Source organism: Prinia subflava, chromosome 9, assembly GCF_021018805.1.
Source record: "Prinia subflava isolate CZ2003 ecotype Zambia chromosome 9, Cam_Psub_1.2, whole genome shotgun sequence".
NCBI lineage: Eukaryota > Metazoa > Chordata > Aves > Passeriformes > Cisticolidae > Prinia > Prinia subflava.
This window is the reverse complement of record NC_086255.1, coordinates 6,392,285-6,536,463: the sequence shown is the minus strand read 5'-3', so window position 1 is coordinate 6,536,463 and position 144,179 is coordinate 6,392,285. Positions and strand designations below refer to the sequence as shown.

General features: G+C 41.6%; 4 protein-coding genes across 4 annotated transcripts in view; 3 read left to right on the top strand and 1 right to left on the bottom strand.

Moving 5' to 3' along the window:
* Positions 1-656, top strand: part of LOC134555094 (basic salivary proline-rich protein 3-like) — a 1,465-nt gene extending 809 nt beyond the window's left edge. Inside the window, exon 2 of the mRNA XM_063406448.1 lies at positions 1-656. This exon is cut by the window's left edge and continues 27 nt beyond it. Within this exon, the coding sequence (XP_063262518.1) occupies positions 1-572 (572 nt within the window). The 3' untranslated portion in view covers positions 573-656.
* A 16,502-nt stretch (positions 657-17,158) lies between these two features.
* On the top strand, positions 17,159-20,778 carry KCNK18 (potassium two pore domain channel subfamily K member 18). Its single transcript, XM_063406427.1, has 3 exons — positions 17,159-17,375; positions 18,450-18,596; positions 19,967-20,778. The coding sequence occupies exons 1-3, from the start codon at positions 17,159-17,161 to the stop codon at positions 20,776-20,778; spliced, it is 1,176 nt and encodes a 391-aa protein (XP_063262497.1).
* A 26,980-nt stretch (positions 20,779-47,758) lies between these two features.
* On the top strand, positions 47,759-75,694 carry SLC18A2 (solute carrier family 18 member A2). Its single transcript, XM_063405229.1, has 15 exons — positions 47,759-48,175; positions 50,018-50,369; positions 57,569-57,627; positions 59,653-59,736; positions 62,048-62,140; positions 62,529-62,618; positions 62,705-62,748; positions 62,823-62,883; positions 66,215-66,310; positions 69,208-69,286; positions 69,546-69,597; positions 70,002-70,065; positions 71,564-71,683; positions 72,242-72,375; positions 74,203-75,694. Exons 1-15 carry the CDS (start codon positions 48,055-48,057, stop codon positions 74,311-74,313), a joined length of 1,560 nt encoding a protein of 519 aa, XP_063261299.1. The 5' UTR covers positions 47,759-48,054; the 3' UTR covers positions 74,314-75,694.
* A 903-nt stretch (positions 75,695-76,597) lies between these two features.
* PDZD8 (PDZ domain containing 8) lies at positions 76,598-128,445 on the bottom strand. The gene is made up of 5 exons (XM_063405228.1): positions 127,402-128,445; positions 111,593-111,715; positions 108,097-108,199; positions 82,225-82,387; positions 76,598-81,176 (listed from the first exon to the last, which is right to left on the bottom strand). Exons 1-5 carry the CDS (start codon positions 128,295-128,297, stop codon positions 78,988-78,990), a joined length of 3,474 nt encoding a protein of 1,157 aa, XP_063261298.1. The 5' UTR covers positions 128,298-128,445; the 3' UTR covers positions 76,598-78,987.
* Positions 128,446-144,179: the final 15,734 nt, after the last annotated feature.

The following is a 144,179-nucleotide window of genomic DNA, read 5'->3' as shown; positions in this document are numbered from 1 at the left end:
GCCGGGCACGGCCCGTCCCCACGGGGCTGCCCCGCGGGCCGGCACCGCCCACGCGCGCTCCTCCCACCCCGCTCCCCATCGCTGCCCGGAGCATCCCCGGCACGTCCCGCCGGGCCCGCGGCCACCGGCTCCGGCCCACGCGTGTCCCGCCCGCCCCTCTGCTCTCTCGGCCTCGGGAAGCGAGCGGCGGATCCTGCCCCGGCCGCTGCCGCCGGGATTTCGCAGCCCCGCTCCCCGGGCTAGCTGGGGGTACCAGGGCGGGGCCCCCCAGCCTCCCCCGGCCCAGCCGCTCCCGGGCGGGCGGAAGCCGCGGAGGTTTCTATTCAGGACGTAGGCACAATGGGGAAACAAAACCCCATTTTCCCTTTTTTTTTTCGTGCGTGCCACCTCCCAAGAAGGAGAGGATTAGGGCTGCTAGTCCCCTGCACACGCGGGGATGGGTTCCCTGCCTCTCCCCGGCCGGGCTCTCCCTCAGCCCCGCTCCCCTCGCTGGCCCTCAGCAACCGAGCACAGTGAGGAACCCATCTCACAGCACCTCGGGAAAACCGTGGGTTTGCCCTTTATTCCGCTGAGGGGAAACTAGGAACGAAGAGATAAATGTCAGGTCGATTTCGTAATTTTTTCATTTATCTCGTTGTAGAGTGAGGGTATAAAGCGTGTTTTTCATGACAGGAGAAGAAGGAAAAGAAAAGAGAGAGAAAGAAAAAGAAAGCACAGAAAGCGAAGGAGAGAAAGAGAGAGAGAAAGAGAGAGAGAAAGAGAGAGAGAAAGAGAGAGAGAGAGAGAAAGAAAGAAAGAAAGAAAGAAAGAAAGAAAGAAAGAAAGAAAGAAAGAAAGAAAGAAAGAAAGAAAGAAAGAAAGAAAGAAAGAAAGAAAGAAAGAAAGAAAGAAAGAAAGAAAGAAAGAAAGAAAGAAAGAAAGAAAGAAAGAAAGAAAGAAAGAAAGAAAGAAAGAAAGAAAGAAAGAAAGAAAGAAAGAAAGAAAGAAAGAAAGAAAGAAAGAAAGAAAGAAAGAAAGAAAGAAAGAAAGAAAGAAAGAAAGAAAGAAAGAAAGAAAGAAAGGAGTGCAGGAAAGTGGGTAAATATAGAAAACTAGGAATGATGCTTTAACCTGCTCTTTGACAACTGAAATGAATTAATTTATCTTGATCAAATACAATATTAAGGAGATTTGCGATCCTCCATGGCACATTTTATTCTCTCGATAATGTGCCATGCACGTGGAAGCACAACTGAAATTCGTTTAGGTGGTGGTGGTCTGTTATTTGGGAGTATTGCCTCGCATCTAGAAACCCAATTTGATATTACACAGTCTAGAAACACTGAACAATTAAACGGATTTTCATTTATTTTAAAAAAAATTTGACAGTTTGCCGATTGCTTTAAACTCTTTCCCTGTAATGATTGGTCGAATTCTACCTCAAATGAGAAACGATTTTGAAAGATTTGAGTTTGCCTTATTTATTTTTTCTTTTTTCATAGCCTGTGTCAGGGCTGGTTTCTGAAAAGCAAAAAATACTGAATTTTTCTTTTCCTCACATTTTCTCGGTAAAATTGTTTTCTTTTCTGTCGTCGACGGTGTTTGGGTACCACAGCAACACAGGGAGCGTGGCAGAGGATAATCGAACGGAATAACCAAAAAGCTTTCGTGTGGAGGAAGGAAAACTTTTATTAAAAAATCGCGCCAACAGATGCTGCGGATAATTTATTTGTGCCAATTCCAGAGTTCGATGGTGCCGTGCTCGGGGCCGGGTGAGAGCGCAGGCACAGCCCGGGCGCTGGCCCGGACCCTGGGAAGGGCCTTTTGTTTCCAGGATTTTAGAGAGGAGCTTCGCCCACCTTTTCTGTTATTTTACAGGTGGTTTTGAAACCCGGAATAAACAGTTCCGCTCCCCACAGGCGCTTAGCACAGCCTGTCCCCAAAGGCAGCTTCGTGAGTGCTTTCTGGGCAGGCAGTGGTTACCAGGGGAGAGCTGCGAGCCGGCAGCCCCGGCAGGAGCAGCCCCGCTCCATCCTCCCGTCCCCGCTCCGCCGGCGGTGGAGCCGCTGCTGCCCAGCCAGGGTGAGCGCGACCAGGAGGGGCGGTTTCCATTTATTTTCTCTGTTTTCTCCCCAGACTCGGGCGGACGGGCATCCCTCGCATCTGCGGCACACACCGGGGCCGGGCACGCATCGGGGCCGGGCACACACCGGGGCCGGGCACGCATCGGGGCCGGGCCGGGGGTGCCCGGAGCGGGAGCATCCCCAGGAGCCGGTGCCGGTGCATCCAGAGCCGCCCGCGGCTCCGCGCCTCTCCCGGTACAACCAGCAGCGAGCGAGGCACCAAATCCACCCTTGCGCCCTCTCCCAACCCTCAGAGCTGGAAAACTCAAAGTGAGGGAGCCAAAGCGGAGAGCCCCGGCCCTTGCGAGGGGCAGGTGCGGCTCAGAGCCGCAGCACGGCCGGCACAGGGGGCTCGGAGCCCCCGAAGGGTGAAGGCTCTCGGGCCCCCGCCGCGACCGGCCGGGGCTCAGGCGGCCCCAGCCCGGAGGGCGCTCACGCCGGGCCCGTCCAGGGCGCCCTGGCTCCGCGGGAATGCCGGACGAGAGCCGCGGACTCGGCGCCTTCCCCCTCTCCCTCTCCCACGTTCTGTCCGTGAGGCAGGGGTGACACGCAGGTTGCTGCTCCCTGCTCTCACCCTCTCTGCCTCCCTCCATGTCCCCCCAGCCCGGCTCGCCCGCGGCGTTCGGCGCTCCCGGCGGATGCTGCGGGCTGGGACGGCGCAGCACCTTCACCCCACGGCGGGGAGCGCAGAGGGCGAGAGGCAGCACGACATCCCAGGGGTTGCATCCTCTCCCTCTGGCTTTCAGGAATCCTTAGAAACTCTCTTGCTCAGGCATAGCAGTGAGTTTTTACTGGAGCTGCACGAGTGCCTCTCCCTTGGGCAGAGCGAGGCTCCTTCCCTCACCTCTCAGGGCATCTTCTGCAGGTCTCTGGTTGCTAGGAACGTCTAAATGCAGGAAAAGCCTCTTTCTCCCCAGTGCATGCATACTAAGGGTGGGGGAAGGAGGCTGTTCCAGGAGGGATGAAGCCAAGAGATCCAGCAGAAGGTCAAGAAGAGCCTTTTGCCCCAGCCAGCCCTCACTCCCAGCAGTGAGGGTACCATGCTGCACTCTGCTTGGCTAGAGAAGTGGATTTGCTGCCTCATTCCTTGCAGCAGAAGCAGCGCCCTTGCTCTCCCCCAGCCCAACTCGTCTCTTCCCTGGCAGAGCTCCTGGGCTTAATAATTTTGTTCCCATTGGTCACAGCCATCTGAGAAGTGAAAAGTTTCCTTCACACCTTCATGGGGGCACTGTCAGGGTTCAGTGACAGCTTGAAGGAGATGCAACCCTCTTGCCCCCACCCAGGAGGACACAGAGATCAAGCAGAGCTGCAAGCAGGCCTTTCCCACAGCTTGGAGACTGTGTCCTCTTAGCTGATCCACTGGGCTTTGCAAGGAAACAACACTTTTCCCCCCAGCAGGGAGCACCACCCTGCCTTGCACATTTCAGCGTGGAAATGTGTGTATGTGAGCATTCAGCTCCCCAGCTGCCTCCCCCTGTCCCCCATTCCATCCCCATCCTGGCTGTTGGAATGTTGCAATGTCTTTCAATTCTTTCACTCCTTGCTCCTCGCTTGCCCAGGCCAAGCTCAGGTGCTGTTTCAAGGGGATGAAGCCCTTTACCTTCCACCCCCCCCACCTGTATCCTAGTGACTCTCCCCATGGTACCCATGGGAAAGGATCAACAGGAAGAGTGGTACCTGCTGGAGCTGTCTATTTTTTGGGCATCTGTATCCCAAATTCCTGTTAAAGTGCTCATGGGTGGAGACCTCAGTAGAAAATCTCTAGGAGACCTTCACTTTAATTCCTATCAGGAAGGGCAGCTCCCTCCCTTCCTTCCCCAGGGGATTCTGAGTGACAAGGATAAAAGGAGAAATTGGGTTAATTCCCCAACACCACCTGTCAAAATATCCACAATTCCTTCCTAGCCCTTCCCACTATTGTGACAGGGCTGTGCTTCCCTGCCTGGAGCTGTGCCTGGCTCAGGGAGGAGCTCTCCCAGCCTTAGTGGCAGTCCCGAGTGGGACCTGGTGGTTTCCATGCCCAGCAGTCAAGCCACAGCTGGCACCTCAGCAGGTCAGTGAGAAGCCTGGCTAAAACCCTGTGCTGGCTGCTTGTGAGCACACGAGGGGGCTGGAGCTTAAAAAGAAGACTTGGAACCAAAAATAAGGTTGAGATGGAAGTATGGTTTATGGACTCAGGCAATCACCCATCATGGTAGTTTCTTACTCAAAACTTCTCCACTTTTCCAGGTGAGGGAGGATACTGCAGGCACACTCACAGCTCAGAGCTGTGGAGACTTTTCAGCCACACAAAATGCAGCAGTCCCTGGGAACCATTGCTGCTCACACCACTTGGCTTGGGCTTCTCTGCTTTCCTTGCATTTAATATTCATGAAGACAGAGGAAAGAAAAGGGCTTGCAAGGGCAGAAAACCTTGCATGAAAAGAAGAGAAGGAACTAAAAGAATTGTCTGTGTAAGAGGGAATGGTTAAGGTTCCATTTCCAGAAGACCTTGGGTCACTGCCCGAAGAGCAGAGAACCCAAACCCAGCTGCCTTTCCCCTCCTCCCAAAAAACCTGGGAATCCTCACCAGTGTTACCTAATGGAAAATTTCTTCCTGACCCCAGCTCTACTGAGTCCACAGGTACCGAGGCGTTATGTGAAGTGCTTTGGTTATGGCTCTTGCTGATGTCAAGCACTCATTCCTAAACACATCCAAAGGAATACAGATGAGGAAAAAAGAGCTTGCTCACAAACAAGCTAAGCTCCACCTGCTCTATTAGGCACACCGGTGTTTTTTACTAAGCATCAACAGGTTAAGAAATAAAAGGCAGGATTTAGAGAACTGTATTTAGATTTACAAACAACATTGTAACTGGATCAACAGGCTATAATTAGAATTTAATAATCCAAATGGAGGAGTAATATGCCCACTGCTTGAAAAATTGGAGCTTTTCTTTTGCAGTTCTGAATATTCAGCTCTGCAGATTGGACTCCAACTTGCTTGACACAATTACTGTCCTAGTGAGGTGAACACGTTACAAATAAGAACAATAACATCAACAATAGTTTAAATCTAATACTGTAAACAAAGGAAATAATCAGAACACCTCTTGCCCCAGCACAATCTGCACAACTGGGATGGCAAATTAGCACTGTTATTGGAAAAAATACACAAGTAAATGCTATATTTTATGGACTTCTGAAAAGACTTTAAGGCTGAAAAATATGTTACAGGCAATCCCATCAGCTGCATTGGTGACTTTTAGGTTCAGTCTTTGCATTTAGCCTCTAGAGTTTACATGGGCCAGGGATGACACCATTGATGGATGGGGCAAAAAGAGACCTGAGTAAGCCAAATTCCCTCACATCACATCCAAAGTATTTAGTCCAAGGTGTGTAATTAAGCAAAGGTTAATCCAAGGGGCTCAACACACGTGTGACAAAATGGAGACAGTCCCAGCCGGTGTTGCTATCACAACAGCCTCTGGCAGAACCCAGGCACAAACCCCTGGCCAAGCTCCTGCCAGGGACTGACTGCTCAGTGCTGCAGCTCAGGCCAGTTTTCAGTCCCAGATGTTAAAAGGAGACCTCCCGTTCATTTTGCTTGCTAAGAGGGCATCCAAAGTGATCACTCACCTGGCTTGAGGTAGGATCTCTTTCCAGTCATTGGCCAAGCTGGTGTAAGGCGGGCCTGCTCCAAAGAGAGATGCTGTGGTGCTGCCATCTGTGACAGCCCTGGTTTCCTGAGTGCTCCTGGGATCTCTGCTAAGTAAATGAAATAGTGGCTTAAGGGAAAGGGAGTACAAGCAGATTTGATCTTCGGGCAAGAGAAGCGACTGCAGAAAGGAAAGTGCTACTCAGAAAAAGTTTTTCACCTCCAGAGTTTTTACCACAATGACAGATATATTTTCCCATTTGATTTAGATTAGCTTGAGAATCCTGTGTTAAAACTCACTCCCAAATCCCAAGAGTACTTAATGAAATATTACATCTGTGTGAAAACAAACTGTGCATTATTAACTTTCATTTTACATGGTTTAATTTCCATGGGACAGGAATACTCAAAAAAATGATTTGGCCCAGCCAGAAGGTGATTGGAAGGATACCCTAAGTCAAAAATTCAGTTGAGATCAGATAATCTCTAATGAGACCCTTGTCAGAAAGACTATATATTCTCTAGTCTATTTTAAAACTGTAACTTGATTTCTTTACATTCCCTGACTAAGATTTGTCTTCTTGTAAGGGCTTGAAGTTTGCCAAGGAAGTAATGGCATTGTGGAGTGTTTAAAGAGGCTTCAAGGTGAAAGTTTATGCATATCCAGTGAGCTAGAGATGACTAAACCAGGTATAGTATGAGGATGAATGTCACCCATGGGTAGGGCTCTGAGCTCTTCAGGTGTGTCAGGAACACCCAAATTATCTCTGGGTGCTGGTATAAACCTTCAGTCTGCTGGGCTGGCTTGAAGATGTGTGAAAATCAAGTGATGGGAAGAGACAAGGCTCCCTGTTGAGGGAATTCTGAAGGAAACCAGGTGTGTTGCTTATCCCAGCAGGTGCCTGGGACATTGATAGTTTTGAAACAGGCCCAGGAGCTGTGATTTTGGCTGGGGCTGTGGGACTGGAGGGGACCAGCTGAGTCTGTTTAGCTCCTGGGGCAGCAAGGACTGCACTGGTTCTCATGCATCTTTAGGCACAGAGCCATGCTCCAATTTAGGGACCCTGGAATGCAGATTCCTCAGAGCTCATCATCATTGCAGAGCTGAATCCTTCTCCCTCAGAGGTGACCAGGGTTCCACTCTCGTGTGCCCAGCAAGGCATGCCAGGGCAGAGGGGAACAGCAGCTGAAACCCTGCTGAAGCAGCAGCACAAGGGGGAGCTTCTCCACCACTGGCACCAGCTCTGTGTGACAGGGAGGCAGCTTAGGGGAACATCCTGTGTGACAGTGGGGAGAGATGGAGAGGAGGATGCCAAAGGAGAGGCTCTTAAGCTTGGCAAGGGAGGTAGAGCTGGAAGGCTCTCCTGATGTCTCTGTTCCCCTTCCCTCTCACACTAGTTTAGAGATCAGGCAGGAGTGAGTGAGATCCAGATGACATTCAGGGGAATGTTATAACAAACTCCAGGTTTCTACGGTTAAAATTACACTCCTCAAACTAACTGGGCAGCTGCAGGCTGTTCACCATAGCTACACTTGCAAAACTCTGGAGATTTCTCTCTTCCCCCTGTTGCCTGCAAAACCAGGGGCTGCCCTTTGGTGTGCTGCAAACAAGTGTTCAGAGAAAAGGAGCCAGGAGAGCAATGGTGAGCACACCACTGGCACAGTGTCTCCAGAATATCTCATTATTCCAGGCTGCTGCCTGTCCTCTTGCTGCAGTTTGACCCCCTCAGAACATCCACCTGGCCAGCTGAGCCAGCACTGGCAGTGCTTCGAGTGGTAATTCATAAAGCAATGTGTGAGGGAGGCCACAAGTGATTCTGTTTATGTTTGTGGGTATTTAGTGCCAAGAATTCATGGGTGCTCACTGATGGAATCTTAGAGAAAAAGAGAGCAGAGAATCTTAGCACCATAACATTGCCTGGCCTGGAAGGAACCTTAAAGACCAGCAAGTTCCAAAATCCTGCCATGGGCAGGGACACCTTCCACTACATCAGATCTTTACACAACCTGGCCTTGAATTCTAACGGGGATGGAGCATCCACAACTCTCCTGAGAAATGTGTTTTGGTGCATCACGGCCCTCAAAGTAAGGATTTTTTCCCAGGTATCCTGTCTAAACCTGCACTCTCTCAGTCTGAAGCCATTCCCCCTTGTCCTGTCACTCCACGCTCTTGCAAAAATCCCTCTCCATCCCTCTTGCGTTTCCTGACTCGCTTTCCGAGGGAGTTGGGCTCACGGTGAGGACACGCTCAGAGGCCGGGCGGGCCGGGGGCAGCTGCCGGAGGTGCTGGGTGTCCCTGAGCCCCGGCGCTGTCCCGGAGCCCCGGGAGCCGCCCGGCTCCGGCTGCGGGCGGGCCGCGCTCGCCGCGGGCTCGGAGCTCTCTCTGGCGGCAGCGCGGCGGAACTGGCGGCGGCTGAGCAGAGCATCCATCCCTCCTGCTCCTGCTCCCTGCAAATCCCAGCCATCCCTCCTGGAAACAGCGCTGAAGGTGGATAGCGAGCACGCCGAGCCCGCCCGGCCCCCGGACACGTTTCCCGGCAGGTGCCACCCCTCGATGAACTCCTGTGTCTTTCACGGGCTTGGAAATGATTTCCTTGCACGGAGACACCGCCTTGGGCTCAGGAAGTCCATGAACTGCAAATCGCTGCAGGGTAAAAGACTATTCTGGGAAATACCACTCCAGCTTGCCGTGCACTCCCGCCCTTTCCCGAGCAGCCGCTGATGGGGGCAGAGCTGGGGGCAGGAGTAGGGCAGGGCTGATCCTGCTCCTGTCCCCGTGTGGATCCTGCTCCTGTCCCCGTGTGGATCCTGCTCCTGTCCCCGTGTGGATCCTGCTCCTGTCCCCGTGTGGATCCTGCTCCTGTCCCGTGTGGATCCTGCTCCTGTCCCGGGGTGGATCCTGCTCCTGTCCCGGGGTGGATCCTGCTCCTGTCCCGGGATGGATCCTTCTCCTGCCCCGGGGTGGATCCTGCTCCTGCCCCGGGGTGGATCCTGCTCCTGTCCCCGTGTGGATCCTGCTCCTGTCCCCGTGTGGATCCTGCTCCTGTCCCGTGTGGATCCTGCTCCTGTCCCTGGGTGGCTGTTCCCCAGCAGGGCAGGGGACACTGCAGACGTGCTCTTTGGGAATCACTTTGCAACAGTCATCTGCTAAAAGAGGTCTTTTTTGCCAAGGTGCATGTCTTCATAGAATCATAGAGTGGTTTGGATTGAAAAGGACCTTAGAGATCAGCTGCTTGCCACTTTCCTGCCATGGGCAGGGACACCTTCCACTAGACCATGTTGCTCAAAGCCACATCCAGCCTGGTCTTGAACTTTTTTTTTTTTGGACAGAGCATCCACAACTGCCTGGGCAGCCTGTTTCAGTGCCTAACTACCCTCACAGGAAAAACAAAAATAAAAACAAAACAAAACAAACCACAAAAAACCCATCCCAAACCAAACCAAACCAAACAAAAAACCCCACAAACACACAAAAAAACCCCACAAAAATACACAAAAAACAAAAACAAAAACAAAATCACCCTAATATATGATTTAAACTTACCCTCCTTCAGCTTAAAATCATTCTCCCTTATCCTATCTTCACACAGGGGTTTTTGGGCTGCTTACCCATTCCTCTGGCTATGCCACAATCCATTTTGGGCTCCAGAAAAACTGTGTGCAGAAATCTGCTATAGCCCAAGAAAGCTAAAATGTCTACAATGACCTATAAAAAAAACCCAACAAAACAACAAAGACACAGCTAATTCTGCTTTCATATCCATTAAACTGTGCTGCACAAGTTTAAAAGAAAGCAGAATCTGACCAAATTCTGCTACAATTCAGCTATATAAAGGCATTAAGTTGAATGCTTAATTGGTGTAAATGGCACATTTCTGCCATTAGTGTTGGACTGCAGACAACCTCAGTTTCAAATTAATGAACAAAAATTCTGGTCATCTCAGAAGGGAGAGAAAGATCCAAATCTGCAGAGGCGTTTCCCAATGTACTTCTGCTTGTGTAAACATCTGACTGCAAGGAGGAGGAGAGGCTCTATGCACCTCTCTTCAGAGGTTCTCCTTGCTGAAATTTTGTTCCAAATTTCAGAACAAAAGGAGGCTTCTCTGTCCTTTGGCAACCCTCTTGTGCATTTGGGAACAAACCTAAGTTATGTCCAGAGCTCCTGCATCCAGGAGGAATTTGACCAGCAATACTGAAGCCAATCTGTTGGCTTGGTGAGCTCTAGAGCAGTGATTTTGCTGATGAAGAGCAGGAGATTTGGGCTGGGAACATCTTGCCAATGCAGTTATGGCATCAATATTTTGTTGAGAGGGTCCTGGTCTGACAGAGTGTACTGAAGCACTTACTGTGTGTTTCCAGCTGGGACCCACAACATGTTGGAAGGAGGGGATGGGGTTTGTGCCCTTGCTCTGTGCTGTGCCTCTGATGTGGTTCACCAGCCAGGTCTGCAAATGTAATGTGATATGGGTCTGTTTGGGGGCAAGCACTTCACACAGCTGTTAAGGGTGGCTTTCCAACAAATTATTGAGCGTTGTGATCAGATATTTCCTCTGGAAAGAAAGAAAAAGGAAGTCATGGCATACAGACTAAGAAATCCTGGCAGGTTTGGTGTGATACCTAACAGCTGAAGTGAGCTGATGCCAGGGACTGTTGGGTAAAGATTAGAGCTGAGCAGGAGCTCTTGAAGAATGTGCAAGAGAACAGCACAGAGTGGCTGCAGTTCTCCTTCCATCAGCCTTCAGGCTGGAAGGATGAGGAGATGCAGCAGTGTCCATGGAGCATCTTGTCAAGAGTCTTGCTCCATGCTGAGGTCGCTGGCAGCTCCACTGTTTGGGAGCCCTTGTTTTCCAGCCAGACCCCTGGATGTGGACACACCCTTTGGTTGAGACCTGGCTGCTGTGCTCTATCCCCCCTTTCTCTCTTGTTGCACTAAGAGGGCGGGAGTCAGGATGCTGTGCTCCTCCTCACGACCAGCACTGCCAGCCCTGCCTGCTTCCTCCTCCGTGTGTGCACTGCCTTCAGGGCTCACCTAAAATCTGCTGTATCTCTCAGCTGCTCAACATTTCATTTCTGATGTGTTTCTGATGTCCTTTTGTTCAGACAAATGATAAATCCCTAAAAGCTGTAACCTAAAGCCCCATTTCTCTGAATACGATGCAACCAGCTGGCTGGATTCAAACATTAACCCTGGCTGAGCTGACATTCATCCTGCAGCTGAGCTGCCCCACCCACACATCTCAGACTCCCACGGGAGCCTGGAGAAGGCCAGTGCCTTTAGGTGGCTTTTTCCTGCAGCCTGGGTGCCCTGGGTAAATCCACAGGGTTCATTGCACTGGGGTCTGTGGCTCAGATGGCTCACTTAGAAGTGCAAAAGGATTTTTTCCTTGTAGAGAAAAGCGTAAGAAGAGACTTCAGTGCACACACGATTTTTGTAAGGTGTTCCCCAGAAAAGGTGGGCAATTTTGCATGCATTTTTTTCCCCAACCTAAAATATTTTGTAGAAGGAGCTTTTGTAGTGTGGCCTTACTCATCAACACAGGCAGGATCACATAATTCAGGAATTATGACTTAAACTCATTAAAGAGCTGAAGCTGCATGGGCCCAGAACCTGAAAGGGTATCCCCCACTAAGGTGGCAAATTGTTGTTTACTGATTCACTGAAAAGCATCTAAGTGCTCTTCCCAAGACAGCTGAAACATTTTAAGGGCCAGCATTGCAAAGGGTAAGCAATTAATGGTTTATTAGCTGAAATGGGTGGGACAGGATTGGAAAAGTTCATGTATTCCAGCTCAGAACTAAAGGAAATCAGCAGAATTGAAAGAAATTGGAAGACAAGTGTCCACTCAATGTTGTCCCAAGGCACACCCATCTGTGAAAGTGTCTTCCACCCCTCAAATCCACAATGACTAATGAGTGGTAGGATAATGGAGTTAAAACTCTTCTAAGATTACTTGACACAAAAGGAGAAGAGAAATTGCTTAGTGTCATTAGGAAAATTGGGATGAAAACAAGTGATGGAAAATTTAGCCTGACACTCAAGAAACTCTGAGCCACTGATGTGACGCCGTGCCCAGTCTGATTGCCAGGGAGAGGAGGCAGAGAGAGGTGTCTGATTGTGGGCATCTCACAGACTCCTGCCTGTGGTTTATAAAGTGCCAAGGATGATTAGGGTAGAAAATACTGTAAGCAGGATACTTTGGGGATTTACAGTCCTTAATGACCTCAGAGCTCTTCCAGATACACATCTGACCTCGATGTTATCTCTAATACTTGGCCAACACTGCAGCCTGCAAAGGAAGACCTTTTTATCCCTGTTCTCTTTGGCTGAACTTGTATGTGACATTGGAAATAAGATCAACGGATTCATTTTTTTTTCATTAATATTTTGCATGCTGAGAGTTGAGAGGGTCTGTGCCAGTCACAGAGACAGCCCCACGTGAATGCTGGTGGGTATTTATGGCTAAAAGTTTGTTCTCATATTCGGGATTTAAGATTCCCCTGTTTCAAACTTCCTATATACATATGATGCCACTTTAATAGTAATTAAAAAAAAGCATTTTTAAAGAGCAAAGTGGACTTGTCATCTTGAATCTACGTGGAGCTTTTTTGCCAGTTCAAATAAGTGCAGAATTACAAATAAATGCTGTGTTGACATGACTCATGATGCTTAGCTTTCGTGCAGCATATAATCTCACATGCTCTAATGTTAATTAAATTCCTAAGAAGCAGCTTTCTGATCTCTCTACAGGGAGCTTGTTTGCCTTAAAATGAGCTACTGTGCTGAGATAGTCTCCACTATACCAGCATTACGTTCACTACATTAACTCAGTAAAGGCTTGGCATAAGGCTTGGAGCTGAACCTCAGTAATCCTCTCTGCTAATCTGGAAACCCAGGGCTCCTGCACCGTGGGGTCTGGTGCTGGTGACTCGTGGTGACACCAACCTTTCTGCTCATTACAACACCCTGAAATGGTGCCACAGCAGTCAAAGGAGTCGAGAAATGAGCAGTCAGGTGGCTTTGTTTGCACCCACCCTGACTGAGAATTGTTGCCCTCTATCCACCAGCGTATGGTTTTCCTTGTGGCCCTTTGGAGAAGGTCTGGAAGAGTGTTGTCTGTCTAGAGCAGCTTCCCCTCCCAGCCCCAAGTGTGTTCTGACTTACCACATGTTCCAGAGAGCAGCAGGAGCAGAAGTGTCTGACACAGAGCTCTGCTGTGCAGGAAACCTCAGCCTTGCAGCAGCCAAACCCTCCAGATGAGCTGCACCCCTGGCTGCTGCCTGAAGCTCTGGCAGAGAGAAGATGTCCCCAGCTCCAGAGGGAGGAAGGCTAATATTTCCTCATTTGGGGTCAGCTTTGCTCCTTCCAGGCTGTTGTGGTTGCTCAGGTTTGGGGAAGAGGAAAGCAAAATGAAGTCTTTCCACCCAGGCAATGATTTGGGGGTGAGGGAGGGGGGATCAAGTGGCTGGTTAGCTCCTGAGTGAACAAAGACTGGTCCTGTGTTTTGTTACCAGGTGAAAAAGATTCCATCAAAGGTATTTTCTGACTATGTGACTTCATTCCTCTTGAAAGAGGAGGAACAGAAACTAATCTCCAAGCCTTGCTTGGTCCTGGGGCATGCTGAGAGTGTTCTCTCATCAGTGAAATGATGGGACCACTTGCTTGACTTTGGTGTGAACAAAGACTGAAATAGGAAATTCTCCTATTCAGGCTGAGAGTCCTGGACATCTTTGAATCCACTTAGCATTCTGTGCAGTGTCAGGATGTTAGTCCTGAGTGCTCTCAAATATTCCCAGAGGTTACAAGCTCAAGCACTCGACTCAAGCAAAAGCTGAGACTTTTAAAGATGGATACAAAGAAAGCTAAACCTTCCCTGGGGTATCCAACACACCCTTCACAGCCAGTTCATGCATTTCTCTCTCCATCCCAGCAGTGTGAGGTGTGAGTGGTAAGAACAGGAGGTGTCAGGGGCATTCATATTCCAAGGGAATATGGAATATGGGGTTGTGAGGAGAAAAATATTTGCAGAGTGCCTTAAAAGCTGGCATGGATCGTCTGGCAGGCTCTGCAGAAATGTCTTGTGTCTGTGCTGGGGCTGGGCTGGGGCCAGCACTGCTCCTGGGCCCCAGTGTGGGCTGAAATCCCACAGAGAGCCCCGAGCTGCAGGGATTGGGATAACCATTGTGGGTGGGAGGAGCCCTTTGGAAGCACTGAGGATGCTGAAAGTGAAACTCCACTGACATAGCCCACCCAGCCAGCCTCAGGTGGTGTGTCCTTGTGTCTTGGGATCAAATCCACACAGCCCTGAGACTGCTTAATGCAACTGCTGCTGCCACTCCTTTTTCACTGCTTTGGGGTGCTTGGAGGTGATATCCCCATTATACCAAAATATTCGCTTTCTTGGGGGGGCTTAAGTATATGAATGCATTCTGGAAATATTTTCCAGAGGCCTATAGTAGGGCAATGGATCAACTCTTCCATGATCCTTGTTAACATTCAACCTCAAATAGAATATTTTTAGTTCTTGTTGTCTTAAAATGCTGCCAGGCTGAGGTCTCAGTCCTCTATCAAACAATATTCCCATCAGAATCAATGCCAGGTGTAAATAAAAGCAAAGCATTTAGTCCATTGCCATTTATTTTATAAAAAACACTGCCATCTTTCAAGTCACTTTGATTTTCTCTAAAAAAAGGATGACATTACACTCTTTGTCAGTACAGAATGGTGAATCCAGTGGTGTTTCACAGAGGAGGTAACACAGCAGGTCTTGGGCAACACAGCAGATGATTTAATGCAGGGAGATTTTTACTGATTATTGAAAAACATTTCTCCCTGCCCTAACAACGACCTTCTAGGTTTAACCTATGTAATCCAGAAATATCTGATAAAATAGCAATTTCACTGTAAGTATATTTTTACTGGAATTATTTAACCTTGCAGCTGTGGTCAAAAGATTCCCTTTCAAGCAGCACCTTACAGAGCACTCATATTTGCCCTAATCAAAGAAATGGAATTTGGGACAAGTGCAGGTTTGCTGTCCATTAATGTGAATAGGAAATGTGTATTGCAAAAATCTCTCTCAATACAAGTACCAGTAACTCAATTTGGAATAACTTGTGGTTAGTGGGATTTGCTTTTAAGCAACTAAGTTCAAATATGTAATACTGCAGTAGTGGGAAATGGTTTAGATTAGGCAAATAATGTAAAAATCATTTCTGGTTTTATTTTTATTAAATTTTCTTGTTGTCACAAGCTCAGAGCCTGATGCTGCAAATGGCTGAGAAGCTCCTGGGAATTGCTAAATACTTTGCAGTACCATGTGTAGGAGGAGGCTGAGAAGATTTTAAAGCACTTTGTAGGAAAGATGTTTATATCTGAGTTGTGGATGAAAAACTGTGCAGGGCAAATTGTATCAGAATTACCATACTGGTCAGTGAAAACCTTTTTTAGAATATCAATGTGAATATGTTGCCTCAGACAGGGGCCCATTTGGCCCAGTAGCCCCTCTTATTTTTACAGCTGGAAGCTATTTTGAGTTTAGGGGGGGTTATTGAGCCCTGCGTGGTTTGTAGCCAGTATTAATGACTGCTCTTCTAAACATCTCTCCATTCTCTTTCATGTATGGAAACGCAACATCCTTTGGCAAAGACTTTTCCAGCTATGTGAGAAACAATCCTGTTTTGTTTTGAAGCAGATTTCTGCTTGCTTCTTTTGATAGCCCTCAATTCTGCCTCCTGAAGAGGCTGCAGAGAGCTGATCCCTCACCTGCTCTCTCCAGAACACCTGGGAGGCTGAAGACTGCTGGGATATCATTCCTCAGTCACAAATTTTCCTCCCTGGCCAACGACTGCTCAGTCATTCTTTGTTTGAAAGCTCTCCACACCTTCAGCCATCCTTGTTGCCTTTGGAATTTTCCCAGTTTTTAGCTGTGCTGGTTGAGAGCAGGGTGGCAGAGCCACGTTGGCTCCTCCAGGGGTGTGCAACCCCTGCACGTGTACAGAGCTGTCCAATGTTTGAGTCTCTATTGCAGCAATTCCCAGCAGAAAGGACACCAAGCCCCTGTGCAAACCTCCAAGCACGACCTCTCAGGAAGTCCTGTTGCTTTTGAATTATGAACATCAGCAGTTTTTAACCCTGTGTTTCAGGTCAGTGGGGGTAAAAAATAAAACAGAGATTGACTGCAAAAAAAAGATTTATGGATCTATTGCCAAAAAGCAAGACTGAGCCAACAAGGCAGGTAACCAGAAAAATATCAAGCACACAGATTTATTTTTGTCTTAGCCCTACAAGTCTCATTTTTTATAGTGGAGACTTGCAGGCTGATGAACATAAACTATCTTCTGATGGAATTTGCTGAGAGTTTGAGCTAGAAGAAATCATTGTAAGCATGTAGGATTTCTGTGTGGACGTGTGGACATGTTCCATATATACAGCTCAGCAGATCTTGGATGCACAAGACTGTTTCAATTTTTAATGAAAGATGCCTGGAGATGAAATATTTAACACCTCTTTCTGTAAAGTCCAACTCCTCTTACTACCACTACAAAAATTACAAAGGGCAGTGGTACTGCTTGTTGCTACAAGTGTTTCAGAGTGAAGGATGAAAAGAAAGGCTTTATTTTAAAAGTTGGATAGAGTTTGCAAAAATCACTAGCCCTGAACTGAATCTTGCAAGTTTCGACTTACTAAGGTCAGTGGGAATTTCATAATCGAACCTTCTATTTGTACAGGAAGATTTTATTCAAGTGAGAACTATGAAAAACCTTTTTGACTCTTTTTATTTTATTTCTTCTTGGGAGAAAAAGAATTTAAAATTCAAAAGACCCTCTTTTCAAAGACTGAGTGATATAGAAAGTTCTGTAAACTCTCTGAAAGAGAAATTAATTGTTCTACGGTCTGCCCAGGGGTTACAATTAGTGCCATCCCCTTCTTTTGATTAATTTTAAATTTTCCTGTTTGTTTCTGGGGGAAATCTTTAAAGAGCTCCATCCCTTACAGCGTGCATTTTCCCTGCTGGGTGCTGGAAGTGTTTCTGCTCTATCAATGGGAAACTCCTGCTCAGGAGAAGGGACTTTAAGCAGGAGCTGGCTCCAGTGGAAGCCCACAGGAGCTGGTAATCCATGTGCATTACAGTGTGGCTGATCAATAGTAATTCAGGGACAGAGCGGCGTGGCGTCACCTGAGAAGGATTTCAGGGCTTGATCAGTTGTGCTCCTTTTCCGTGGGGACTGTAGTGCAATCTTCACTTATAAAGACATGTGATCTGAAAGCCTGAGGCAGAACAATCCCTGTTTTCACAGCAGAAGCTTTTCTTGGCTGCAAAAGCTTTTACATCCTCATCTTTCTTTCTAAAAGCTGTGTCTTCTCCACAAAATTATATATTAAAACAAACAAACAAACAAACCATAGAACGAGCTCAGGATGGCAACAACATCACAGCCTCTGCGAGGTAAAACGACATGTAAAAAAATATTTTGGGCAGTGTTTCCTCATGCCTGCTTCATTCTGTCTCTTGTCATCTATGCTTTTCTTGGGGCTCTCATGTTTTCCCACATTGAAGGTACCCGGGAGGTCACTGTAAATGAAGAATACAGAATATTTCTGCAGAATTTGACCTTCCTCGCCAGAAAGTTATCAGGTATGTACTGGAATTTCAAAATGACTTAACTGTTCAGGGAGCTACCCCTTCTCTTGCTTTTTGAATGAGTTCTTTTTTTTGCTTTTGAAGACTTTTAAGATACTGACAGCTGACCGTGCAAACAGGATTTTCCCTCTGCCTAGCTAATGACTGCAGTTTTCTCCTTTAGCTGCAATTTTTGACTGCAAGCTTCCCCAGTCCTTGTGTTCCTGCCTGCAAAGACTTTTCCTGAGTTGCTTGTGTTCTCCCTTTTGCCCAGGTTACCTTTTGCCCAGGTTCTTAATGAGCAGCTGAGACTCCTGTGGTGTTTTCTGCAGTTTGCTGGGGGATGAATCTCTCCCTCAGAAAGTTTCTCCAGCTCCCTCTTCCCTGCTCTGAGCTTCCCTAGCAGCCCTCTGGTGATGGGATGCTCAGAGGGAGACGGGTGCAGTTCTGCACCCCAGACCCAGGGATGCTGGTTGGAAAAACTTTGGAAAAGAAAAGAGGGGTTAGAAATCCTCCTGGGTTTGTGACAGAGCTTGTACATGGGCTTAGAGCTTCACTCAGGTAGCTGTGCTGACACAGTGATCAGTTTGGGACAATTAAAAAAATGTAAATAATGTCCTTTCAAGCAAGGCTCAGCCACGGGGAGGAGGAATAAGGGTTGCAGGCTCTGGGATTCACAGCAGGGCACTGGGCAGTGACATCCAAGAGGTTCATGTTGGTTCCCTACTGCTGACCCCACGTTTCTTAGTGTCTTTGGGTCAAAAGGAGACTCATCTCCTGGGAAGTCCAAAATTAATCAGGACATTCAGGCTGGAAGCTGATTATTCAACCATCTTGTCCTGCATCTTTCTATTAATGTAATTTGTTCCTTGTATTTTTATTCACCAAAACCACTGAACCCACCCGATTTTTTCAGAAGTGGGGGTGAAGAGCTTGAAGGGGGAGGGTGAGAAGGTGAATATTTTTTATCTTTTAAGAGAATATGAGCAAATCCTCAGCTGGAGTGTATTTCACTGGGGTAAGAGGCAGGCTGCTCCCAGAGTGGTGGTCTGCAAACACTCACTGTGCCTCCTGCCGTGGCTGTGACAGATAATGTGACAGAAAATGACAAGATGTTTAAGGACGACATCCGTGAGCTTTTCAACACCGCTGACCCAGTCTGGTTCATCAATCCAGAAGAGAGGTGGAGTTTCTTTGGCTCTCTCTTTTTTTGCTGCACAGTTTTCACAACTGTGGGTAAGTACAGAGGTAAAGTAACACTCCTCAGAATCAATTCCTATTGCTGCTTTCTCTAATGCATTTCTTCCAGAGAATTAAAACCACCCTAAGCAACCAACCAACCAAGCAAACAAACAAAAACATCCCTTTTAAACCCAAAGCCCAAACCCCCTTGAATTTTTCCCCTGAGTATTGATGATGAGTCTGCAACTGGTTCTGCAAACACAGACTGCAGAGGGATAGCTGAGTCACAGAAACAAGTCAGAATTTAGTAACTAGTGATGGTACACACAAATTAACTGCATCATTGCATGTGTACTATAATATCTATTCATATATGAAGTGCACAGGACTATTGAACTAAAAAGAAATCTCCATTTTTCAGTCAAACCTTATCCTTCCCGCTGTTGTGTGTCCTCTTGGGTAATGTTTTCTTCTCTGGAAAAGGTAATTCATAATGCATATATTGTCTTTCAATTGCTTCTGAGGTATTTATGTCTAATCCAGCTTTGTTAATCTGTGGTTCTGTAATTAACCACGGCGTTCACATTTCTCTGGGTTAACAGCACATGATAGTGTTTAAGTCACACCTTTGAAATCTTTCAGTCTGACTTCATATTTCAAAGGAGGACCTAGATCAAATAGAAACATCTGCTCTGATTTTGGCTCCCTCTGCATTGCTAAATACAACTCCCAAAGCTACTTTTATCCCTTTGTTAATCTTTCTCAAATGCTGGCAAGTACAGGCACTGTCTATCCAAATTTGTCATAATCAAAGCTGGATGGGAAATATTCCCACAGCATTGTATCAAATTGCAAAGACATTTCTCCACTGCAGTAGGATGTACTCAAATCCCAGCATGGGTATGCATTTTACTGTAAAAGAAAAGCTGAACCTTAAAAAAGAGCTTATCCTCCACAAGGAACAGAGTCAGAGCTGATGTACTCACTCAGAGCTCTTGTGTGCTGTGTCTCAGCTCAGACCCTCATCTCTTAGGTGACTGTTCCAACTCAGCTTCTTGCAGTTTGAAGACAGAAATCTGGGTGGTCAGAGACACGCTGGGGATGTGACCGAAATCCTCAGCCCTGTGAATATTTCCTGGAACAAACAGCAGCCAAGAACTTTCGATAGGGGATGTTTTATGAAGGATGTCTTCTGAAGGATGAGGAGGAAAATGGTTGTTAACATTTAATACAGTTACTATAATACCAGTGTTTTCTCCCACTATAATGGAAAAGCACTGACTTACAGTTTGAGTTTCATATCCAATATGTTAGAGGAAGGAAATATAAATACCCTAATTGGATTTAGGGAAAGGGCATATCTTCTGCTCCAGTGTTATGTATCACATCTCTCTCTTTCTCTTCCCTTCCCCTTCTTGTTCAAGGTTATGGCAATACCTACCCTGTGACACGGGCTGGGAAGTACCTCTGTATGTTGTATGCTTTATTTGGGATCCCTCTGATGTTCCTGGTCCTGACAGACATGGGAGACATCCTTGCCACCGTCTTATCCAAGTCCTACAACGAGTTCAGGAAACTACAGTCAAAAATTCTTGCCTCTAAACTCTTTTCTGGATCCACGTGCAGCAAAAGGCATGAGCTGAAATCCAGGGCACAGTCTAAAATAGTCATCAACGAGCCCCTGACCATTGTGGAGGTGCTGAGGAGTCAGTCGGGCGCCAAACGGAGGCCGGCCAAATATCGCAACGTGGAGCTGTTTGAAATGCTAATTGCCAGGGAGAGCAAAAACACACCACCAGCAAGAAACAGGAGCATGGAGAGGTGGAGCTCGTGTCCTGAGCTAGCCAGGGAAAAGCCGGTGTCCAGGGTAATTGAGAATTTCGACAAAATAGGAAAAGAGTTAGAGAAGTTAGACGTGCCCATTGTACTGATGGTGCTCGTTATCTTCGTGTACATCTCCTGTGCAGCTGCTATTCTTCCAAACTGGGAAAAAAATATGGATTTTCAGGAAGCCTTTTATTTCTGCTTTATCACCTTGACCACTATTGGATTTGGAGATACAAAACTGGAACACCCCAAGTTTTTCTTGTTTTTTTCCCTCTACATCATGATTGGCATGGAAATTGTCTTCATTGCTTTTAAGCTGGGCCAAGACCGCTTAATAGTTCTGTATAAAAAGGTGATTTCATTTTGTGCAGAGAAAAATATGCCATCAAAGAAGATCTATCCAAAATAAGAGCACTCGTTTCTCCTTCCCTTGTCAGCACTGGCCACTGCAATGAGATGAAATTGTTTCTGTGCATTTCTGCCTTGGGCTGGCAGGTGCCACATTTTAATCTGATTTCCTCTGAGAAATGACTGTGAAATGGCTGAATACCTCTGGAGGCGTTTGGTGAAGGCATCTCCAGGGAGTACTTTCCAAAGGGGTCCCTTCTCCTAAACAATCAAAGATGCTGCATGATGAAGAAGCTGAAGGCTCTCCCTGACATATTTTGCAAAGCTTTGACTTGCTGCAGCCTTTCTGTCCCCTCTCCTGCTGCAAGCCAATTCAGGAATTCTGTTTTCAGTATTTTGTATTCAGAATTTTGTCCAAACAAGGCACAGATCTCCTGGAAGGCCCTGAGCTGCCACCTTCTCTGCAGGGCCAGCTGTGTCTGTCTGTCCTGAGCTGTGACACCCTGCTGCTGCCATCTGCTCATCATCATCAGAGCTGGGGAGGAGAGGCACAGATCCAGCTGCTGTGTGTGGCAAACATCACCCCTTGCACCAGGGAAATGTTCCAGGCAAAGGAAGGACACCGCATTTTTCCATCTGTCACCTGTCCAGAAGCCGGACAGAGAACTGCTCATCTGTTCAGGGCTGAAACCACTCCTGCTCCACCATGATCCGTGATGTGTGTACTCAGCCTGGAGTCAGTGTGTGCTTGTGGCAGGTTCTGCTCCGTGCTGGTGTCTGGGAGGGCACACAGCAGACCTGGAGTGGCTGCAGCCCTGGGGGGATGCTCCACGTCTCTGCTGTTAAAGAAGCACAGGTTGAACACCCACCCCAAGGTCCCCACTCCTCACCCACATTTCACTCTGGACCTCTGGGAGCTCCCTGGCACCTGCAGAAGGAAAAGCCCACCTGTTCCACTGGGATGTGGGGAGGATCCTGTACTTGTATAATTATACAGCACATTAGGATGAGAATATCATTGTTTCTTCAAGATTTTGCTTATATACTTATATTATTAATAAATTGAATTGTCTATAATAGCTTTTCATTAAAACCAGTAATTTAGAAAAAAATATATAATTCATATCAAAGAAACCACTAACTTTAATTAAATACCTTTTAACTTGTAGATGATATGCATGCCCACTTAATATGAAAATCTCTAAATAATAAAAAATGCTTGATTATTACAGAATGTACAATATTCTCCATTAGCAAATTTACCAGTTGGAGCTGAGATTTTCAGAATATTTACATGCCATCTTATGTCTGTTGCACTCCATGTATATGACAATTTGTATTCAGTCTTTATTAATAATTAGATGCAATTAAGCATTGATGATATGCAAGATATATAATGACTGATAGAAAATGTTTTATAAAAATAAAAACTACAGAAGCTGGAAGAAACTTTGGTTAACTCATGTTTGCTGTGATTTTTGCCTTATGGAGAAAGTCCTTCCATTCATATCATTGCTCTCATATTACTTGATTTTGTGTCTTCAGATTAAAAATCAGTGTAGAACTTTGGTACAATGTCAAAGTTCTCAGAAATCAAAGAAAGGACTTGCATGATATTGTGGGCTTTGGACCAGATAACTGCACTTCCTGCCCCTCAAGGTTTTCCTTGTGATATTCTACACCCATCAGCATTTTTAATAACTGGTCTTCATGTAATTCAATTTGTTTCTGGCATATCAGTGGGATCTCATTTATGGAGAGCAGTTAATTGTGAATTTATGCCCTATATATTTCTCATTGGCATGGCATCTTAATACCTTACCATTTACTTTATGGATTTAGGGGAATTTTGGCTGGATTTACAATAGGGATTCTGCACCAAATCATTCTATTTATGGCCAAGGGATGGCAGTAAACAGCTTTCTTTCCTATTGAACCTGTCAGTTAAGGAGGATAAAAATCGATTTTGTAGAAGGAGAGGGAACAAATCACATAAGCATTACCCTCTATAAACCAATAATGCATGTGAGTCTTGAATATTGTGCACCGCTCTGGTCCTTCACCTCCCAAAGGATATGTAAATTTGGAAAAAAGTTATAGCCCAGGGTAAAGGATGAAGAAAGACAGGGAACAACTTCCACACAGGACATGTACAGCAGCTCTCTAGTCTGGAAAGAGGTGAGAGGCTGATGGAGAGATGTATAAAATTACCAGGGCTCAGAGAAGGGAAACAAGGAGTGATGGAATGATTTTCAAACATCTCTCACTATGAGAGCTTGGGCTGACAAATGAATCCCACGTGTGACAGGCTTAAGAAAAGAAACAGAAAGAAGAGAAAATGGTCCTTCACACAACATATAATTAAGCTGTAGATACTCCTTGTCTTGGGAAGATGTGGCAATTAAAAGTTCCCATTAGATCAATGAGAGATGGGACAAAACCATGAAAGAAAATCTTCAAAAACAATTAAATCCAAAGATAACAATTCTTGCTCAAACAATCACTGAGATCTAAACTGGAGATGAGGAGAAACCTCTCTACAGATTTTGCTGTCTTTGTTTTCTTTCATTGCAACCTGCTGTGTCTCAGAGGCAGAAAGTATTCTGTCCATCCTGTTCTGGCCTGATTTCCATCCCTGCAATGCACAGAACCATATTGCTATAGAGCTAAAAAACCACACTCAGCAAATCTAATGCCTGAATAGATATTTAGTTTCACATTTGTGTTCCAGGTAGACAAATAAGTCCAGTCTGGTTGTGCAAAATATATCACCAAAAATTGTGATTTAGGCAATACAACACAACCAGTCTGCAGTAAAAGAAATGTGATCATTTGGCTTGTGCCATGAACCTAAAGGAGGGTGGAAAGTTGGACACCCATTGCATTGTCAGGTATAAAAAGGTGTTTATGTTTTCTGTTCAGGTGCACTGAAGCAGTGATCCACACAAACAGGAATATCTGGGCCTGGTTCTCTTACTCTCAGCGTTGGAAGCCAATTCTCCAGAGGGCAGAGCAGCAGCCTTGGGCTGACAGTGACAGCAGCAGTTCACACTGCAGAGAAGGATCTGAATGTAAATACAGTAAATATAGTCAGAGGTAATGAAAATGAAACAAAGTAGTGAGTAATGGCTCATTTAGTGCATAAATATTTATGATTTGACTGCTCTTATCATGGACTAAATCCTGGAAGAATTCACAGTCTCTGCCCACAGAAGTTTTTGTTCAACAAAATTGACATGGAGATCAGCTTTGTTTGCTTCAAAGCAGTACAAAATATTGCTTTTCATAAATTCTCCCCGTCACGATCTGCATGAGACGGTGGATTAGATGTGAAGGGCTTCATTGAAGAGCTCTTCCATCAGGACAGACGTGACTGATGGGGAAAGGGTTGCTTGATGTGCAACCCACAGCGGATATGAGTTATTACAGCCCCAGCTGGAGAGCTTCACAGATCAAATGCACTTGGTGCTGAAGGATGCTGGATCAATCACCCCTGATTGGGCCAAGATGGGAGCTGTCACGAGCACTTAGGAGCAGAGGGCAGCATGTTCCTGGTGTGGGAATCACAGGGGAACCACGGAGGAATGAGGGGAAGGAGCAGAAAATAATCTTTGGGCAGAAGGGTTAGAAGGAGAAAATGACAGCAGCGGCGGAGGAAAAAGCCATTTACTGTGTCAACACAAATATGGTGAAGAGATGCTTGAGGCTGAAAACACAGTGGGGGCTGGTTCCTCTGGCTTGGGAAGGTTTGTGCAGCCAGCTTGGTTGGAGAGCCCTTTTTAAACCAAAGGGTTTTAAAACAGTGTAAACAGTCCATCACGTGTAACAGTGGTTACAGGTCTGAGCACAGGGGTGGCACCACCAGCAGCCACAGCAGGGCAGAAAGTCTGTGCCAGGAATCCTCCAGAGAGATGAAACAACAGATACAGAGTCTGGACTGAAAAGCCATTAATGAAAGCATCAGAACCATTCCTCTTATCCTCTGCTGTGTCATTCAAAGAATGACATTTCATTCATGCTCATCTTTTGCATGAGCAGAACGTCTGAGGACTCAGGAAATTCTTAATGGGATGTAGAACTTGTCATCTGTGTGCCAGTAATTCAGATGTAGTCCAGATTTCAGTGGGCTCAACGTTAATAACATCTGATAACACTTTGATGGCTTTTATGCTTTTCCAACTTGTTCCAGGTGGAGATGCACCCACATCATAAAAACACTGCCGTATAATGGATGCTAATTGCGTGTGTGGTGGCAGGCCCAGCAGAGGCAAAGGCTGGGACTCCAGCTGGGAGCAGTCCCTGCTGTCCCATTTGCTCCCAGGTTCGCAGGTACCTTGTGATCCTGATTCCCAGACCACAGGGAGCATCAAATGTAGAGTGTGTGTGGCTGTTGCATGCAATGGGAGTGGTTTGTGAACCCAGAAGGATGGGTCTTATCATTTAACCTGGCTTTCATAAAGGAAACACATTTCAAAAATTTATTATTCTTGTATATAAGTAACAAAATTTTCTTTTTATTTATTGTTATTATTACTAAGTGATTCCACAGGCTGTATTCAGCATGTTCTCCCAGGATATGCTATATTCTAAGACTGACTGTAAGTATTTAGCTGAGCTGCTTTCCATTTCTTCCTCGCATAATGCACTACTTATAAGGTAGAAAAAATACTTTTCAAGCCATCTGACAGGGCAGCCTGCATTTACACACAGAGCAAGGGAGATCAGGTTGCTCAGGATAAATTTCAATTCTCTCTGTTAATGTACCTAGGCACAGATAGTGGCACAAATACGAGGAATTTTCTCCATCACTCATAGAGCAAATCATAGCTATGTGAAGACAGCAGATCTCTCATATATGAAGCCAATATTTTTAGGATAGCAGTCTGAGGTCTAAGTGCAAACCCTCATGAGCAATGATGTCCATGAATGTATTGCTTGTACGTGCCAGTAACTGGTTGTCTGCACATGGTTTTCATTAGAGAGTTTTAGGAAGTGCTTGAACAAATGTTAGTTGGTTTGTGTGCTTATGGGTTTGCATGTGAATTTGAGGTTTTTTTCTTCTTTGAGTTAAAAATTCAGTCTCTGAGTAGATAAAATGTAGTTATTTTGAGGTTAGTTCAGGCTTTTTTAAACTGATGAAGCTCTCAGAGTCTGGCCAGAGACAGAATGCTTCCACCACTGATCTTGTGCATAAAACTTTATATCTGTGCATTTTCAGGATGCACCCAAGTCCAGAGGAAATGGAAAGCAATGGGAAAGAAGGGAAAGTAAAACAAAGCAAGAAGAAAAGAGTAGAAATTTGACAGTGAAAAATGAACTTCTGTGTTCAGCACCTACTGACGAGAAATCAGAATAACGATGCTGTCTAACAACATTGATTCATTGCATTATCTGCTCCCACAAATTCCTGTGTGAACAGGAAAACCAACTGAGAGAACACCACAAAACCAGCATATAAAATTGCCAGTGTATTTGATGTGCTGCTGGAGGAGAGTTCCTTGATCTGCAGTGCACTGCAGATGCTCACTGTGCTCTCTGATCTGTGCCCTGTGGGGCAGAGCCCCCTCTTTGCTGTCTTTTGTCACTCGTGGCAGAAGGATCTGAGAAACAGTGCCAGAGCTGGAGGCTGGGGTTCTGAGTGTGGGTACAAGAAACTCACTAATGTTTTCCCCACTTCATACTTTTCTTGTGGAAAGTAATGGAAGATGTTGCTGCTAAAGGAATTTGGGAGTTTGGGGAATTCATTTATGTATCAAACCTCCTGCTCACCAGCTTGATAATGCACAAGACTTTAGGCTGTTTTTCTCTCACACAACCATCCAAACTCTCAGGAGAGCACTGACTGCCTAGATTTCACTGATGCTTAATGGATGGTGTTCCAAATACACTTGCCAGCCAGAAGCTGCAAGCGTTTTCAAAGCAAATCTGAGTGTAGGGTGGCAATTTTGGCTGAACCGCAAAATGTTGATGGTGAGGAGGAGAGGGCTTTTGGAAAGGCTTTAGAATTCCACCTTTGAATGACTCTGTGAATTGAGCCATTCATGTCAGTAAGAAGGGAAGGACCTGACAAAGCTCTTTGAGATCCTCCCATGCTGTCACCGTAACTTTTCACACAGAGACATGTCGGGTGACACTGCTGGTGGAAGAGGACTGGCTTTCTCCAAGGCTCCTTCCAAGCTTTTCCCAGAACACCAAACAATGCTGTGATCTACTTCAGACAAAGCAATATGTGGCATTCTTAATAAAAAAGTGTTTCTCAAACAGTTAAAATACCTTATGATAGGACAGCCTTGTACTTCTGGGAAGAGGAAATAAGAGGTCAAATGGAGACTCACGAATTTTCCTTGGAGTTTACGAGCAGGACATAATTTGCTGCACTAAGAAGTCTGATTTTCTGAATGGGTCTGTAAATAGTAAATGCTTGGACTAACACTTAACAGCCAGCAGCACCTCTTTTCCATCTCCCCTGCAAGAAAAGTTACGCTGCCAAATGGTTTTTTCAGCAATTTTCTCTGCCAAGGAAATGAAGATGTTTTGCACTCAGAGAGATTAAGGACTGGCATGGGTTCACGTGTTTGCCCTCTAAAAAAGCCATTTATAAAAGCTAGTTAAGAAGAAGCAGGCTGAATTCTGATCTTCTTGATATCCATGGCAAAGCTCAAAGTACTTTAGAAAAATCAGGTTTGGAGAGAAGTGACAAATAGAGTATGTTTTGCCATTAATCACTTTGATCCTGGTTTTAGAAGAGCCATTTCATGCCTAAACTGTCCTCACATGGGAAGGCTTATTCCTACAAAAAACTGCAAAAATTACCGATTACTTGTCTTTTTTTTTTTTTTTTTTTCTCATGAAAGGATTAGATATTTTTCCAGGTCAGCAGCACAGACTTGAAATCAGGACATGGTTACAGACTCCGGAGAAAAGGGAAATTCTCAATAAATCCAAGTTCTTCTTGGTCAAAGCCAGACAAACATTAAGATGTGTGTTATACCTACATTAAGCAGTCATGTGGTTATTAATTTTGGGGTTTTTTTGTGGCTATGTTTGCATTGTCACTGGTTTTGAACAGAGCTCCCTGTCTCAGAGCTCCCATCAATGTCCCTGGATCCTCAGGCAGGGAGGATGAAGTGTGATGTTCCCTGGGACAGCAAGGCTCACCCTGCCATGGGTGAGATTTACTTCTTCCATGGAGAAGCGTGGATATATTCCCTTTCTTGGCCTTGTTTTCCATTAAAAGGGAAGCAGCAGCATCAATAATAGCAACACTATAAACACAGCAACTAAGGTAGTCATTAAAATCAATCTCCAGGTGACTTTAAAATAGATTTTAGGGATGATGTTCCAATAAACACTTTGACTTGAGCTTAATTGGAGTCCAGTGTTTTGAGAGTCAGATATTTTATTTGCTCAATTATAAGACTTTACTGATGGGAACAGGAAACCATGCTAGAAACTGTTCTCAGTGTTTCTAGTGTTGGGAAAAAGGTGTCATAAAAAAGCATTAGGGAGTCTGTTCCTGTAAAATTCCCCAGCCTACCACTTCACACAGAAGGATTTGAAGTGGCTGGCTTTGGCAAATGCTGCTTTGATCTAGAAATCTCACCTGCTTTTCAGTCTGAATAGCATCACCATGGGGCTATGCAACCTTTCAGAGCAGCTCAATTATATAATAAGCAGGCCAAAAGATCTGGTCCCTGGCTCTGATTGCACTTCCAGCAGTTTCAGAGGGAAGCAGCTCTGTCAAAGTCAGAAAAAAAATCATGAAATTCTAAACCAAACATGGGATTGGGGTCTTGAATTCTGTTAATATTTATTATTTCTGGAGTTTATTATTTTTATTATGGGGTATCTTAGATAAGGACTTTGAATCCCAATTTATCTAAGAGTTTCTGCCTGCTGCAGAGTGCATCTCTGCAGCTAAAGCAGCCCTTATCACTTCCTGCCTGTCCTGGCTGAGCAAGAAAGAGAAGCTCCTTTTGGCTCCTGCACAAATATGTGTCACTGGGGATGGAGGGGATCTGTGCAGCAGCCGTGGTGAGCTTCAGGAAAGAGGGAACTCGGTGAAATTGGAGCTGTGAGTGCTGCAGCCTCCTGCAGCCCATGGGTTTTCCTGACACTGGGAGTGTCTGCATTGCCCATCTGTCCTGCTCCAGCTGTGCCACCTCACCCCACCAGCAGTGGGGACACTTGGCCTGGCCAATCAATCAATCAATCAATGCCTGACCAATGCATTGGCTTTGGGTGTTCATATTTATCATTACTGACCTCCAGAGTAATCTCTTGGATAACTCTGAATACTGAGCAAAGCACGAGTTTGTCTGCCTTCAGACAATAATTTAGTTTTCATGATGATGGGTAACTCTCTTTCAGGGTGCTTGGAGCTGCCTGGAAAGCTGGAAAAGTTCTGTAATCCAGCACGGCAACAATTTGACAAGCACAGATCGAGGAGATCAGTTTCCCCCTCTCTAGAGTGGGGAGAGAAAAATGTGATAAACCTGCAACATTTCAAATCATCATCGCATTTTATGAGACTGGACTAGAAGGTAAATGTGTCAGAGAAGTACTTACATAGGAATGTTTATAGTCATTACTATATTGCCCAGATTAAGTGATTTATAGTAAAAGAATGTGTGCTTTGGGTTCCACGAGCATCACTTGTTCACAGGCAGGAGTTGCCTTAGAACCAAATTGAAACAGGTGCAGAAAAGAGATCAGTCAGAAAAGCAACCCCACTTGAATGCTTGTTATTGTTGAGAAGAGACTGAGACACACTATTGTGTCCCCTCACAGGAGATGTTTCAATTCAGAGCCTTCCTGGCTCACCCCCTGAAATATTTGTCAAAATAGTACAGAAAGATGCTTAGCTGGAAGAGAGCTTCATAGCAAGAAGGGCTTAAAAAGACGTGATTTAATGAAAAAGAAAGAAAATCAAAGCAAAGCAGATTATAATGTCTGAGAGAGAGCTGGGCAATGCAGCAATGGTCTGATGGGTTATAACAGTCAAACCTGGGAGGGAGGTGAACTCCTGGGTATAGGACAGCCCTCCCTTCATTTCTGCAGGCCTGAATGGGTCTCTGGAGACAGCAAAGCAAGGTGCATCCTTTCCTTCCCTTAGCTCTGCAGAGAGGCCTCTGGGTCCTTGCAGTCTGGAGAATACAGCTCTGCAAGATTAACATAGGGATAACCTCTCTGGACTATTTGCCTTTATAAATTAAATTTTTCATCCCAGAGAACACAGTGAGTGAAGGGAAGTTAAATTTGTATTTACAAGAGGAAAGCAATATGCATAAAAAATTGTCTGCTTGAGCTCACAGTCTCTTAAAGTCCCAGAGCCTTTTAAGCCAAATAGGCTCCTGTTGGCTCTGCAAGGTGTAGGGCACTCTTCAGGAGGATCCTAAAAACAAACACTTCATGGTAGACAGCAAGGGCTGAAATTCCTAGAAAGCCTTTCCAAGTCACGGTGTACTTCTGTTCAAACATGGCTCAAAGGCTGTTCTGAGTGAAGGACATAATTCACAAAGAATTCTGTCCAGGTGGTTTAGCAGGTCGTGTGTTTTTTAGTGAATGTGCTCTACTTTCTATGTATATTATGCTGTCCTGAGGAATGAATCAGTAGTATTTGAGGAAGTCTTTAAGCACCCCTTAAACCTAACCTGGAAGTTCACATCCAAGGGTCTCTCTCTCTTCCTGGGGGTTTTCCATCCTCTGGCAGGACCATGGATCTCCACGGTGAGAGAAGGAGGTGCTGTTTGCCTAGCTCAGGTAAATTCCCACACTCAGAGTGACTGACAACAATTGCAAAACTCTTTTTTTCTTCAATGGAAAACCTTTTATGTGACTCTATCCCTGAATAGTTTAGTTCCTGTCATTCCAGTGGTACTTCTGCAGCCTTTGGAGATGCCTTTCTTTCCATTCTCTCAATAAGAGGGATGACACACTCTCTCTGTAGCTTTGCTTTCACAGCTCTGCTTCTCTCTGGAGGAAAGCAAAACTGTTCTTAAGCAACAGCAAAAGGAAGGATGTGTGATAATGATCACAGTCTGACCTCCACAATATCGATCCTGGGAGTGAGACTGGACAGACGCCTTCTTTTGCATTGTTGTGGAAAAACTTTCTTGCTCATTTTATTTCTTAAGGATTCTGCTTTTTTGTGCTTTGAATGGTGGGAATGGTGAACAAAATTCCTGTGTGTGGAGAAAGAACTGACTAGGAGAAAATTCTCATTTTATTCCTGGAGGTAAGCTTGCTTTTTGCATTCGCTTGGAGTGACCCGAAATCGGAAATGCCTCATCTGTATTTTTATTATTCGTGCTTGCTGGGGATGCGTGCTGGGAACAGCAAATCCCTTTGGCTGGGTTACCTGAAGCCACTAGATGGTGCAAGCAGACCTGGTTCCTTCGGGGGACCCGGTGCCACCAGATGGCACGGCTGAGATGGAGACAGAGCCTCCGGTTTGTCCTTCAGCCTTCGTCTGCCTGGGTAACCAGAGTGCCTTAGAAAATGCCCTGCCACATCAGGGACAGTGGGATTGTTACTGGCCACTTTAAAACGAGGAGCATATGAATGAAGTTAGGAAAGAAAGAATAACACAATATTCTACACAGAAAAGTCAGTCTGTCATTGGTTTTAAAGCAAAAAGAGAACACAAATATCATTAGATGTGATGCCCTACATTTATAGGCTCAGGGAGAGCACAGATTTTAAGTTGCTCCTTGATCAGTTCTTATTTTAACATTCCTTTTAGAGAAACAAATATATAGGAAGTATTGAAAAATTTCAAATTTGTTAATCATGGCCATAGGAGTGGGCAAACTGAGGCACAGAAGAGCCACACAGCCACACAGCTGGGTCTGCTGACTGCACAGTGGTGCTGCTCCCCTGCCTCCCTCAATTCATCCTCTGTTCCTCAGGAGAGGAAAAAGAGTTTCCTCCACTGGCACCTGGAGATCACTGTCCCAGGCAGGGACAGAGGGGGTGACAAAGTGTCAGTCCCACGCCAGGCCCACCCAAACCCAGGTGGGAGGCAGGCAGTGAAAACTGAAGCCTTGGCAATCCTTGTTTGTGTGCAAGAAGGGCCAGGAAGGGTGAAGCCACTGCCCACATTGCTCTGCATGCCAGGGGAGGGAGCATTGGCTGATGGCAGGAGGAACTGATCTAGAACAGGGCATTTTATGCTCTGGTTTTTATTTTGCATTGATTTGGAAAAATGACCTGAAGCAAATTACAGCCTCCTTTGGTTTTATTTGCCCTCATCCACTGAAGTGTGGTAATGATACCTTTGAGGACTGTGGCAAAGCCTAATATGCTGTTTGCTCACCATAGGATAAAAGATTTAATTAATACCAGAGGAGGAGCTAGATTCTAATTCTTTGTTCCCCTAATTGATCTCCACAGGCCTTTCTAGCATTAGAAAAATGGGCATCTCAGACAGGAAGACTTATTTTGAAGTTTATTGTCTTATACTAACAAAAAATCACTGGAGACACACACAGAGTTTTAAAAAGTCAAATCAAATCACCATCCATCATACTCTAATTAAAATAATGATCAAAACAAACCCTAACACAGCCAGAACAATGCTGACTTCAGAGTGTGTTGGAAGACAGGGGAGCTCTTTAAAGTCATTTCACCAAGCACAACCCATGTGCAACTGGAGGTCTGAGATGGGTAATCCCTTCAGGAACGCAGTGGGAAGGTGTTTGTTACCATTTCAGGGTTAGGAACAGAGAAAGAAAATGGATCTGGTTGAAGAATACCCTGAATGCACAAGTTTTTTCTTCAGGCAGATCAGGTCCCCCTGCATTTCCCACCATGTCCATGGAAAAAAACAGCGAGGAGGATGCTCTCACAGCCCCTCTGTAAAGCTGTGTCACCACTGAGCAGTGCCAGGAGCTGGACTTGGTGATCCTTGTGAGTCCTTTCCAACCAAGGATATTCTGATCTATGAATACTAAACACCACAATGCATCTTAGATGTGAAAATTATGTCTCCAGTCAGATTTCACACTGAAAAAAATCCCTGAGACATCCCCCTGAAGGCACACAGTGCCTTTTCTCCTGCTTTGGAGCCCTGGTCTTTGTTGGAAACCTCCACACATTATTTTTGCGTCCTGAGTTGTCTCTGAAGCAAACTCTGCCATTTCCATCCCACTGCAAGCAGTGATTTTTCCTATTCTGTAGCCAGTCAATATTTGAATTGGCAGGAAGATGGGGTGTTTCAAAGGACAGATAATCTTTTATTTGTTCTCTTCCATCCCTGCTTATACTCGTCCCAGACTTCTGCTTAAATGTCTCCAGTTTCTCTCATTATTGTTATTTTCAGTGGAATTTAAGTTCCAGCAGTAGAGGCCACGGGGTTTGACTCACTCATCCTGCAGTGGTGGCACTGCTGATGATAACTGCAGGAGGCAGATGTGATGTGAGCACACCAAATGCCAGCTCCTGCACCCCAGCCCAGAACAGCACCGACCTCCAGAGGCTGCTCGGGATGCTGAACTCCCCCTGCCCCGAGTGCAGGAGGGAAGGTGAAGCACAGGGAAGGGGAATGGCTGCCAGCAATGGCAGCAGCACATCGGGGCTGGCTGCTGAGGCTGCCAAGGAAAGGAGATGTTAACCAGTGGTGACATGTCCTGAGTGTCACTCCTGGCCATGGAGGGGACCCTGTCACCTTGGGTACCTTTCTGGGAGGAGGAGGGAAAATGGCAGCAGGTGGTGGCACCGTGCTGGCCCTTTTGCTGTCCCCTTTTCTGTCCCTTTCGCTGTCCCTTTCGCTGTCCCCTTTGCAGTCCCCTTCGCTGTCCCTTGCCTTCTCCGTGTTTGCTTTGGGAGGAGCAGCAGCCACCGTGCCCTGCCCCTGCCCGCCCTGTGCCCGCTGTCCTCCTCCTCCGGCGCAATTCCCGCACCAGTTCAGACAGAAATCCGGGCAGAAATCGGGATTGCATGGGGCAGCAACCTGGGGATTTACAGCGAGGGCTTCCGAGAGGGACCAGGGCAGCATCACCTTGGGCTGCTCTGCGGATCCAGGGCTGCACAGGGGGGCGAGAACTGACCCAAATCCTCCTTCCCGGCACGGATTCATCACTCTGGGCTTCGGCAGTGTCCTCCTCATTGCCATTTGTGCCAGCCGTGGCTGTGACTCCGTGGCTCGGGGCTGCCTCAGCCCTGCCTTCCCAGGCCGTGGGTATTGTCAGAGGGGAGCAGGACAGAGCAGGAGGGCTGTACACACACAGAAAATGAGCCCGAGCATTCCTTTTGCTATCTGCCCAATGAATGTTGCTTCTCTTGTTAGAAAAGACTGGCTGAAAATCTGTAACAAAACGCTCAAGGGTTATATCAGAGCAAGCAAATAATTTTGGTGAGTATTAAGTAATGTTTTTCAATTAATTTTTTGGGGATAAACAAAATTTAAAAAGAGCAAGATCTGATTCATGGAGTTACCTTTTGAACACCTATCACAAAAGCAGTGTGCTTTAAATAATATATCCACAGGCAATTCCTGGCAATTCCATATATCCACAGGCAATGCTTGGCAAGGCTTACGGGGCCCAGAAAGGAAATGTTAATATTTAAAAGGTGTCTTTGTTGCTGTTTAATGATCTTCCCTATACATCTCAGACCCTGTTCGCTTCTGACTCTACAAGTTGTGTATATAAACTGACAAACAGAAACAGAAGCATGTTATCTGTGCAATCAAATAGGAATAAACCACACACAAAAGGGTTTCTAATATTATCAGCCTTCTACACTGAATGGATTATTGTCTCACAAAGAACTTCAGCTGGGCTACAATATTTGACAAACACCAAGAAGGAGTGTTCTGCTTGTGCAATATCCACAAGGAGAAGTTCCAGCCACAGGATATTGTTCTGCTTTTGTAAACATGTCAAGCACAGCACTGCTGAGTGGTTGATGGAAATGCTGTTTGGACTTGGGTGGTCATGCCCTGGCTGCTGTGTGACAATCTCTCAGTGCTGTCTGATACAGGGGTGCTGCAGATTGATGAACCCCAGTGATATGTTGGTTCTGATGCAGAGGGAGCCTGTAGTCCCAGCCCAGGACTGGAAGTCCTTTCTGCTTTGCACTGCAGAACTAAATAATGTAAAGGCAGTGCCTGCCCTGGGTAACATCTAATACTCCAAACAGCAGAGGGAGAGCTGCCTGCAGGAGCACAAGGGGGAGGTGGCACTGCCTAAGGCCAAGCATGCAGCAATTTCTGTGTGTCACCTGTGCCAAGGCTTTTGTACCCATGGGCTGAGGGAGGACCACAGAGTTCCTTTAATTCTTCTTTGGAGAATGTTTTTGGTGTCAAGAACAGCAGAAGAGGAAGGACAATATATTTATTAAAAACCTACCAGAGGCTGAGCATCAGCAGGGGAGTGTCCTGAGTACCCTGAAGTTACACAGAGTGCCCAAGGGCACACCTTCAGCCAGGCTCTGTGTTATTTAGAGCAGCCTGGTTACTCTGCTATTCGTGCACACAGCCACTGCACTTTCCAGCAGGTGCAGTAAATGCAATTAGTTGCTATGGATATTGATCCTGCCTTTAGAGTCTAACTTTGAAGTTGGTTTGGGTTATCTGAAAAACAAAGATGTAGCACGATGCTTTGCCTTCACTAGGATTGCAAATTATTTCTTTTATCCTTGAATTTTCCTTTTATTGTTTTGCTTTCTCTCTTTTATTTATTCTTGTGAAGGGACAGTCTGTGCAAATATTGGGATTTGGAAATAGAAGCAATGGAAAATTGAATGGAAATGGAAAATAGAAGCTCCTTTCATGTAGATGCAGGTTCTAGCAGAGCTAAATCAGAGGTAATTTTTTTTGCAAAGAAGTGGAAGTATCTGATTATTTCTTACAAAGAGAAATCATATGGAAAGAAAAACATAGTATTTAATTGTAAGTAAAATTCTAGAGATGTTCAAGACACAATTAGATTCAAACTGAGACTGGGAACAGCCCAGAATGCAGATGTCCAGCTCATCAAAAACCTAATGGCTATTTAGAAATATCTAGATTTTAATTTTGAATTTCCAGAACTCCTGAAGATTACAGGAGTTTGATTCTCAGATCCTTGGTTTGGGTTGCCTGTATCTCAAAGTATGAGGGATCTGCTAATATATACTTACATGACAATCTAGGAAAAAAAACAGGGAAAAGGTTTTACATTTTAAAAATCATTATTTAATTTAGGGAATTAGGAATATTTACTGCAGAAAATGAATCATTTACATAGTTGAAAAACTATGCTCTGTTAATATTTTGGTGCCTCATATTTCTTATCAGAAGCTTTTCCTTATGCTGATTGTTCACATGGTACAATTTCAAAAACATTCTTCACTTCCCCTGAAAAAGGATTTCATCACTTCATCACTTCTTCACTGCAGGCGATCTATATAGTTAATTATAATTGTAATTATGGTTATGGATATAATTTGCAGTTTTCAGTGGATATATCTTACCTGGGTTCATCATGGAAAAGGCACAGAAAGAGAAGGAAAAAAAATGAATGAAGATATGCTCTCCTGCTAAAATCCAGAGCCCTTTTCCCATGTCAGGGCTTTAAATAATGAACTAAACCAGAGAAGAAATTCATCTTTAGTACAAGTCAGTGTGATGATCAGTTTCCCTTTCAGTCCAGAGTATGTGGTCAAAATGGGATTTCTGCTTTAAATCTGAGTCTAATTCTTATGTGGAGCATCTGTGGTGCCTGCATTTTGTCTCACTAACTGCAGTAATTTCTGAAAATGCAAACCTGCTTTCTTTATGCAAGAATTTCCTTTAATAAAACCCAAAAATTTGTAGCCTGTAAACCTGGGGCTGTTTACTATTCATAAAGCTATTCTTGTCCATAATTTCTCACATATGATGTGAGCCCCTAGAAGCTAAAAATCAAGAATCTGTGTGCAAATATTCACCAGCACAGAGTCATAAAACACCGTGAAGGGCCTGGATGTTGAAGGGAAGAGGCTATGAACACAATTCTCCCTTAATTTAGCTGAATTGAGCCAACAGACCTTTGGAAAATGAAAATGAAGAAATCAGATCATGAATAACTAGAAAGGCTCGTCACAGCTTAGCTGTGCACCCCTCAAATATAATTACCTTTAATAGGATTTCATCAAACGTCCCTGGAAGAGCTGGAAACTCGTAACGATGAAACAAACACTTTCCACCCTATTGTGAGTAGGTGTCATCAGGCTTTATAAATATTGACAATGACTGGCTCTTCCTGCAGGCAGAATCTGGGGGCTGGGAAATTTTTCTAATATATTTATTTATATATTTAATCTAATCCAGAGCCCAGGCGGGGGCAGGTCAAGCCCCTGGGCCCTCTGGCCCTGCTCAGCCCTGGTTTCTGTGTCCAGCACCTGCAGGGTGGTCACCTCCACTCAAATCCTACATGTAGGATTGCTAAAGGTTTGTCAGGTCTGGATATCTAACTGTGGAACTCCCCTGAAGTGTTTAAACTTCACAAGGATTAACTAACCTGCCCCAGATCACAACACCAGTTTGCGGTGAGCTGCAAAAGCAGAGGAACTAGGAGGATTTATGGCTGTCCCCAAGTATTTCGTGTGTGATTGGCTTTGTTTACACAGGAAAATGGAAGGAAAAATGGTATGAAGCTATATGGGTTAAAAAACGCTATATGAAATCATAATTGTGTGACAAAGGAGATATCCCATGTCACAGAATCCTGATTTTACTCAAGTTCTCTTCCCTTTTCAGCAAGGCAAAAATGTTACATAGTAAAAATTTAACACCTTTGATGTCTTGCATAGAGGAATCCCCTCACTCCCTTTGCAGAAATACCCTCCTCAAGGGCTGGTCCCTGGATAAAAATGGAAAGGTTTGAAAGGCTACTGAAGTTCTTTAAATGCAGTGTTCAGCAAATCACATTTTTCGATTTCATGGCTTCTGTGATCTTATCCATTGCATTGCACTCTGCAATATTAAAGAAAAAAAAAATCTCTTGTTGCCAAACTAAGCCTTTTTAATGCTTTCAGGGAAAGCTCTGGCTTCAGCTTAGTTTTTATAGTTCATGGCTTAGTTTGAACCAATGCATCTTTTGATTCAGCACCAGCTGGAGGAGCCATGGAAATCCTCTAGCCCATGCACCACTGAGGGCTCATCTCATTCTCCTGTGGCTCTGGGAAGCTGTCACTGTCACCAGGCCCAACTCACCAGGGAGGTTTTGAGCCTTAAAAGTGGAATCTCACATGAAAATATGCAGCAAGTTCACCAGTGGCCAGAACTTTCTTCACTGCTTGGAGCCTTCTGGCTCATATTTGCTTCCTCTTTTCCTGAATGCATTTAACACAGCTTCATGCTCTTACTTGTTGTGTTCCCTTGGAAAATGTCCACAAAGACACCAGGAAAAGCTCAGTCAAATGTGCTGCAAGGTAAATGTCCAGTTGCAATGCATACATCATATAGTTTTGGATTTTCTTAAGTAGGATTGAAAACAAAACTACAGAGCTTGATTTATTAATATGTTGTATTCACACCTACATATAAATAGGTGTTTATACATCAATGTTTCTTTATAATGATGTTTATACATCAATGTGACATTACATGTCTGTGCTCATGGACCCCTGCACACACTACACAAAATTATCTGTCACATTAAGACTACACAAGACTCACAAAAGCTTGAAACACTCACAGGACAGAACAGGAGGGAGCAGAGCCAGTTTTGATGGCTTCTGACAATAAATAATAACCTTTATTTTTCACTTACATAGCACAGGCCATACATCACACCTGTGGACAAGCCCTGCTATAGCTAATGGAAAAATCTCCATTAACAACATCAATTTATTCCCCTTTTACTTCAAGGCTCTACAAAGTAAAATAAAATACAAAATAAAGCAGGCTTTATGTTAAAAGAAATGTAATTTTGAATTCAAATGCATTGATCAGGAAAGAATAATTTGCTCCATGTTTTGGGGTCATTAGTGTGGGAGATGGTGCAGAGTAGTCCAGCAGAATCTATGTTTAGCAGTGATATTTCTCATAGAGCATGAAGCTAATTAGTCCCTCTGAAAATTCCTCCACAATCCCTCATGGATTTCTTTCTGAAAAACCTCAGAAAGCCAATATAGAAGTTCCTCTTAATGCTATGCATCTCTAGTTAACTCTTTATTTTTCAGTGTAGGACCGGGATGAGTGTGGCAGACTTGAATGTTGTTCACAGTTGTTACACTTATAAATACACACACTTTTCTAGGCTTTAGTATTGCAGCCATTAATAAGGAAAAAAAAGGGAGGGGAAGGTTGTCCTGCTTTGATTTTCTGTTGCTGTTTGCCATCTCATGTTGACAATTTTCTGTTGCTAAATCCAATGCTGAAGGAAAGAGGGTGTGTGAGAACCCCAGGACTGGCACCTTCAGGCTTCAGGCACCACAAGCACACGAACACTGGTGATAAATACACCACGGATTTCAGTGGGTCCTCAGGGAAACCAACAGCTCTACTCACAAAAAAAGCCATGGTTGTACACCAGGATCCTGTTTTCTGCTGTTTCCTTCACTTATGGTTCTTCCCTTCCCCTGTTTGCCTTCTATCCTGCCCTGCTTCCAAAGTCCATGGCTTATTTCTGCCACTTCTAAGGACTTTGGAGAACAAACATTATAAAGACATTTCTGCCCAGATTTACACCCCTCTTGTAAACTCGGTCCCTCACAGTGATTTCCTTAGCACTGACATGTTTTCCCTTCAGTTGAGCAGCTGCAAAAAATTACAGGCTCTGAAATCTCTGTGTATTGTTCCCTCTGTGAGTGGTGGGGATCTCTTGGAGCCAAGTTCCCTTCCATATGTGTGAACTGCTCTCCCCAGGAATACTCTTGCTAACTCTGCTCTAACCAGCCACTGCCAGATTATTTCTAGGCATTAAAAAGATTTTCTTCAACCAAACACATTTAGGATTTTCTAATAGCAATTTAAACCTAATCTGAGAATGTCTGGAAGTGGAAAATGACTTCTACATGCTGAGGATAGTGTTCCATTACCAGTAATTTATTGTCTTTAAGAGCATCACTGGAACATTTATTGACACAACAAAACACAGACATTTCTGGTTTATTGTAAAATCTCATTGTGCTCAGCCATTTGTGACTAAGCACAGCAGTGCAATTTATACTCCCAGGCAGGGCTTCCTATTTTTCCAAGTGTGTTTAGACTCATATGAAGATTGCATGGACCAAGGGACAACAAAAAATCTCCTGTTGAAAACCAGTATAAAACCACAAGCACTATTGGTGGAAGAAAAATCAATTAAGACCTTCAGAAAGGAATTTGGCTGAAGAAATCTACTGCAGCATTTCCAGCTGTGTGTGCTGGTACCTGAGAGATCATGACTGGTTGGTTGAAGCAGAGGGTCTCAGTAATTTTAGATTGTAAACCATGTTTTTCTGTGTTAAAAATTCAAAAAGCTTATGTAAGATATATACTTTGTATTTGTCTCTTCATTGACTCTAGAAGAGATATTTCAGAGAAATATAATTTCCAGTTAAAAGTTACACAAAAGACAACTGTTCAAAAAGGTTTTTTTCTGTAAATACTTAAAAAATAAAATAATAAAATAATTATAGCTAAGACATTTTTGATCCAGTCCTGCAAAGTCACACCTTGAAGTCAGGGATTATACATGTGGGTAACTGTTAGGCCTGTCAGAGCACTGGAGTAGAAATCTTTGAATTTCATCCATTAGCAGTGGGTGAGGGAACAAGTCCATGGATGGTTCTGGGTGCCCAAGGAGATCCTGAGCTAGTCACACGTGGCTGAGAGGAACAGCCCCTGCACCCCACATTTCACTGATGCTCTACTGCATTATTCAGAGCAACCTCAGAACTGAATTTTGCAAGGATTCAGAGCTGTTCAATGTCCATTTTTAACCTTCAGATATTTTAGAGGCTCTTGTGCATTTTTATTTTGAATAGATTTATTTCTTGGTACATTTCACCAATCAACTTGACTTCTCTCACCCAGCAAAAGAAAAACCCATCCACTTCTTAGCTTTGTCTGGGATTGCTCCCACTTGCAGGTGTAGAAAGCTCTTCTCCTGCCTTCCCATCTTTCCTGTAAGACCAGGATATTTCATGGAAGGCCTTGTCCTGTAAAACTAATGTGATTTTCTCCAGAGCAGGCAGTTAACATTTCTCATTGACTGCACTTATATCTAACATATTGCATAAAGCTCTGAAGAGATTTCATTTATGCTAGCAATATAAATAAGGCCATACAAAAGCTTTTTGTTCCCCAGCTGATCTAGTATCTTTGTTCCTGCCTTACAGCTGTTTGTTTTCTTGCAAGCTCTGAATGTTTCTTTGTGCTCTTATCCATAATTATTTCATTAGGACCCATGAGGCTGCTGCATCAGCACAGCACACTCAGCCCAGGTGTTGCTAAAATTAAAATCTATGGGAAGCAATCACAGCCTTCAGCAGCCTGCAGGTCACCCCTGCCTGGGGTGGTTGGTTTGTTTTCCATTATGAATTTTCCACAGGGTTTATTCCAGGATAATACATTTAGATGTAGGTCTGGCAGGCAATTCGAGGATTTTAGAGTGGATTCACTTTTCATGATGGATGAGATTTGCACTTAAATGTTAATTAAGTAAGGCAACTTTTTTGAAGGCCCTTTCACTGGTGGTTGTGTATTTGAGGGACTCTATTGTGACATCATAAGTCTTTGAAATGGCAGATGAACTTTATTTAATTTTATTGACACTTAACCTGCCCTTTAAAAAGACAAAGTTACAGCTTGGTTTAACATTCTTAAAACCAACTAAAACTGTGTTAAAGACCAAGGAATGACTCCACAAGAGTTCCCAGGGTGAGCGGGTTGTGCACCATTACCCAAATAACTGATTCCACACACCTCCCTTTGTGTACATGTGCCTGTAAACACAAACTCACACTGCATGCTTATTGCTAAATATTTTTCTTAATAAAAGGAGTTCACAGTTTGTGCCTGGAGGGGATTGTTCTTGCAGAGCCACCTCGAAGAGACCAGTCTCAAAAGACCTGTAAGCAGTCAATATAAACACAATTCACACGCAATGACTGAATTCCTCTGAGCTCCTGGGACAAGAAAGATTTTTTTTTTTCAGAGGCTTTTTAGTTTCAGACAGATTTCTGAAGAAAATAATTAGGTTTGTAAAACTGAGACTAGCATTTCTTCCCATTGATCACAGAGCTAAGAGTGACCTCAGGGCTGTGTTCATGCCCAAAGGAAAACCAGCTTGGAAAGAAAAGACACAACAAGGTGTTATTTAGCCTAGTTATTTCCCAGCTTTTAATGTGCTTGGCAGAGCCTCTTTTCTTGTCAGATGAAACACATCAAAGCCAGATCTCTCCATCACTAACCTGTGGTCAGTAACACCAAGGTACTCAGGCTAAGCCTGCCATAGAAAGGCTAAAAACAGCTTCCCTGGCCATCCTGCAGTGTGATGGTTCTCCTGGACAGCTCGTGAGGACAGACACATCAAATCCTCTTGCCCATAAAGCTCTTGGCAACGTTTTCTCTCAGGAATGAAAAATATTCAGGGTGCTAAAAGCCAGCAGGGAAATGATGGTGGAATGGAAGGGCACTGCCTCTCCTTCCTCTCCTGTCTCCTGGTCCTTGAGGTTAAATTTTCAAGCAAGTCCAAAAGGTGAGGATATACCTGGCATACCAGGAAACCATTGCCACTGATGAAGCATTCGTGGTGTTTATTCTGTCATTACTTTAGCTACCATGTAGAGATGTAGACAAATATTTTCCCATCTATACCTAAAGGCTCTTTTCATGTTGTAACTCATTTAAGCATCCCAGGTGATGTGTTTTCTACAAAGAGTTTAGACAAGGAGCAGGGTTAAGTGGTGTTTTTCTACTCAAGCAGTTCCCCAACTCCAGAACAGTCAAATGCTTTTTTTCTAATATGGATAACAAAATAGTTAAAAAAATTAATTTTAGGAATGTTTTACTGTAGAATACAAATTCCTAAATTTGAGATGAATTGAAAATTTCAGGCCTTCATTGAAACCCTCACAATATTGTATTTTTGATTTGTTTTCAGTGTGAATTGTACAAAGCAAACCTGAAGGAACACCATCTCAGACCGCTACTACTATTTTGGGTCAAGACTATGTGTGAATAATATTTTAGAATAAGCGCCCTAACTTCCAAAACTTTATTTTTTAACAGGTTAAATTATTTAGTGCATATAGGTAGCCTATACCATTATGTATAGGAGTCCAGGATTTTGTCCATGACACCTAGGTACATGTCTGGTCTTCCAAAAGCATCCCAACAAAACATCACCTATTTATGTTCATATTTTCATCTACTCTTCCCCCACATCTGGAGCTTTCCTACCTTTGCAAGAACCTCCTGCATGGTTTCTTGGTGGATGGGAAAGTGCCCTGTATTCTGACATTAATTTTAATGTTGTTGTTTCTTTTCAAAGGGGAACAAGTGATATTTTACTCCTTTTTAGCAGAGACACAGGAGCTGTTCAATCACTATTCTTCTCCCACCCCCCCTTTCTCCTCCCTGAGTCTTTCCAGCTTTTAAAATTACCCCTCGGAGCATGTCAGACCTGCTTATCACACACAGAGCTGTTCAGCCAAATAAATGTTCAGCATTATTGGTGAATTGGCCAGTGATTCTCCTAAAAGCAAAATTTCTGCTTTTTTTCCCCTCTCTCCTCTGAACATCACGTGCCATAGTGAGTAGTGTATGTGTGTAATTAGAAATACACATTCACACCTACTCTTTCTGTAGGTTGTAATTTCTGCAGATTAAAATACAATGCACACCCTCTGTGCCTGGAGAGGAGGAGATGCATTATTCAGTGGAACTAACTACCACACAGTCTCACTGCAGAGTAATTAGCAGCATGACTGTCGGGCACAGAGGGGGAAAAAAAGTCTGGAAAGAGCTGCAAAGGATGAAAAAGCTGACTAAGTGTGTTACTTGCAATTAGTAAAACATAAGCTGCCAGGTTTGAATTCCAACTTAAATTGTAAGAATTATTTATAGCAGGAATTTACCCCAGCAGCAATAACTGCAAATGATTAATTCATACAGAAAGCTAAGTTAATTATGAGGTATTGCAAATTAAAACTCCAAGCACTAAAAAGAAATGTAAATCATAGAAAGAGACAGCTTTAAAAGGGATTACTTTTCCCAAAGAAAACAGCAAGGTAGTGCATTTCTCAGACTGGATTGTGAGAACCAGGAGTGTTTTTTTTCTAAATTTGAACATTTAAGGAATCTGTAGACAAATGAGCAAAATTCCACTTCTCCCTGGTGCTTGCAAAGGAATCACAGAATGCTTTTGGTTGGAGAGGGTCTTAAAGATCATCTAATTCCAAACTCCCTGCCATGGGCAGGGACACCTTCCACTTGACCAGACTGCTCCAAGCCCCATCCAACCTGGACTTGAACACTCCCAGGGATGGGAAGTATTTATAGGTCCTGAAAATTTTTATCTGTAAATAAATACATGCTTTTGGAACTAATTTTGGAGTTTATTTATTTTAAAATTTTCTTATTAGAAGTTTATTTCATATTAATTTATTATTAAAATTTAAAATGCTATCACATTATTAAATATGGGTCCCATAAGCATGTGCATAGTTAAAGAAGCCAAAGCAAATAAAAAGTAGAGACTTAGCAAAAGAGATGGAGCTGACCAGCATTTTTCAAAGCATGAAAGCATTTTGAGCATTTTTGTTTCACTGTTCTGTTGAAAGCTAAAATAAAAACTGGAAGGAAAAACTCCCTGGCTTTTCTTCACTCGTTTTTGATCCATCTTAATTAAAAATTACAGAACAGTAAAAACTCAAAATCATCAACAGCTGATCTGGCTGCTGTCCTCTTCCCTTTCTGCTGGTTCTTCAGCAGCACAGAGATGACTGATTAAAGACAAATGGATATTAGTGAAGGAATCCTTGTTTGCCTGGATGCAGCTCACACCTGCAGAGCAGCAAACCTGGCAGGCTCTGCCCTGCTCCCTGCCTGGGGGAGGGATTTTTATTTACACAATTTACACAATTCACACAATTCCACCAGCTGGATGGGTAAAGCAAAAGCATCCATCTAACAGGCATCTTCACATGCAAATGAATGTTTCTGAGTGCTCTTCTCTCTACCCTGCCCATAGCACAGGCATGATTCTGCATTTACATTTCACCACAATTTATCAAACAATCAATTAGCTGAAGGCAGGAGGAGCCAGGACAGGGGGAAAGGGGAGGGATGTAAAACTCCAGCAGAGTGAGCAGATATTGTCAGTGTGTTGTAGCACCACAGCAAGAGAGGGATGAGGAGGAGAAATAGGACACAGGAAAGGACTGAGAGAGGAGGCAGGAGGAAGGGAAGGTCTTCCCTGTCATTGATGCCTAGAGACAGAAACAAATTGCTTCTACAGTCATGTCCCTCTTCAGGAATGGTTACAGGAACATCTTATTTCTCTCCACACCTGCTTTTTGACAGGTGACAAAACAACAGCATGGCTGTTGATTCACTCCCCTGTGAGCTGTTGGGAACAAAAAATACCCAGGCCCATATTTTCCTGGTAAAACATTGTTATTGATGTTCCACTGATGTGCATTTCATATTAATGCTGCTTCTGCTGCTGACCAGAGCTGGTGCTCCCCTCCTCCTACTGCAATCCATGCAAGTTGTCAACTAAATAATGTCAGTTTTTGATTAAGTGCCTTCAGTATTCTCAAAAGATGAAATATTTCTCCTCAGTTCAGTCTAGTTGATTCTATTTTCTATTTCCTCTGAATACAGAAGTCCAGTTTTGGAAATTCAGCTTCAAAAGTGAGTGTGTCCAACTCCTGAAGCTGCTGGTTAAAAAAGTTTTAAAACCCCAAACTAATTAAAAGCCATTATTCAAGAACCAATAACCTATTAATAGCCTTGTGTGACACATGTCATGTGCTGGCATAATAGGTTCTATATAGAAATAATACATGGTGGACGTGTCAAATAAAATCAAAGCTACCTGCATGCAAACAAAAGAGAGCTGAGCTGTCAGCAGATCCTCTCCTGCTTTTCATTCTTTTTAGAAAAATCAGTGTATAGCAAATAACCCACTCTTCTGAAAATTTACTCCCATTCCCAAGACCTGTTAAGCTTCACCCAGGGATGAGTTAAGACCTAAGAGAGCAATTTAGACCATAAATGTTTATCTCTTACTATAACAGACATTGGCAAAATTCCAGAGTAAAATGTCTTTTGCTCTCAGTCTGGGTGTTTACAGCATGAAATGGCTGCTCCCACAGAAGAAAGTTTGAGCGCTTTCCTACAAAACCTGCCTCAGCAGTGAAATCACACCACACCAAAGATGGAACCACTAAACGGATTAAAACGCACAGCAGACAATGGAGACACAGAAATAAATGCCCTGCGTAGTGCTGATGCCATTCTCTCCAGCATGGCTCTTGGATCTGGGGGTACTGAGCCCCTGAAGAGGCTTCCCTCCCATTCCATGGGTTTTTCCAAAAGTGAGGTTCTGCGAAGCAAATAACTGTTCACAAAGTTCAGCTTTTGGTGACTAAAAGAAATTGTGTTATGTGATATGAAAGAAAAGAGTTTTACAAAAGTGGAAACCTTTGTTAGAATGTGTTTCTTGGTCAGTTCAATGTGGTTAACCTCTTTTTTTATATATAAATTGAGAAGAAATTGATATGGCTGAGTCAAACACTTGGAATGACGTGAAGAGATGACAAAAAAAATTGAGGGGAGACCTCATTGTGGTCTTTAACAACCTCATGAGGGGAAAATAATGATCTCTTCCTTCTGATCATCAGTCACAGGACTGAAGGAAAGTTTTGAAGGTGAGTTAGGGGAGGTTTAAGTTGGGCATCAGGAGGAGGTTTTTCTCCAGTGGTTGGGCACTCAGGCTCCCCAGAACAGTGGGCACAGCACCGACCCTGCCTGGGCTCAAGAAACATTTGGACAACGCTCTCGGGCACACGGTGGGGTTCTTGGGGTTTCCTGCACAGGGCTGGGAGTTGGACTCCATCATCCTGGTGGGTCCCTTCCGATATTCTATGATTCTATGAGAGCCCTAATTTTTAGCAGATTTTCCGTGTGGCTCTCCAAAGGCTGCACTGATGTGCTTCAGTGTCTGAAGTTTTCACACTTTTTTGTCACACTTTTCCCCACCCTGCCCCTGTTTCGGCACATCCCCTTGGGCACACAGAGGTTTTCTGGGCACACAGAGGTTCTGACACATGCCCCTGGGCACACAGAGGTTTCCTGGGCACAGAGAGGTTTCCTGGGCACACAGAGGTTCTGGCACATCTTGCTGGGCACACAGAGGTTCTGGCACACGCCCCTCGGCACACAGAGGTTTCCTGGGCACACAGAGGTTTTCTGGGCACACAGAGGTTTCCTGGGCACTCAGAGGTTTCCTGGGCACACAGAGGTTTCCTGGGCACACAGAGGTTCTGGCACACGCCCCTGGGCACACAGAGGTTTCCTGGGCACACAGAGGTTTCCTGGGCACTCAGAGGTTTCCTGGGCACACAGAGGTTTCCTGGGCACTCAGAGGTTTCCTGGGCACACAGAGGTTTCCTGGGCACACAGAGGTTTCCTGGGCACACAGAGGTTTCCTGGGCACACAGAGGTTTCCTGGGCACACAGAGGTTCTGGCACACGCCCCTGGGCACACAGAGGTTTCCTGGGCACACAGAGGTTTCCTGGGCACTCAGAGGTTTCCTGGGCACACAGAGGTTTCCTGGGCACTCAGAGGTTTCCTGGGCACACAGAGGTTTCCTGGGCACACAGAGGTTTCCTGGGCACACAGAGGTTTCCTGGGCACACAGAGGTTTCCTGGGCACACAGAGGTTTCCTGGACACACAGAGGTTCTGACACATGCCCCTGGGCACACAGAGGTTTCCTGGGCACACAGAGGTTTCCTGGGCACTCAGAGGTTTCCTGGGCACACAGAGGTTTCCTGGGCACACAGAGGTTCTGGAGCGGCCCCGCAGCCCGAGCAGCCCCGGCTGTCCCGGAGCATCCCTGCTTGGGGTGGGGGCAGAGAGAGGAGGGCAGAGGAGGGCAGAGGAGGGCAGAGGAGGGGAGCGCAGCTCTCACACGGGCACCAGAGGTGCCGCCCCCTCTCCTCCTCTCCTCTCCTCCTCTCCTCCTCCGCTCCTCCTCTCCCCGCTCCTCCTGGCAGGAGCGGCCGCCGGGGCCGCGGCGGGAGCGCAGCCGGAGCGGGGCTGCACAGCGCGGAGCGCCCGCCTGTCCCCGCCTGTCCCCGCCTGTCCCCGCCTGTCCCCGCCTGTCCCCGCCGTGTCCCCCGGCTCCCGGGCCCGCCGTGTGTCCGGAGCATGGCTTGGGGCGAGCTGGGGCTGCTCCGCTGGCTGCGGGAGAGCCGCCAGTCCCGCAGGCTCATCCTGCTCATCGTGTTCATCGCGCTGCTGCTGGACAACATGCTGCTCACCGTGGTCGGTACGTACGGCCGGCTCGGTCCCTCCCGGGCTCTGCCAGGGATGATTGTGCTCCCTGAATGCCTGAACGATGCTCTCAAACCCAGCATCTTCAAACAGCGATTCATTTATTTCCGTTTTTAACCACGAATTATATTCCAGGCATTGCAAAGGCGCCGCTGTGGACATCAAAGTCTCGCTTTATTTCCATGTTAATTGTAAGATAAGGAATGGCATAAAAAGGTCTTCATAACTCCTTTTTTCCTCTCTGTCTTTTTTCCTCTTTTTCTTTTTCCCCCTTTCTCTTTTTTCCTCTTTCTCTTTTTTCCCCTTTCTCTTTTTTCCTCTTTCTCTTTTTTCCTTTCTCTTTTTTCCTCTTTCTCTTTTTTCCCCCTTTTCTTTTTTCCTTTTATTTCTTCGTTCCTGCTAAACGCTGCTAATACTTCATAGAATGACAGATAATTTTAGCTCATCATAGCTTTTTTCTCCTGTGGTCATGCAACTGAAACAAGAGGCTAGATAAAACTGGAGATGCCTGTTTCCTTGTGATAGTTCCTGTTTCCCCCACACTGGTCTTAAAATGATAGATTAATGAGAAAACTATCTAAGTCACTTTTAAGAAAAGCGCTTCCATGAGTTAGTTTAATATAATAATACAAGTTTTGATCAACTTGTTAAGATCCAACTTTTAATGGCTTCAGTGGCACAGCGTCAAGATTCAGAAATCTACTTAAAACCATTGAATATTTTTCAGTGGTAGACTCAGAACTCCTCATATTCAAATGTTTATATGAATTGAGAGAAAATGGTCCAGAGAAGCTGCTGGCTCATGGATGTGCACACAAACACACATGAATGCACATGGTTCTGTGGGAGTGACTCGCTCTGTGCAGAGCCAGCTCTCAGCTGATGCTGCAGACTCAGATTCTGAATCAGACTCCTGAATCTCTTGAAGGGGTTTCAGCTTAAAAGTTGATGCCACGGGTAGACCTTAGTTACAAAAATTTGTATTTTTTGCAAGTTGATTTTGGAATTTTTTTTACATGAATATACTTCCTTATAAAATTATAAATATATAGTTACTTGTTTAGTAATATGTATGCTAGAAGCCCAAGAAATTATTTCAGACTTGAGAGGCTGGGCTTTTTCAGGATGAAATGCAGGATTCTGGGGTGATTCTGTCACTTGTATTAAAATGAATAAACCTGACATCTGTTTTTACAAACTCTGAAATCCTAATGTCTGAGATACATATTAATGCAATTAAATTGCAGCTAAGATCCTAAAACACGTAAACATGGTTCCTTTTGGATGAACTTTTTAATGTAAATTTAAAAAAAAATGAGACAAACAGATATCAGCCTATTCGTTCTGATTCCTTGATATAGGTCTGTTACCTTTTTTACTTCATATGACTGGTACCTATTAATAGTTTTGTGGTTTATTTTAGAAATGTTTTTTATTGTATTTTTTGTATTTTGGTTCATCCCAATGCTCTTCTCATTATTCAGGCTTTTGCAGCCTAATAAAAGGACTTTTGCAGCCAAGTGCAACAAAGAGGCTTCAGACATGGGTTTTGACACTTCTAATATTTTGCTTAATGATGTATGTATAGAAAACCTTATAGAAACCTTATGAAACCTTATGGTAAAAAATAAAGAATAATGTAAATGAACTTTTTGTTTTAAACTGCACTTCTGAGTTATGAGTGTGTTTTTTTCCCATGAGCAAACTTGTGTTTCTGAATGTGCTCTGTAGGAAAGCCTTGTGTTTCCTGATCAATGGCAAAGCAAGCAAGAGGACTTGGTGATTCCATTTACAAACCTGGTAGTAAGATGCCAATGTATTCTATTTGTTTTTCCAGTGCCAATAATTCCCAGTTACCTTTACAGCATCGAACACGAGAAAAATGCCACAGAAATCCAGACTGCCAAGCCCAACCTCCCCTCAGCAACCATGGACAGTTTCCAGAGCATCTTCTCCTACTACGACAATTCCACCATGGCCACTGGGAATGAGTCTGGCAGGACACAGCCCGGGGAGCTGCCCCAGACCCAGACACAAGGAATGGTTGTCACTGTGAGTCCCTCCCCCTCTGACTGCCCCAGGGATGACAAGGAGCTGCTGAATGAGAACGTCCGGGTGGGTCTCCTGTTCGCTTCCAAAGCCACGGTGCAGCTGATGACCAACCCCTTCATAGGGCCTCTGACAAACAGGTATGTCACTGCTGCTGCACCATCACCGAGGGCTTCACACTGGTGTTTGAGTATTGCCAACATTGTTAATTCTCTTCCTGCCCTGGCTGACGGCCTTCTTGCTTTTTCAGGAGGAATATTTTATTTGGTGAACACTTCTAAACACTTGCACCCTTTCCAAAGTAGCTGCATGTCAGCCATCAATATCAATATATTTTCCTCCAGCTCCTGAGACTTTGGGTTTTGACAGAAACATTTGCTGAGATGGTGTTGAACTATCCCATATAGGAGGCCAAGAGACACTGCAATGAGGTACTCACAAAGACTGTGAATTGTCAGTATTCCTGTGACACCCACATTAGGCAAAGAGGATATTGAAACTGTAGGCAGGGTTCAGATCCCTTCCCTGCTCTCCCTGAGATGAGCAGCTCTTGGTGCAATTTGGTGTGTGATGGTTTGCAGTTGTCTGAGGTGAGAATCAGTGGGAAGTTTGTGTGCACTCCAGTGAAAAGTGAACAAATGTCCAGCTTTACTGATGGCATGTTCATCACCAGGTTCAGTGGGTTCCCATCAGTACATGACTCTGCCCAGCCTTCCAATTGCTCCCTCTAAATTCTTGCAAATATAGGATATCTTGAACCAAACATGTTTAAATGGGACTTCACAGAAAATTTATTTGAGCCGGGATCAAGCTTATAAACATATGTGACATGATGTCAATGACTTGAAGCCCCTCTCCAAATCCAAGTACTGGTGATGTTTAGATGAAGATTAAAAAGTATATATAATATAATTTAAACTTTTGATGTTAATAATTAATTTGATTTCATTGTTAGCCTTTTGTGTAGCCACTCCCCACAGAAGCAGCTTCAGTCCTCCCAAACAGACTGTGAGATCAATCTCTGCAGGAAATAAACTCCAAACTGTATTTGGAAATATACAGGTCAAGTCACTGACCTGTATATTTCTTATGTAAGCTGTTTTCATAGAGAATTGTTCCTTTCAGAAAATAATATGCAGCAGAAATTTGTGTTTGTAGAACACTTTTGTTTAAGCAGTCAATGTCCATCGTAGGTGAAATTATTTAAAACAACCAACACGCTCCAATGCCAGATACTTCAGATTTTGAAGCCAAAACTACCTTGTTTAGGTTTTAGAGCATATATATGTGTATATATATATATATATATATATATATTTAGTCTGAGTGTTTCCTTTCAGTCTAATAAAAAGTATCCAGCTGAGGGCTAAGCAGCATTTGGGCTGACAGTGTTATGTATTCAAAACCTGTGTTTGATCTGTGGAACTGATCTAAACACAAAAGCTTTAAATGAGAGAGACAGTTTCATTTCTCTGTCATTTCCCCTTATCACCAATACACATCACTCACACAGATACAAGTATGCCACCACAAAATTACTTTTGCACAAATATTGCTGCAAGCTGAGAAGGATTTTTCTTACTTGTATTGTTTAGAGAGGATACCATATCTCCTATGCAGGTAGAGTAACATAACATCAAATAATGTTTCTATAATAGTTCTTTGGATGTGCTTCTAGATTTTCCTAACTGCCTAAATTGTTGCCCTATAGATATTTGCTCTTTGTTAGCACCACCACTTCCAGAGCCTGCCAACACAGGAGGAAGCTGTGTGGTCACACCTCTGCCCTGGAGCCAGGTGCATCCCCAGGGTTGGCACTGAGGCAGGAGATGTTCTTGTAGCATCTCCCTTTCCTCTGAGGGGCAGGCTGGCTCCACACCAGTGTGAACTTTAGTGCTGGGGGCTGAGGTTTCCTCCTGCAGGTTTTTGCCTGGGGCAGGTGTGTGACTGCAGGCACAGGGGCAGGTTTGCTCACGTGCCCAGTGAGTGTGAGAAGGAAAAACCAGGAGCACATCATCCCATCATCCCAATGACAAACTCTTCCCTCATGCAGCTGAAACGAGTGCCTTAATGGCAAAGTGGCCCTAAATTAGATTTAGGGTTTGCTGGTTTCGTTTGTGCATTATTTGTATCTTGGTACTTGTATCTGCCTTTCCTCTGAGAAATGTTGAGAGGGAAATATTAGTTAACACATTTATCAATTAACTGCAGAAGTGATTAGATACCGTCCCCCTCTTAAGCTGACAATTTCTAATAACAATGCCTATGATTAGCTAAAATTTGTGATTGTATAAATCAAACAGAAAATATCTGGGTTATCATTAGAAAGACTCTTCTTCACCACTGATGAACTGTTTGGTTACATTTAAGCTTTTTGCCTTTATTACTTCTATAAAATTCTAGCAATATATCAAAGCTTAAGGAGAAACGGTTGCTTGTTTCCAGATCTGTGTGCACAGTTGGTTAAGATGTCCAGTAAATTTCTTTTTCAAGAGAATAGCACACTGCATACAGTGATTTTTATTTTTCCATCAAATATAGCTGTTCAGGAGTAGTTTATAATTTATTCAAGTGCTGGTTTTCACCAGGCACTGGCTTTGAGTGCTTGAGTTTGTACAGCCAGCAACAGGATGTTCTACTCATATGAGTCTGTGCAAATAATCACTGTTTTTTAGGTTTTGTGAAAGTTTTGGAGGTCTGTTTTCCCTTCTTTTATAATTACCTAAGGTGCAGATTTTCAAAAACAAATTTCAGAATTGGTTTCATTCAAGGAGTATGTTCTGCAAAAACATTTCTTATTTAAAGCCCAGCTTTTTTCATGGAACACCAGACACACCTGGCTCAGAGAATAGGTTTGCTATTCCTGAAACAATGCCAGTTCCCTCTGCCCTAACAAAGTCCTAGCAGAGCAAACACTGGTGATGGCTTTGCCACAGGAAATCAACAACACACTTCCCACCGTGGCACAGTTTCAGGGCACAGCTGATAAGATTTTGTGGGTCAGAAGCACGTTATGTTTTTCCTGGTGGTGGAATTTATAAGAAACTTTACAGAAAGCACAGAATTTGCCACAGGGCTCTTTGTGAAGAGGATGCACTGGCAGGGAGAGAGTGAAGGCTCTGCCTAAAGCTGTCCAGTGAAGAGAGTGGGCAAAAGGCTGCCCTTTGTAACTAACTGGTTTATCCAACTGCACTGAACAGGGAAGCTGTGGCTGCCCCATCCCTGGAAGTGCTCAAGGCTGGGCTGGATGGGGCCAACCCAAGGCATTCTGCCATTCTCTGATTGACTCCAGTGCTTTTCTCAAACTCTCCCCAAGCTCTGTGCACCAGGCTGTGAGCCCAGTTGTGCCAGTTCCTGAGCCACCAGAGCCAAATCAATGCCTCTGCCATGTGTGTCCCCTTCTTCTTTGCATGAGCCTGAAAAAAAAGTAGTTTTAAGCATGTCCTTATTCATAGCAGCCTCAAAATCCATTAAAAAAAAATTAGCTATTTTCATCATCACCCTCATTTTGACACCATCCTGACCACAGCTTTGAACTCCTTTGGATGAGAGAGAGAGAGCAGCTGGGACCACAATGTGTTTGTGCCCAAGACACACACAGAGGAGGAAGCAGAGGATTAAATAACATTTATAACTACACATTTACAGTTCAGTTGCAGAATTTACATATTTACAGTTCAGTTCCTGTGTGAGCTTTCCTGTCAGGTTTTGGCAGGAGGCTGAGGTCACCTGTTCTGCAGGTCACTCTGTCCCTCTGCCTTCCCTGTGCTCCACCATGGGGGAGTGCAGAGCACAGGGACCACACACCCTGTCCCTGCTGACCCTACTTGTTCTCTTTTAACTAACACATATTAAATAGTTCATTGGTTCAGAACCTCAATATTCTTGCCATAAATCCCACCCAGTCTTCACTGCCAGTGAAGAGGAGAGCCAGAGTTCCAGCCAGGACAGAGCTGGCAAGGGGTGCTCACAGGAGCTGTGTGACAGCAGGGCTGGAATCAGTGGATTTGCAGCACTCTAATTGGTAATTAGGCTCTAATAATCCACAGATGCTCACCTGGTCAATGTAACCTTTATTGTGCTGTTGCACAGAACCAACAATCTCTTGTCTTATTCTGGGGTAATCTTGTTAATGGGTATAAATAATTTCCTGAGAGCCCTACAATCTGGAACCACAGTGACTGAAGTGGGGTTGATTTTCCATTCGCCATCAGTGGCAGCCTTTTTTTCCCTTCCCTCTTTCAAGTAGGGACTCAGACATTTTCAGAGATCAGAGATACTTGTAATAAGCACTTTTAGCTGCAAGCAGCCTTTGTGAGACGTGCTGGACTCTGCTTCAAAATTGCTTGGAGGGTTTTGAAAGGAGTGCCCTAGAAAATTACATGCTTGGCCATAGTAACAAGAAAATAAGAGAGAAGACAGGCTGTAATATTCTTTTGGTGTTGCATACATGCAGAGGAACAAAATGCAGAGGTAATTGTGATGGAGGGTGCTATGTCATGACTGAGGAAAAACTGCAAATTCACTCTTTTCACATGGCAAGAACATGAATGGCCCAGGAGCAAGGGACAGAATCACTGAATTGTCTGTTCCAGGTGGTGCCTCTCCTTTTTATGATTATTTATGTTGTATAGTTCACTTGTTCAGCAAAACCTCCCAGTCTGTTCTCTCTATCATCTGTAGAACAGGCCAGGGGATGCAGCTGCAGATGAGATATTTGGGGTAACACAGCTGCTTAGGGCTGCAATTTCAGGAGGAGCAGGGTTTGCTAAGAGGCAGGGCTTGTTGAGGTTGCCCAGGAAAGGACAATCTGCATATCTAAGTAAATATCAGCTGGGTGTGGGCAAGATTGTCCCCTGAGATAGCCCAACTACAGCTTCTAGAGGTTCAGCAATCCCATGCTGGGGCAGCACTCCAGAATTGTGAATCTCCACATTGTGGGGGATGCTCTGGGCCATATTATCCTTTCAGGATTTTATAAGTTTTTATATATTGTTTAACTCCCACCCTCTGCTATGTGTCACTTTCCACCTTGCTGTGGCCCTGTTTGCCCAAGGAAAAGAGAGAATAATATCTGCAACTGCAAAAATTAAGAGCAATGCTCAGAATTACACTGAGCATTAGAAGTGACTTCAAAAATGTTTGTTTTCTTCCTGCCTTCAACCACCAGAAAGTTCCCAGGTGTAGGAAGCCTATTGGAAGGGTTGAATTCTCCTTTATTTAGAGCGATAGCACTGCTCTGTGGTTAACCTGTGGATATTTATGGGAGATCTCTCAGCTCATGTCTCTGATGTAGTGATGGGAATGTGAATGTGGGAGCCAATTTGGATGGCACTTCTCTTCATGCAAATATCTGAATATTATTTCAATGTACTTGTAGCAGAAGCAAATTGCTATCTCACAGGCCCTGTGTCAATTGTTTTATTTCTGTACTAAAAGCAGAATTCGCCCTCACAGTGTCCATCCCAGATACCTCTGGGATGGCCTTGACAGACCCAACCCTACTTTACTTGGCAGTGGGAAAAGGCATAAGGACATTCACCTTCTGCTCTCCTACCCCAGAAAAATCTGATAATGATTATCCATACCTGCAGGGTTTATATATATATATATATATATATATATATATATTTTCTGTCTGTACTCCTATCAGTGCTTTCTTTAATTGAAAAACTCAAAATCAATTACGATCAAACTCTCTCTGGCCTGTTCTACCTGGGCCCACTGGGAAGGGAAGTGTTCACTTCAGCTCTGAGGCAGGTGAGAAGTTGGCAAGAGGTAATTTTTTATTTCCTCATGCACACAGAAACACCAGCATTGTGTACTACTTATTACACACACAGCAAGGGAAAGGCTGGCTTAGAACAAAGCATTCACTTTAAATAAAGCAGACAAAAAATGTATTGCTCTTTTATGTATCATGTATGAAGGTGCTGGGAGAGTAAAATTATTATCCTAAGGCCACAGGGGAAGTCTGTGACAGGGATTTAATTTGCTCTGGAGACCAGTTCAGGTAAGTAGCACAGGAGTCTCTGCTGGATATTTAGAACACCCACTTACAGATTTCAACTAGGAGAATATGTGCACTATGTTTTTATCATATTTTAATTCAGTGATGATTTAAGGTAAAATACCACAGAAAGCTCAATTTATTTCATTCACAAGAATGAGACAAACAATGAACGTTGAGCTCAGCACTTCAAGAAGTTTTCCATTATCAAAGGTCATTGATTGTACAAAAATATTAATACAGAAGCAAAGCTCAGCGTAATTATTTTGGTTTGCCTATGTCATGACTATTGTTATTAAAAGGGCCATTATTGACCCTTCCATTCTTTGATTGACCTGCTTTAGCCAATACTCCCATTTAAATGCACGACACTGTCAAATCATTGGACCCTGAAATCCTTTGAAAATACTCCTCTGAAAAGCAGGATCCATTGTTGAAAAATTTGGCCATAAATAATGTCCTGGCAAATCCATCTGAGATGAAAAATCCTACAAAAAATGAAGCTGAGAACAAAGTGTGCTGGGTAGAATATGCACACTATCTTCAGAGCTACCTAGGCTTTGACTCTAGGGTAGGTTTTTAATGGTGCAAAAAATAATATATTGTGATTTTTTTGGTTGAATTTTCAGTTTTATCAGCTCAAAAAAAAAAAAAAGTATTTGCTTTCCAGCCAGGAAGTTCTTCATTTCCTGGAAACTTGAAAATACTTGGAGCAACCAGGCATTTCTAGAGGCTGTTTAGTCCTAATGAAGAAATGGGCTGATGAAGAAAGCTTTGAACAGTTTCTGCTCCTAAACCCATGGAAAGCAGAAGTTTTATTCTCAGGCTCTTTGGGACTCTTCCAGTGCTCCTGAGGCAAAACTCCCAGAAAAGCTGATGACAAATTTTTCCAGTAACAAAGCCATTGGCTTGACTGTGTCTCATTATAATCATTGTCTCATGAGGATGGAAGCAGATGAGCATTGAAACACCACTGGGGTATTTCAAAGTTCAGCACACTCAGGGAAATCTTCCCTTGCCATATCTTTGGCAACCTTGTGGAGGCCCAGAGGGGTTTTATTGGGAGCAAGGAAGGCAGAATGAGAACAGGGCAATCAGGGCAATCGTGAGAAAGATTTATTCCAGGGATCTCAGAGGCAAAGTCTGCTGTGTCAGCTGAGAAGAAATTTGTGATGTGGACAAATATGGCCATCTATGGTCCACAATAAATAGTTCAAAGCTTACCAAGAAAGTGCAGGTTGGGTTTGGGTGGTGTGTGAACTCCTGTAAGACTAACTCAAACTATCAGTGGAACAACCTCAGAATGTGAATATTCATTTTCTTTTTCAGAATAGGCTACCAGATTCCCCTGTTTGCTGGCTTCTGCATCATGTTTGTTTCAACAATCAGTAAGTGTCCACATCTGATTTGGTCTGGCCCAAGCACAATTTTTAAATAGGTGGCCCATAATAATTATCACTAGGAATTCTTGTTGATGTGTGGGGACTAAATTCCAAGGAAGATTTAAGGGATCAGCTCAAACATCCATGTGGATGATGGTGCTGATGAGATTGAACAAATGCTCTCCTGGGAACGTGCTCTGAGGAATCACAGCTCTTCATCCCACCTTAGCAGGGCTCTTCCTCAGCTGAATCTTCCAGGTTTTCCTGATCTGGAGCAGTGCTCAGGCAGTTTTAAGCAGACAGCCATGGGAGAGCTGTCTTTCAAGGCCCTGGACAAGCAGATATCGAGGGGGTTTATCAGAGAGATGAGGCTCAGGAGCAGAGCATGAGTCAACAGGATCTCAGCGCTGCTGAACGTCGCTGTGGATGTGCAAACAGCAGCACAGCCTGCAAGTCAGCTGAGATAATTTGTCTGCTCTAATGGCTTTGATAAGGCTTCAGCTACTGGTTTATGTTTGGTTTTGGCCTGACATTTAAAGCTGTGGCCCAGACAGGAAGAGTACAGAGTATATTAAGGTTCTTTAGAAGCCTGTGAGATGAAAGAACCATTTTTGCCTCAGAAGGCAGATGTAAGATGTATTAGAGCCTATGACAAAAAAAAAAAAAAAAAAAAAAAAAGGAAGGGGACAAACAGTTTTCCATAAAAGAAAGAATAATGAGAGGTTTCCCAAAGGAGATATGGATCCCTGGAAGTGCTCAAGGCCAGGTTGGACAGGGCTTGGAGTAACCTGATCTAGTGGAAGGTGTCCCTGTCCACAGCAGAGGATTGAGCCAGGTGATCTTCAAGGTGTCTTCTAACCCAAAATATTCTGTGATTCTATCATCCTAAAACTGTATCATCAAGGGGACTGAAGAACTAGACATGACCTGGTCTTAGAGCCACTGACAACTCTGTGCTTTAGGAACATGTTAGATAATTTCTGGTTGGGATGTAGGCAAGAGTAGTGAGCCTAATTCATGGCAGAGAACTGCTGCTCTTCTGAAATCCCCCTTTCCTTTATTTTTCTTGATTTTTATGTGTCTACACAGTAAGATGTGGTGAAAAGCCCCAAGAGGCACAATCCCACAGGGCAGGTGGCAGGAGTGCAGGGGGATCCCATATTTAGTTGGTGCACACCACCATCCTGCCCAGCAAAATTCCTTAGGTGGCCATCAGAGGGAACCTGAAAAAAACACCTTTATAAATTCACTGTAGATTTAATGACACTGACAACGACATGGGCTCCACAAGCAGAGATGTGGTTGGGTTCCTGAGAAACTCCTGTTTTCCAGTGCTGTGGAAGGGGAGTTTAGCCAGGCTGAGTGCAGCACCCAGGGGCTGTGGGAGGGAGGGAGTGGCTGAGGGGGAAGCCCTGGGTTAAATCTCTTGGGGAAGGAAAGAGTGGCACATCCTCTGGTGCAGGTTCCTGCTGTTGGGAGGAGAAGGAACTTGCTGAAGGTTTTGTATGGGGGGATCTGTCTTCCCTGCATGCCAGCTGTGCTCCACACATCTGGCACGGGGCTGGCAGCACCAGGGGAAAACCTCTCTCCACCCACACATTACTGGAGGAAACATTGGTGGGTGTGTGTTACATCCTGCCCTCCCCAAGGGCCTGCAGCTCCAGACTGGGCAGCCTGGAATGGAGCAGTGCAGAGAGGTGAGGCTGCAAAGAAAACTCTTATTACTCCTCTTGTGTGCAGCTGAACCAGAGCAGATGTAATCAAATCCCAAGTAATTAGTTAAAACTGCTTGGGCTCTTGCATTCTGTGTTACCTGGAGGCTTAAACACCTGAGATCAATTCAACACTGACACAGCTAAATGCAATAAGAGGAAATAATGCAGTTAGCATTGAAAGTGGCACAAGTCACTGTAAACACTTGACTAAATTGTAGGAAGTTTTTGTGATAGTTTCAAGAAATCTAACTTTTTAACTTGGTTAGAGATAACCTAATTTAAAAATTTATCTCTGGTTTTTTTTTTTTTTCTGCAGTGTTTGCCTTCTCTGGGAGCTATGCACTACTATTTATTGCCAGGTCCCTTCAAGGAGTGGGTTCCTCGTGTTCTTCTGTGGCAGGTAAGAGAAGAGGTGATAGAGAAAAATACAAATCACTTTCAGTCATTTTTTAATTGAATTTTGTCAGCATATTCAGTAATTAATACAAAAATATTCAATTGATTCAATTTCATATTTGGTTGGGGTTTTTTCCTGTCTCTTTCATATGAAATAGCTCAAAAGCAAATGTCTTTTAAGACTTCCTTGGTATTTGGGTTGCAGTGAGGTAGAGCACTAAATGAACTGCACTCTCCCTGGGATTTCTGCACCTGTGTCTTCAGCATTTTAAATTCATTTTTAGCCATTTTAAAGGTCACTGAGAACTTATGTTGGTACTTATTACAGTTAGAACAGCAGCTCTGTCTGTTACGGAAATTTCTGTTATAAAATGTTGTTTTTGAGGGCTCACCATGCTGGCTGCCATTTTGGGCTCAGTACATCTGTACCACATTTCCAAAAGGAGTGCCTCATTTTTAAATGAGTAGGTAAAACAGAGTATGGCTTTTCAGCCCAAATTATTTGAGTGTTCTTGAGGCTGAGGCTGCCTCAGAAAATATGTTTTATTCATACTGAAATATTCAGTATGAACAGTATTGGAAAGATTTCCTGCAATGGCAGGAACTGACATCAGTTGCAAGTCAAGCTTTCCCAAGGGAAGACGTGGCAGAATCAAAATTATTGTTCAGCTGTAATTCAGTCCCTGTGCAAAGGGGCCCCTTGAGCTATGGGCTCTTAGGTGAGCACAAGACTTTCTTTTTTTCCCAGTCAGTGTACACAAAAGAGCAGAAGAGGCCAAAGCACCATCTAGTCCACCCCTTCCTGAAGACAGGATCAACTGAGTATCTGTCATTCACACTTGACAGGCATGACCTCAAAATCCTCCAGAGCTGCCCTCAGCATCCAGCTCAGTGTTTAAGTACCTTTATGGTCAGGAAGGGTTTTTTTCCTGATGTCTCATCTAAAGGCTCTTTACTGCCATGTGAACTTCTTTCTGCTTCCCATCCTTCAGAGAACACAAAGAACAGTTTCCTTTCTTTATCTTCCTGGCTGTCTTTCATATTTCAGGGCTGTTATCGCCTCTCACATCAGTTTTATCCTCTCTGGTTTTAAACTGGAAGTCCTGCAGTTGTTCCTCACAGATACAATCCCGAGCCTTGCTCATTCTCCAGGCACCCCCAGATTTCTCCCTGGGCTGCACCAGAAGCAGACCCAGCTCTGGAGGAAGCTCTGGCTCCTTACAGGGCCACCAGCAGTGAGAGTCTCCTCATGTATCTCACAGGCAAAGGGAGTTTTGGGTACCACTGCTGCCAGTCATTCACTCCCTGCACTGGTCTGTGCAGTCATTCCTATCTACATGTAGAATTTTGTGTTATTGTCTTTGCATTGCCCCCTCCTTCTTTTTTCCCAGAATATTTCCCCAAATCCCACATTCATTGTGAATTCTAGTGCAGTTGTCCAGCAGCTCTCCAGCTGTTCATGCAAACAATCTGATGCATCCACTCTTTTCAATAAACATGGTAACCCACACAGGACCTCTGCTCTTTTGATGGACATGATGGAGGGTATTTACTAAATGATCAGCCATGCAATCCCTTGTTTTCCTTCTCTGTGTAGCTGTAGACCTAATTTACTGAATCCAATGTAAATCTTGATTTAAAACCAGAATTATTAATTTCTATAAGGACTCTTCTGCTGCATTTACGTCTGCAGTGTCTGAGTGCTCCACAAAGAGACAAGCAAATTAGGCTTCATGTTTCCTTTCATGCAATGAAGGTTCATAATCAAGTGCAGAAATAAGGCATGTGAAGATAAAGGTCAAAAGGATCCTTTAATTTTTTGATGCTGAACTTGAAATACTCATTTACAAAGCAATCAGCTCTGCATAATACCTCATGTCCAGAGCACTGTCCACAATTGGAGCTAAGTGGGCACCAGACCTCTGTGCACTCCAAGTATAAATAAAAGATGGTGAATACTTGTCAAAAGCTTTGTTTCTACTCATTGGAAAGCATCATCTAAGGGCTCTGTGACAAAGGGATTAATAAAGAATCTAACAAATAAGGGCATCACTAAATTACCTGACTAATACTGCACAGTAGAACATGGTCTTGGGGCCCATGGATGTTACCAAAAACATTTTTGGTTGAAAGTTAATTCTGTGGGGAGGGACTATACACATATTTATATATATTAAAAAATAGTTGGTCATTTCTGTATGTTTAGTAGGTGTGGCAAATGATGACCATAAACTGTAACACACAGATGCCTAATTTTGTGCTGTGCTTTTTTTTTTCTTTTCTTTGTCTCCTTTTTTATTATTTTTTAATTGTAGGGATGGGTTTGCTTGCCACTGTTTATACGGATGATGAAGAGAGAGGCAACGCAATGGGAATTGCACTTGGAGGCCTGGCTATGGGAGTATTAGGTGAGTGAGTTGGAGGCTCTGCTGGCAAAAGAAACCACCCCCAGCCTCCCCAAAAGGTGTTCCTGGGGCCTCTGAGAGCAGCAGGAGGGTCTCACTGGGTGTGACTGGTGCAGTCTCCAGACTGGATCCATGGTGCATGTGAGAGAGCAGCTTTTCCCACAGCACACATTCCCTGTGTGGATACACGTGCCAAGCAGTAATCTCGGAGATCTTTGGGGTTTGTTTACATTGCAGGGTGTTTTGGGGAATGAAGAACGTGGCTGTGGCCATGATCAGTAATCTTTGTGGGGATTTTCAAAGTGGATTTTCAGTCGCTGTGTGCCAGTAGCTCACAGGGGATGGTCCAGGTCAGAGCTTTCACAGCCGTGTCCTTTCCTTCCCTTGGCAGTGGGGCCCCCTTTTGGGAGTGTCATGTACGAGTTTGTGGGGAAGAGTTCTCCTTTCCTGGTGCTGGCAGCCCTGGCTCTGTTCGATGGAGGTCAGTACACCCTGAAGGATGTCCCTTCCTGATCCTGCCATCCATCCCTGCTGCAGGAGGCTCACAGCTCTGATTTCTCTCCACAGCTGTTCAGTTACTTGTCCTGCAGCCCTCCAGAACACAGGCAGAAGTGAGTATTGAGGTAAAACACTGCAGGAATGGGTGGCACTTTGCCTTTCCTAATCCCAAGCTTTTGTTTTGCAGAGTCAGAAGGGGACACCTCTACTGACACTTTTGAAGGACCCTTACATCATCATTGCAGCAGGTACCAGACCTTTTTTCCTTCTTTAAACCAGCCATTGATGTCATTCCTGGCCTCTTGGCATGCCTTGGACTGAGCTGCTTTAACACTGTTGTCATTTGCTGCTTTACTTCACATGAAGATCTAAGAATGTGCTGGTAATATGGGATGAATGTACCAGTAGAAGCACAATAGGCAGAAAATTTGAAATAAATGTGTCTTTCTAACTGAGAGGCCACTAATGACTTGCATGTGCCTGTTGAGGCAATGAGATGTTGCCAGGAAACTTCCTGTGAGGCAAGTGACTTGGGCCAAGGCTTTCAGAGTGAGGGGCTGCCAGCACAGCACAGGGATAACACTGAGCTTGGTTTCTGTTTGAGGAGGGAGTCAGTTTGGTCTCTTGAGCTTGAAATGTACTTCAGAAAAGGTCTGGGTGCAATGGTGAATGGTGTTTGGTATTACATGTATTGTTTTTCTAATGAGCCTTTCTGTCTCAAGAGAAATTTGCCTTTTTGCAACACATTGTTGAATGTCTATTCTGAAGTCTGTAATTAACCCCGGCCCTTTCTAATGTTGCTAAAATACCTGGAAACAGATAAGTATTTTCAGAGTTCTGTTTCTTCATCCTAGCTTGCTTGTCCAACAGAGCAATGCTTCCAGGCCCTTCTGCAAGTTTTCTTTCTTGCTGATCTTCGGGAATGATCATAACCTCAACTCTGTGACTTGGTTGTGCTGTGACTTAAGTTACACAAACCCTTTTGCTTGAGAAGTCCTTGGAGGATGAAAAAAAACACTGAATAAAAGTATTTGAGGGAAAAGTATAGCAAAGAAAGTGCTTGTCATAAGAGATCAGATTTGTCATTCAGCTGATTCTAACTTCTCTTACAGCAGTTAAAGCCATGGATTATCAGTGGGATTAAGGGGAGCACCTGGGGTTTCTGCCTCCCAGGACAGAGGCTCCCAGTGCTTTGACAGTACAGATGATGCTGATGTTCTCCAACCTCAGCTTCCTCTTGCTTTATTTCCCTTGCAGACCAAATTTGGTTTTGTCAGAGCTGGATGCCAAATGTCCTGGTTTGTGTCAGAGGTGATGCTTCACAGTCTGTGCCATCAGTACCCACTGACTAGGCAGGAGAAATGTCACTGACGTGTTTTGTCACTGCTGCTGGGAGCCCAGGGAGGGAAATCAGTGACATTGTTGAGGCCAAACCTCTCTGACAGGGATTACAGGAAAATCAGTGCCACTGCCTGGCAGAGCTGCATGGACAGACAAGTTAGTCTGAATGGTGAGACTGAAAAACCAGAGCTGAGACAGATCTCATCAGGAGCACACAGCTCCTTGAGGAGGTGTGGGACAGCTCCTCACTGTGTGCCTGCCCTTTCACAGGAGAATGCCAGGGCTGGCTGTGGCACTCTGCCAAAACCAAGGGGGCTCTTGGCTGCAGGGAGGGGATTCAGATGGAAGGCTGCAATTTCACACCCTCTGGCCAACACAGGACATTTAATCCAATTCAAGGAAGAAAAGATGTAAGATTCGTGCCCTTGACACATGGCACTTTAAGAAAGGTCATCTCCGTGCAAGACTCAGGCAAAAAATAATTTATTTTCATTTGGGGAAGCTTTGCTGAGGTAACAGGCTCTTGGACTTTGCCCTGAGATTGCAGAGTATCAGCTCAGGCTCTCACTTGTCCTTTGGGGCACCCTCTGCAGATCTGAAGTGCCTCTATCTCCACATCCCTGAGTTCTTTGGTAAGCTCTGGTGATGCTTCCTGGCCTAAGGAGAAGTAGGTGCCACAATCATGTGTAAGCACACCTCTTTCTCCTTCCTTTGTGGGGTTTGTTCAGAATAAAATGGATCCTTTGCTATTTAAGCTCAGTTAGAATGGTCCTGCTTCCTCTGGCTGCACTTTGTGCAGCCTGAAATGTTTGTTTTTCCAACATCAAGGAATCTGTTTGAACATGGTTGATTTGGGCTTGGAAGAGCCCCAAGGTTTTTAACTGGGGCTCCTTCAGACCCTCTCTTCACCCAGGTGGAAAGGTTGGCTTTTGTCTTTAGGGCAAAGCAGTGCTGAGCTGTTGCTCCTTGCCTGGGGAAGGGAGTGAGCCAGCTAGCCAGCAAGTTCACTTTAGGAATTGTGGATACACAGTCTAACATATTCTGACAGGTTTGAGCAAAGAATGACATCAGTGCTCATTTGGTTTTGAACCTTACGATGAGGAACTCCTTCCGAGAGAAAAATTTCTCTGACCTCTGATAAATTCAGCTTTTTTTTCTTTTCTTAAAAAAAAAAAAAAAAGAAAAAAAAAAAAAAAGAAAAGAAAAGTGAAATTTGTATAGTAAATGACTGGAAGAGTCTAGAATATTTTCCTGAAATTCAGAGATTCTAAGTATCAGGAAGAAAGATGGGAACACAAGTTTGAGGTTGTCGCTTCCAGCAGTGACTTCCAAAAGCCATTTTGGAAGGGATTAGCAGAGGGGACATGTCCTGGTGCCCTGCATTAAACTTTGAGTGCCTGAGGGTCTTTTGAATAAGCATGAAAGGCATCTTGAACCCAAAGAAATACTGTGGGGTTTCATAATGCCTCCAGTAAAGCTGGAGTGCACTGCTGAGGAGAGAGGAACAGACACGAACCCTCTGGAGTCTGCAGGCAGGGGTGCAGGGCAGAGCTGGGCTGGCAGGCAAGACTGAACCAGCACTTCCACCACTTGTTATCCTTTGTGTTTGGGTTATTAAAGGTCCAGGAATTCAAAAGAGATCCATAAGTGTTTGGAATTTATAGGGCTGTGCAAGCTCCACGCCAACCCCGTGTTTGCTGCACAGGCTGGCTGGCTGTAGGATCTCCAGAGAGAATTCCCATTTGTGGGGAACACACATCCCTGCGGCTGTATCTTGGTATTTTCAGGATCAAGACCTCCACATCCCATCATGTGATGTAGGCATGATCTCTCAGATGACAGAGGCCCAGGGTCAGAGCCCGAGCCTCTCGCACAGCAGGGCTCTGGCATTGCCCCAGGAGAGCAGGTAAAGACCAAGTGATTGGAGTTTTAGCTAATCATTTGTACAACAGACCTCATGAACTTTCCAAATGTCATCAAGCTCACTGCAAACTTTCACATTATGAAATGGCTTAACCTTTATTGTAGAATTTCTAGGAGAACAGAAACATATAAAAAGTTAGTGTTCAGTGATTTTACACTGTGTTCTATTTAATGTTAATCACCATCCGACACGTGACAAATAGGGCTGTAAAAGGTGTAATATTTTATGTAAAAACATCCATTCTTTGTATGGTGTTTTGTTTATAGTCAAAAGAAATAATTACTACTATTTTCCCCTCCCCTTCTTTCTTTAAGGATCAATCTGTTTTGCAAACATGGCTATTGCAATGCTTGAACCAGCTTTACCCATCTGGATGATGGAGACCATGTGTTCAAAAAAGTGGCAGCTTGGTAAAGTACAGTATATTGTTTGCATTTCTGTATTTTTTCTGTTGAATGTCTGAATTCTGGCCCTGTTAAAGATTATTTGCTTCAGGGGGGTAATTGGTTTTTTTTTACAATCTGTAAAGTGTCAGTGTTAAGCCTGCACAGTGGTATGTAAGAAAAGTACAGTGGGGTGATGTTATTGCAATAGAGGTTCCTGGAATGAGCTGCACTCACATTTCAAGGAAAAAATAGTTGCAGGCAGCCTCAGGACTAGGGCTGATCCAGCTCCATTGGGAATCCCAGCACTGCTTTGGCAGTGAAAGCTGGCCAGGGCAGCTGCAAGGTGCCTGCTGAGCTACAGAGTCAGCCTGTAGCCAAACCCATTTGTTTGTTTTTTTCCCTGTAGGGAATCCCTCCTCAGTCCCTGGTTTGAATTGCCCTGAGCAGGCAGGCACAGAGATCTGCAGCAGGGGCACTGTGCTTGGTGCAAAGCATCCTTGTGGCAGCACACCCTCCCTCCACACTGCTCGTGGTGACACGGGGGAGAAGGATGGACTCACTGCTTGAAATGTGGCCACAAGGACACGGGGAGCACTTTCCCTTGGGGCTGATGTATTTGACATCCCTCAGTGGTTGTTTAATCAGCCCTTTCAACAGAGAGCAACGGGGAGCCCCACCTTGGGCCTCGTTAGGGCTTTTAGCAGGGACACACTCTTGGGAAACCAAGTCCATGGGCAAACATGGAACATGCCCCACGTACCCATTTGCACTCCAGAGAGAAGCTGGGGCAGATACTTTCTCTTTGAGGTGAACAAGAGCAGGAAAAAACCCACCAAAGAGTGGATTAAATTCTAGTGAGTGACAAACTGTGTGTGAGAGGTTGATGTGAATCTTCTTAACAGGGGGATGCCCAGCCTTCATCTATCTCTGATTAATTTAATAATTTGTTCATGGGGGGTATTTTTTAATATCGGTGTATAGTTTGAAAGAAAAAGAAAAATCCTTAATGAAGATGATGTTCAGCTGATATCCCTGCTCTGTGTTGATGTAGGTGTCCCTACCCCCTATAGAAAGCACAAACCTTAGTTCTAATTAATGTAATCAAGATTTAAATGCAGTTCTTTAATGTACTGCTGAACCTGGCAATAACTTCTAGCCTGTAATACAGCAGAATGAAAATGCAAACTTAGGCATTTTGAACCTCAAAAAAGAAAGCTAAATATTGCCTATTTACCTCCCTCCCCAGTTTCACATTACTGGTGCAATAGAAATGAGATTTACAAATCTCATCATTGAACAGAGGTTGCTAGAAGGAAAATATCCATTTTAAATTAAGACTAACTTAACCCCTTTATGATGCAATAATTGACTCCATTTCACTTTGTCTGATTTGGCAGCATTAATAAAAATTTTTAAGCCTCTTAAACTGTAAATTGAACTGCAGGGTTTTAAGCAAATTATCTTATGCAATTGGAAATCCAGCTGTTTGAAGCACGATCTGAAGAAGGTGTAAAGAACCTTGATTTGACCAATGAATATTACTGTGCATAAAGCCCATTTGGAAAATGATGGTTCTGCCTCAGTATACCACAGCTTACAGGCCAACCTGTGCAAGTCTTATTTAACAAGCCTTTGCAGTATTATTTCTCTTTTACAGCTGTCAAGGTCTGCTCTGTGTGCAAATTGTTATAACCAGATATCTCCAAGCACTACTGAAGTAGCTGTGGTTACACAGGCTGAAATTAAATCTTTCCCCAGCACCACCACTGTAACCCACAGGTTTTTAATCACAGGATATTGCTGTGCTAAAAATTACCCCTTGATTTTTTTTTTCTTATGAATATATCAGAGAGATGGGAAGGAAGATGGATAGGCAGGAAATGAGAAAACCTGTGCTGTCCTGGTGAAAGATGAGGAGCACACACATGGGAAGGCAGTGGTTGGATTGTGGACCTTGATGCTGTGGCTGCTTTCTAAATCTCTGGCTGGGTCCTGCCCTGGGACTTTGTGTAAGGAGAGGATGAATCCTCCAGTACAGACTGTAAGGACTGGCTTTTAATCCAGAGATGTCACCACACAACACTTCTACTGCAGATGCAGCCACTACTGTGGCAATCTCAGGGACAGAAAAACATTGCTGGTGCCAACAGTGTGCTTTTCCAATTGGAGGTGGGAAATGAGAGAGACAGAATTAACTCAGGTGTCCTCATCTGCAAACTATCAGTTTTTGTAAATTTAATTTTATTTAAACCAATAATTTATAATTATAGTTACATGTAATTATTTAATAATGATTTTTATAAAAACTAAAAATATGTTGGCTAAATGGTTTCAATACAATTTTTAAAGGTTTTTCACCCTTACATTATTGATCCATGCCTGACTCCAGTCTCTGCTTGAGCAAGGGCCCTGCCATGGCACTACAGACTTGCCTGTAACAGGAGGATTCATGGCATTCCCAGGCTTGGAGAGGGACTGTCACTGCAAAGCCACAGCTGTCCCCTGCTGCAGGGGGGGTCACCCAGCCCTGAGCACCCTGGGCTGGCTGCATGTGCTGAGCAGATGCTCCACAAGCCCTGCACCTGCAGGACAGTTCTCTCCTTGACCCATCCCAAAGCTTATTGCAGCTTTTAGTTTATATTTCAGATATAAACTTTTTGCTCTTTGTTGTTCTGTCCCCTCTCCCAGACCAGCTCTTGTACCTAGTGCTGAAAAACTCTTTTCAAAGGCATCACATTGCTGCTGCATTTCACAGATGATGTCCTTAGATTTCATAGGAAAGCTGCAACAAACCGGATATTTGATTCTTTGGGCTCTATTAGATGTGTCCAGATCAAAATTGCAGTGTCTGGGATTTATTAGTTTCTTCTAACACTTCCCTGAAATCTTTGCTGATAAAACATCTCATTCATATTTTTCAGGCGTTGCTTTTCTCCCAGCCAGCATCTCTTATCTCATTGGGACGAATCTCTTTGGGATACTTGCGCACAAAATCGGAAGGTATGCTTAATTTCAAAACACTAATCATCTTCCAGTCTCTCCATGTACCATTTCCACTGTTTCCCAGGGTAGTTTATTGGTAGTGGAAATTATTAAGGCTTGTTCCATAGGAGCAAAACTGCTTTTTTTTTTTTTTTTTTTGAAGATGTTGCTACTTTTGCTGTTTAACTCAGCACTTCAGACATGGCTTTGAAACATTCAGGGTCAGCTCTAATATCTCATTATCACCCATCTCTGAGTGATGTTTCTTCTTTGATAGGTGGCTTTGTGCTTTGCTGGGGATGCTAATCGTGGGAATAAGTATTTTATGTGTAAGTAGACAACCATGCATCTTTTAAATCATGTGAATGTTTGTGTGCTCATCTTCAAATATGCGCTTTTCCCATGAGAGTTTTATGACACGTTATTAAACAATGTGTGGTTAATAGGTTCCAGATCAGAGTTTTGACTGCTTTCCAACTTCAGTGCTGCAATTATTTTTAGCAAGGATGACTCTGAGAGGAGCATGCTCCTCTGTTGAGCTGTCACTCAGCAGTTTATAATAGTAAATGTGTCAGTGGTTTAATGGCACAGTTGTCTGAAATGACAGCTCAGAACAAGAATCAGACTCTCAGGTCTGTGCAAAGTGGGCCATAACTACTTTGAGAATTTATCTTAGAAAAAGAAAATAACCTCATTAGCATATGTAATTAACTGCCTGAAATTTCCTTTATAGGTACCGTTTGCCAAAAACATTTATGGGCTCATAGCTCCAACCTTTGGAGTTGGATTTGCCATAGGTAAGAAAATTTTCAATGAGTTCTTGCAATCTGTTGTTTCTGTGAAAATGATTTGATATGAAATTACACAGAAAATCAGTTTTGTTGCCATTCTCATCTAACAGTGCCTGGGCTATGGCCCAAACTGGCAGGCAGAGCAGCAGGATTAAGGGACAGTGCTTAGGGAGTCTGGACCCCCCAAGCCTGTCCAGAATTGCTCCACTGACCTAAACAGATTTTCCAACCTGTCCATCAGTGTAAGGGTTGTTTTCAGAAATGAAGCTGTACAGCCCCAAACACACAGCCTTTCCTGTAGTGGATTTATACAGACATTTCCACAGGAAAAAAAAAGGCTTTTTTTTGTACATAAGGAGGAATTCCCAAGCTCACACACATGTACTCTTCAATTATAATGTGAACTTTCCTTACTCTTAAGGCAGGCTGCAGTGAGGACCCTGCCCTGCTTTCCAGTGCTTGGGTGCTCAGCAAAGGTTCTGGGGCATCTTCACATGAGGGATGTGTGCTGAGGAAAGAAGCTACAGGCACAAATTCAGATCTCAAGTATCTCAGCAGTTTTGTGAGCTGTCTGTGCTATTTCTTGCCAGATATGAGGGTGTGTATCAAAAGACATGATAAAAACACCATAAATAATTTTGATTGACTGGGGGCTAATGCTGTCTTTTAGGCCTTCAGTCAGGATGAGTTCACACCAGATAACTTTCTCCTAATTTCTCGGCAGGTAAAGTGAGGTGGGAGCTTTGCACAGACAGCTGGTGGGAAGTGTGGGTATTCCCTAAGCTCACATCTCTCCTGTCCCCTGGCAGGTGCCACCTGTACACCTGTTTACACATCCACACGTGACTCACACACTGCAAAGACCATAAAAACAAAGCTAACACAGACTACGTTCACAAAAATCATTTGCTGAGCTATAACTAAGCATCCTTTTAGCTGCTTCTGCATCCCTTCTTAGCACACAGTTCACCAAGATGTGGGAAATGGATTTGTGGAGAATTCTCAAAGCCTGGCAGAAGGCTCACACAGCCTTGTACATCTGTATGCAAACTCTGAGATAAGAAATGCTGACTTAGAACTGCCATGGGATAGGATGGACATTGTTGGGAGAGAAATGGAACTGGAAACAAGTTTTAAAGGATGGCCTTGCAAATAAAGACTAGATACCTTTGAGAAATAGAACTATGAAAAGTGCAATTTAATAGGACCCACAAGATGATGGGCTTTAAAGCACTAGCAGCATTGTGTGGCAAAAGCTGACAGGCTAAGAAACACTTAAAATGTATTGCAATGAGGAAATAGCTTCTGATTGTGATGGCGTGAATTGTAACATCTGTACTGTCTCACCCTTCACATGAGCCTGAAAATAATATAAAACAATAAAACTTCTTGAAAAGCCTCTCAGTTGCCCCATCTCTGGGTCAATAAAAGGGTATAATCCAACACCAAGATGCTAAAAGAAGGGGAAGAAAAAGGCAGTGTGTTCCTTGGCTGTGTTTTGCAGGCATGGTGGACTCCTCCATGATGCCCATCATGGGCTACCTGGTGGACCTGCGCCACGTGTCCGTCTACGGCAGCGTGTACGCGATAGCCGACGTCGCCTTCTGCATGGGCTTTGCCATAGGTAAGGGCAGCCTTCCCCTGCCTGGGGAAGTTAAGAAAAGTTGAATGTGCTGCAGCACCAGGTGTGGATCGCAGTGGTACTCGCAGATTTCATCAGAAGAGGTTCTTGTTTTCTCTAAGAAATCAGAGCAGTGGGGAATTGTGCTTGGTATTCCCCTGCTCTGCAGCAGTGCAGTGCTCACTTCATTAGCTGTAAGAGGCTCGAAGGTGTCTGAAGGCGCTGAACACAAATGAGATATGCCAGGAAAGAGGCCTTGGGACACTTAAAGCTAACACCACAGCTGTGTTCCACGGGTCTGTGAGGGGAACAGCTCCCCAGTGACCCCCTGCCTCCTTGAGAGCAGGACACAGATGCCCTTAGGAACATCTCTAATCTCCTCAAGGAATGTGGGGTATGGAGCCAGGAAAGATTTATGCTATAATTAAAAACATGTCTTCACATTCCCCAAATCCATTTGTAAGAAGGGAGGGTTTGTACACAAAATTTGAGTTGTTTAAAGTGACTGCCGCAAATTTTGTGTCTGGGCAATCTCCAGAAAAGGGTTTTTATCTGTACAAGGTCCCTCTGCTGGTGGTGCCATTGCCAAGGCCATTGGATTCCCATGGCTCATGACAATTATAGGAATTGTGGATATCCTCTTTGCTCCCCTGTGTTTTTTCCTTCGAAGTCCACCTGCCAAAGAGGAGAAAATGGTAAGTGTAACTTGGTTTCTTTTTTAAAAATTTTATTTTAGTTTTTTTCGGTGAAACAAACGATAACTTACATTTGCATCTTTGCCTCTAACCTCCTCAAAATGGGACCAGCTCAGTCAGGTATTTACTTTGGAATGAACTCTCCCTTCTTTCTATGTCCAAGGTGTACAAAGGCAAACCCTTTATTAGTTAGATGTTACAAAGTCACAAATTTGATTTTTATGAAACAGGGTCCTGCAGACATTCCTCTGCAGCAGCATACGGTGTGGTGGAGTCAGTATAGAATTAATTTCTCTTTTCCTTGAGGAGCCAGAACTCTATTGGCCAACTGACCAAATTATTCCTTGTGCCTCAACCTCATTTTTTCCCATGGTCCTCTACAGTCTATTTTGAATCATCTTTTTTTCCCCATTCTCCTTTCTTCATACAGTGGCACACAAACTAGTGGCTTCTCTTTCCCAACCTGTACCACAGGACTTCTAATTATCTTTTTAATATAAATTTGCTGAAGACTTAATGCTCTAGAGCACTCAGTGCTCCCCAGCCACTGCAGGGTGTGTAAGAACAGGGTCACCATCTGTAGGTTTAGCCCTCCCAGCACTCCATCCTTGCTCTTCCTGAAAAAGGCTGACCTGGGCCCCAAATGTAGTTTCTGGTTATTTATTTGGGTGAAAAGGAACTAATTTTGCATGGTCATGGTCTTACTCTGCAGTGGCACATCTCTGCAAGGTAAGGACAGCACCTGCTGCTTGTGCTGCTCACTTTGTACTGGCAGAAGGTGGAAAATTGAATCTTGCTGAAATAATGGGGGATGTGAGGCCAGAGACCTTCTGTTTTGTTTGTATTTGGACTGCAGAATCCCAGAGATCCCAGTTAATCCCTTGTCATGACCTTTGCTGACTGCACTGTTTAGTTTGTTTTGGTTTTCTTATAGCAAATAAGGCTGAGGAACAGAAAGGAAAAAAAAATCAGCTGCTGTTTCCTGGCAATATGAAATTTATCACCTACTCCCAAGTTCCGTGACAAAAAACATTTAAAACATTTTAAATAACATTTATTTAAAAAACCTCACAACCCCTGAAGAGACAGGATCTCGCCCCATGGCTCCAACAACCTCTAGTATATCTGCCACCTCTAATATACCTTTAAATGTAAAATAGCTCCTGTTCCCAAGGGGCTCAAGGCTGTAAAATGATGTACCAATTCTTTCAGGTTGGAGGAGAATCAAAAAGAGGGTCCCAAAATTGTGGTCTTTGCATAATTATTAACCCCCAAACTTAATTACATTCAGCATGAAGAACGCTCCAGAGCTGCTCCAAAACCCCTTGGGAAATTTCAAGCCCGAGAATTCAGGATTTTATCTGGTCCTCACCATGATCACCACTTCCAGCTTGCTGTTGGGTGTCGAGGCACAGTATTGGGGCCACCACTCTTGGCATTATCCCCAGTTATGCTGTTCTGGATCTCCATGGAAAGAGGGGATGAAAGCAGCAAAAGAGAATTGGCTTGTGGCAGTAGGACTCCTTCCTGACCATTCCTCCTAGTTTTAATAGATGGAAATTAATTATAGGAGGGGTATCTCCTGTATCTGGAGAGCAGGCAGATGTCTTTCAATAATACCTGGGCTGAAATACTGGAAATGGAAATTTTCCAGAGATATCTTTAGCACCAAAATCCCCCCTCACACAGAGCTGTGGACTCGATTTACCCTAATTGCAATCAGTTTGGGCTCTGCCTCAAGGGAGGAGAGGTGAATCCCTGAGTGGTGCATCAGCCCCACCTCAGCTGGATGCTAAGCACAAATACTCACACTCTGTTTTCTTCCAGGCAATACTCATGGATCACAACTGTCCCGTGAAAACAAAAATGTACACCCAGAACAACATCCAATCCTACCCCATAGGTGAAGAAGAGGAGGAATATGAAAGTGATGAATAACAGAAAAGCCATATCACATATTTAGGTGTACAAAATGCTGTGGTTCATGTGAAACATCTCATCCAGAAATAGGTTTTAGTTGTACTGTACATTTAATAGTGAAATGGTCAGAAAAACCAAAGGTATATTATTTATTGCCCGTGACTATAAAGCAGACTGCAAACCGCCTTATGGGGGGAGCTTTTATAGACCATTTGTATAGTGTTACTCTGTGTATTTAATTTTATTGAATATTACACTCTATTTTTATTAAATGTGTAGTATAAATCTGTATAAAATGTGAATTTTAACTATTTTGGTTTTTAAAGTCACCTCCTTGACAGTATTTCATATTTCATCTGGAGTCATAGGTTACTGTCAAAGTCGAGTCTTTCTTATATAACTGGTAATTTTAAAAAGCAACCCTCAAAGAAAACCTATCCAATTTGCATCTTTTTAAGTGACACTGTTGCAGGTGCATTGAGAGGAGCTTGGGTGTGACAGCACTAACACTTTTTTCATCAACTTCAGGTTGTAATAATATATTTAAAAAACTAAGAGGCACAACTTCTCTGCCAGTTGAAATAGTGAGTTCTCCTTGAACCACCAATGTTGAGGAAAACATGTTGTTAAACAGATGAGTATTGCTATTATTGGTATTTAACAAAGTTTTAATCCAGCACTTGTGCAATGTGAAGCCCTCCAAACACACACCACCAGGTAAACAAGTCATGCACTGTTCCTTTCCCCCAGCAGGGAATGTCACAGCACGAGGATACCTTTTATATTTCTACCTTTTGGATCTTTTAACATATTTCAACTTTATTTTAGTTGAATCTTCAGTGACTGGTTTGGAAAAGCTGCAGTATTACAGTATTTAGTCTTAGCATGTACTGAAAGCGAGCTGTTAACTGCAGCAATTCAAATGACTCTTTTACGTGCATTTATATATCCATCTAAAAAGTCAATGTATTTATTTTTAATGAGTTCAGTATACTCTTTGCTTAAAAAAATGGAACACAGCCACTTTGTCACCAATCTCTCTTAACATTTGAGGACACAGACCAATACAGGTGAACTATTGTATTAAGCAGTCCCTGTCTGCACTTCAAAAAAACAAGACTTGGAAAGAAATAATTTTAAAAACAAGCCCAATGTCCCTCTCAATCATGGTGTATCATTTCATTCGTACAATGAAAATCTTTATGTGCCTTCTCTTATGTAATTGCAGATGTTTTATGTACTACAGCATAGATACTATGTTTACATATAGTTTTGTAAAACGTATATACTATGGTCAAAAAATATGAAAAATATAGTGGATCAAACTTCAAGTATTGCTCTGTCAATAATTATGCATTCAGAACGCATCAAAATAAAGTTATCTGACAGAAGTTCATGATCTATTGTAATAAAGTGATGTTATTCTACTTAACTTCACTGAAGTATTTTGGTCAACATCAAACTGTTAATCAGATCAAATACCAATGCAAGAATTCTAAATTATTACAGGACATGTTAATTTTTTTGCCAGCTGATCAACCAGCGTATTCCTTGAATTCACAAGTATATAATTCAAACATGGCAACTCACATTTTTTTTATAGCACAGAAAGACTTTCTTCATGGCTTGGTTTTGTATTTTTTTGAGCACATTAATGCATTAATCTGCAACGTGACTATGAGGAAGAGACCCAAGGAGAGATAATGGATCACATTCCTCTTCTGCAGCTGGAGCCAGGTTTCTGCTGGGCCTTAGGCAGCAGCATCTTCCCCCGATTTGCTGAGCAGGTCAATGCAGGGCAGTGGTTCCCCTGCTCTTGCTTCACTCCTGCTCCACCAGAAGATTAATTAAAATCCACAGATGCTCGTGTTTGGAATCTCTGTGCCACCTTTTCCCCACTGCCAAATAAAAACTTAGCAGTTATTCTGGATTTTTTGAGTAATGAGTAAGCAAATCTTTTTTTGGTGACAGTCAGGAAGAAATTTTACTCAGAAAACACACAAAAATCCTCCATCTGTCCTGGACAAATGTGAATTTTTGCTATTTTATATATTTTGATCTGTGTCAATTCAATTGTGATAAAGACACTTTATTTATTTGCTCCCACTACTTATTCCTCCTCTGCAGCTGTAAACTTACACAGATGCTTTATTTGAAATTTCTCAGCTCAATTAATCCAGTTATCAGTAGTTTTATATAATGCAAAATGTGTTTTTCCCCTGAAGATCCTTCAAGTGGTGGCTTTAGATGATAAGCTACTGCAATAGAAGTGTTTAAAAAACATTGACGCAATGCAAGAAAGTTGATAATTTAGCAAAACTATTTTATTAAAGCTTATTCTCATGATAAAATAATAGCCAACAAAATCATATTAGGCAGGTCTTCTGCAAATGTGTGTAGCTGCCACCTATTCAGATATCATTAAGTCAAGATATTCTTGTTTTCTGTGGTATTCTTTATTTTCAGCTATTTACAGTCAAGCACGAAGCAAAGATTACATCAGGAATGTAGGATTACAATTTCCCCCTCGAGATTCACTGCTTATTGTAAATAATGCCAGATAGGAATTCATGTTTTCCTTCTTATCACTAAAATACAACTATTTTGCCCTTTTTCCATTCGGTATATTTAAAAATATTGCACTACAATTAATTTACCTCTTACAATCATCATCATTAGCGACACTATGCGAGGAAAACGATATCCAGCTTTTCTTACCCACTGTGTTACACGAGTCAATTTAAACCCATGAATGTGTTTTTGAAATCACTATTTGCGTTGTTTTCACAGCTCCTTCATGTGCACCAGGGCTTAAATGAAGCACTTGGATATATTTGAAAACCTCTGTAGTAGTCTGTAAGAGCAAACACTGATGGGATTGAATGCAGATCACCACCAATGGTAAGCTGCTGAGAAAACGGAGTGGGGAAGTCTTAATATGCATCTCAAGCAAGTATAGGTTAAATAACTTTTAGACAAGAAGGGAAGCTAATTTTGTGCGATTATTTGCTGAAGCTTAATTTCAGAAGTGTGTCACATGCCTGCTTTAGCATGGATAGTGTTTTCCATACATCAGCTAAGTAGTATCAACTGCCCAGAACTCACAGAAAAGTGCAAGTAGTTGCATGACTGGCAGTAACCATTTTGTTTAGAAGCACAAGCACGCTGTTCCATGGCAAAAACCACTGCTTCTTAATTTTGCCCATCACAAATTAAACCAAGAAGCAAATTTAAAGGAGAGGTACATTATAGATTACCTCAAAAACTAAAGGAGTTATTTTTATCATCTCAAACTCCATTCCCACAAAGGCATTTTTTTCCTACTACCAGCAATACCAGTGATAATGATACGAGTACCTAGCATAGTACCTAAAATAAAGATGATACTTTACACAAAATTTCTATACACAGAAGATGAAACAAGGACATGTCTACAGGAAATAAATAAGAACGATGGCCTTAGCCAGGTGATGCTAAGATCCACAGTTTAAACATAGCACAAGACAGACAGTTCTTTTCAAAAGCAGCTGGCTGAATTTCTTCCTCATCTCTACTGGACTCACAAATTGACTCAAATAAAACATGTTATATACATTATAGGACATTTTGCTGACAAAGGTGATCCTTTTGCTCAGATTCTATCTTCTGTCTGAGAAGCTGAATGCAACTTACCACTCTACGATTACTCAAAAGTGTTGAGACAATATTAGTTACTTTGTATTTTGCACCTTAAGCTTTCCAAAATGATAGTCTGCAGCAAAATATTAATTTCTTTATATTACTTACACCACCATTACATGCTTTTTCACAGAAGGCAAGGAAACCTCCAACTCTTGTGACGAACAACTTTCCTTTACCAGGCTATCAGATAATACAACATCAAAACCATATGATTTTGTTCTGGAAGGCAACAAGCCTCTTACCTTGAAAATATTCCCAATTAAATTATTATGAGATACCAGTTTATACTTTGATATCTAACAATAGTCCGAAGTTCTAAGGAGGATTTTTTTAGCATAGTATTACTATATTTCATGTTAAATAAAAACTACAAAAAGTTCTTGTATTTAACAAAAACATGGAAAACAACTGATATGCAATGGTAACTTCAGTAAGTATTAATAACAGACAAAATGAAAGACCTTTTGTTTGCTTTCATGATATGTTTGGCAAAAAATACACAACTACCTAGAAGACAGACAATAAAACTGTGATCAACACTTAAAAGCCTGGCCCCTCAGTGACTTCTATGTCAGTCATCAGCTTAGGCATGCAACAAGCTTATAATGCTTTCATCATACAATGGAAACGAAACATTTTGAAAACCCTGCCTGTTTCCCATTGAAAACACTAACTAAAAAAAAAACCCAAAAACAGAGAAGGGAAGTGGGGGCAAGTAACACATTAAGGAAACCACACACATTGATGTGAAATGGTAAAGTTACATAATTAGAAAAAATAAAAATAAGTTATTAAAAATAAATTTCCAATATAAACCCCAAAGTGTAGTTTTAACCAGCTAGTTTAACAAAATGATGGTGCCGTAGCTGGAGAAGAACCACTACGAGCAATTAACTGTGGAGAAGCAGGACACGCACATTATACCAGTGTTTTAATTTAATTTGTGTGTGTTTGGAATTAAGTGCAAAGTATTCTTTCAGTCCATTCCTTCAAAGACTAAATATGTAAATATCAGTCTACTGATTGAGGTGGATCAACTGGTTCTTCTGATATGATGTTCAATGTCGGAGCTTCTGTCAGACTGCCATCTTCGCAATCCGCTTCTTCCGCTATAGTGGGTTCCTCGAAATCTTTAGTCACTCTTTTGGATTGCCTCTCAACGAACATGTTCTCCAGGGACTCTATATCCTCAATGCCTGCCCTGTAGTGGATCATCAGCAGCGTGAGAGCTTGCAGTCTCTCACCTGACTTAGCCAGTGCAGCAGAAATCAGGGCTTTCTTCCTGGCGTCGGTTGTCTCCTTCTCTTCTTTAACGAGTGAATTATTATTTTCCAGCTCTTGGTCTATTTCATTCTGCAGCTTATCCAACATGAACTCCAACTTCTGGAAACGCTCCTCGGTGGGTAAACTCCTGTAGAGGTCACGGCCGATCTCCTTGACAGCGATGAAGACGCTGTCGTCGAGGCCGCCCTCCTTGCGCACCAGCTTGATGCCGGTGCCCGCGGCGCGCTTGGAGGGGCTGCTGGGCCCGCTGAGCTCCGTGTCGCTGCTCTCGTTGTCGGACGTGTTGGGGGTGTGCTTTGGCGAAGGCTCGGCCACGTCCGCGCCCTGCTCGGCCAGGCGGGCTTTGGGCACTTGCCGGAGGTTCAGCAGGCGGGTGCTCGTGTTGATGATGTGCCTGGTCAGCCCTGTAGTTCTGTTAGCAGACTTGGCCTCGGAATCAACCCGAGAGGATGCGGCCGCGGGAGCCTCCTGCCCCTCCGCTCTGCCCGCAGTTCGATCGAGCCGCTTTTCGGCTCCTGCGCAGAAGGGCATCTCAGTTAAACATTTTTCTTGACATTTTTTATGGCAAACGTAAGCACAGAACATGCACTGCGAAGCTGCTTTAGTCCATACTTTCTTTTTGCAGTAATCACACCAGGTTGGATTCTGAAACTGAGTATCTTGAAAGTTATGCTTGTTGTCTGTGAGAACTTGCCCCAAGCCAGGATCCTCTTTCTGAAGGGCACGAGCTTCTTCTTCCAAGTGAGACTCCCTCTCTTTCTCCAGAAAAACACTTGCATCATCAATTTCACCTTCTTTTAAATATTTGAATTGTAAAGTCACGTCACCGTAACAGAATTTTTCATTGAAACCTTTATGGGTTGTCAAACTCCGCAATGCTGTTCTGGTGACTGCTGCTTTAGGCGTAGGAGCACCCAGCTGAAATTTTCTAACAAATTCCATCGAGGATGTAGCTAGACAATCTAAAGCAATTTCTTCAAGTTTTATGCTTGCATATCCTAAGCAGATAAAACCACCTGCTTTGAAAGGGTCTCTGCACCACAGTGCAACATTAAGGTACTTGTGGTATTTTTCTACTTCAAATAGACAGGAGGATGTTCTCGTCATTGGCCATCGGCCCTGACGGATTTTGTAAGGAATTTCTGGTGACTCCCACGTTCGATGATCATCACTGTCTTTGCAGCTACGTGCATTTTCTGTAAGTCCTTCTTTTAATGCATCTTGCTTTGGCGCTGTTACTACTTTTGGTACTACTGGATCTTCTATCTGATCACTAATTTTTGTTACCTTCTCTGTAGATTTTTCTCCGTTATTTGCAGGTGGAGGTGGCCTCTCTGGTTTATCAGAACATACACTTCCAGTTTCTAACACATTTTGGCCATCACTAGTAGACAAAACAGGCTTAATTTGTGGTCTAGGTGGCACAGGAGGCTTAGTACTAGATCCTTGTGACTGTTTACCCAATGGCTGTGATGCATCTGAAACCTCAACAGTTTTAGGTGCTGCCACTTTAGCCCCATCTTTTTGTTGCGTTTTTGATGTTGCCTGATAATTTCCTAAATGCAGTTTTCGATTCAGGATGGGCGATATAGTTCCAAGAGGTTTAGCAGCAGCAAGAATTACTACCGATCGTTTGGGACTCGGAGTTGTTGGCAGATCTTCTTTTTGGTCAGGTGCATCACAAGCTAAGTCCTCAAATTCTGAATCAAAATCTCTGCTATCAGCATCAACTGCCAAACTATTTGGGTCATCTTCTGCCTGTGCCAAGAAAGCTGTGTCCTCCAATTGTCCAAATCCATCCTGCAGTGCTGAGCCATGCTGATTGTACCCAACAGGCCTTTCATAGAAGACTAAAACTCTGTCCCCAGCTTGTCTAATAAGCTTCAACACTTGAACAGTTGATGTGATTTTAACACCTATTAAAAAAAGAGACAAAGATTATTAAGTCCTAATTATGATAACAATCTAAGTGACCAAAAATAGTCATCACATTGTTGCTCAGTAACAAAGGAAGTCAACGATGACAGAAGAGCTTAACTGAAATGTAACAGATGGATTCTCTCCCTTTTGTTCACACAAAATATGGAACTGGAAAAAATAATTACATAAATACTCCAGTTTGCTGCTTGTAACAATACCGCAACTTACATAGTAATGTTCATTTGATATGGAAACAGTTTTAAACTTGCTTTTACTGAAAGTTTGGGCTTTTCAGCAGTAGATATTTAATAAATGAGCCAAAAAAAGGATGGGTATCTCTAAACACAGTTATAATTATAACAGAAGCAGGCTGAAATGAAAATAGTTCTAATATGTTAACGAAATATGGGCATAATGCTAACATTATCAGTGTGGCAGGAGTGAGCTCAACACATCTTCCTGAGCAGAACTCCCAGAGCCATTTGATGTATCTCCAAATTACATGCAAGCCAAAATATCTTAATGAGCACACAGTCCAAATAGAGTCATGCAGAGGATCATGTAAAAAAGACTTTTCCTGTGTTCTAAAGCAATCACCAGTTATCTGTTCAAAGGAACTCAAAACCCTTTTAAATTACTGGAGTATTGCAATGGCGATTTATTCAGGCACTACCTAAGCAAAAGAACTCATTGTAGATTTTAAGCTCTGGTCTGTAAAGCCTCTGTAAAAGGTTAAACTTCTTGCTAGCAGAGTCACATTAATGTTTTGGCTGGAGTTTTTATTGTTTTGTTTTGTTGTTTGTTTGTTCTGTTTTTAATGTTGTTGCCAAATGTTTCCTCAAGCTCCTTTTGCCTTTTACCTAAGAAGGAGTAAATAAATACGCAAGAAAATAAATCAAGCAAGCAAAGACCTTAAGTGACCATAAATACATAAATGTTAGCTTTTGAGTGCCAAGCACAACTGTAATTATTAAGAAAGGGAGATTAGCTGAACTGCATACACGACAAGATGACCCTTATTGTGAAAGCTGACATAAAACTCACTGCCAATTGCCAGCAGTCTGTCTCCTCTCTGTAGATCAGCAGCTGCAGCAGGTGAGTTTGGAGTCACAGTTTCGATGACAACATGCCCTGCATCCTCCTCCTTGGACTGCACAAGGCGCAGCGTGAGCCCAACGCTTTGCAGATTCCCCTTCACAAGTTCTGCCTGCAGAGAGAGAGGGCAAAAGTATCTCAGTAAAGCTCCCTGAGGATTCAGGGCTACTAACAATAACTTAAATAAAAATTAAATAAAGTGATACAATTTTAGTATTAAAAACAAATTACTATTTAAAAACGCATTGACTTCACCTAATTGATTAACTGTCTGCCAGCTAATTTTACATCTTTGAAGATATTCACAAAAGTCCGAGTCCTAAATAAAATACAACTGTTAAACACAGCCTCATGATTCATTTTATTAGGAGCACTATACCATCAATATAGGTATCACTTTGAATGTGGACCATTTGTGTTATAAAACCTAACACCATGAGCAGCTCTCCAGTAGTTTGTGCAAAAGGGTGTTTGGAGTGACAAAACTCTTAAGTACTCACACATTGCTTACGTATATTTAGAGCAAGTCTCAATTAACAATAGCCTAAAAAGTTTCTTCAAAGATGTAAACCCTCTCCTCATACTTATCTTGCAAAAAAATTACAATTTAAATTTTAACTCAAATAACCTCAAACACCCTTTTCAAAACAAAACAAAAGGACAACTGAGGTGCTAACTCTGCAGCTGACTTTCATATGACAGACCTAGGTAGTGATCAATTATTTACAGACCTCAGTGTCTGAGATCTTTGGCAACTTTTTTCCTAATCAAAGCAGTCCTTAATGAATTTAACAATATGATTTTTTCCCCTAAAGCACATTCCTTTTAGACTATTTCAAATGACTGTCTACCATCACTCCATCAACAGATATTCTATCTGAAAGGAGAACTCTTATGTTTCAGCTTCAAGGACAGAAATTTAATTTGCTTTTTTGATTCCCAAGAAGAGAGAGGCACACAGTGTAGAAACCTCCACAGGAAATTTCATATTTGGTTTCAATTTACTGAGTTCAGTTAGGCAGCCTTCTCCTCCGGCCTTCTGCATTGACACTGTTGCTATTCAGTTGTGGATGTTTGCACTGTCTGGAGCTGAGCCTCCCCTTTGGAGGATGTTCAGTTTATTAGTGTTCATTTATTCAGTTTGTGCAATGGCCTTCCACAGATGGAAGTGGATTACTTAGCTCAGTCCATGGCTCTCTCCTGGGCTGCATGGTTGTCACTCCTTTCCTGTAATCTTAATAGCAATGCATCTCTTTTTTTTTTTTTTTTTTTAATCGTGGTTCAGTTCTTTATAAAAACAGAAATGCTGTGCTGCTTGGCAGTTTGCTATAGAACAGCACTGAGTTTGAAGAAGCAGACTTGTATTAACTTTGTCTAAGCTTTGTCACTGTTTTCTGCATTTCCCACAGGCACCTACTCTTTTCTCAAACTTCTATTGTTAATACCCAGTAATGTATATAAGAATAACAAGACCAATATAAGCTTGATTGCAATTCCAAGACTTAAAGGTTATTCCAGAATGAAACAAGTAAATAGTTGCCTACAGAAATAGCCCTGATGGAGTTTTTGGGTTGATTTTGTTAATTTGTTTGTTTAAATGCCATCCTCATTTACACCCAAACTATTTTTACATAATTAAATTTCAAAAAAATTAAATAATAAAATATTAAGTGTTAAGAAACAAACAAGTCTTAGAAAAGCCTGTGGAAGAAGACAAACCTTTTTTTTTTTTTTTTAAATAATTGCTCTTCTGCTTTAGTCCTTTATTTATATGCAATATAGCTTTAAGCTAGCAATTCACAAATGTTGCAATGTGCTGTATGGAAACAACATGAACAATTACTGCAATTTCAAACAACACTAATTGAATAGTTAAACTGTCAAAAACACAAATGATATGAATTCGCTTTGGCAGCACACAAAGCTGCAACAAAAACAACATCCAAAGATCACAATAATGTAACTGCACATTCTTATCAAACAATGAGGAAACCATTATTTCTGAGCTTTGCTCCGAGTCCAAGTACTTAAATCTCAGTTTTCCTATGATGGTTCTTTTCTAAGTCTCGCTCTAAGTGATTACGCTCAAAAAATATTTCCAAATCATTGTGTTTGAATAGAAGAGGAACTGTCATAATGAAGATCAGGAAGTAAACTCGCATTTAAGGAATGCTGACAAACATGAAAATTACAAAGGGCTGAAAAACAAATTATAACCACTTTTCCCCCTAATTTCTGTTAGTGCACTGAAGTAGAAAGCTGTTTAGTGAGAGAATTCCAGGAAAGAAATGGATGCTTAGAAAAGCGAAGAGAAAAAAACCAAAACAACACCAACAAAAACCTCAAGATGGTTTTCCTTTTAACCCCTGTTATTCTGGCCATTTAATTATACTCCTTTAGGAAGTCATCTATTTTGACTGCATATAGTTTCTTCTGAAATCTTACATTAGTTCAGTATCTGAAAGGCCAGAAATGGAGTTATTAGTAAGACAAGATGTTGGAGAATCATGGGCTGTCCAGGGTGGACATCCTGTTAGCTCTGCATGGCAGCAGAAGAGACGTTGCTGTGAGTTTGTTTACAACATGAGACAACTCTTGTCCACTCAGGCTCTGAGCAGAGCAGAAAAACACCCAGCTACTGAAGGGAGGCGGCCACCACAACCCTGTCCCAGGTGTTACCTCAGGCAAACCTACTCCTCTCTTCTATAGCTGGTATTTTCTCACCCATTCAAAGAATGGCCCAAAGTGGTAAGGTTTCTCCAGACAGTCACAAGTCTTGTCTGAACGAGAATGTCAGGAGGAAGAACTGGTGTTGCAACATCTCACTTTTTGAGGAAAGGTGGCAGTGACCTCTAATCACTGTTGGTACTTGCAATCACAGCAAAGTGTATGATGAGCAGATATGGAGAAAGTGCATTGTTAGACAATAAAAAGGAAAAAAAAAGTTAACAAAAGGGGGTTTTTTAAAGCGTTTGTCAGTGCAGACTCTGATGCTCTTGAGTTTCCTTTGAATCCAAGGACTTCTTTGAGCAGAACTATGTAGTGAATGACTTAACAGTGAAAATATTCTGTAGTCCTAAGACTAGAAACCCCTGAGGTGATCCCCAGCATTTCACCCTTCCCTCCTCCTCCAGGGAGAGACCACATGAAAGCAATGAGGGACAGCTGGGACCCAAGACATGTAGGTATCTCGGAACATTTGGCTCCCATGCAGGGACACAGGCTGCAGATTACAACACGTATGACTCACTGATGGCAAGGAGACTTCCAATATTCCAGCAGTATCTGATGGAAAGCTGCTTTTGGAAGGAGAGCGCCTTTGAACGTAACAAGCAAAGTTCATCTCAACTTTTTATTAACTTTGGCACAGTCACAAGCTTTCTCATGAAGTAAAGTGGTTTTATTTATCAACCCAGACCAGATGAATAGTTTCCTTGATTATTCTTTCTGGCAACTGCAAGGAACACCACGCTATCTCAGGCGAAGATGAATGCAGGTGAAGACCATTTGGAGCTCTCAAACACCCTCTGCCCCAACAAATTCACTCACAAACCCAAACATCTTTGTACACCCAGCACATCTACTTTATGCCTTTCTATCTCCCCCTCAAATTAAGACTTGATAACAAATGTGAAGAGCCAAAGACCTATTGGAATACAAAACACGAGGAGGATGAAGATCAGCTAAACGACACAGAGGTCAGAAGAAAATTGCTGATAATGAAAGGACATTTATTACCAAGAAACCTTGCTGCAAGGGAGAAAAACTAACAGCTGCACTCAGGAGAAAGGGAAATTTAACCAATTACTTATAACATATTAAAGCAAATTCATTTTAATTTGATCTAATTAATAGCTCTGTTTTACTAGTTCCTGCAAGCCTTAGTAGTTATTTAAATAAGGAACAAGACAAAGCAGATATTAGTACTTCATTGTCAGTGAGAGACACACATTCAGTGTATTTATTGAAATAGTTAGAGCTAAACTATATCACAGAGGTTAGAAAATGTACATTTAAAAAAAAAAAAAGCAATCCCCAGACTATTTATTTAATACTTGTTGAGATAAAGATGCAACAAAACAGGAATGACTATACTGGAGAGAGAAAAAAAAAAAGGTATTTTCCTTAGTGTTTTATTACTAAAAAATCCCAAAAGCCAACAATAAAACAAGAGGACACAAGATGCCCATTACCTTTATAATGAATGGAACATTTTGACATGGAGCTGTGAACAGTTGACTTTTACAGGACAAAGTCCTTAAGCACTGGTTTTAGTTTGTTTATATGCTGCAGTGTATGAGGCACTGCACAGCACAACCCCACTGCTACTTTCAGTTCAATATTGGATCTATGCTCTGGAAACACAAAGCAGGAGAAAATTATCTTGTGTCTCATAGCCTTTCCTTGCCTCAGCCCAGTTGTTCTGAATGCCCAGCAGTTGAATGTCAGTGAAAATCAATTTTTCCAAACCTTTTCAAACATACCAGTACTGAAGTCCATAGCTCCATAGTGATAAATCAGAATTTTATAGCTTGATAGTATTATTTAAATGGTGAAATATTTACACAAGTGTCAAAACACAATGCAATTTTAATCTTCAAATGCTTCATGAAATTATCAGTCTGAAATAATTTACAGATACAATGGGATGATGAATAAACATCCCTTTTACAGACAACAGATAAATGTGATGCCATCTCATTTACTATTTATTCCAAAACTGTATATATGAAGTTAGATTATTATTTGATTCAGAAGTAAGAATGCCACCAGTAATATTGTAGTCTCATAAGTAGAATCTAAGTTAACATTAGACATAGCACTTCCATTCAGAATTTCTAAGACAAGATAATAATAAATAATGTCCATTAATAAATACAGAGATTACAACATCTAGGAAAATGTGTACGACAATCTCTTACCCTGCAGTGCAACATCGTTCAGCTAAACTTTAAAAACTCTTAGGTGCACATAAAAATAAAAAATCATAAAATTAAGTCATAGCAGGATAATTAGAGCATAAGACTTTTGCTTTTAAACCAAACTGCTTATTTTCAGGAACTAAAAAGGAAATTGTTGTTTTTGTGAGCCTAATTTTACACTGTAAAATAATTTCTAATATTATAAATTTGCTTAACTATGTGTAAGTATTAATATCATAAATCTTTACTAGAATTTAGTAAGCATGTTACATTATTTTGAATAAATGCTGAGAAAGGCTTGATCACCCAAGCACAAATAAGAAATCTTATTTTACTTACATCAGCTAGATGAATACTGTTTTTCCAAATAGTTCATATTCCCCAACAGAGGTATGTAACACATTCTGTTCAGCAGAAACTGAACCCATGTCAGTGCTGTGTGACAGATAAAAATATTTTTTTTGGCCAAACCATCGGAGCAGCCAAAGGGGATCTTAGGTATTCTTGCAAGGTATAGTCTAATGCATTTTGAGAAAAAGAAGTGAAAATGTCTGTGAATATGTCTGTAAAGTATTACATTCACCCAGACAACCCTGCACGCCGAGAGGAGAGGAAGGAATATTTCATGTCAAAACCCACCAAAACATTAAAGTCCAAAATTGGGAAGCAGTTCCTTCTCTTCAGAAGACTCAATTACTTGTATTATTGAAAAAAGGTTTTTGGCAAACGTCCTTAAAACATTGACTTTAGTATTCCTGCTTTTTTCAACCTTATTACTGAATAGAGTTATTATATATGACCTGCACAGCAAAGAGACTGAGATTATTTACAGGGGAGAGGAGGCACTGAAAGGAAACGGGTATCGTCAAACTCATGATTTGCTCCTTAGAATCACTGAACACAAAGGAAATAAAATAATTTTCTTTTAATGTTCTCGGAGGATTTCAGGCTTTAAAAAAAGAGTAGATGCTTCTCTTCTCCTTGTGACACAGCCCTGAAGCCTAAAAAGAGAGCTTGTGCTAGTGTTGCACAAGTCTTTTCCAAACCTCATCTCCAGCCCTTCTGTCCATGGGGCAGGACAACCCCTGACTGTTCTGGTGTAAACCTTGACTAAGGAATCCATGACAGGAACACTTTCATCTCCCAGGCACACAGAAAACTCCAGTTAGAGAAAGAGAAACGTTTTCTGAGCATGCAAGAGCTAACCCTGTCCTTGGGATGCTTAAAGAGCTCAGTCATCAATACAGCATGCCCCAAGTATCAGTTATGGATTGTGTTCACTGTTATTACACGTGCACAGGTGTAATGCTGCAGATCTGTGCATGTGCCTTCACCTCCAGATTCAACCTGTGTAGTTCTTTCAGCAGGTCCAGAAATGTTGAAACATGCTGACAGAAGGTTTCAATAAAACAAAAAGCTATAAATATTTGTAGAATAAATAGACTACACAGTAAGACAAACAATGAAAAGGAAGGAAATAATTTCTGCAATCAAATTAAATCTGCACAGGAAATTGATGTAAGTTATTTTCATTAGAAATAGGTATTAATTACAAGTAACTCATTAGAAAAAGACTGATGGTAATGTAATGTAGAAGATAATGCTTTGGCTACTTAAAACATCAGTATACATTACAGCTAGAAGCAATACACCATTCTAAGAAACAAACATATACTAGAAAACACATTTACAAAGTTGGAAATTAATTTACTGATTTGTGAAAGTATTTTTTTCAAATAATTTATAAAAGACTGCTTGAATAAAAATCTGATTTATTTTTTGCATAATTGAATCTAAATCCTAAATCTAAAATTGCTACTGTTCCACAATTTGTATCAAGACTTCTATGACAATAACTAACATACTCTTCCTTGCTATGTGATCCTTCCTCCATACCAAAAATATACATGTCTTTAGTATCAGTCAAGTGGAAATTTTAATGTATTTTTCTACCATTTCCAGATTTACATTGATTCAATTAATTTTAACAAACATTTGGATTTTCCCCCCATTTTTAAAATATTTTGACAAAACATATCAGACAGGTATGTTGAATAAATATGTATTTCTTACAGATATAGAGAATGGTAGGTGAAGGGGTGTGTGTGTGATTTTTTGTTCCAAAACAACGACATTTATTAATAGATTTAAATATTTAAATATATACATACATGTGTGACTAGAATGTTCAATAAGAAATCAAAAGGAAACTATCTGCCACTTATAAAAAAAAATCCTTTTCCAATCCCAATTACTGTTTTCCTACCATTCCTTTTACAGTCATAACTGAGCAACAGCCAAAAAGATATTCTTATGCCCATTTTTCCTGAAAGAAGAAATTTGATAATACTATTAAAAATTTAACAGGCACAACCAAAACAAGTTTGGAAAAGCTGCTGAAATGGACTTTTACCGTAAGGAGATATCACCAGTAAAAATAAAATTTCAACCACATTTTCTTAATTTCTCTTTCTGTTCTGTGCCCCTTATTTGATAGTTAAAGCTTTCTTACTTCTACCCAGTGTTCACCGCAGTGTTTGTAGTGTGTTTCTGGACCAGGCTGATCCTTCAAATTTTACAGTTTTAATTAATTGTTTTTTGATTAAGTTCGTGTTCTGCTTTCCTCCACTGCATCTCTTACTCTGTGCTGAAACCAGGAGGTCTTTTCTGTGCTCACAGCTGTCCTGAGCAGACCTCCACTTGCTTAATCCCCTACGAAAAGTCAACTTTTCACACTGCTCACCTTTCTCTCCAAAACCTCCGAACAACACATTCTGTCCTGAAAACAATTTTTATCGCTAAAACAAAGGATTCAGCCAACACTCAAAATCATCTTGAGACTAATTATTCACACAATTCTGCTAGTACAAATATCTAGTAGAAAATATCCAGTGCAATATCAGAGAATAAGTTCTTCAGCTTCTTTCCTTTGATACAACATTGCCCATTTTGCAATTTCTGCATTTTTGATATATATTTGCATTCCATACCCTATCAGCTGGAGCAGCTTTATAGGGCTGGCTACACCTTGGTGTCTCATTGAGTTTCACTGAATGAATAACCACCAGCTGTTTTGTGGAATATCAGGAAAACCACTTTTTTGATGACTATAAAAGAGTGAAAAAAGGGAAGTGGGATGTTTTATCTTTTTCTGTTATAATCTTTGCAGCCTTGTGGAAGTGTGGTCTGTGCATGGGGCGACACAACCATCTCAGACGAAAACTGCATTTTTCCCGTTTGCTTTGTTTTACTTTTAGGATGAAGTTTCTGTTCTACACGATGACTAGTAAAACTCAAAAAATACAAGTTACAAAATATGATGGTAATTTCATTCTGAAATGAGTTACATATTGGGCCTAGATCATATTTATAAGTAATTCATTAAGGCCACAATACTGCAAATGTTATGCATATGTTTAACTTCACCAACATGAGCTATTTGTCTGAAAATAAATGTGACAATTCATCGTAGGAAAATTAAACATCTGCATGTCTGCCTGATGAGCACTGAAAACATTTGACATCAGCAAAATCCACAAGAGGCTTGTTACTGAACAGAATGAGGAGCTGTATCTTATTTTCCCAAACACTTCGGACACATTGCAGGTACTCTTTGCCTAAGCTACCCCCAAAAAATTGTACCTTCCAATTGCATGGTGAAGCAGGTTACAGACATGCAAAAAGCAAACAGTGTAGCAATTATCATGAATTGCTGGGGCATTCTTACAGCAATTACAGGACTTGAATGGAGGAGTTAAAGACAAACAAGGCAGCAGAAAACCTGCATTTAACTTTGAAGTGTCAAAAGTAGGTAAAATAAAGGTCTTCAGTTTTAGGTGGAGCTCATCTTTGCAGAGTAATTTAGCACAAACACCAACGTAGCTCTTCTTTAAGTGCTCTCACTCACTGACAACCTTTTATCTTTATTAAACCCAACTTTGATGATTTCCCTTGGCTCTGAAGAAATGGAAAAGATAATTTTTTTCCCTAATGTTATACCACCATATAAGCCTTTGATAGGAAAAAGGCTTCTTCCAATATTGCTTAAGCATTACTTGGTCCTCAGATAAATATTTTGTTCAAAACTCAGGTAATCTAATTAGAAATACTGAAATGAGGTTACTCAGTTCATTAATAATGCCATGTGTGACATCAAACCAATAAAAACTTTACCTTGTTATGAATCACTGCATTGCAAATAACTGATAAAGGAGATTAATGAGAACCTGTGAGTTTATGCACTGTGAATACGAGCACTTGAGAGAGGCCAGCCCAGGGGTTTGTTCATAAAAAGCTGGTAAAAACATTCAAGTGCAGGCATCAAAAGTAAACTCTCTAAACCAGTAATTACTTACACATATCTTGGAAGTATCTAATCAATTATGATAAGACAGCTACTATTAATCTTCCTGCAATAAACTCTGAATATTGGACTATCAGGTAAAGTTCTTTATGATGGAAATAAGAGACATAATAAAGAGTTTTCTCCACACAGAGAAACTGCTTGGCAATTTTGACTGTCTGACCAGCAGCACGCACTACCTGAATACTGTCATGGATATTGCCATCAAAACTAAAAATATGAAAAGTTATTATCCACTGTGATTACAATTAATATGCATCACAGATGCTAGTCTCCACGGAAATAAGATATACAATATAATTTATATGCACTAAAAATACTAACTCTTAGATTTCAAAATGGGCTTAAAAGTCACATTTTAAAGGGCTTAGAAGTTACTTTTCTGACAGAAAAGCTAGACTCTCACAAACAAAGCATTAAGACTGCAGGTAATACAAATTATACTCTTATCAACAACACAGCCAAAGCAACAGCCAAAGCCAAGCAACTGTTCTCTTAAGTTCTATAATATTGCAAATCATACAGTTTGCAATATTATAGAACTTAAGAGAACAGTTTGTTATTTCTGCACTGCAAAACCACACTATTTTCTTGGCAACTGGCACATTTCTCATCAACATTAATGGTTAGATGGCTATTAAAGCAAAGTCCAAGCTTGAATAATATCCTGAGTGTTCAGACTCCCACATTCCCACTGAACTAGCTAAACCCAAAGGAACTAAAGCAGATGTAGCAAAATAATTCGTGATCTTAACAACTCTTCAGAGATTAAATAGAAGACCCATCTGTATCAAAATGAAGTTCCTGCTGCAGACAAGCCCCAGCCCCACCCTTTGCCCGCTAAAACCAGACCAGCACTTCTCTGAAATTCTGTGTTACCATGGCCAGAAGAAAGGAGAATTTATATGTAACTTATTCCAAATAATTGCTGCAAGAAGGCCAAGGTTTTGTATATAATAATCTTTCTGTACCTAGAAAGGCAGCCAAACCACACTGAGTTGTTTTCAATTAAATTCTGGACAAAACACTGCAGTACAAACACACAGCTATACAACCAGTAAAGGTTTCCATGACCATACATCTATTTCTGGTTATTTTGTTGAACACATCACATCAAATCAATTTATTTATGGTTATAGGGCACAAGTTGCTGGCAGGCAGTGAAACAGCAGCTCAATGTCACATCTAATTAGCAGCACCAAGACAACAGCACACCTACAAACCAGATTTTCATTCTGTTACCTTCGACCACCACTTGTAAAAATTGCCACAACTATTAAACTGAAAATATCCTTACATCAACTCAGCCAAATACTGACAATTCGCTTTGCAAAAGAAATCAATACCCAGCTCTATCTCCTCTGCACTTGAAAAATAATCAAGATTATTTTTTAATACACATAAAGATCAATTCCCAATAGATGGAAAGAATGATTTACAAACAGAAGGTTAGCTGTAAATTGGAATCCACATACCAGTCAGCTTTGCAATTGAGCTTCTAAAAATGCTTCGTGAAAATCCGAACATCTGAACTTTTCATAGAAGGGATCTTTGTCTGCAGTGCTCTCCCACGCAATCAGCATGACCAAAACTGCCTAAGAAAAAGTAGGAATTCCTTTCCTAGAGTCAGCTATCTGAATGACAAGAAAATTTGTGTAACTATGTCTTCTCTAGAAACCAATTTTACATCTCAAACTCCTAACACTAAAGCACATAGAAGAGCTAAAAAGAAATATTCTTCCAGAAACAGCTTACTAGGAGTAAACCCAAAAAAAAAATTACAAGAGAAGCAGAACACGGAGAGTGGAAGTAAAAGTTCATTCCTTTTGACCTTTTTTCTTTTTCAGTATCTTCTGGTTCAGAGAAGTAATATATACCAGGTCCTCATCTCCCTTTTGTAAGGTAAGTGAAAGAATGAATAGGAAATTATGTCAAGCTTAAAAACTTCTTTTACTTCAGCACTCACTATAACTTCATACACTCTGGTTTTATGCTCTATTATTTTTAAATTAGCAACATATTTTATTGATAGTTGGTGAAATATATATGAAAAATACCCATGGGATTTCATAAAGCAACATTTTCTACTTCCCTTTTCCCCTTCTCTCTTCTGTCACCAGAAACAGCTTGCTTGGGACTGCGACCAATTACCTCTTCTAAAGAATTCAGAACTCACTTATTAAATTGAAAATTGAACAAAGGATTAGTCAATACTGGACATGGCTTGAAAAAGAAATCTAACTTAAAAAAAAAGTCATACTGAAGAAGGTAGGAATAATTCAGCTTACTTAATAATTTTAATGACCCTTATTATGAAAGAAAATTGCATCCAAGAAATTGATGAAAACTTGTGAAGTAATTTGAATACTTGGTTCAGACCATGGTACAATACTTTTTTGATCATCACCGTAAGGGCATAGGTGAAACAGCCAAAAAGGCATCGTTCATAAATGGTACATTCAATAGTAAGTATTCAAAAGTCTGAGGCTTCTCTTTTAAAGCGATACTTTTAAAAATATTTATTTTGAAAACCTACAGGCTTAAGATATTAGGACTCTATAGAAAAAAACAATGCGCAATGTGATGAATGAAATACCTCACAGTAAAAAGAGTAAACCCAACAAAATTCCCAATAGCAAAGCTTCAGGATACAAAATTACAAATTTAATCATCAGCTTGCTCTTAATCTTATACACCCACTTTCCTCCCACTAGAGTTCAATATTTTTTATAACCTCTACAACACACAAAAAAAAACCTACCAGAAAAATTATATTCAGTCAGGGTTTAGGGAGAAAAAAACAAAGGGGTAAAAAGACTGTGTATATAGAGATGGCAAGGGAAAGGAGATGAGAGATGGAAAAATGAAATCAGATCTGGACTGGAAAATTGCAGTTTGTAAATCCATGGCTGGACTACGATGGCAAACCACTTTTAATTTTCCCATTACCATGTCCTCTGATTAATAAAACTTAATTAATTCACATCAACTACCAAGAAACCAAAGGATTTAACTTAAAATTGATAATTTTCAATTATTTGTGTTCAGTGTTACATTTTGGTAGAGACATCCTTGCACATATTACAATACATTAAGAAAGGAATTGCCTTTTTTGCCTGAAAAAGGAAAAAAAAGGACAACTTGGGAGCCAAGAAAGCAAAACTATCAATGCTTTATGTTTTTACTTAGGGAGTTATACTGAAAGAAAATCATACTGAATAAACATCTGTGTTCATCATGCACAGCTTGCCCTTCTTCATGAACTGCTGAAGTCCACAAAACCAGCCTGTGACTTACATCCTTTCCTATCAAGAGCATTGCAAAGTAATTAAAGCTCAGGTAAATCCACGCTATTAAGTCAGACAAACATCAAAATTAACTGTAATTTAGATGCTTTCAGCAGAGGCATCATTGATTTTTTGCCATTTTCATACAAGGACACATTTCTAAGTTGAAATAGTTTTTTGCATAGAAAGCAATCCAAGGTTAAAAATGGCATGCAAGGATCCTATAGTCTGAATATACCGATAAGATCAGCTAATGAGTTGTTAATAATTATTGAAAGAGCTATGGTTTACTACAGAGAGAGTGAAGTGCTTGCTACCATGGAGAATATCAGCTTTTCTTGCAGGCCCTCTCCCACAGCAGCTGCCAGAGCTGTGGTCACAGGGGCAAACCCAGCCCTGATGGGGACAAGTGGCAACAGCAGCAGGATCCACCCAAGGCCAAAGGTGAGTGGGGAGGGACGGGGTGGTCCCACAGCAGCACCCACGGCAGCAGGAGCCTCCTGGCAGCCAGGCTGCCCTGCTGGAGTGTCCCTGCTGTGGGGGACCTCAGAGCCAACTCACCCTACAGAAACCCTGAGCTGGTCACCTGGGCTTGCTGCAGCTCTCTGCAAAGCAGCCGCCAGGTTTTATAAACCAACATCTTTTTATTTCCCTTTCCTGCTTCTCTCCTCCGCTACCAGAAACCCAGCTTGCTTGGGACTGTGGCCAGTTACCTTCCCCAAAGAATTCACAACTCACTCACTTAATTGAAAATTGAACAAAGGATTTGTCAACACCGTAAAATGCCTGAGAAAGAAATACAACTTATAAGAACTCATATAAATAGAGAAGCCCTGAGGACACGGGGCCAAGGAGACTAACTAGAACTAGAGCCAGGCTAGGCCAACTTCTTGGTTTAAATCTCTGCTTGGGTAAACAAATTTTTTTCCAACAGAAGATCAAACTATTTTACAAATAACTATGCTTAAAAAAAAGCAATATATAGGTATACAGACACTCAGAAGTATCAAAAAAGGAGACATAGCTAAATTAATACAAAGATGAGACTTTTCCAATGAGCAATGAGACACTTTGAAATGGACATCAAAGTTATGCCTGCAGATTTCAGTGACACTCGGTTGACACACCAACCTTAAAGCAGGGTGGCTAAAATATGATTTTATGAAATTCTTAAATAAAAGATTGCACTACTAAGAATAACCACTTAAAAATAAATCTGTACACTAGACTCCTACCCAAAATTCACATTAGAGTATTCAAGATAAATAGGAGCAATACTCAAAAAATGGAACTGAAGATACACTGGGAAAGAGGTGAAGTGATAGAAACTCAAAAAAGCTTGTCTGCACCTCCAGTGCACTCCTGCACATTTTGCATATTAGTCACACTCTCTCTCTCATAGAAGGCATTGCTTTAAGGTATTTCTGACCAACTGATCGTTACCAGCTCTCTCAAATGCTATTCCTTCCTTAATAAATGCTATGTAGAAATGCATGATACCTACAGATACATTAAAAAATGACTGTACACTTCAAGTTCATGATTTATTTGCAAAATTTTCACTTTTCAGTAACAACAAAATAACCACTGCTCTCCTATTCTGGGTTTATGCTGCTGCCTCAAGAGAAATTCCACTTTAAAAAAAAAAATCGATCTGTTCTATTGACAGTAGAAATTTATACTCCTGCCCTTTGCATTTGTCAATACATAACACTTGAAGCTTACCTAGTAATCTGTAGAACTGCTAGACACCAATCATCAGGAAAGCACACAGCAAGAAAAAAAGAATCTAGCTTTGAGAAGGAAGAAGAAATCTCTTACGGAAGCTGGTTCATAACGTTACTCCCCCGTAAAATGCAAAAATAAAAAGTAAAAAAGAGTACCAGGTTTCAATGTCAAAGATTTATTTCTGATATAGACAGAGGAGAAGAAAGAGAAAGGAATTTGCACACACCTCTCCCATTCTACCTCAGCTTTGCTGAAAAGGAGGCCCAGGATAAAATCTGTCAAGACCCACAACAGCATTTTTCCTTACACTGTTTTTCCTGCAGCCACAGCAGCATTCCTTCAGTCTTTTCTATTGTAGATTTAAAATATGTACCTCAGCATTTTAAGAGTTATACACCAGGTTGAAGATTTGGCAAAATCAAAAAAGAACCCTTTGCTCCACTAAATTATTTCTGAATGTGCAGAAAAGTGTCTATTGTGTCCAGGACACATTTCCAGTGTCTTTATAAGTTACTACTTCCATCTGTTAGAACAAATTAATAAATAAAATTAATCTCTGCAGAAGTAATTTTTTTTTTCTTAGTGAGAATCAGGTTCTTAATTTTCGGGTAGATCTCATTTATTTTCATCAAAATTACGAGATATGAGCGAATATTGCTTTAATGACCTGTCATAAAATCTGTTCCTCCTAGCAGCTATTTTTAAAGCTCGGGAATTAATTACAACTCTTGGTTACTTCAATCATATGCAGCTAAGACTTTTGGTTCCTCATCCACTTCCACGTCAGTTGGCAAGAATCTGAATGTCTCTGCTCACAACAGCAGCCAAGAGTTTGCTCCTAGTTATTACAAACATTTTTAGAATACTTCCTATTTCAGATTCTCTTCCAATAGCAAAAGCTTCAAGAACGCCAGTGGAAATACAAACATGTACCAAGATTGGCAAAAAACTTGTTTAAAAAACTGAATTCTTTTCTCAAATGCTGTTTTGCAATGAGTAAAAATCCATCATAGGTGTTCCCATGTTTTGGCTAAACACCCATTGTAGCCAAAATGAAGAAGTTTATTATTACTTTCTCTCTCCAGCAAGTCTGTACCTCAGATGTAATCTTGATGCAATTTAATTAAGAGTTTTTAGGCTAAAACTGCCTTCAGCCTGCGCTGCCTGCTAGACAAAGAAAGTTTATTCCATCTGAAGCCATTCCTACAGATATCTCCTTAGGCTAGTCTGAAGACTAATTTAGTCTTTTTGTGAATTATTTTTATTTAACTAGTTGAAATCAGATAGCTCTGCTGCCCTCCCCTCCCTGTGTAACAGCATCATCTGTCATGTGCTATTTAGCAGAAGAAAATACAGTTTGAAGAAAAAAGACTTTTTTATCAACGAGGACTGCCTGGTTGTGCTCAGGAGGAGGGTCTGAGCCAGCTTGGCACGGATCTGGCTGGAGCTGGGACTAGATTACTTCCAGGGGTCCCTTCCATTCTAAATTACTGACTTAGCTCAAACAGATACCTTTTCCAGACAACATTTTAATCTTGTTTTGGACTACACATATATATATTTACAAAGAAATACTTAGAATCACGCCAAATTCTCTGGTGAATGTTTCTGATGGTACAACCACATTTCCTGGGAGTTTCTCAAACCTGTAAATAACATACATTAATCAAGCACTTTAAAGATTCCACACTAGCCAAATATTCACAGCTGCTTTACTCCCATGAGCTGACTTTGCTGGTAGCGTTATTCTTCTCCTCCATTCTCTGCTCTCTGTTTCTGCAGCAGAACTGGTGCAGGTATTTATCACTGCACACGGTCTCCTGCACCAAGCTGACAGACACTGTTGGCTCTTCCTTCCTGCTGTGCACGGCTCAGCTTTTCAGCTCAGGCCAGCCGTGTGCTCCTGAGGCAGAACTCGCCGTGGTCCCCATCTCCTGTGCTTTGATTTGCATTGGAAAGTCCTCGTGTTTCTGGAACACACCGAGTGCATTCCCTGCAGAGGAAGCTGCAGCAGTGTGTCAGCAGTGGTGCTCCTAATGCCAATCCTGTCGTGAGTATCTCACGAGGACAGAGCAGCAGCAGAGCCCAGCAAGATCTTCAGGACTGCTGTGGAAGTGCTGCCCTCAGCCCCGAGGCCGCAGTGACTCTAGCAGGGGCAGCCTAAGCACCCCACTGTCCACTTCACTTGCAAAACCCACATCCACTTGCCAAACTTTCTTTCATTTATTTATATGTACATGTCCATAGAGAGAACTTGATCTAGAGTCTATACATCAGTCTTGAATGCAAAAATAGAGTAATTGCCATACTGGTGTGTTTCACGGGCCCCAAGAACAGATTATACAGCTCAAACAGAACTGGACTCCACATTTCACAGAAATGCCACGTGACTGAACAGCAGTTTGTGACTTAAGCAAGTTATTTGTTGTACCCTTACCTAGTCCAATGAAATCCTACTATGATTTAAACCAGTGAAAATCACTGATTTGAAAGGGGGAGATTTACAGTGGAGATGAACCACATGTTTGTTTGCATTAGAAATTTCTGAACACTGTAATCCTATGCTCCTTCACATGTAGCTCACAGTTATGTAAAGTGATTGTTTTTAGTTTACAAGTTGCTATACAGAATACTCCTGATATATTCCCACACATGTGTGATTTAACTGCTGTTGAACCTAGAAACAGATTTCTGCAATTGCTCTCTAAGCAGAAACTTTTGTTATTTCTTGACTGCTGATGAACTTTGGGGGAGTTAATTCCAGTTTCTCAAGAGTCACTTATTGTATTTGCAAGTATCTACATTTTTTAATGCATAATCAACTTGTTGTCCATCAGACTTCCATATATATTTTGTGAAATAGAGCAACTGATGTTTTCCATTATATCTATATTTATTAAGTGTATGTACTTATATATATGCACAACTTGCATATAAAAAGTGCATATGCATATTTATAATATATATGCTTTTTAGATGGTTTTAATAATTTAAAAAACCCAAAAAACAAAACAGACAAAAATATTTCTACATATTTGCCTCAGGTTTCTACGGAATTAGGTTTCTTTTCTTTCCTTCAGCCAAGGAAAATCTAAAGCTTTGATTAACATCAAATGAATCTGAGGATACACAGACATTATATTAGTTCCAAATGAAGCATCTAAAAATGGAAAGGGATGACATAAGTATGGATCTGAATAGACTGACTTTTGGTTAAAGTATCTGTGAAGACACTCATAGTTCATAAATTCTATTTATCTCACCCAAACTCTGACAGAGACGGCCTTTTACCAGATTGCATTAAGGGAAATGTTCTATTTTCCAATGATGATTTACTCCCGATCACTTCTGATCTGCATGTGGCCTTTGCAGAGCATCCCTCTAACCTTAATACACAGGTGACCTTTTAGTCATTTTATTTGTATGACAGGAATTGCCAATTCAGGTTTGATCCCCAAGGCTTTTCCAGGACAATTGCTGTGCTGCCCACTCACATTATTCTCTTACTGCTCTCTGCTGCCCTTACAGAGCTCTGGGAGAACATGCACTGCACCTGCCTCATGAAATGTTTGCTTATAGATTTTTTTAAAATTATGGAGACTATTTTTAGGATGCTTGGTTGCCATTAAGAAACACTTATCTTACACTGATAATTATCTTAACATTCACTTTTGCCTACAAAGTGAGATTCCACTCCTGCTATTCTATAGACATAAAACAGCCACAGTAACTGGTAATGCAGTAACCAGTGAAAATTATAACAACAATATAAATACACCACGGTTCTCATTCACTCTGTGTGGCCTCTGTGTGTTGAGCTCCACCAGACCTAGAAGAGACTTGTAACACTGAGAAAAGCACCTAATTTATGGTTCAGCTTGTGGCTGAAGAGAAAGCAAGCAAGCAAGCAAGCAAGCAAGCAAGCAAGCAAGCAAGAAAGCAAGCAAGCAAGCAAGCAAGCAAGCAAGCAAGCAAGCAAGCAAGCAAGCAAGAAAGCAAGAAAGCAAGAAAGCAAGAAAGCAAGAAAGCAAGAAAGCAAGAAAGCAAGAAAAACAGTCAATTTGAGATAATGTTCAGTTAAATAATTACATTCTAGGAAGGCAAAATGTGACACATGCAACAACACTGCATGACCTTGAGTCCAAGAATCTGAACTACTTAAAGCATTTGACATCATAAAAATAGTTACAATACATTAGAGTGTACTCAGAATAAGGAATTCTTCCCACAAAATTAAAGGCTTTCTTTGTACTCACTCAGTACATTTTATACCTGTAGTTTGACACTTGAACCACAAAATTTAAAATGACTAGACATCAACTAACTATTTGTGGTGTATGGAAATTCATTTCTATCCCACTGAAGGGCATCAGATACCTACATTAAAGAATAGCCGTTTATATATTAGCTTATAACATTAGTTAAATAAATAATATAATTATTTTATAGTTATTACTTAAGGATTTTTTTTTAAGTCTCCATTCCAAATTTCTTTCTGGTATGCAACCTGACAATGCTTTTGTTTAAGCTAATGTAATTGCTAATTTAGCCAGTGTAAACAAAAAACATAGGAACCAGAACCAAGCAGCTGAGATTTCCTGTATGGTCTTCTCAGTAGTTATTAATGCAGTCCAAAATCTATAAACAGGTGAGATATTTAAACTCAGAAGCAAGGACACTATCAGATTCCTGAAGGGCAGAAGTTGAACATCAGCTGTTCTGTGACAACTACAAGCACTTGCCTATCCTTTGACAGTCTGCAGAAACTCCAATGTAATTTTCTCTGCCTTAACTGCAAGATGAACCTCCAGATGATGAACTGCTTGTGGCAGTAACGCTCAGACAAGTTCCCACTGAGCAACCTGCAGTCAGAAAAGAACAACTCCGCAACTCTGTCGTGTCAAACCTGCACACATCTCACATGGATTTTGGAATATGACTGGTTTTAGGAGAGTTTGTGAGCACCAAGTGCCAATACCTTGCTATTTCTTAACAAGTATTTTGACTCACAGCCATGGGCCTCTTTTCCCCAACTTTTAACCTACTCCCAGGCTTTCTCTCTGGAAAAGATTTCTGTTCAGAAGTTACACATTCAGCACAGACTCCCCTTCTTCATTATTCTGGGAGACATAACTGTTCACCAGTGGAGGGAAAACAGCTGTCAACCTGCCCAGCTTCATGAGGTCCTGATTTGGTAGGGAAACATTGCAACATCACTAAAATCCATACAGATAAGAAAATTAGCTCTAATCTAGTTACTGCCTCCTTAGTAAGAACAGATCCCAGTCTCTGAAAAGAGATCTGAAAAGAAAAAAACTATTTTAGGAAAAGGGTGACTATTATAACGTTATCAGAGAAAATATATTTTAAAAGTAAACTGGAGGGCTGAAGAGCAGAATAAACTACAAACCAATGAGAACAGAACCAGCTTACTTTTCCAAAGGTGGCTGTAGATACCTGTTTTTAAGTAAGTCCCTCCCCTTCCACTTCAGCCACGTGAGGCATCCTCCAATCCAAGCTGCCAGCTCATCTGGCCATGCTACTTTGCAATAGGATCTAACAAAATAATTTAAAAAGTCATTCCAGAAATACTGAATTACCCAGAAACCACTTTGTCTATTCTGGTCAATAAAGCACTGTTATCTCTCTTACAATAAGCCATACTGTTTGTACAAACAAAGTTAGCTTTCATGCATCAGCCATCTATTTATTTAGCAAGATCAGCTATCACTGTAAATCAATTTCTTCACAAATGAGCAAGACAGCTGCTGTAAAACCTACTTAAACCTCTTTACTGCATTCAGTATTTGGACATGTTGCAGAACAGGCAGCAAGAATAGGGAAAAAAATGAGTCACCAGCACCACCATCCTGGTGAACTCTGAAACAGTCTTCACTTTTACAAGCATTTCTAAGGAAAAGGTGTAATTTATTGTTTACTTAATAGTTACGTATCTTTAAATATGAACCAGTACATTAAATAGCATGACAAGAAAAGCTTACAGTCAAACTATCAGGGTGATACATAAAATAGTCAACTGAAAGGTAGCTCATAGAATCTGTCCTACAGGTTGACTATTACATGCATAAAAACACAACAGGAAAAAATGAGTGTTCTTTTCATATCAGCTCCGTAGAAAGTACTAAAAGAACATAATTAATCCCTGAATAAGCCTCAAGTTTCATGTAACTTTTGTCCTAGAATAGTCATCCAGAAAATTCTTACTAAGGACAACATAACCAACTAAAAGGCTGGTGCCTCTTTCATGACTGTGACAAATCAGGAGGTCACTGCCATGTTCTCAGATGTCAACACCTGCCAAAGGATCAGCTTGGAAGACCTCAGCTGGGGAGACAGTATGATCAATGGCATCTGTAATACAACATGGCTACAAAATCTAATGGACATTTCAACTGGAATTAGGTGGCTTCAAATCAAACTTATTTCACTAAACAAGAAAAGTATCTGGTTCTTGAAGAACTCCTCCTAAATCCAAGGACCATGAATGAGCCTTGTTCGTAGCTCTCAAAGTAAGAGCTGGGGACGAGAAGATGCAAGAACACAGCACTAAGCACTGCTCAGCACAGCTTCTTCTCACTCAAGTTATTTTATCCATTAATCTTTTCATCTACTGTTTTAAATTTGATACTCAGCAAGTCAGATTTGTTGTAAGTAGTCAATGTCTGCAGCACTCCAGGGAAAACCCCAATGTTAAATTTGAACAAAAGGTGCAGGGAAGGGACGCCCCAGAATTGGATGCAGCACATGCAACATTTAGCACTGTCGGCTGCCAAATGCCAGAGTGTGGCAAGTTCCACTTTCTGCCTGCCCCAGAGAGAGTGTTCATGGCCAGGATGCAGCACAGGACAGCTTCTGATGAGCAGGTAAGAAGTACCAGGTCAGGCTGTGACTGGAATAATGGCACTAGGTTCTAAAGAACTGTATCTGAATGTACACTGAAATAAACACCTCTGTCAATGGGGTTTTCTGGTGTTTTTTTTTTTTTTTCATGTTCATATTCAACAGTCTCTAAGCAATAAAGAACTACAATGCATTTTCACAGAAGGTTGTTCATTAAATCACAGCAAAGCTTTCTGAAGCTCCAAGTCAAAAAGCTTAAATGTTTAGGCTGAGACCAAAAAAATCCTGATGGCCTTCAAGTTTATTTGAAAGACAGATTACAGAATATTATGTAAGGCACAAATCTCAGAACTATTCCCCATTGTATTTACAAATATTACCAAGTTTTACAAGATCATGAATTTTCATAAAAAGTGACATTTTCAGAAAGCTTTTCCTGCTTTAATCCTCCTTCTTTCTTTTGATAGGATTAAATGCTGAAATGGCAGGCTGTTAAATAAGCACAGTGAAATGCCAACTGTGAGGCATTTAACTCCATGTATTCACAAATTAACATTTCACAGTTACTTTAAATTTTGACATTATAGTTTAGTACCTTCAGGCAACTCATTTCAGAAGGTGCTGGATTTGATTTACATTATTTTTCATTTTAGATTCATATATTATGGTACTGGAATACCTTAAAGTTCCCCTTAATCCTTGATAAAGGAAATTTAGTTTTATGAAAAGCTGAGAAATATTGCTCTTTTCTTCATAGTGCAAAATTGAAAGATGGTGTTATAGGTCCAACCCTGGAGTTACTCCAGTGCTGACCACAGTGTTCAGAATGAACTGGAGAAAACATCAAGCAGTAGTCATAAAACAACACTGGGATGCATATCTTAATTCTTTAATTCTTTCCATTATTAGATTACTTCAGGAGACATTTGTGTGCTTCTGAGACAATTGCTACAAGAGTGAATCTTATGGGCTACCAGATGTGGCATTTTAGATGGAAATTTTTACTTTGCAGAACAAGAAATGCAGCTTCAGTATCATTAAAGTTAATATTTATAAAAGGGATTTAAAAAATTGTAATGAAAAATCCTACCAACAATAAAAAGCTCCAATACTTACTGCCTGTAGAAATAAGAAACTGTGGAGAAACATGAACCTGTGGCTATTCCTACAGTACCACCTCAGACAACACAGTTGACACCAGAGTTTAGAGGTGTTCCCTCATATTTTTCTTGGGTTGTTTAACTTATTTCATAATCAGTACTAGTTCTCTTGTGCTCCTGAATATCTATAAAAAAGACTTTATGAGAAAACTTGAACAGATACATTTTTGGTGTGCAGTTGAGAACCTCTCCCCATGACTTCATATTCTTACAACCAGTAAAAAGCACAAACCATTTACAGTTTACATATGTTTTCTGGGTATCAGACTATCAGAAGATACCAATCTCTTTGCAACAGTTTCTACAACTTCTAGAAAACTCCTTCATCTTTATCAGAAAAATCAGTATATAGATAAAAGAAACATGACTACAAAGATTTGCAGAGCAGTTCATAAGAAACAAGATTCTCGCTTCAATACAAATGCATTTTTGAGTCATTCTTCTCTACAGAGGGGGATCCAGAGGAAAGCACCAGAGAAAAGCACCAGCATCTCTAGAGCAGTCAAGGCACTGCAGTCAATGCACAGGGCACTACAAAGCTACCTCAGGTCTCTGCTACTCCTAGTTCATCTTCGTGTCCATTCTTCTGCCAGTTCTAAAGAAAGCAGGCTATATTTTCCTTTTATACATAAAAAAACTTTGATTTTTGTTGAAAAATCATGCTGTTCTTTCACAACACCACACAGGAAGTGTTGGCACTGGTAAAGTCACAGCAAGAGTCTCACCAAAGGTAGAGAGGGCCCAGGGTTCACTCTGAACAGATGTGCTCCAAGGGAAAATAGAACAATTCTTTTTGTTTGTAGAAATCAAGCTGGTCCTGCTGACTGGCAGCCCAGTGGACATAAGTATTCACATTTATGATACAGCCTCCACTTCATATCTACAAGCATGCACCTCATTTAGAGATATCTCATTACTTAACCATAGAACACCTGTCTGGTAATCCAATGCTGCTAATGCTAATTACTGCATCCTAGCCACACGTCATTTTTCCATAGCAATGCACTGATTAACGTTAATTCCAGCAGCATGTACTACTAATTAAGGTATTTAAGGATGTTTACATGTTTCACATGGGAATGTGCCAAATCACTCTCTGAAGCCTTACTCATGTTTCAGATTTGACAAACACAAGCCTGAGACACCTTTGTATTGTAACAGACACTTCAATAATGCTCTGGAGATATTCAATAACACAGCATCTTTTTTCAAAATCAATTGTGACATCTACTAATGTTCCATGAATTCTGAGATCAGATTAAAGCATTGCCAAAATTCATTATGAAGTATTAAACCTCTCTAATCTTTTATCACTACTACTAACACAAAAAGAATGAAAATGTCAGGAAGTATAGAAAGTTATGAGGATTTTCTTCAGGAACATTGTAGAATGTAGTCTGAACCAGGGGATGTACTGTCATGCCTTTGTGAGGCTTGTATAAAGTAGACCCTCTTAAACCAGAATGTATCTGCTAACTTTGCATTTCAATTTTGTCTGCTATTTCTCCTTTGTAGTTTCTGAAGTTGTTATTCATTCTGACTTCATCTCGAGTAAGTATTACACATGTGAGCACTAAAATAAGGATTTAATATTAGAAAGATATTGTGATCAACTACCTCATGGTTAATATTGTGTTAGGGCTAATAATCCCAGCTAAGGATAGGAGTGAACTTTTTGTTTGGAAAAATAACACAATTTTCTCATTATAACTTACTATTTAACTACTCAGTTAATATTTCTGAAAAGAACAAACTAAGTTCCAGTGCTAAATGTGTAAGCAACACTTCCCATTTTGTTGAGGACCTTTGAAAATACTCTTACCACTCAATAGAGATGTCCTAACATTTTGTAACATAGCTTGCAAATTTAACCAGCTTTCCTACAGAAAAGAGATTTCCAGGATTTCACTAAATCTGTTGAATATAAACTGAGACCCAAAACATAGTTCTGCAAGTTGCTAATTTTCAGTTTCTATACTGTTCCATATTAAGACTTTCAAAAGCAGGGTCTTTAAACCAGACCACCATTCCAGGGGCCTCAAGTTCAAGGTGGTTGGGCACCTGAATTGGTGTGAAACTGGAGTGAATTCTCCAGTGCCAGCTGAGCTTGAGATACAGCAGCCCAAAGGAAGGAGTCTCTGCTCTGGCAGGGTTTGAATGCAATGGAGGATTGCACCACAGAAAACCCCCCGTACACTGCGGGCCAGATTTCCAAAAACTTAGGGCATGTTTAAAAACTGCCACTCCACGTAAAAACCTGCCATTTCACTTTAGATACTGACAGAGAAGATGAGTTTTTAGAGTCTCTCCGTACTTTTCCAGTTTTAAAAGAAGCCATTCCACCCTCACTCGTTTCCTCCTGCTGCCATCTGCTGTCACAAACACACCAGTGCCACAGTGTCTGTGGAGCGTTTTTCCTTTCCTCGTCTGTTGATAAAGTGTAAAAGAATGTGTTCTAACATTGCTACTCAACCTCTAAAATAATCTCATGCTAATATGTCTAGATGAGTGTACTGGTAAATCAATGCACTGCCGCCTTTACTGCCAGAGCATCAACCCTGCAGACCTGTGCATGTTTTCACAGCTGTTGCTCAGCCCTGCACCCTTTTTGGCAAAATATAATATACAGTGAGCTGAAAACAAGTACCACAGCATTTGTTACAAGGATTTTAGACCCAATGAAAAGTGGAATTTCATGGTGGAAAACTGAATGAGATGTTGAAATTCTGGATTCTTGCTGCTCCAGTGGAAAACGATGCTGGTTTCCAAACTTCAGTCAGATGTAACAAAGGCACAGGGGCTTAAGTTAGTGGCACTCAGCAGAGGGTAAAATGCAGGACAGGGATTTTTGTTCCAGTGATTTCTTTACATGAAACTGTTAACATCAAGTCTTTTTAAAGCTTTGGGGGGTTTTCTTCAAGAAGCACACTACTTACTGCTCAGCACAAGCCCAATTCAATTTGATTACTACCACAATATCCCTCTGATGTAAAACTGAAAGGCTCCTTCATACATCACACCTCTTCTTTGAAGAAATAGAAAAAGGTCATTCTCCCCTCACACACACAAAAAAGGCAGGCAATCTGCAGTCTGCATGCTGCTAAACTCCTGTGATCAAGTGCAATAATTAGTAAAACCTTACCTTACAATACTGGCCAGGCAGAGACAGGTGAATCTTACTGTTTTCTAAACACTGCCCCACCCAAATACAACAGGACTATAAAATTTATATTTTCCACTGTTTGTTTTAATGCAGGTGGACAGCTGACAGTATATTCAAACCAGCTACAGTCTCAAACACAGCTGTGAGAACTGAACTCGATGTTCTCCATACATGTTAATTTGACAGTGGAATAAAAGTAAATAGCTGGTCTGCTATGTTTTGGGTTTGTTTTTTCTGTTATATAACCCATTTGTTTGCCTAAAGACACAATGTCTAGACAACATATCAAGAACACACGACAAATTGCAATATACAAAGATGACACACTTATTTTTACCGTTTTAATAGAACTTCTTGATTTTTCTTCCCAAACATTACTGCTCAGCTCCATTGTGCAATGAACATTTGTTTCTCTTTCATAGGATCCAAACATCAGTAACCTGAAATAGAAAAGCCTGTGGTAAGAACTGTAATACCATTACATATATCCCAGATATCACATTAAACTCCCTATTCTTCATCTACACACCATTACCAATGTGTATATGTAGAAGTCCAGAGAGAACAGATGGCACAGGCACAGCCTCACACCAAAGGAAAGACATTGCCACCCTCTAGTGGAAGAACTCAAAAATACAAAATATAACAATTTTTAGCTAAGGGGTTTTTTTGAGTTGACTTTTTTCCCTAGAGTGTTTTCCTTAATTTTTTTGGGGGGGGGGATGAGGGGGTAGGGGTTGGTCGGCTTGTTTTTAAATAAAATGTTCAATTGGCTTTTTTTCCATAAAGAGCTTTTGTTTTATTTTAAGAAGAGCAACAATAGCCACCAGAGTCTTCTACTTTAGTCTTAAACATCACAAAAAACCCAGACCATAAACTTGAGGCTATAGAACAGCAACCAAGTTGTTCACAGCTTATCTCACAGTAGCTGGAAGCAGATAAGTATTATGGAATAAAAACTTCAAACAAACCTTACTCATTCAACAGAGCTGTTAGATTTTAATTCCCCCCTAAACTTCCTATATACATTTGACAAGAACAGTTTCCAAGCTTTCATTCCAAGTATCTTATTTGTGATTCTGATGTGTTATACAACTCTTTAGATGATACAGACAAAAGCATTCAGAAAAACTTGTCAATTTTCTCCATTTATCTTGACAATGTTAAATAATGTTTCTAGGTTAAATATTTATAATCAAAAAGTGTAAATATACTTTGAAAATTAAGTAAAGCTACTGAAGATAACTTTCATCAATAATTAGAACTGGTAAAATTAGGACAACCTAAGAGCAAACACCTTTTGACTGTGACAGCTCTCAGGCTTGCTTCTGCTCACTTAGACACACTCTTAGGGAACTTTTCAGGGGCATTTATGGCCCCTCTAAAATATCAGCACAAGATCTATTTTGCTGTACTGGACAGAAGAACAAGCACATAAGATAGCTGAAAACAGGAATAGGATGATTTTTAGCCAGAACCACAATGTAAGTCATAAGCAAAACCAAGAGTCATATTGAGATTTCACCTTTCTTCATAGTGATTCTTTAAAAAAAAAAGCAAACCTCAAATTTAACAGCATGTTGCTTTGTCTTTCCTTTTTTCTTAGAAGTTTTAACCTAATGGCAGATAACAGCATTTTTTGATACAATTAAGTTCTTTGACGGAATCGCACTTTTTGAAAACTTGAGGTTTTTGTACAGGTCAGATAAAGATTGGCAAGACATATTCCTTAGTATTTGTTTACACCAAAGCTCCCATCCTTTCATTAATTTATGAGCACATTCAATTTTTCTTTCAACAGCATGACAACAAAAATTGCTATGGTCAAGCCTGCAATTAGAAAAGAAGTGTCAAAAGTACAAGTATTTGGTCATGTGAAGAATATAATTAAATTAAACAAGCCATTTATAACATAGAAGAAGTTTGTTAAATATTTTACCACTATAGTTCCACCACTGATGTCCAGATGTAAATGGGAGAAGCAGCAGAACTCTATTACCTGACTAGATAGAAGAGTTCTACTTCCAAATTTTGTAAAGAAGTCAAAGATCATCTACTGTACCAAGAAAATATGAAACCTTCTGGGGCACTGAGCAAAACTGAAAACCACAGAGAAATTAAAGCGATCTTTCATTCTGGAATGAAAATGAAAGAATGGAAAATGGTCAGGTCCCTATGGCAGATGGAAGTGCAAAAGGCCTGGATGTCAGCACACAGGGCTGCACTGGGAACTGGCCCAGCCAACCTTCACAGCAGCTCACAGAGGACTGGTGGAAAAGGGAAACTCCATCACTGTTACTTTTGTAAATATTGAATGTTTCTTCTTTCACCACCCAAATTCTCTGTTTCTTTTTCTATCTCATTAATTCCTTCAGATGCAAAGTGAGACTATTTACTCGCTGAGGGACTCTATGGGCAGCAGTCGTAGCTGTTTAGTTCAAAAAAAGAATGGGGCAAGTGGAAGATCTGAGGAATTACTGTGGGTCCAACAGTCACATCTCGTCTGAGAAGTGCCTGTTGAGACAATTTTCAAGTGTGTGTTGAAAAATTCCAAGCTGCATAAAACACTTGGATTATGTCAGACCTGACAAATCAGCAACTGCATCCTCTCCAGCCATCTGATAAGCATCTGTGACAGCTGAAAATACTGAGAGTTCAGAATGATGTCAGACTGAGCAATTCGAGTTCTCATTGCGAAGAAACTCAAGAGTTGATGCTGCACAGTGTTTCAGATTCAGGAAAGACAGTGTTTAAAAGATTACTTTCCAAACCAAGAACAACTGCACACAGCACAAGGTGGTCATTTTGGCCCTCAGGATAAAAACGAATGCACCACTGGGCTGAAATTGGAGAATTGCTATAAAGAGAAATTAGAGTTCCCTTACTCAGTACAGTGAAAGGGAAAATGCTCCTGGTGGCCAAGGAATAAAGATCATTGGATCATCACAAAGACAGGGAGATGGGTAAGCAGGAATTTTGCCACAAAAATATAACCACTGCTACCACCACAGAACCCTTAGATGCAGAGTATCTTCAGGAAATCCTGACCACCAATAAACTCCATTAGCACAGCAAATACAGCTCAAAAGGTTGTACAGGGCTACAGAAAGAAAGTGCAAAGAGGAGGTGATATGGGAATACAAGCAGTGAAAAGAACAGGTTAAAAAGAGTCTTTCTGCAAAGCAGTTTAGTTCATAAAGAGTACAACTGCACATGACTAGATCAAAGCCTTAGAACTACTTGGATAAGATCTAATATAAACCAAGAGGCCTGACAAAAAAACCCCAACAAACCAAGAGCCCACACACCTTTTCTCCAGCTTTGAAGAGAATAATATTCTCTTCAATGAATGAAGGAAATAGATTTTATTTCTTTCCACTATTTTGTTCAAGACCAAGAAAATAATGCTGCCTTATTAAAGTGATTTGGATTTATCTAAGTAAGACTGGGTGAAACAATTATTTCCTTTTGCTTACATAATACAGTAAAATAATTACAACATTCGTATTGTCCCAGAAAGAGACTCATAATTTGGTGAGGCAGAAAAGCAAACTAAGCAAATAAGAGGAGGCACAGATTAGCTTGTAACCAGGCAAAATTCAGAAAGGCAGAGGCTTGTCCCCACACAAACCAGAAGTGCCTCAGAAAATAACAGCAACTTAGATTTGTTCATTTTTACTTCAAGAAAGGTACATTTCTTGGTTAGAGTGCAATCATAACACCAAAGCTGCCACTTTGTGAATCAGAACTGGCCTACAATTATAATTACTACAAACTGAGGAAACACAGGTCCTTGATTAGTCAAGAATGAGCAGAAGTGCACAAAAATATACCTTGAACATTCAATTAATGTGACTTTCAGTCGACCTTCTGTCAATAGAACATCCTGTATAGAGAGGTCTCGGTCTTCATATTCATCAGGTGGCAATACTTGAATTGGGAAAAATGGCTTGAGTCTGAAAAATACAGAAGAAACTTCTCTTAATTCAAATTACACATCATGAGCAAACAAAAATATGAAAAGGGTAACAGGATGATAATGAATCTTTAACACTTTAAAAAGAGAAATACTGCTATTCCTACATATTCATTGGTCAAAAAGAAGGAGTAGGAGCTACTCAAGCTTTTTTGAAAGCAGCAGACTGGACAGTACAAACAAAAATTGCTTCACAGGAATGGACTGAATTACATCTATTAGCACAGATAATTCTGGGAAAAGGGGAACCTGGTAAAAATCACACAGAGTGTTTATGACTGCAAACATAGTTTAACAAAAGAGTCTTACTGCAGTAAATACCTTACCAGGTCTTTAAGTTTTAAGTTTATCTGCATAGACATCACAGCACAGAAAGATGAAAATATGCTATGAACCTAAAGCTTAAATTTTTATGAGAGTGTCATTGGTGCACCCTAATAAACAGCTCACTTCAGTTATGCCAATTGATTCTTCTCACACTTTGTAAAAAACTTTAAGTCGCTCTTAGACAGTCTTTTTGAATAAAAATAGACACAGGTATTCTAAACATTTGCCCTTGAGCTTTATTTCCCTCACTGCAGCATGTGATTCACAGGAAAAGCAGTTCATGTTCAAGATAACGTGTGTAAAACACCGACTATCTCACCACCTAATCCTCTCTCTTTGATTAGAAAATGCTGAGTTATAAATACCAATCTGGTTTTTTAGTGATAGTGCTCTGGTGTCGGCCACAGCCCTGATCCAAGGGAGGGAAGGAGGGGGAGAGGCTGCACAGCTGCAGCCCCATCCCACGGCTCACACACAGGCAACCCCAACAGCAAGGGCCACAACCCCGCACAGAGAACGGTATCACAGCATCTGTACTGAAGTTTTGGAAAAAAAACACCCTCTAACAGGGTATTCCTTCTTTCTGGCTTTATTTATTGCTCTCATTTCCTAGCACTGCTTGTGCCTTGTTTCCATCCTCTGTCAGGGATGCAGCCTCCCAGCAATTATTTGTGTGGAGACTTACAAATCACAGGAGAGGAGCAGCACAGCCTGCAGGATGTCTGTGCCATTTCAAGAGAAAGAAGTCTTTCATAAGTACTGTTTGCTCAACCATCAGAGGCATCTGCTTGTCACATTCGGAGATCACAATATGTTCAGGAAATAGTCACATGGAGCTGAACTGAAGAGTTTCAGAAACTCAAATAAATAATTAAGCATCCTTTAACTGTCAGCACACACTTTGGGAGGGAGCTCCATGCTCTGATTCAAGACACTTCGGTTCTGTGTGAGCAACAGCCTTGTACAGTGCCATGAGAAAGACATTTCTTTTGTTCTCTTTGTGAATAAACACAACTCAACACTCCAGCTATTTTCCTGAAATCCAATTCAACTTCTAACTTTAATTTGGTTCCAAGTTTCTCCCTCATTAACTCCTTCATGAAGAAAACCATTTTGAAATATGTCACATAAAAATACTCAGTTTTAAATACTTTCTTTTTATTTTAAAGTCTTGTGCATGAAAAATACGAGGCGATTAAATCACTCTGGCCATGGTTTAGGAGTATACCATAAACAACTAACTCAAAATATGCCTTGTTCAAGTACTAACTGATCTGGTATTTAATTATAATCTTCCTCTATTGAAGTTATAGTTCTTGAATTACTGAAGTAATAGCAAACATCACAAGGGTAGGGAAAAAACCACCAAGATGTTTTGATTCTACAAAACTTCATAGCACATCAGGCCTGGCCACCTCCCCACTCAGACCCACCTCTTGTTTCTCACTTTAAGGACAAGGAAGGGCACCCTGTTCCTGTTAGGAATGATTTACCCCCTCAAAATACAGACTTAGCTCAGATTTTGCTGGGCAAGCACACTGGAAAATAATGCCAAATTAAGTTTTGAGTGAACAGGTACTTGAAGGTTTGAGGATTTTTAAGCACTAATAAACTAATTTTCAATTAGTACCAGCAACTGCCAATATGCCTTCTCCCGAATTTATTATAAAGATAGTTTTCCATGGGAGCAAACTAACAACCACCATTCTGAGCTTCAATGACTTACTGAAATAAGATTTCTGGCAGGGAAAAAAGACAAAGGAAGAGGATTCACTGGGTTACCATGAACTCTCCCAATTTCTGCAAATACCATGTGTAAAAATACCATGTGTTGGTATTTCAAAGGCCTTTCACTTATGTATGCACACATCCTGCAGGCCATTTACAAGAACAGAAACTTGGACAAATCTATTCTAAATGCTAAAAACTAACCAGAAAAGCAAAATAACAGACTGAAATGTTCCAGTAAGGATGCAGACATACCCACATATACATTCAAACCAAAAACATCATCCTCAATTGACTTCAGAACAAAGTGTTAGTAAAACACACACTGCCAGCCTTTGCTGCAGCACAGAATAATGAACAATTCCCAGAAAAAGCCATTTTCCTTGCTAGATTAAGACAATGTTTACTGTAATTTTAATTTCTATTTTCAAAATATTTTTTTTAAAAAATATACAACAATGAATTAAAGAGGAATTAATTCTAAAATACCCATGCAGTTACATACAATAATATATAAAACACTTAGCAGTGTATGGGGGACTTTGTGCAGCACTACTTAAATTTTCTACAAATATGGGATTAAAATGCAGTCTCAACATCATGTTTAATTTACAAGAAGCACTTCTGTTCACATTCTTATCACCACAACTAATTTGCAAAATCATTAGCAAAAAAAAAAAACACATCACCTATTTCCATTGGCACTAGCAACGTATAAAGAACTGAATATCCCACATTAAATGCATTTTTAATGTTTTAGTGCTACTCTGAAGCCTTCTAAATTTATATAATAGCACTTATCTATTTAATTTACAGAGTTTGTGCACTTCCAAAATTAAACATCGGACAAATTACTATTTCCTGTAGATTTCAATTACATTTCAGGAAACTGAACTGTTGTCAGAACATTTAAGTGCAAGACAACACTATTTCTTTGGAAAGCCTTTCCCACTGGCAGGTGGTGAATGAATACAGACCCAGATGGGGACTGCTCCTGGTGTTGTAAAACCAGGCACAGGAAATCCATGCCTGACGCAAACCTGTGAGCTTCTGTGCCCTTTAAAAGCAGGGCACACGTTCTTCCAGAGCCATCACCCCTCTCCTTCTGTTTGGCAGGACTGAGCAGGCCAGCGATGGATGCTTTCTTTGCACAATGTCTTTAAAAGTGCCTTACATTAAATGCTTTTAGTGTTTTTTCGACGTGTTCTTAAATTACCTGATTCCCTCCACAAACTCATCTTATTTGTCCAAAGGGCTGAAATTCAGACAGCACACTATTAAGAAATGCTAGCTCAAATCTGTCATTATTATGAAGAGGAATATCCATCAGTCAAATTTCACGTGACATTTTAGCAAGTGAAAAAAAACCAACCCTACATAAACAATATTTAAAAGAAGTTGTAGCATAGCTAGTGTTTCTAAACAAATATTGCAAGATACAAACAGCAAAAATTCCTCCTTCACATGAGGAATTAGGAGATGATTATACTGAAAGTAATTAAGATAAAGTTACTGAATTAATATATAGGATTAAAGATGGACACTAAAATAGCACCATACTAAGCTGTTCCACGCACAAAGCACAGCAAAAATGTTTCCAGCCACTGCAGGCAGCGTCTCCTTGCCATGAAGGACTTTACAGACTCCACTCATGCCAAGCCTCAGAGTCACTTCAGTGGCTCATTTGCTCTTCAGTGATTCATTCCCCCTCATCACCGCCTCCCTCAAAGTCCAGATCAAAAGTGTATCCAGAAAAAACCCAAGCACATCGAGCTTATTCCCAGCATTTGGAGTGCTTTCAGGCCCTGAATGGGGAGAATTCTCCCTTCCAGTTGTCACTTCTGGGAGGCAGAACTCGTCTACTTGGAACAAGTCTGGATTTAGTGATTTAATTTTAAAGATGTCTGACCTACATTCCCTTTAATTTAAATTCACTATTCTGTGATGACTGTTTTGTGGCCCTTTAGCCAACTTTTAACAGAAAAGAGGACAAATCTTTTATACCTTAGTTTAATTAACCTAATCCCCAAATAATCTGCTCCCCTCGATACCTACTTAATATTTTTAGTTGCATGAGGAAATCTATTGAGAACTACAAAAAATATTGATTTATCTGGTATGATAACCATATGTTTCTGTGTCTGCTCATTGCATCAGTTAATATCCAGAATCACAGTAAAAAAACAAAACAATAAATTGTTCAGAGCTAAACAGAGACAGGAACAAAATTCAAAAGTTCTCAGTATTCCATCTCCTATTGGAGAAGTAGAAAGTCTTACAGTTTCATTTCTAAGTGCAGGAGGAGGTGGGATTTTGTTGAGCTTTTGCTAAGAAGTGAGAACATTTTTCTAGAATAAGTTATAAGAAAAGTTTTAAATTATTCTCTGGTTTTATAAAGGAAGTTTGGTCCCTAAAACAGTGTTTAAAATTACTGAACATCAGTTTAAGACCACATTAAACACTTGTATGATATGAATTCCAGCACTACTCTATTGACATAAAGATTAAACATTTTCAGGTTTGGGAATTTTTAAGTTACATTAACTGAACATTTGAATTTTCATAAAAAGCAAAAAGATTTTAAACCTCAGAAGAGTCAATCGAACAGAAATGCAAGCATCTTTAGCATAAAGCTACTTTGAATGCATTGCAAGTCTTAATTTTCATCTAGAATGTTAAGGAAAATTCTATCACAATCTAAAGAGAGACTGTGTTTAGAAGATTTCAATTTTGCAATTGCTACTGTATGTGAAAATTCTAGTACCTAAAATACTGTTGAAAGAATAACTACTGGATTTATTTTCAGTTTGGAGATTAATCAAAAGGTTTAATTAATGAGACAACAGAATTGACTCATTTTTAGATTGTGTTTTTCACCTAAATCACAGAAACACAAGTCAGGCACTTATAACGCGAGTAAATTTCAAAGAGTGATTGGGACCAGATATTTTAAGATACACAGTGCATTTAATTTAAGATGAAGTTTTACTTCCACAAAAATTCTAAGATATTACAATCCACTCCTAAAAAGACATGATCACCTTAATAATATTTTAAAAGTACTTATCAGCTAGCATTTACGCTTACCAAGTATTATAATGTAAACAGCTTATATCATTCTTCACACTGAAGATAAAAAAATGAGGCTCATCCTTATTTCGAACAAAAAGAAAGGTAGTGGTACTGGTTTCTTTATAGATTTTACAAAATCAATTCTCCATTTTCCACTAATTTCTGCAGCTGAACTGTATCAGTATTCACACTCAGGGAGACTTTAACAATTCAATTCAAATTATAGTAGATTTCTATAATGAATAAGACTAATATCAGCTTTACTCACAGCCATGAAAATCTGACTTACAAGTTGCCTGAAAAAACATTGCAACAAGGAAGTGTTTATTTTCTAGGAAGTTTTATTGTAAACTGCAAATCAGATCTAGTAATCCACCCACTGTCTTACAGGATATTCTGCCACACACATGTAGGAGGCTCATACACACAAGTTCTCAATATAAGAACAGTCACTTTTTTAAAAAACCAAGACCTCAAAAGAAAAAAAAAAATGGAAGGATTTTACTATTCTCTTTTTTTCTTTAAAGAAGTTTCACACATTTCCAGATTCTTAGTCTTCTTTCTTCTCAGTAACTCTGAGGTATATCTTGAATCATACACTTGAGACAAGACACTTGTCAAACTTCAATTTGTTCTTGACTTCCACAAGAACAAATAAAAGAATAAATGCAAACAGTCTAGCAGCGTCTTCGAAAAAGATCATACTTTTTTTTTCTGCTTATATGACAGCAACTGCAAATATGACGATATGGTTTTACTGCCTGCATTGGAATAGTCACAGGTAAAAAATAAATTTTACCAAAACTTCTTTCTTATCAGCACAAACCAGATCAACTTGACCATTTGCACATTTTTTTGCATTTCAGGAACATTAGCTTCTCAAATTCTAAATTAAAAAAAAAACTCAAACAGCTTTGTTAACTCAGTGTAGTCAATGCCTGTTTGATCCCTGAGTTTTCAGGTTCTGTTGATTCAAATTGAGGGATGAAAATCCTGCTGTAATTTAGACAGAATGAAGACAATTTCCCTGTCCAGCCAAAAAGCTGGAATAACATGTTGTGGCTTTGCTCCAAATGGGACAGAAAATACAGAATCTGCTTATGTTTATGTAGAGCTGAAAGAGAAGCAGGTGTGGTTTGGCAACCACCTTTTAGGCATTCAAGGAAAACAGCAGCAAGAAAGAAAATAAAAAAGCACACACACAAATAAATAAAACCCAAGCCACACCAAAACTCTACCTTCAGCCAGCTGGATTAGAGATTAGTCCCAGTGACTGAGGTTAGGCAAACATTTGCTTTTGCTCACTTCAGCAGAATGTTCTCCCATAAGGAGGTCTCGAGGCTCTACAAACATCACCTGTCTGCAGTCCTGGCTAGAGCAAAAGATGATAATGTTCTATTAGAAGCCTAAGCTCTGAGCACGACTCACTCGTTGAGCTCAAGAGTTTTAATCCTCTGCTCTAAACTCTAGCCTATATCCATGTGGAAAAAGTGACATCTCTTAGGCTGCTTAGACAGAAAACAACTCTCTCACTGCTGAAAGCAGTCTCTGACAGCTGTAAACCAAAAGTGAAAAAATATTTGTATCTGTTGTGAATTCTAGGCAAGAGAGCTTCCCAAGGTTTATCTTCACTCCTCCACTCAGTTCTAAAAATGCTCAAACCGTGGAAGCTTTTCCTCAATCTAAATTTATGCAGTCACTTCTGACAAGACAGAAGATGCTCCAATTCACAGCCCGGGAGCTCAGGCTTAGTGGCAGCATTTTCAAAGCTGAGATGACTGACAGCTCACCCTGAAGCTGTGAGCAGCTGCCGTGTGAGAGCTCAGTGACTGCAGCGTGGGGAGGGCACAAAGGGACCCAGGGACACACCATGGCCGTGGACTTGCCAGCTGACCCCCAAGCAAAGATGACACCACAGGCAAGTCACAGCACTTTATTAATAGACCCGTACAGTAAACAGGATCAACTAACACAGATGCATGGTCTGGACACGACCTTTGGCACCACTGCTGACATTCAAACACAGGAAGGGTTTGTGAGGTTAATTCACAGGAAAGACTTTCCAAATCCTGCATCACTCATGGCAAGTTACACTTAGTTAGGATTTGAGATTACATTTGATAAAAGCAGCTGCTCAAATTATGAATTTGGATAGTTTCTCTAATTTGCCCTTCATTCAGAGGAACAGAGGAAAAGAAAAAACGAATTTTTGTAGTATTGTTTTAGAACAATGCCACTGCCTAACACTGCTGTTCCCACCCCACCTCCCTTTCTAATTCACTGGGCTCTTTGCTTGGAAACATTAGGCTTGTTTTGTTTCTTCTCAAGTTTTGTCAGCAAGTATGCAGTTATTCTTAAAAAAACCCCAAACCCTAAACCAACAAAAACACACATCACTACTGAAGTTTTTGGAGTCATTTCCCCTGGTTAATTACTTAGTAATTATTCACCAAGCCAGATCATTCAGAGGTGATCCAAACACCACCAGGAAGCCCCGCGCCATGTCACCACAAGACTGCGATCTTCCATTTCTACTCTTCCTGTTTGAGCTCAGGCAAACAGGGATAAAGGCTTAATAATGGTTTAATAATGGTTTAAACCATTTACTACACAGGTGACATCCATGAAAAAGTCCAAAGTTTAATTTTTACTACTCAGTGGGTTTCCTTTAAGATACTATATATAAAACACGTGACAGGCTATTTTTCACAAGTTTAAACATAATTTAAAGTATTTTATATATGTGGTTGTAGTTACTATCAGTATTACTATCTTCACTGGCAAACATCACATAATCTTGTACTTAATGCCATTACAAAACTAAATTTTAATATTTGTACACATTTCCATGTGAGTGAGCATTTTTCATAGCAATGCTGCCATTGATACTGATGCAGGAAAACATCCTGCTTAGCATCAGGTCTCAGGTAAGAAACTCAGGAACAAAATATATGTGTTATGATTTCCATTAGATAGCATCAGATCATTTTTAAAAGACAGAAACTAAGAAATAATTTTTTAAAAATTTATGTCTCAAAGTGTCCCTGGTTTTCACCTAAAGCAACAAAAAATTGCCAAAAAATTAACTCCCAAGTGATTATCCTAATTTAATTTTCTGCTAGTCATATCTGACAATTAATTACTGTCTATGAGTGTGTGTAACAGTCTGATTAACTATCATTAGCTGATCACTGTAATACACTATTTCAGACAGAGCTTTATGACATCTGTAAGCCCTCAAAAATGTATGAACTGTATTGCTGTAGTAGAATTCCTCATGAAACAGCTTTAATGGAGAGGGCTGGGGACACTGCTCCTCACAGGCCATTCTGCTGAACTCCAGCAGCACTGAACAGGGAATTAAGATGTTATGAAGTTGTACACAAATTATCTATTCATGTAACCTACCTATGTGGGTTGCTAATTTCACTCCATACTCAATTTAGAAAATAAAGCTTATTAATCCTAGAAGTCTTAAATTTAAAGTGTTTTGCTATACGCTAAAAAAATAATAATATCAAGAATACCCAAATGTTGAAACAGTTTTAAACCAAACAAGTGTGAACACGAACTGTAAACACAGGCGCACACTGGGTGACTTGAGGCCATCTCTGCAGGAATGCAGAATAAGCAGTTTCCCACAGAAAGCCACAACATGAAAGGACTAGCTCCAGCTGTGAATCCAGCAGCTTGAGGCTGAGCTTCACCAGCACGGCACTGCTCGACCCACTAAAACCTACTGTCCTTACCCACGCTGCTTTTAAGAGCTTTCTGAGCAAGTGTCGTTTGCCAATAAAAGATTAAGTGTTTCATGCACTTAATATATAAAAATAGGTTTGACAAAAAAGACTCCTACATTTTTACATCCAATGAGCTACTGAGAGCTGTATTAGCTACACATCTTTACAGGTAAATTCTGTGTCTTTGTTTCCTGAGGAAAAGCCAGTGTTCAGTTCTGTGTGACAAGTGGAGAACATGAATCATACTATCTATGCACAGAGTCTAAAAATCACATTCTGAAGGTAGTTCAGAATGGCCCAATTCCAGAGCCTGAGCACACCTCCCTGCTCCAGCACACAGGCTCAGAACCAAACCCAGACATTTCTTAGGTGCCTACAGTTCAGTAAAGTGATTAACTCCCACATATCCTATATTTTGAAATAAGGTACCTTTAAAAAAATAAACACTACTACTGCTTATTTCATATCTTATCTAAATGCTTTGAAAGCAACATAAATTAGGACAACTGAATAAAAAGCTCCATATTTGATCAGTTCAAGATCAGAGTCCACATGAACAGAAATGTGGTCTCAATGATGGTGCATGCAAAACTAAATACTATCATCAAATACTAAATAAATCTTAGCAGATTTTTTCTGAGTCTTTATTCACTATCCACATGAAAGTTCAATGCAGGACTAAGATCAAGTAACTTCTAATACAAACCAGCAAAAGATTAAATGAAGTAATTTTCTTTACATTATTATTGTAGAGTGTTTTATATACTGTTGCAAGGAAGAAAAATTGAAGGAGGTCCTATTTTCATGTCAGACCAATTACACTGGTTGGATTTCTACCTGCAGCAAAGGCACATACTAATCACCAAAACATATTCCTTCATCCTTTATCTTCATCCATCTCTCCCTCCAGCTGAGATTTTCTCTTTGTCCCATTCCTCTGGTCTCCCAGTTTGTTCACTAACCCATCTCAAGTCAGCAATGTGTTAGTTCCTCACCCTTGTAGGTAACAATACAAAATATAAGATTTGTTGACTAACCACAGAAAAAGGCTCACTCTTAAGCTGAAAAGAATGCCACCTGCATACTGGGAAATGTCTGGTATGTAGCTGGTCACTCATTAAATCTGACTTTACTATGAACAAGTTTCAAACTGGCATTCTTTCAGAATTTAATCTTTTCAGTGTGAATACTCATGAAGTGTTGGGGCTGGGGAAGACAAATAAAAATGTTTCAAAACCCTTAGAACCAATGGATTTGAACTTGCTAGCTACATAAGATTTACATACAGACACGGAACCATATAATTTCATACAATCTTAAGAAACTTGTACTTACTGACCCTCCAGAAATCAAGTATGCCTGAGATGGAGCCCTCACAAAATAAAACAGTAAAAAGCTCTGCACCACAAAAAGCTGCCTTCTACATGTAGTACACTTGAAAAAAAAAGAAAGTATTTGCTGTTCTGAGGTTTGGTTGTGTTTATTGTGAGTCAGGTTGCCTACAGACCCATTTATCCAATTCCTGTAAGACAAAGAAAAACTACTTTACCATGCACTATAAAGATAACCTTCCAAGTATGAAACTACTGACTACAGATACATCTGCTGAATGAAATTATCACCACTGTGCCATTAGCAGAGTGGTCTGTGCTGGCATCACTCAGGAGAGTATCTCTGGGACAGTCTGAAAATCTCAGCGCTGCTTTACCATCCATTTTTGCAGAGCAGGAAAGGACTCAGATCCTGGAAGCTTTCTAAATGCTTTTGTACATAGATGAGTTTTGTACCTAAAATAAGCATGGCATTAAAAAACCAAGTAATTAGAACCAACAAGCAAACCACCCTTCTTTCCTTTCAGCAGCAGTAGGAATGAGAACATGCTCCACTCCAAACAGGAGTGTCTCACAGATTTAACTAGTGAGAGATTCAGATCAACTACAGTAGAAATCCACTCAAAAAGAAAAACCCTCCCTTTGCAGCAGCTACAGAGAAAGTCTCTGAAGCAAAGACATGATCACAGTCCCAAGATCTGATTATTTCTGGTACTCTTGCCTCATCATATGAATAATACATACTTGTTTTAATTTTATACTTTTTCCAATACCTCCATTTCCTCATTATGAGGTAATTTCTATTGTAAAACACACTTCAAATCAATAGCTTTTTACATTACTTCTAGGGTTTAGTTTTGCCAAAAATAGGAAACTACTATGTAACTCTCAAATTGCATTCTATAATGCTAAATAAAAATGGGCTTGTCTAATTGTTCTTCCCAGAGAAATTCAATACAGCCCCAGCTTCCAAATAAAGCATAAAATTCTTTAACATGACTAAATATACTGCAAATGATCAGTTCTAAGAATAATTCATGCTGGAAGTGACCAGATGAGGTCATCTAAACATCCAATGGTGGAAGCAATGTTTTGTGAGAATACTTATAAAGAAAAAAAAGTTACTCCCCTCTGTGGTAGCATGCATTAAAATAAAACAGATTTTCTCAAAGCAGGCTAGGATCAATACAAAATATTTAGGTTTTTTAACGTAACAAGAAACAGTCTTCCTAAAATATACAGAACTGACCCACTGCTTAGGCAACACCTGGTCTGCTTAGAATCTGAATGGATGAACTTGAGATGTTCAATTTAATAACAATAAAAAAAAAAGCAGCTGTCAGGCTTTTTTACATCATTGGTTAAGAAACCAGGAAGTTAAATTCTGGCAGAAGAAGGACTTTGTATATACTCAACAGGCACTGTATCTTCTTTATGGCAGAGTGTATTTTTATTGCCTAGAAGGAACCCAAACACCAAACCTCTCTAAAATCTAAAAGCTAGATCAGGAGCTGTGCACAAGAGCAAAAACACACCCAACTATTAAAACCAGGCTGGACACAGCATAATGAGTGTACTGATAAACCTGAGCTGAGGGGGCACAGCAAGGCCGTCACCGTAAGCAACTTAACAAAAGGTTAATGAGCCAGGTAGAGCTCATTAGAGAGCTAACACAGATGAACCCGTGACTACTGCAACAGCACCAGTTGGAGCAAGGAGACAGACACCTGAAATAGTCCTTACTCTGTGCCTCTAAATCCTAAACACGCTATGGCAACGCAGGGAACTGCAGCTTAGTGTTAACCACTATAACAGCCACTATTAAAGGGCATGATAAAGTTAAAACCAACATGAACAGTGTCTACAGCACTAAAGAACTGTTTGGGTGTACACAATGAAAAACCAAAGGCTGGACTCAGGTCACAAGATAAACTCCACTTTGTGCTGATATTCATTGCCCTGCTCTACTGAAAGAAACCTATGAAAACAAGATTTTAGATCTTCCCCACATCTGAACAAGACACTGCTCTGACATACCAAAATGTTTGCAGAAAAGCTGTTTGCATTTCTATTATAAAGCAACAAATACATTAATATTAACTACAAAAGCTAATATTGCTATTATCAATAGAATTGCATAAATCCTTCATCAGTGACAAAAAGAAAAAAGAAAAAAAGAAAAACCCAGCCTACATTCACTGGATTTTAGCAGCAGCCTTACATCCAGGGATTTACTCAAATTCTACTACCCAGGATAGCAATTCCCATTCAATGGCAGAGCAGCTACAAAACAGAGTGTTTTGCCAGACACAAACACATTTATTAAAGAGACAGAGAAATGTGATTACATGCTATTAGAGTAAAACACAAACTACTGCTTATTAGTTTAGACATAAAGTGCAACCCTTCTTTTTCAATTAGTAGACAATTGCTTTTGTGGCGAAAAATGTGTATAAAATGCTAGACAAACTTTAAATGCACTTTCTAGGCTACACTGCCTTTCCCCATAGACTCCTGGATTGCAGCAGGAATGCAAGATGCCTTTTACCACTTTCAAGGTAAAGTTATGCAGATCACACAAAGTCTGTAGAAATGGATGATACAAAATATGATCTTACTCATCACTGCTGTGCTGCATAAATTTTGTACCTAACTGGAAAGAATACAAAGTACTTGTGTAGTAATTTGGCTGTGGCAACAGACAGCACACACATGAATATAAGTTTTTTAAATACAGTAATTTGTAACTAAATAACAGAGGAAGCCAAGATCTGGAACACAAACTTAGTTAGGATGTTCAAAATCAACTACTGGCAAAAGTTCTCTTCACATGTCATTCACCACCCAGTAATAACCTCTAGAAGTTGCCTAAAACAAAAGACAAAGAAAATGCCATATTTTTATATGCTAATTAACACCTTGAAACAAGGTAAAACTCTTTGTGGGCTTCAGTGTGGAAGCCAACAGAGTAGCAAAGTGCCCCTTTTAACCAGATGAAGAGACTCACACTCCAAGTACTTTTGTTAAAAATGTTGTAACCACAGCTATTCAAAGTTTTATTTACAAAGTTACTTGAGCATGAGTAGGGAGACATTAAAAAGGTTTTGAACTACACATGGAAGCAAACAACATGTACTTAAGGACATATAGGCAATAGGAAAAAAGAATTGGGAGAGAATAATCACATTCCATGTAGATGAGAAACTTTTAAGCTTTAAGTAAGGCAAGAGGTTATTAGGCAGTTGTGAAACTCCTGACTTTCTCCTATTTATTCTTTGCTAAGAAATATATTAGCATACCATAATCCCAAATCCAGTGTAATCTTACAATTCTGTTTAAAGCCCCACTTTTGCATCTTATCAGCAAGGGACTTGATTTTCCAAGCCAGCTTTCAGCAACACCTGAACTCTCAGCTGTGCCACCACCTCGGAGTGTATTATTATTACTACTCAGCTGTTACCAAGTGTGGGGATTCACCTGCCTACGCTCAGCTGGGACACGCTGGGAAAGAATTCATAGTTTTAGTCTGTGTTCCATAAAACCCTGGGCCACTGTGAACAGCTAAAGGTTCCCACCTGAAGCTTCAAAGGCCATGTCATGGACAGCTGGAATACCAATGATCCAACCTTCCTTCCTCAGGACAATTCCATTAATGTGCACCGAGCTCTGTGCCCTGCCTTGGTGCCCCTTCACAACAAGGCGGCTTGGAATGAAATGTTCAGTACATGGCACAAAATGTAAAGGTCAAAAGCACCATAGCAGAGCTGGACACTGTTTCACTGAACATCAGTATGGAAATCAGCTGTGATACTGCATTTTCCTCTGAAGCATTCACAGACTCCCAACCAAACAGAACATTTACAGTTACCTGTTAATTCTTCATGCTTCATATCCCATCCTTACTGTCAGTTACCTTCTATCATCACACTTATCATTTGTCTCAGGCTCAGCACTCTGCTTCTTGCCTTATTTGCCCTTCCAGTCCCTCACACACGCCTTATTCACTCTTTATGGTGACAGAAAGTTTGAAAAACACATGGAAAATTGACTATCTCCAACTAAACGATGAAAACACCTCAGTGTTCAGAGGCAAAGTGAAGATGTCTGTCTGCATCTGCTGAAGGGGAGGAGCCCCTCATCACAGGTTGCACAGGAACCCTAAAAACTTCTCTGGGGAGTGCAAAAGTTCATTTGTTCCTTCCAGGTGTGCTGAGAGTGCTGACTCTGCACCACGACTGGGCTATCCCAACCTCTCCTTCAGGCTCTTCTCCACAATTTACAGCTTCACTCTTTCCAAAACGGTAAGAGAATGGAAGCAAACTTGCCATGACAGCTTTCCTGCTGTCCAGGGACTCTTCTGGAGAGCAGTTCAGTATCCCAGAACCTGAATGAACCACTACATTACTAGAAAAAACTACTTACTGCCCTGTCAGGGCTATCCAAATCTTGGATATTTTAAATATCCACTTTCATGAGTGCACTTAGAATTCAGTCGCAGGGGAACCAGCTGAAAAGGCTTCAAAAATTACACCACTACAAAGCTAATTACACTTCAAAATTCATACAGGCGTTTTCAGTTACACATCTTTCATAAATTTCAGGGAAAAGGCTTATTGCAGAAGAATATGGTAAACAAACCTAAAATCTTTACTTAACACATAAAAGCTACAAAGAACAAACAAAAGGCAAAGGGAACATGGTATGCTAAGAGTGGTAAGACAACACAAACACAGCACCTAAGCAAACCTAATAAATTCAGTATCAGCATAGAAACAAAGCGAATATGCCTCTTGCCATTCTGCTACAGAAGTATCAGTGCACATTTCATTATATTCACTATATAATGAAGTCTGTGCTGCAGTGTGTGCATTTGTAAAAGAAAATGTACTATAACATTAAAAGAAAACCAAACTAAAAACCCAAAAGGTCTCTGAAGGTTTAGTTACCACAGCAGTGGTGATAGTTCTCTGATCAACTTTCAGCTTCCCCCAAAATTACCCAGCGAATTAAGCAGACCAGAAAAGAAGCAGACTGCTTATTACTCCTTAGACAGTGAACTCTACCCTTTCTTATATTAAGCAATAATCACCTCACCTCTAGAGGTACGCATCAGCCACAAGTGCTGCCCTGGTGGCCCAGAAGCCTGGGAGAACACCCCAAACACACACACTCTCCATGGAACCACCCTCCTACACCTTCCCAAGAGGATACCACGGTCCTATTGTCACACACCTGACCAGATCCCCAAACTTCTCATTCGCATTAATTCTGCCACTTAGCTACACCCAGATGACGGCACGTAACAACCTCACTGTGCAATGGCCTCTTCACCTGTTATAAGTGGAAAATGATCCTTCCTTTCATGGAAAGCTTCTGCCAGCAGACAAGCAATGCACCGTGCTAAACACACATTAAGCAATTCTGCTGCACACCACCCAAAGTAACGCTGAGGACGCAGGACAACTCACCTGATTTTATAATTGGGTAAGGTGTGCTTGCGCTTAATGACTTTCTTGAACTGGTTCACTATGATGGAAGTGAGCTGAGGCATGGGCCTCCCTTCGAACTGAGACTTCACCTCAAAGAGTATCACGGGGTCGTCCATAAATGAGAAGAACCAGTGCGTGAAGGGCAGGCGAGTGAAGACCAGCTTCAGCTTCCCCATCACCCGGGAGATCTTCACGAACAGGTAGGCCGACTTGCCGAACACCAGGTCGGCATCGATGGCCAGGTGGAAGCCACCATTGTACTCCAGGTCTACCTCGAAGCCCAGCTCCTCGGGACAGCCCTCCTCATTGCACACCACGGGCCGGATGAGCTTCACGGACTTGAAGACAGGCAGGACATTGCCGAGAGACACCTCCCTGAGGCTGAGCCCCTCCAGCACCTTCCCTGTCATCTTGGCCTGGAGCAGCTCCTCGAACTCCACCTTGATCTTCTTGATGACCCAGTCCCTGACAAGGGCAGTGTCCCTGAGCTCCCTGAAGAGGAAGAGGAAGATGGCATTGAGGAAGTGGCACGTCTCCTCTCGGGAGGAGGGGGCTGGAGGGGGCTCCGGCTGCTGCTGCGGCTGCTGCTGCTGCTGCTTGGGGCCGGGCTCGGCGCCCGGGGCGGCGGCGGGGGGAGAGGCCGGGGCCGGGCTGGGGGCTTGCTCCGCGGACGCCGGGCCGCCGGTCGGCTCCGCGCCCTGCAGGTATTCCCTGAGGCCGTGCTCGGCCGTCACGCGGGCGTAGAAGATGCCGCCGTAGGCTCTGTCCGCCCCGGGGGGTTCGGGCTTCTTCCAGTAGACGAGCAGGAGCTGGAGCAGGAGCGTGAGGCAGCAGCCGGCCAGCGCCGAGAGCAGGATCACGTACAGCAGCGGCATCCTCGGGCCTCCGCGCTGCCCCGGGCGCGCCGCCCTCACCGCGCCGCCGCCATCGCGGGGGTCGCGCCCGCGCCCCGCCGGCGTTTAACGGCCGCGGCCGCCAGGGGCCGCCTCATCCGGGTCCCCCCCGCCGCCGGCGCGGGGCGGGGCGGGGGCAGCCAACCAGCGGCGCCGGCCCCGCCCTCCTCGCGCTGCGATTGGCGGGACCGGAGGGTTACGTCATGGCGCCGCGCGCCGCCGTGGCGTCACGGCGCGGCGGGCGCGTGCTCGCGGGGGGAAGCGGCGTGGGCGGGGCGGCGGCGCGCGGAGGGGTCACCCGCGGCCGTGAGGGGCGGCGCGCGCTCCCGAGAGCGAGCCCGGGGCGCGCTCCCGAGAGCCGTTCCCAAGGCGCGCTCCCTGCGAACGCTACCAGGGACCCCCTTGCTGGGCGCACTGCTCGTACCCGCTCCCGAGACTTGCTCCCGGGGCACGGTCCTGAGACCTTGTGCCGGGGCGCGCTCCCGAGACCACCCCCGGTGCTCGTTCCCCTGATCTGCTCCCCGGGCGCAGTCCCGACACCCGCTGGCGGGCGCGCTCCCGAGGGCTGTGTCCGGGGCAGGGGAGGCGGGCACGGCACCGCCCGTGGGAAGGTGGCCGGTGTCGGTGGCGCTTGGTGGCCCCGGGAGCACCGAGGGGCCGTGGCGGAAAAGGACATTGAGCATCTTCAGAAACGGGCGGATGGATGGGGTTGTTTGGGTGAAATTGCTCCAGACCGGGGCAATGAGATAAAGTCTGTTTCGTGGGTGTTGTGTGACTTCCTAGAAACCTCCTTGTTTCCTGCTGATGAGAGATGCTTTTAGCACATTAAAAAAAAAAAAAAAAAAAAAAAAAAAAAAAAAAAAAAAAGGAAAAAAGAAAATAAAAAACCCCACCCAAACCAAAAACCACCCCCACCAAAAACCACCAACAAAACCCTGCCTAGATGACATTTTATCCAGCTCTGCTATAATTGGTGATAAGATATAAATCTGTTTCCGTCCCCTTCAGCTATCTACTTGTGCTTAAAAGCCATCGTTGAACACACGAGGTAAAAAACCCCAACCAGACCTGCGGAGAAAAGGAACATGAAGAGAAGACAGCTGAGAGTTTTGTATGATATGTCAGCCTCTGATGTGCATTGGATCGCTGCTGTCCTGTGGGTAGGACAACCAAGGACGGAGGTTTCTTTTAAGACAAACTGTGGCTTCGATGAGATCCCAGAGGAAAGGAGAGGAGAGAGGAGGAATCTCGCTGCCCAGAACCCTTCCAGGGAGGTGACAAATCCGGCCAGTGACAGCCCATCAGATGGGACCAGGAAGGATGGACATTACAGCTCGGCTTTAAAATCCATGAGCAAGCAGAGAAAGAAGAAACGTGACATGAGGCAGGGCTACAGCATGCAGGAAAAACATGTGGCTCCTCAGAAAGAGTCATTTTGAACATTTTGAGAGGTTAACTCGGAAGAGCCATTCAAATTTGGTTTACAGAATTGTCATAGAAAATAACCATATTTTTACTGGAAAAAATAAACATATATCCAAAAGAAACTGCTGTTATTCTAATCCAGCAAACTCATCTAAAGGCCAGATCAAAGTTGTATGGACTGCTGGAGAATGTACTATGTCAGCTATACGCTGTTTTTACAGGTGCTTCCCTTTGTCGGGGGTAGTCTTGTCTTTCAATCTTGAAACAGAAATTTTATGATTTCTGAAAGGCAGCAACAATTGAGACAAAAGTTACTTAAATGATTAGGCCTTTTTTTTACTTAATTTTTTATGTTTAGCTGAATGCCTAGCTGAAAGTTCTTAGATTATGTTATATTTTAATAGAATAAAAGAAAACTTGTGCTCACATTGTTGGTTTTTTTCCCCCAACCTCCAGAACTGCTTAAAAATGCAAACAAGAGGAGAAGCAAATGTGAAATTTTATAACCAAGAAGATAAAAGCTCTCTTCCCCATCCCCCCTCGTAAAGCGTGTGGGGTGGGAGGATTGAAAAGCTCTTAATGATGTAGTGCTGTGGTTTGAAACTAGAGATTCAGAGTATGAATTTTTTATAGGTCTTGTGACTGCAAGTTGAAATGCCTGGGTGTTTAACAGAGCACTTCTATAGAAATACCAGAGAGGTCATTAGTCCAACATTTGAGCTGCTCTGTTACGGGCCTTTACCATGGCTAATACAGGCATACGTGGTAATAATGGAAAGGTTTGGGATTTGCAACTAAATGGCTTTTCAGATAAGGACTAATCTATTCATAAAGGCAATAGCAGCCTTGCTTTTGGGTCAGGAGGAACAGCAGGAGGATAAAAAAAAAAAAAAAGTCATGTTGCAGATGTCTCAATTGAGTATTTTCTTCTGTTAGACAAGCAGAATAGGGAATTTGGCACATTCTGTGCACCTGATGGCAGCTTAAGAGCCTCTGAAATGTTCAGCTCAGTAATTGCTTTTCTCCTTCCCCAGGAACATTTTCAACAGGAGCTGTGTTATCTTAAAAGACACGTTATGAAGGAAGAATCAGGCACGTTTTAGCATTTTCAATGAGAATGGGAGAATGGAGGGAAACAGCAAAGGTGTTAATGGGAATGTAAAATGATTGTGCAAAAATGTTATGTAACATGGGATTGAAATAAAAGAAAAAATATTTAAATTTGTCAGGTAGAGGAGAAAAAGATTCATCTTAATGTCATCTAAAAAGAGCCTTTAAGAACATCTTTTACTTCTGTTTGGAAGGTCTTATTTGCATATTATGGAAGTTTGGATAAATAGAAAGGTTTGTGTAGTATTACCAATTTCACCCTGGTTACACAGATCTTTATAAAACTGCTTTGAATGTACTCAATTGTTTACTCTTTGAATAGCTGGAAATTATTAAATGGGACTCAAGTCATGCAAAATAAAAAAAGCCTATATTTATACTAATCTTTTAAAAAAGTAGTAGGAAGTAGTTTATTAAAAGGGATATTTTTCCTGTATTTTAACAAGGAAAATACTATTTTCATTTGTAAATCGATTTAGTACATGATGGCAGCAAATTGCCAAGTGCAGAGCTTCAAAATTAATTTCAACATTTTGTGGGAGATTTCAACAATGATAGTGCACAAGGACTGCAAAATATGTAGAGCTCCATAATTGATAATAGAGAACAAGTAGCACGAATTCACAGAAGGGATGTGTCTGAGGCAATTGTCCTGTTCTAAGCAAGGAGTGGTGGTGCCTTGGGAACTTTAGTCTCAATTTATCTCACTCATGCCTGATCCAAGGATCCCTGGGCTTTAGAAGCATTTTCAGTAATGCCAGGCAGCAGGACTAGGCAAAGTTGCACACTTTAAAGTTCATGTTGTGGCACCAAGGAAAGAAACATCCACACCACAATCTTGGAAAAGCAATTACAGATAGGGTGGGTTTTATTTTTTTCAGAACTGTGAAGTAGTCTGAATAGATTGTTTTTCAAAGCAGGATATTTTGTAATGAGTGGTTTTAGTAATTTTCTTCATCACTGGACTGGAATTGTTGCCTTCTTTTATAATATCTGTTGGCAAAATGATTTCATTCTTTCCTGGGCCTCCTATTGTTTTTGTATTACGTCTCTTAGAGACCAAAATTAGATTATCATTCTCATGGTGCTGCATGAAACAGGATTTAGAAAGTGATTAGGTAAATTCATGAGGAGAAAACAATCCACTGAGGGCTATTAAACACAAAGATTGCTGAAGTTACACTGTGACAGACAGCTGGCGGGTGTCTTTTCCTTTTGACTGTCCTCAGGCATCTACAAATTCAGACAGGATATGCTGCACTGGAGGAGGAGCTGGCTGCTCCAATGCTGAAGATATGTTAAAAAAAATTACATATATATAGGAACCACAGTGATCAGTACTGCTTCTAGTTCTAGTTCTGTACTCTGCCAAGCACAGTGTTACCTTAATGTCAAGTAATTCTGCATTTTATTGGTATAAACCTCTTTAAAAACTGGGACTTCAGGTGAGATTTTCTTTGATGCCATCTAAATTCCTAATTTTTTTGTTTTAATTCAGCCTTTGAAGGGGCAGGTTGCACTGTGAGTCTGCTCCCAGAGCTGGCAGAAGGAGCTCACCCTGTTTCTAGCTGCTCCCTTGGGAGATTTGTTCAATTCATCTGGAGTAATTTTTCTTGTGGCCCCTCTGAGCCCTTTCCTTGTCCAGAGGAGAATCCATTGCTTGGGGCTCTACATTAATTTCCAAATCTCTCAAGTACATTTCTCTGTTATAACCTAAGTTCCCCCCCTCAGAATTTTGTGGGGAAAAAACAGTTTAGATGACTCAATCATATTTAGGCTGTGTTAGTGCTAGAGAGAACCACCAGCATTTCCTCAGCCAGAATAAATCTTTGGCTCCATTGCGTTAATGCATCCACTTATCCCACTAAAAAATATGACACATGCATCCCCCAACTTCTATTTATTTTTAAGGATGGCAGCTGAGAATTTTAGGAGGTTTTATTCAAGATGAGCATGCATATTGCATATTGCTTTTTGGTGGATCCTACCTGAGATACCCAACCCTCCATTTTCAGAGACAGTGAGAAACTGCAGAATTTACTTTGATTTGAGAATATTGAGTGCAGCAGGAGGAAAAAACCAAAGCAACTCCATTGGCTGAGTAAAGATGTGGATGCCCCAAATTAACACTTCTGAAAAAGAAGAGGTTTTTAACTGTGTCTAAATTTGCAGATCTGGTATAATCTGTCTCACCACAGGGATACTGTCATTTATGAACAGCTTTGCAATCTTACCTGCAACAAGTACAGCCCTTGAGTTGTTTGGTAAGAGTGGCTTAGAGCCCAACCACTTTGGATCAGAACATGTGAAAACAAAAAAAGGCTGTGAGGATTTGCATCCAAGATTTAGTCTGGCCCAAATACAAACCCGGTATTTTCATTGAAGCTCATAATTAATTATCTTTTAAAGTATGTTCTGCTTGTTTAATCATGAGCTTAACATTTTGGATGTAAAGATGCTTTGGATACTTACTCCAAGAGGCTCAACATACTCAAGCTTAAAGTACCATGGCTCTTAATTAGAGATTCTGTTACTATCTTACACAGACTCTGGTTTTATTATATCATGAAGCAAGATACTCCACTTAGGAACTGCAGCTCTCAGATAACTTTTCCAAGATTAAAAAAAAAAAAAGAAGTTATTTTAATTGTAAATATAACAAATTCAGCTTTTTAATATTACCAGTATGCAAGGCAAACTGAAGATTTCCTTTATTCCCTGTCTGCTGTTACATCTTAAGTCCAGAAACTGTTACTTAATTCCAGATGCGAGTGAGACTTGTCACACATATTTCACTTTTTCCTGCATTAACTTTGCTGAATTGTGGTATTCATGTAAATGCCAGCTTGCTTAAGCTTTAGAAAGTGATATGCTTGGGACAGTGATTATCACATTTGTCATTTAATGTTCACTCCAGTACCTTTTCCTTACATGCTCTGAAGCACATCCAACATCTCTACTCAGAATTGCAGGCACCCTCCCCAAGGCTCTCTTGCACGCTCCCAAATTATCTTTTTCAGAGTGGAGATTGTTTTAGCTACATCCCCTAATCCATTTCAAGTATAATTACACTATGGTCAATATGTTTTAGATGTTCCATAACCTCACATTATTTTTTTTTAATGCTTGGCTCATTTCCTGGATTAGTCCAAAGCAGCCTCTGGCTGATGGAGAGGCTTCAGGAAACTGCATTAAAAAGCAATTTTGGTTTGCACAGGGATTCACTGGCTAAAGGGTTAATACACACTTCAGGCACGAATGTAGGGTTTGAGATGAGGGTCCCTGTGAGGCTTTGTGCCTCACTTGCCCTTCATTAAAAGTGTAATTCCCTGCTTCATTCCACAGGTAGTTGGTCGTGTCCGGCAGCTGCCGGTTGCGGAGCATCTGCTGTGTCTTGTCAGCCTCCAGATAAGCTCGGCCAAACCAGGCCATGGTGAAAAGCTTCTTCTTCCCTCCCTCCTTCCCCCCTCCTTCCCTCCCTGCTGCTGGAGGTGATCACCCCTGTGCAAAGGTCAGAGCTGCACACGTGGCCAGGCTGCAGCTGCTGCGGCGCAGAGAGAGATTCTTCATCAGCCTCTGTGTCTGACCCTTTATCAGCCCCTCTATCTGACCTTTTATCCCTTTATCAGCCTCTGTGTCCGTCTCTTCATCAGCCCCGATATCTGACCCTTTATCAGCCTCTGTGTCCTGCAGCAGGGAGGGGAAAGTGCTGTGCTGAGGGCAGTGGGGAAGAGCCACCTGCACTGCCACAATCCCAGCCCGAGTTCATGTCCTGATCTCAGGAGAGCGATTACTTGTGCAAAGGCTCTGTAATCCAATTTCAGCAGCTCCAGCCCTGGGATTGGTGACGTGCCCTGGCAGGTCCTGGATTCTGCTCACACCCCCTGTGGATCCTGACGCTGGCTCAGCTGGAAAGGAGTGAAGTAAGAGAACAGGAGGTTTGAGAGAACCTGCTCCAGTTCTTCAAGCTGGAGGGAGTATCTCAGAAGTTTTAGCTCATATTGAAGTTATCTCAGAAAAGGAAGATTTTTGGATTTCTCCATTATTCACCTTAGCATCTCTGTTTGTTGCTAAGTTTCATATGAGATCTTGAGCGATTAAACAAAACAAAACAAACAAAACAAAACAAAAAAATACTGATCTGCTCATGTACTTTATGGGGAAGGTGTGTTTGGTGTAAGTGCAGTGGACAGACGTGACTGTATCCTGTTCCCCTGGCATTCCTTGGACTTCTGAGGCACCTTCACAGGGCTCTAGATAAAGCTGTTCATCTCAGCATCTGGAAGTGTGTTTGTGGAGCTGAACTGGTCACTAATGCCTGAAAGAGATCCTTTCATCTCCCTTCTTGTTTGGTCCCTTCAACCCAGCAGTTTAAACTAAAATGAATTTAACTTGGTCCAAGCACTCAAAGTAGACCAGGCGTTTTGATGTAAATACATCTGGGAGAAAGAATTCCTTTTGTACTGGCAAGAAGCTCAGGGAAGGTAAATGGAAACGTTTATTTACATATTCTCATTTCTGTTTCTTTCTACTAACAGGTTTTCACAACAGTCTTCCCCTGCCTGTATTGATGCTTCTGTATTCAGAGAATTAAAATATGCAGTGGGCTCCCAAGGCTAATCTATACACAGGTAGTTTTATTCCCTTCACAACATATTTCTGCACAAGCTCAAGTAGATTTTCTCAGAAGATGTCCCAAAGGCCATGTTTAATGACAAATAATAATCATTGCAACCATATCTGAACTATAATTCTAATCTATGTACATGTGTTTGTATTTTAATACATATACATATCAATTTGGGCTGCATATTTGTAATAACATGAGTTACTTTGTTTAACTTTATAAGACAAATATCTATATTATTGAAATCTCTGTAAATACCATCAGTAACACGTTTCAGCTGAGAAAGCATAACATTACAATTCCTGCCATTCTCCCCTTAGACTTTATTTAATAGTCTGGTTTCATACTACTCTGTCTGTGCTACTTCTGTTCAGAGCAAGGCAAACATCGGCCAAATTTAAATTCACCCAGAAACACAACCTCACATTCACACTCAAGAAGTGATACATTGGGGAGGACAGAAGCAATTCATAATGTCACAAACATTTTGCTAGTTGGAACGCTGTATTATCACTGTAGTAACAGTGAGATCTGGCCTTATCCTTTGACACCGGGCCATAATTTTAACACTTTTTTAAACACTTTTTTTGTGTGTAAGACATTGCAGAGGAATGGGCTAAGTGAATCTTCCACACAAAGGAAGTAACAAAAACAAGTAAGACAAATAGCAAGGAAAATCAACAGATTGGGGAGGTTGTTCTAAAATTTGGATCATCAGGAAAAATAGATGGAAATCTCTGGCAGAAATGTAATTTAAAACAAGGATCGTCATGTTCACTTCCAAACTTCTGACAGGGCAAAAAAAAAATCCAAATCCCTCTTAACTGAGGAACAATTTCCCATATTTTGAACAAAGTGTACTCCTGCAGCTTCAGCAGGCCAGAAGGCAAAGCTCAGGGGTATTTATACAGCTTTGGATCTGTTCAATCCCAACTCTCTTTTCCTGGGCACTCAGTGATGCTGAGGATGCTGGATTGAGTGAGAAGGTGAAATTCCAGTCTGCAGGCGAAAACAAGGGAGGAACCTGTTTGTTGTCCTCAGCATCACAGCAGATCAGCATTTCCTCCCACTAGCAGCCTACGACTTCTCAGTTATTCCACTTATTTAAGAAGCACGTCTCTGAAACCACAGCTGCCTGAAATGCAGCCTATACACTTCTGTTTGAATTTACTTATTGAGCTCTACATCTAACAAATGGAAAAACTGAAGCAAACATTTTCAATGTGAAATTTAAAACTTCTCTGAAATAAGCCTTAAAGAAGCTTGGGTTCCTGAATAATTTCTGCTAAAATTTGTCATCCGTGCAAGGTTACTTAATCCAAATCAATATTAAAGTGAAAAGAGCCAGGAAGATGAAAACTGTCATCTAAAAAGTGAAACTGAAGTTGTGTGAGGGCTGTATTTCCAAATAATGTTATTTTTATTGGAATGAGTAAAGCTTAGAATATGGTAATAAAAAGGTGGAGGGTTTTTTGGCAAGATTTTGACTTAACTGCTTTTGATCAGCAACATTTTCTCAAAAGCTTATGAAAAGAGCAGCCCATGTAACTACGTGAGTACCAGCAATACATTTTCTGCCATTTCTGTACTGTGACCCGATCAGCTCAGCTTAAAGACAAATAAAATCTTTCATGCAGTCAATGCAGTTTTTGTTTGAATGCCATGTGTTGAAACTACTCAGATTTTACTGAGGGAGCTCCCAATGCAAGCACTGGCAGCCATATGAATGATAACCCTTATTTTTATAATAGGATTGCTGCATTTATCACCCCAATTACAATGATCCTAAGCACTGATCCTAAGCTCTTCTCCTTCAAAAAAGGCAGAATGTATTAAACAAGGGATGTCTGCAAAGGCAAGAAACTGCTAATGGAGTGCTGAAACTGTACACCTACAAATTTTTAAGGGTTGAAAAAGTGAGTAAAGCTCCTCTCAAGTGCTGTTTAGTTCCACAGCCTGTGTACTCCCACCACCTCGTACAAGTGGGAGTATTGTCATTTTCTAGTAGTCTAGAGAGAAATGTTACCTATGAGGAATGTAATCAATGCACATCACGTACAGTGGCTACAATAAAGGTCTCCGTAGCAACATTAAGAACAGATATTTTTAAATGCTCTTAGTCTTATGTTCATGGGTTTTTTAAAATACAGCTATTAACTGCTTCCACTGCAGATGCTGCTGTGAGCTAATCATCCAACAAAACTCCTTTGCTAAGGCTTGAAAGGTTGATTCCTGCCTTGTTTTTCTGCAGATCACCACAGGCTTGCTTTCCCCTGCAATCAGGTAATAGCCACTAAGTATTGCACAATTATTTATCAACAGGCAGCTGGTCTGAAAAATCAACCTGTCAGAGCTTTCTCTCCTCTGAGAGGAGTCAGGAGAGCTGTGGGAATAGAAAGAATTTCAAAAGGAAAATTTGAGCAGGTTATGGCAGCCAATCCACCAAAATGGTAGAAAACAGACTGGGGAGGCTCATCATGCCTGGGAGTGGGGCTGAGGGAAGCAGAGTTCGAGGTAAGGTGGTGGTGAGGAGGAGGAGGAGGAGGAGGAAGCTGGAAAGCTCCTAAGAGCCCTGTGAGCTGAGGCAGGTGCTGCAGCGGGGGAGCTGCTGTGGGAGCAGAGCTTGGTTCAGAGAGGAGGAACAGCAGAAAACAGTTGGGTTTATCTCAGGGATCCGAAATGGCTGTGTCTGGAGGAGGAGCAGGAAGAATGTGAATATTTTTCTGAGAAATGAAGCAGCGTGTGAGTTTTTCTTGCATTTTCTTGCTCCTTTGGACCTGTGTCCCCAGAGCTTCACCCACTACTGATTCCAGCATAAAGACTGAGTTAAAGCAAGCATGCATTTCCAGACCTCCTTGTACCCAGCATTTTTCTTTGTTATCTCAGAGTAATCCTGTTGCTTTCCCCTGGTTCCTCAACCTACAGACATCAAACTAGTTTGAGAGGGGAACATGGATTTCAGGCACATAAAACAGGTGGAAAAAGGCTGAGCTCAGCCCTGTGCTTAGAGTGGTACTGGGGCTTCATTTCTGAAAAGAACAGAAAGCTCTTCCTTTTCACTGTTGACTTCTTAAGAGCAAGGAGCAATAATAGGAATAATTTATACACTGCTGATACAGGAGTGATAGAGGCATGTACTGCAGCCTTGGACTTCATTCATTATATATAAATATGTATACTTGGTAAAAAAAACCCTCCTAATTTGGTAAAAGACTTCTGAGATGCTAATCTTTGCTTCATCAGCTTAAAAGCTTAAAACATAGTCTGGCAATACTGTTGGTACCATGCAGAAATGATCTGCTTTGGGGGGAGCACAAACCAGGGAGCATGAGAGTGTGGTCATCCACTGTCCACTCTGTTATGTACCCAGGGTTCTGGTCCATCTCTGGGGCAGCTTGGGCACAAAGGATGTCAAAGGCAGGGGAAGGGAATCACAGGTAAACATGTAAAAATTGAATGTTCAGAAGGATGGCAGGAAGAAAAATGAATGGAGATTTAACAGCAGGGCTTGTCAAGTACAGGGTATGCAGAAGGGGAGGTAAAAGCAGTGAATAGGTAAAAGGATTGAATTCTGTCCCATTCTAAAGCTCTTCAAGGGACACCAGAGATCTTTAGCAGGATTCACAGATTGCATTTGTGCAACAGAACTGCCTGGGCTGGGCAGAGATGGTTTATTTGGGTGTTCCTCTCTCTTCTGTCAGGACGAGAACACAAATCTCTTCAGCTAATTCAGCTCTGTTCCTAATGGCAATTGTGTGGGATCTTCTCCTTCTTCAGGACTATATCCCCCCTCCACTCCTGCTGTTTTGCTGGGAAAGCCTGGGAGAGAGCCTGTTGATGGCAATTTGGCTGAGCTACCCATATCTCTAGGAAAAGGGCAGCAGTCTGCAGCTCCCTGAATGCATAATGCAATCAATACAGCTCCTGGCTGGGAAGTAGCTGAAGATTTAGGACCAACTGCAAGGTCTGTTCAGGATCTGTGCCAAGGAGCAGCTGGACAGGCTGCTGGCTGCAGCCTGTTACAGCACCACGGTTCATAACCGAGGTAATTGTCTGTTTGATTTTACACAGGAGATTTGTGGGCATCAGTGCTTCCTCTGCACCAGTTGCTCAGCACATCTGATGCTGTAACGTGAGCTCCCCGCCTTTCTCCTTGTCAGAAGGGCACCACCAAGGACATCTTCAAAGTGTAAGCCAAGTTATTTGTGAAACCCTCTCAGAACAATGAAAATATTGCTGTTCCACAAGGCCAAGTTCTTACTTGATTCCTACAGTTACCCTCACCAGCGTGATTTCCCACAGTAATTTTCTTTTTCGTGTCTTCTCTTCATGTGCATTTACTGGGGGAAATTTTTTTCATTTGACACAAGATAGGTGCCATTGAGAGCAAGCACAGGTTCAAATTTAGGTGAAGAGGAGGTCACAGCTGCAATGAAGATTTAAAAGCAAGTTTTTGCTGTCCTTTCACATCATTGATTTTCCCTTTTTGCTTTCCCCCTTTCTTACATTTAGTAGAGTTAGCAGTAACAAACTGTAATTGGCTTACATTTTGTTTTTGTTTTTGTTTTTGTTTTTGTTTTTGTTTTTGTTTTTGTTTTTGTTTTTGTTTTGTTTTTGTTTTTGTTTTTGTTTTTGTTTTTGTTTTTGTTTTTGTTTTTGTTTTTGTTTTTGTTTTTGTTTTTGTTTTTGTTTTTTGACACAAGTGTTACCTACAGAAATAGGTTTTAGTCACAATTCATCAGCAGAGTCCTGTCTTTCCTCCTTGCTCATAATTCTGTCCCAATATTTTGTTCCTGTGTTATTCTGTGCCTGGGCTCAATATGCCCAGCTATCAGGGTGATTTTGCTTTGAATATGCCCCATTCCAAAATAAGGAGGGTATTTTAATGATTTGGATACCAGACCTGGAGAGAGCAGCCCTGAGAGACAGCAATGCCAGGATTCCTGCCTGAATTCTCCCCACAGACATCAGCCAGTTGTTTCATTATCTGCAGAAGGTGTTTAGTCACCTGAATCCTGTGAGATGGAGCTTAGGGCTTCAAGCCCTGAAGTCACGTGTGAGATCAGGATGAATGTGCTTACTAAAATCACAGGCTGGTTAGATAAGTTGGACATGTGGACACAACTGGGGCAGCTGGAATAAACATCCCTAACCATTCTCCACACTAGTGAGCTGATTTAGCTCTTGTTAGAGGCCAGGGCTGCAGGAAACTGCATGAGATGCTACGGAAGGAGCACTGGGGCACTGAGGGTGCTGTGGTTGCCCTCTCTACATTTTCTCTCTCTGTGGCTTTGTGACTCATTTTTCACACTTCCTCATTTCCCCATTTACCAGCAATACAAAGCACCCTTTTCCAGCAGAGAAGCATTTTTGGGTTTGGGTAAACAGTGTAAGAATGATTCTTGGTAGCTGTGAGGAGTTCTGGTTCACAGCTTTTCTGAGGAGGGCTTGTCTTGATGCACACACACCTCTCTTTTCCATAGCTCATTGCTTACACAAGAGCCAACTGCTCATGGTTTGAGCAATACCCCTGATGTACTCAGTGCTTCTCTAGTCCACAATTCATTATGGACGACGAGAATTTGAAATATCTGATCCTCTTCACCTGAAGATTTCATTCTCAATGAATCACATGCATTCCTTGTCCCTTATTTTCATCTGGGAAGAAAACTTCCAGTGCCTTTTCTTGGTTCATTCTGCTTTAGCTCCACTTGTTTCCTGATTTAGCTCAAGGAAACGAGGCCCTGCATGGGTCTGGCAAACAGTGTGTATGATGAAGTAGCAGGTGGAGAACTAGAAAAACAAGTTATTTGGAAATGCAGTTAAGATGTCAAGAGTAACTTGCAAGATTTTGCTGGACATGCAGACCCAAACAGGCTATTGCTAAATAGGTGTGGACTAACACAGCTGAGTGGAAGGAAAATCAAATAGAGAATTGTCATGATAAAATTAAGTAGATTTTCATGTAGTAAAGAAAGGAGGGGATCCTCTGTCTTATATTACAGATTCTAGAGGTTTGTGATTTTCTTTTTAAATTTTTTTTGGTTTTTTGTTAATTTGGTTGGTGTGGGGGTTTTTTTTCACTAAGTGTGAAATATAATATTTCAGGACATTAATTAAATATTTCAGGAGTTAACCACAGAGAGACTCAGAGCTGCACCCCTCAGATTTCCTGTGGCATTAAAAGCCTAACCAGCACAAGAAAAAGTGTATTATCCTTTGAACAGCTCCTCCTGAAGATACTCTTGGCTTGAAGAGACAAAATATGATCCAAAGCTTCATCCTCATAGGTCTTCTGGGACATGGGACTCTGAAACTTTGTTCTTTTTGAATAGCAAAAGATGCAGAGCCAGCCTATGCTTTCTCCAAAACATATCAGCATCTGCACATCAGTGTGTAAAACAGAAGAGCAAAGAGTATGAGATCATTGGATCTTGCCAAGGTTTTTCTAGTCAGGCTTCCTGTAACATGATACTGAATCCAGCAGCAGAGGAATACTGGAAAACCTAAGTGCAGTGCCTTCCTTTGCAGGCAATAATATGCCATTATATCTTGTCAGTTCTACTTATTGATGTTAAAGGAAGAGCTTTGCAGTTTTATAGACACACTCAAGCAGTCATTGCAATGAAGATTTTCAGTTGCTTCCCTTTTTTGCTCCCGGACTGGGCCCCCATTGAGGTAGAATCAGCAAAAGAAGCCCTGAACTGACACAAAAATATCCAGCATTGATGGCTTTTTTAAAAATCTCTGGCTAATGATAAAACTTCTACATTTCTACCTCCTTCTACCTTCTACCTGTGCACCAGGGAGCACAACCCGCATTTCTTAACAAATTTTGAAGACCGTGAGTACATTTCTCGCCATGCAGTTGTGGTGCCTCACCTATAGATAATCCACCATCTAGTAGAGAGATCCAAAGAAAACAGCTGAGAGAAAATAAAAGAGAGCCAGCAAACATCACAATCGTGTGCGTTCAGAAGGTCCTGAGGGAGATCCACTTAAAACCAGCATTGAATGCAGTCATTGAGCCCACTCCCCTTGGGAGATCCACTTCCCTGTGGTGCCACCACCACCACTGAAGTTATTGACTTCCTGGCTGTCTCAATACTGAGACCTCTCTGGACAGATGCACAATATTTCTGAGCATAACTTAATAAAAGGGTTTTGTTCCTCTTTCTGTATTTCTCTTGTGTCTGCACTGGGAGCTGGGCTGGTCCATGGGCTGTAGGACAGCCTTAGGGTCAGTGCAGTGCCTGCTCCACAAGGTGTGTCCTCATACATTGTTTGCATTTCCACAGTGAGAGACCATTCCAGCTCAGGGATGAAGAAATACTTTGGGGAAAAAATAAAACCAGAATAGGCCTTGTTAATGGACTTGGATAATGCTATAACATTCTTCATTATGGGGAGGCAGGAGAGGGAGTGGGATGGGGTGAGGGATGTAGATAGGAATGAAATAAAACTGTTTTCCTCCAACAAAACTTACTTTCCAGGAAGCTCAAGGAATTCCACCCTTATTTCTTGCTACAAACATTAAAAAAAAAAAAAAAAAAAGAAAAATGGAGACACAGCCAGTGGTTGCTGTCTGTGCAAATGGATGTGCTCCCTCTTCCACACAGAGTAAGGATTAAATCTTTAGCTCACTATGTCCAGCAGCAGGTAGCTGTCATGAATCCTTCCCTGTAGTGGTGCTGGTGACCTCAAGCCTTGGAGAGGGACCAGGGCAGCCCAGCAGAACCACACCACGCTCCCAGACAGGGCAGCACTCCATGGCCAGTCCAAAGCTGTTTTTCCTTTCAGCCTGCAGCCACCCTCCATACATATTCCCTCTTCTGCAGCTGGGTTGCCTAAGGACCTTATGCCTGCCAGGGATTTTTGGGAATATTAATAATAATAGTGACAAAATATACTCCAACCACCCCTCTTAAGGTTTCATTTCTTACTCAACTGCCAAACCGCCAAATCTCAAACTTCTGAGAAAGCAAATCTTACTATTTGCTCTGAATTCAGCCAAGTTTAATCCTATTACATTCTGTTAACTCCTGCTAGACTTACACTGCCTCATAAAGGCTCTGCAGGAGACCGATACTGTCACTTACTCACTTCTTCCTTTTTCACAACCCCTCTGCTCTGTCACCCACCTGGCACCAATGACATAAAGCTTTCCATTTTTAACTCCTGCCTTGCAGCTCGATATTTTTCTTAGATGTGATTCTGGTATCTGGTAATCTGTCCACTCTCCCCTATCTTAGAGGAGGTTTCACATCCCGTGACAGGGAGTTGCTCAGGGAGTAGCTCAGATCTCCTGTGGATTCAGGCACTGCTTCTTTTCCCCTTCTGTTTCCTTAGCAGGACTCCAACTTCTTGATAATGATGGACTTGTTCTGTTCAGAAAGTTAAGCACAAGTGCTAATTATACTGCTGAAGCATTAATAAATTCCTTGGATTCAGTTTGTAAAGTCATCCCAAAATTTTCTTAAAGGATCAGAATCTGAATATGAATGATTGTAAGTACAAGCTGAGTATAAATAATTGTATGTGAATAATGGGAACTTGCTGCCATCTGGGTCCTATTTGGAGCCTTAGCATCTTTTGAACACTGGTAAACAAACATTACAAGAAATGGAAGCAGGAGAGAAATAGGAGTCATCCTGACAAGGGTGAAACAAAAAGTGACGTGACAGAAATGTCAGTCATCATCA

Bases quoted from the DNA above. Each gene is read 5' to 3' on its own strand.
- SLC18A2 (XM_063405229.1), top strand. From the start codon at position 48,055: ATGGCTTGGGGCGAGCTGGGGCTGCTCCGCTGGCTGCGGGAGAGCCGC. The intron at 50,370-57,568 runs GTATGTCACTGC...TTTCTTTTTCAG, and splicing joins ATAGGGCCTCTGACAAACAG to AATAGGCTACCAGATTCCCC. The intron at 66,311-69,207 runs GTAAAGTACAGT...CATATTTTTCAG, and splicing joins TTCAAAAAAGTGGCAGCTTG to GCGTTGCTTTTCTCCCAGCC.
- KCNK18 (XM_063406427.1), top strand. From the start codon at position 17,159: ATGGCAACAACATCACAGCCTCTGCGAGGTAAAACGACATGTAAAAAA. The intron at 17,376-18,449 runs GTATGTACTGGA...TGGCTGTGACAG, and splicing joins CCTCGCCAGAAAGTTATCAG to ATAATGTGACAGAAAATGAC. The intron at 18,597-19,966 runs GTAAGTACAGAG...TTCTTGTTCAAG, and splicing joins CACAGTTTTCACAACTGTGG to GTTATGGCAATACCTACCCT.
- PDZD8 (XM_063405228.1), bottom strand. From the start codon at position 128,297: ATGCCGCTGCTGTACGTGATCCTGCTCTCGGCGCTGGCCGGCTGCTGC. The intron at 111,716-127,401 runs GTGAGTTGTCCT...TGTATTTTTCAG, and splicing joins TTACCCAATTATAAAATCAG to ACTCAAGCCATTTTTCCCAA. The intron at 81,177-82,224 runs GTGAGTTTTATG...TTTTTTTAATAG, and splicing joins CAGACTGCTGGCAATTGGCA to GTGTTAAAATCACATCAACT.